At 45.7% G+C, this 141,745-nt stretch overlaps 4 protein-coding genes, 1 long non-coding RNA gene, 19 other non-coding genes and 1 pseudogene across 24 annotated transcripts; 9 read left to right on the forward strand and 16 right to left on the reverse strand.

Annotated features, from left to right (window-relative positions):
• Positions 1–5,131: 5,131 nt before the first annotated feature.
• On the reverse strand, positions 5,132–5,213 carry trnal-aag (transfer RNA leucine (anticodon AAG)). Its single transcript has one exon. It is a non-coding gene; the product is annotated as a tRNA-Leu (tRNA).
• Positions 5,214–15,399: 10,186 nt separating this feature from the next.
• trnah-gug (transfer RNA histidin (anticodon GUG)) lies at positions 15,400–15,471 on the forward strand. The gene has a single exon. It is a non-coding gene; the product is annotated as a tRNA-His (tRNA).
• A 5,445-nt stretch (positions 15,472–20,916) lies between these two features.
• On the reverse strand, positions 20,917–20,998 carry trnal-uag (transfer RNA leucine (anticodon UAG)). Its single transcript has one exon. It is a non-coding gene; the product is annotated as a tRNA-Leu (tRNA).
• A 3,795-nt stretch (positions 20,999–24,793) lies between these two features.
• On the reverse strand, positions 24,794–24,865 carry trnad-guc (transfer RNA aspartic acid (anticodon GUC)). The gene has a single exon. It is a non-coding gene; the product is annotated as a tRNA-Asp (tRNA).
• Positions 24,866–28,915: 4,050 nt separating this feature from the next.
• Positions 28,916–31,785, forward strand: LOC137302276 (zona pellucida sperm-binding protein 3-like). Its single transcript, XM_067971922.1, has 9 exons — positions 28,916–29,310; positions 30,205–30,320; positions 30,408–30,511; positions 30,603–30,780; positions 30,866–30,992; positions 31,074–31,153; positions 31,236–31,355; positions 31,427–31,561; positions 31,648–31,785. Exons 1-7 carry the CDS (start codon positions 29,125–29,127, stop codon positions 31,288–31,290), a joined length of 846 nt encoding a protein of 281 aa, XP_067828023.1. The 5' UTR covers positions 28,916–29,124; the 3' UTR covers positions 31,291–31,355; positions 31,427–31,561; positions 31,648–31,785.
• A 5,572-nt stretch (positions 31,786–37,357) lies between these two features.
• On the forward strand, positions 37,358–41,144 carry LOC137302126 (probable G-protein coupled receptor 139). The gene is made up of 2 exons (XM_067971798.1): positions 37,358–37,427; positions 40,237–41,144. Exons 1-2 carry the CDS (start codon positions 37,358–37,360, stop codon positions 41,142–41,144), a joined length of 978 nt encoding a protein of 325 aa, XP_067827899.1.
• Positions 39,862–42,121, reverse strand: LOC137302367 (uncharacterized). Its single transcript, XR_010958443.1, has 2 exons — positions 42,031–42,121; positions 39,862–40,514 (listed from the first exon to the last, which is right to left on the reverse strand). It is a non-coding gene; the product is annotated as an uncharacterized lncRNA (long non-coding RNA).
• An 11,147-nt stretch (positions 42,122–53,268) lies between these two features.
• trnad-guc (transfer RNA aspartic acid (anticodon GUC)) lies at positions 53,269–53,340 on the reverse strand. Its single transcript has one exon. It is a non-coding gene; the product is annotated as a tRNA-Asp (tRNA).
• A 2,047-nt stretch (positions 53,341–55,387) lies between these two features.
• trnad-guc (transfer RNA aspartic acid (anticodon GUC)) lies at positions 55,388–55,459 on the reverse strand. Its single transcript has one exon. It is a non-coding gene; the product is annotated as a tRNA-Asp (tRNA).
• Positions 55,460–56,420: 961 nt separating this feature from the next.
• trnad-guc (transfer RNA aspartic acid (anticodon GUC)) lies at positions 56,421–56,492 on the forward strand. Its single transcript has one exon. It is a non-coding gene; the product is annotated as a tRNA-Asp (tRNA).
• Positions 56,493–57,514: 1,022 nt separating this feature from the next.
• On the reverse strand, positions 57,515–57,586 carry trnad-guc (transfer RNA aspartic acid (anticodon GUC)). Its single transcript has one exon. It is a non-coding gene; the product is annotated as a tRNA-Asp (tRNA).
• Positions 57,587–59,642: 2,056 nt separating this feature from the next.
• trnad-guc (transfer RNA aspartic acid (anticodon GUC)) lies at positions 59,643–59,714 on the reverse strand. The gene has a single exon. It is a non-coding gene; the product is annotated as a tRNA-Asp (tRNA).
• Positions 59,715–61,770: 2,056 nt separating this feature from the next.
• Positions 61,771–61,842, reverse strand: trnad-guc (transfer RNA aspartic acid (anticodon GUC)). The gene has a single exon. It is a non-coding gene; the product is annotated as a tRNA-Asp (tRNA).
• Positions 61,843–62,803: 961 nt separating this feature from the next.
• trnad-guc (transfer RNA aspartic acid (anticodon GUC)) lies at positions 62,804–62,875 on the forward strand. The gene has a single exon. It is a non-coding gene; the product is annotated as a tRNA-Asp (tRNA).
• A 1,023-nt stretch (positions 62,876–63,898) lies between these two features.
• Positions 63,899–63,970, reverse strand: trnad-guc (transfer RNA aspartic acid (anticodon GUC)). Its single transcript has one exon. It is a non-coding gene; the product is annotated as a tRNA-Asp (tRNA).
• Positions 63,971–75,149: 11,179 nt separating this feature from the next.
• Positions 75,150–75,221, reverse strand: trnah-gug (transfer RNA histidin (anticodon GUG)). The gene has a single exon. It is a non-coding gene; the product is annotated as a tRNA-His (tRNA).
• A 3,606-nt stretch (positions 75,222–78,827) lies between these two features.
• On the forward strand, positions 78,828–78,899 carry trnah-gug (transfer RNA histidin (anticodon GUG)). The gene has a single exon. It is a non-coding gene; the product is annotated as a tRNA-His (tRNA).
• Positions 78,900–84,336: 5,437 nt separating this feature from the next.
• trnal-uag (transfer RNA leucine (anticodon UAG)) lies at positions 84,337–84,418 on the reverse strand. The gene has a single exon. It is a non-coding gene; the product is annotated as a tRNA-Leu (tRNA).
• A 4,635-nt stretch (positions 84,419–89,053) lies between these two features.
• trnad-guc (transfer RNA aspartic acid (anticodon GUC)) lies at positions 89,054–89,125 on the reverse strand. The gene has a single exon. It is a non-coding gene; the product is annotated as a tRNA-Asp (tRNA).
• Positions 89,126–94,742: 5,617 nt separating this feature from the next.
• Positions 94,743–97,071, forward strand: LOC137302277 (zona pellucida sperm-binding protein 3-like). Its single transcript, XM_067971923.1, has 6 exons — positions 94,743–94,789; positions 94,832–94,958; positions 95,039–95,118; positions 95,198–95,319; positions 95,393–95,527; positions 97,049–97,071. Exons 1-6 carry the CDS (start codon positions 94,743–94,745, stop codon positions 97,069–97,071), a joined length of 534 nt encoding a protein of 177 aa, XP_067828024.1.
• Positions 97,072–118,714: 21,643 nt separating this feature from the next.
• On the reverse strand, positions 118,715–118,886 carry LOC137302597 (U2 spliceosomal RNA; annotated as a pseudogene).
• Positions 118,887–124,880: 5,994 nt separating this feature from the next.
• LOC137302278 (probable G-protein coupled receptor 139) lies at positions 124,881–125,873 on the reverse strand. The gene has a single exon (XM_067971924.1). It carries the CDS (start codon positions 125,871–125,873, stop codon positions 124,881–124,883), a length of 993 nt encoding a protein of 330 aa, XP_067828025.1.
• Positions 125,874–134,232: 8,359 nt separating this feature from the next.
• On the reverse strand, positions 134,233–134,304 carry trnad-guc (transfer RNA aspartic acid (anticodon GUC)). The gene has a single exon. It is a non-coding gene; the product is annotated as a tRNA-Asp (tRNA).
• A 3,146-nt stretch (positions 134,305–137,450) lies between these two features.
• On the forward strand, positions 137,451–137,522 carry trnah-gug (transfer RNA histidin (anticodon GUG)). The gene has a single exon. It is a non-coding gene; the product is annotated as a tRNA-His (tRNA).
• Positions 137,523–140,127: 2,605 nt separating this feature from the next.
• trnaf-gaa (transfer RNA phenylalanine (anticodon GAA)) lies at positions 140,128–140,200 on the forward strand. The gene has a single exon. It is a non-coding gene; the product is annotated as a tRNA-Phe (tRNA).
• The last annotated feature ends 1,545 nt before the right edge of the window (positions 140,201–141,745 follow it).

Here is a 141,745-nt window from a genome sequence, read left to right on the forward strand (position 1 = left end):
TATGCCTCTATTTATAAAGCCCAGGATCCCGTATGCTTTTTAACCACTTTCTTAACCTGCCTTGTCACCTTTAACGATTTGTGCACATATACCCCCAGATCTCTCTGTTCCTGTACCCCTTTTAGAGTTGTGCCCTCTAGTTTATTTTGCCTCCCCTCGTTCTTCCTACCGAAATGTATCACTTCGCATTTTTCTGTGTTAAGTTTCATCTGCCACGTGTCCGCCCATGCCACCAGCATGTCTATATCCTCTTGAAGTCTATCACTATCCTCCTCACTGGCCACTCCCTTCCAAGTTTTGTGTCATCTGCAAATTTTGAAATTGTACCCTGTACACCCAAGTCCAAGTCATTAATATATATCAAGAAAAGCAGTGGTCCCAGCACCGACTACACGGCATCTACACATTTGTCCAATGCCTCCAGAGTGAAGCGGGATCACTTTTCACTCGTAAACCAGCAACCCTGATGTTAAAATCATCTGCCGGAGAAAGACGTGATTTCAGCGCGGTGACACTGGGCCAGAGTAAAGTTCAGTTAATGTGATTGCCGAGTGGCGAGGGAGTCAAAGAATATGGGGAAAAGGCGGAAAAGTGGAGTTGAGGTAAAAATCAGATCAGCCATGATCTCATTAAATGGCGGAGTAGGCTCGAAGGGCCAAATGGCTGACTCCTGCTCCTATCTCTTATGGTCTTATGATCTTATGGTGGTGAGAGGGTGGATTTGGAACTCCTGTGCGGCTGCTTTGCGCAGGTAACACGACTTGTTACAAACTAAACCATTAATTCACCGAGCTAAAGTTTGAGGTTGTAGCGACAAGAACCTGATTACATTAATTACAGGAAATTAATGAAACTCTGTGAAAGATGAATAATTGTTGTAATCGCCATTGATCAACCGATAACTTTCTGCTGCAGACTGACAGAAACACTGACATGGACACTGGGTGACAGAGAAACTTTAATCAGTTTCAACAACAACAACTACAAATACAACGTCCATTTATATCGCACATTTAACGTAGCAAAACGTCCCAAGGGGCTTCAAAGGAGCTTTTTAAACAAAATTTGACACCAAGCCACAGAAAGAGATATTAGAAGCAAAATGCTGCGGATGCTGGAAATCTGAAATAACAACAGAAAATGCTGGAAATAATCAGCAAGTCAGGCAGCGTCTGTGGAGAGAGAAACAGAGTTACCGTTTCAGGTCGATGACCCTTCGTCAGAAATGGAAAAAGTTGAAGATTAAACAGTTTTTAAGCAAGTCCAGAGTTAGGAGAAGGGATGGGGGATGAAGGGGAGGGGAGGAAAGAACAAAAGGCAAGGTCTCTGATAGGGTGGAGGGCAGGAGTGATTAAATAACAAAAGGGATGTTGGTGCAAGTCAAGGAGGGTGGTAATGGGACAAGTAAAGAAACAAAAGATGGGTCTAGAGGAGCTGTAAATGGCAACATTAGAACCATAACCAGCACTTGGTCTCCGAAAAAAATGGGAGCAGTGTTTATGATCTCGAGTTGTTGAAATCAATGTTGACGTCAGAAGGTTGCAAAGAGACTAATCGAAAGATGAGGTGCTGTTTCTCGAGCTTCCGTTGAGCTTCATTGGGACAGTGTAAGAGGCCGAGGACAGAGAGGTCAGAGTGGGAGTGGGACGGGGAATTAAAATGGCAAATGACCGGCAGGTCAGGGTCAAGCTTGTGAACTGAGCGGAAGTGTTCAGCAAAGCGATCACCCAATCTGCGTTTGGTCGCCCCAATGTAGAGGAGGCCGCATTGCGAGCAGCGAATACAGTATATTAAGTTGAAAGAAGTACAAGTAAATCACTGTTGCACCTGGAAGGAATGTTTGGGGCCCTGGGAGGTGGGAAAGGAGCAGGTGAAAAGGCAGGAGTTGCATGGGAAAGTGCGGTGGGAGGAGAGCGGGTGTTGGGGGTGATGGAAGAGTGGGCCAGGGTGTTGAGGATGGAGCAGTCGCTTCAGAATGTTGAAAGGGGAGTGGAGGGGTGTTGTGTTTGGTGGTGGCATTCCGCTGGAGGTGGTTGAAATGGGGGAGGATGGTACGTTGTATGTGGAGGCTGGTTGGGTGGAAAGGAAGGACAAGAGGAACCCTGTCGTGGTTCTGGGAGGGAGGGGTGAGGGCAGAAGTGGCGGAAATGTGATGGACACGGTAAAGGGCCCTGTTAACTACAGTGGAGGGGAATTATCGGTTGAGGAGAAGGGAAGACTGATCGGAAGCACTGGTGTGGAAGGTGGCATCGTCAGAACAGATGTGACGGAGACAGAGAAACTGGGAGAAGGGAATAGAGTCCTTACAGGAAGCGGAGTGGGAGGAAGTGTAATCAAGGTAGCTGTGAGGGTCGGTGGGTTTATAATAGATATTGGTTGACAGCCTATCCCCAGAAATGGTGATAGAGAAGTCGAGGAAGGGAAGGGAAGATTCGGAGATGGACCGTGGGAAGGCGAGGGAAGGGTGGAAATTGGAAGCAAACATGATTGGAGCAAGAGCAGGAAACGGCATCGATACAGTCATCAATGCAGCAGAAAAAGAGGTGAGGGAGGGGAGCTGAGTAGGACTGGAACAAAGAATGTTCCAATTATCCCACAAAAAAGGGAGGCATAGCTCGGACCCATAAGGGTTCCCATGGCAACACGTTTTATTTGGAGGAAGAGGCAGAGGGCCCGCAGGACGCCCTGGTGGGAGATGGAGGTGTAGACGGACTGGACGTCCACGGTAAAAAAGGAGACAGTTCGGGCTGGGGAACTGGAAACTGTTTAAGTGGCGGAGGGTGTCGGAAGAGTCGCGGATGTAGGTCGGAATAGACTGGAGGAGGGGAGGGAAAATAGAGTCGAGATAGGAAGAAATTGGTTCCGTGGGACGAGAACAGGCTGAGACGATGGATCTACCAGGGCAGTCCTGTTTGTAGATCTTGGGAAGGAGGTAGAAGTGAGCTGTGCGGGGTTGGGGGACTGTGAGGCTGGAGGCCGTGGGGGGAAGATCTCCAGAGGAGATGAGGTCAGTAACGGTCTGGGAAACTATGGCTTGATGTTCGGTGGTGGGGTCATGGTCCAGGGGAAGGTAGGAGGAGGTATTGGAGAGTTAGCGTTCAGCCTCCGCAAGGTAGAGGTCTACTCACCTCACAACAACAACAGTGCCGCCCTTGTCAGCAGGTTTAATGACAATGTCAGGGTCGGACTCGAGAGAACGGAGTGCTGCAAGTTCAGAGGGAGGTAGGTTAGAGTGAGTGAGGGAAGTAAAGAAATTGAGACGGTCGATGTCACGCTGGCAGTTCCCAATGAAAAGATCAAGAGAGGGTAAGAGGATAGAGGGAGGGGTCCAGGTGGAACGGGAATTCTGAAGATGGGAGAAATGGTCCGCTGTGCGGGGGGAAGACTCCTGGCCAAAGAAATGGGCGCGGATGAGAAGGCGATGGAAGAAGAGCTCAGCATCGTGTTCAGCTCGAAACTCATTGAGGTGGGGGCGTAAGGGGATGAAGCTGAGGCTTTTACTGAGGACTGACGTTCGGTGTCAGAGAGGGGAAGGTCAGAGTGAATGGTGAAAACACGACAAAGAGATTGGAGGGAGGGATGGGGTCAGTGGAAAGTGAAGGGGAAGAAGGATCGGGAGGGGTGTTGGAATCTAAGAGTTGTTGAAACTTGCGGTCCTTGACACCTAAGAGGAAGAAAAAAGTTTTTTTCATAAAAGCGCCGGATGAGGCGAAGGATGAAATGGAACTGCGGACCAGGACAGCTCTGAAGTAGAGAGAGTCGGTGCTGCTGAAGAGAGAGTGTTTGATGAGGTTTCTACTAAAACTCACTTTCACAGACACATCTCCTTCCTCAGCAACTGTGTCCGGCTCCGACTTATTCCACGTGGATTCTAACTTCAATTCCACCCTTCATGTTTCGGATCCACCCATGATTCCAGATATCTCCATGATATTCAGCGTTCCTCCAACCACTGCTCCCGCCGCTTCCTGAGATCCACGCTCAAAGCCACGCGCCGCCACATGCTCACTCTCGACCTCTCTCTCCACGCATGGTTTTTATCCCATCCGCGCCATTATTGCATTTACCGTTTGATGTGTTGGTTCCTTCATTACATTCATCCAGAAGTCCTGGGTTTCAGTCCAATTCGAAGCCACGTGGATGAATTTTGCATTGCTCACTGAACTCTGCTCAAATCAGCAAAGTCCTGATTGGTGCCCGGAGGTGTTGCGAGTGTAAGATGTGAATAAGTGAAGTATCAATCAAAGTGCACAATGACGCCCCGGTAAAGCGAGTATCTCTCATCGGATATTACTGCACCGCCTCAACTTGCCAAATGTTAACCTGTCAACCGCCATTCGCAGCTCAGTCGCGCTGCCCGTCGCTCACGCAACTCAACTGCTGAGAGAAAAGAGCCAACAAGCATCAAAACAAAAACCAGTTCTTCAGTTACCATCCCCTGGATCACAAGATTCCCCAAGTAAATTTCGTGAACATTCAGGCCGCTGTCTTTCCAGAGGCCGGCCAAAGAAATGGGCGCGGAGGAGAAGGCGCCCATTTCTTTGTCTGTCGAGCGGTCACGCAGATCGAAATGGTTTCAAGGCACAAATGAACATTGGTGCGAATGGGACATGTGCCCAATTGAAACAGCGGTCGTAGCAGAGCAAACTTAAAGGCGTTAAATTGTAAAAGTGAATGTTAGAGTCGGCAATGCCTCAGGATGTGCCCATGAAATGGAAGGAGGAAAGTAAAGGAGGCCTATTGATTGTGGAAGGAAGAAAAATCTGGGAGAACAGGTGGGTTTGAACTGTGGAACATCAAGTACAGGCATGTGAGAGTGCTGGGATTTGATGGAATAAATAGGTTTCCGCCAGCAACAAAAAATATTTCTTTCATGTGCTAAAGATTGATTTATTGCTGCATTCTATTAGCAAATGTGGCAAAGGATGAAAGAGGTAAATGAAACAGTATTGAAACTCGTATTCGAGCCGAAGTTACTGCGATCAGAACGCAGAGGATGAACCACGATAGGATCACGGCAACGAACATCAGGTGGGGCAGTCGTGCCCGAACAACAGCAATGTCGCGCACGGTGCTGCTCGGAAAAGAAGGATGTTTGGTAATCTGGTTAAAAAATAGGCATTTTAAATTCTGGCAGTGGTGGGATTTGAACCCACGCCCCCGAAGAGACTGGAGCCTTAATCCAGCGCCTGAGACCGCTCGGCCACACTACCACCTAATACTAATGTGTTCAGCATCTGCTATCTGGTGATTGAAATGTGGTTTTCTTGCTTTTTGACCTTTGAATCCAGGATTTTCCATTGAACGAATAAAATAAATGGACTTTCTGAGCAATGTTCATTCGACGAGGTGGCCGAGTGGTTGAGGTGATGGTCTGTTTATCCATTGTGCTCTGCACGCATGGTTTTGTATCCCATCCGCGCCATTATTGCATTTACCGTTTGATGTGTTGGTTTCTTCCTTATATTCATCCAGAAGTCCTGGGCCTCGGTCCAATCCGAAGCCACGGTGGATGAATTTTGCATTGCTCGCTGAACTCTGCTCAAATCAACAAAGTCCTGATTGGCGCCCGGAGGTGTTGCGAGTGTCAGATGTGAATAACGTGAAGTATCAATCAAAGTGCACAATGACGCCCCGGTAAAGCGAGTATCTCCCCACAGATACTGCGATTTATTTATTTATGCAACTGTCATTTGCAAAAGAAACAAATGTATTTTTTGTATATCTTTACAAGTAATGAAAACCCCATTTTGACAAATTCCTTCTTACTGTCGTGCTGAGTATCCCCGCCTATCCCCTGGGAGACTGGTGTTCCATTCTCTGATGAGGATGTTATTGCTGCCTTGAAAAGTTTCACTTTCATTTATCTGTAATATTGGATGTGGAAAATACAATGAAAAACTGACTCGGCCTATCCCACTTCCAAAATTTGATTTCACAGCGATTTTCAAATCTGCTCTCTGCCTCACTTTTCAGCTCGATGTGAGAACCACAGTGATGGGCAAGAAATAAAACGGAGAATCGCGCTGTGAACAGACCGGGTCTCAGTCACCAGCCCGAAACAGAGAGAGGCGGACCGACAGAGAGAGGAACGGAGAGAGACAACCATCTTCAGCCAGAAGTGCCGGGTGGATGATCCATCTCGGCCTCCTCACGAGATCCCCACGATCACAGAATCCAGTTTAACATCGAGGTGAAGAGTGACGCAGAGAGCAGATTTTAAAACCGCTGGAACATCAGCAAAATTAAAGTGAGGCAAGTGGGAGTCAACTCTGAGTCAGTTCCACACTGTATTTTCTGCAGATAAACAAAAGTGAAGTTTTCAAATGCGATAAAGTTATAAACTCCTCATCGGGGAATTGAACCCCGGTCTCCCGCGTGATAGGTGGGGGATACTCAGCACGAAACTAACGAGGAATTGCTGTATTGAATGTACACTCATCCCAGATGGTGTTCGACATGCTTCATGTGTCAGTGCATTTCTTTTAACTATTTATTTGATGACAGTTTGTTTAATTGTCCACGGGCCACTGTTGTAAGAACCTTTCACATTTCCATCTCTTGATTAGACAACGAACAACTGACTCTGTCTTTCTTCTGTTCTTTCTTTCTCTCTTATCGTGGTGAGTTGCCCCGCCTTCGTCCGGGGTTTAATTTCCCGACAGGGGGGAAGCATTTTTAAGACGCCAACTTTTAATTTTATGTCTTCGGCTGTCTTCTTCTTACAAAACTACAGAGAAAAATAGAACAGAAAAATAAATAAACAGGTGATTGTCACAATCAGAATATGATTGAACGGAGACGGGTTGGGGGCTGGATGCACGCTGTGTTACCGAGCGATAACTCATTGCGATTTTAACTGAGCAGTGGTTAAGGTGATATATTTTAAATCCATCGTTAGATTTGCACCTTCACCTCGTTTAAAATGGGTTCCTCAGTGATATCAATAAACCGATAACAACCCCGAAACCCCAGCGGGTATATTTTTTCCAATACTGAGTGACGGTCTCAATTTCCATTGAAATTTTCAATCAGCAAATCCCAGCGGTCGTTATGAGTTTGACAAACTAATTTATGTACTTGACTGTTTCCTGGAAATGATCAAAATGGGGTTGTCTTTACCCATACAGATATACAAATAAACACATTCGGTCATTTTGCCAATGACAGTTGGATAAATAAATAAATCGCAGTATCTGTGGAGAGATCCTCGCTTTCCCGGGGCGTCATTGTGCACTTTGATTGATACTTCACGTTATTCACATCTCACACTCGCAACACCTCAGGACTTTGCAGATTTGAGCAGAGTTCAGCGAGCAATGCAAAATTCATCCACCGTGGCTTCGGATTGGACCGAGGCCCAGGACTTCTGGATGAAGACAAGGAAGGAACCAACACATCAAACGGTAAATGCAATAATGGCGCGGATGGGATAAAAACCATGCGTGCAGAGCACAATGGATTAGGAATCCATCACCTCAACCACTCGGTCACCTCTTCGCATGAACATTGCTCAGAAAGTCCATTTATTTTATTCGTTCAATGGAAAATCCTCGACTCAAAGGTCAAAAAGCAAGAAAGCCGCATTTCAATCATTAGATAGCAAATTATGAGGAAATGCAATCAATTGGTAGCGTGGCCGAGCGGTCTAAGGCGCGGGATTAAAACTCCAGTCTCTGTTGGGATATGGGTTCCGATCCCACCGCTGCCAGAATTTAAAGTGCTTAGTACTTTAACCACATCACCAAACATCCTTCTTTTCCAACCAGTACCGTGCGCGACATTGCTGTTGTTCGGGCACGACTGCCACAGCTGATGTGCGTCGCCGTGATCGTATCGTGGTCCACACTCTTCGTTGTGGTCGCAGGAATCCGAGTTACAGTACAGTTTTGTTTACCGCTTTTGTCCTCTGCCACATTTGTGAATAGAATGCAGCAAGAAATCAATCTTCAGCACATGAAAGAAAATTTTTTTGTTGCTGGTGAAAACCTATCCATTCCTTCAAATCCCAGCACTCTCACATGCCTGGACTTGATGTTCCACAGTTCAAAACGGTCTGTTCTCCAGGCTTTTTCTTCCTTCCATAATCAATAGGCCGGCTTTCCTTTCCTCCTTCCATTTCAGGGACACTTTCCTACGGCATTGCCGACTCTAACATTCACTTTCACGATCTTATTTGTTCTGCTTCGACCGCTGTTTCTATCCCATTCTCACAGTTTTTCTTTCTCCGTCGCGTCTGTTCTGACGATGCCACTTTCCACAACACTACTTCTGATATGTCTTCCTTTTTCCTCAACAGAGGATTCCCCTCCACTGCAGTTGACTGGGCCTCGACTGTGTCCGTCCTATTTCCTGTACTTCTGTCCTTATCCATTCCACTCCCTCCCAGAACCACGGTAGGTCCCCTTGTCCTTACCTTCCACCCCACCAGCCTCCACATTCAACGTATCATCCTCCGCCACTTCCACCATCACCACAAACATCTTCCCCTCCCCTCCCCTTTCAGCCTTCCGAAGGGACCGCTCCCTCCAGGAAACCCTGGTCCACTCTTCCATCACCCCCAACACTCGCTCTCCTCCCCTCTCCTCCCCTCGGCACCTTCCCATGCGAGTGCAGGAGATGCAACACCTGACCTTTCACCTTCTCCTTCCAGGTGAAACAGCGATTTATTTGTAATAGCTTTGCTGAACACCTCCGCTCAGTCCACAAGCGTGACCCTGAGCTTCCGGTCGCTTGCCATTTTAATTCCCCGTCCCACTCCCACTCTGACCTCTCTGTCCTCGGCCTCTTACTCCGTTCCAATGAAGCTCAACATAAGCTCGAGAAACAACACCTCATCTTTCGATCAGGCTCTTTACAACCTTCTGAACTCAACATTGATTTCAATAACTTCAGATCATAAACACTGATCCCATTTTTTCGGACAGCAAGTGCTGATTGTGGTTCAAATTTTGCCATTTACAGCTCCTCGAGACCCATCTTTTGTTTCTTTACTTGTCCCATTACCACCCTCCTTGCCTTGCACCATCACCCCTTTTGTTATTTAATCACTCCTGCCCTCCACCCTATCAGAGACCTTCCCTTTTGTTCTTTCCTCCCCTCCCCTTCCTCCCCCATCCCTTTTCCTGACGCTGGACTTGCTAAAAAACTGTTTAATCTTCAAGTTTTTCCATTTCTGACCACCGGTCATCGACCTGAAAAGTTAACTCTGTTTCTCTCTCCACAGACGCTGCCTGACTTGCTGATTATTTACAGCATTTTCTGGTTTTATTTCAGATTTCCAGCATCGGCAGTATTTTGCTTCTAATATCTCCTTCTGTGGCTCGGTGTCAAATATTGTTTAAAAACGCTCCTGTGAAGCGCCTTGGGACGTTTCGCTACGTAAATAGTTCGGGCAAAAACTCACTGACTGACGTGTGCCGCCGTGATCGTATAGTGGTTAGTACTCTGCGTTGTGGCCGCAGCAATCACGGTTCGAATCCGAGTCACGGCATAGTGTGCGCTGCTTCTTTTATTCTCTCCCGCGCTTGCGAATATAATGCAACAATTTCTCAATATTGAACACATGAGAAAAACATTTTTTGTTGGTGGCGAAAACCTATTTATTCCATCAAATCCCAGCACTCTCACATGCCTGTACTTGATGTTCCACAGTTCAAACCCGCCTCTTCTCCCAGCTTTTTCTTCCTTCCACAGTCAATGGGCCGCCTTTCCTTTCCTCCTCCCATTTCATGAACACTTTCCTGCGGCATTGCCGACTCTAACATTCACTTTCACGATCTCACGCCTTTAAGTTTGTTCTGCTCCGACCGCTGTTTCTATTGGGCACATGTCCCATTCACACCAATGTTCATTTGTGCCGTGAAACCAGTCGACACATTTCGATCTGCGTGACCGCTCGACAGACAAACACGACGAAAGCAGGGCTGGTCTCTGGAAAGACAGCCGTCCGATTGTTCACGCAATTTACTTGGGGAATCTTGTGATCCAGGGGATGGTAACTGAAGAACTGGTTTTTGTTTTGATGCTTGTTGGCTCTTTTCTCTCAGCAGTTGAGTTGCGTGAGTGATGGGCAGCGCTGCAGAGCTGCGAATGGCGGTTGAAAGGTGCACATTTGGCAAGTTGGGGCGGTGCAGTAAGATCGCAAGTGTTCCGCCTTGATCTTAATAGTTCTGTTGAAGCGTGCGATTGAATCGAGTAGAGGATAAATGTAAAGAGCGCCTGTGGGGGAAAATGAGCGATTACAGGCCATGAGCGAAAGGTCTTTCAAATTCTCATGGCGCAGGACGCTGTGTGCAGAAACGGCAGATTTTAAAGTGAGTGTGTCGGAAAGTAAAGTGCGATCTTGTGTGTGAGAAGAGCACAAGAAAGTTGTTCTTGAAGCTGCGCCCTTGAGGCAAGTTGCAGGTTGTCCGGAAAACTGCTCCAGTGAAAGCTCAAAAATAAACCCAGAAACCGCTGGCAACACTCAGCAGGTCAGGTAGTATCTGTGGAGAGATACTCAAGTATTTATCCAATTCTCCTTTTAAAGTTACGATTGAATCGAGCTCCACCATCCTTTAAGGCAGTGCGTTCCAGATCATAACAATTCGCTGTGTCATCCAAGTCGTTAATACAGATTGAAAATAGCTGACGCCCAAAAACGGCCGGCATTGCTCTCTGTTCAGTCAAGAGGAACTTCCCTGCCTGGAAATTCGTCCCAGCCTTGTTGAGGTGCAACACGTCCATCTTGTGCAGGTCTTTAATATTAATCAATACACAATGAGGCCCTGGGAAAGCGAATATCTCTCGACAGATGTTGCCTGATCTGTTGAGTGTTGCCAGTAGTTTCTGAGTTTATTTTCGAGCTTTCACTGCAGCAGTTTTCCTGACAATCTGCAACTTGCCTCAAGGGCGCAGCTTCAAGCACAACTTTCTTGTGCTCTTCTCACACACAAGTTCGCACTTTACTTTCCGACACACGCGCTTTAAAATCTGCCGTTTCCACACACAGCGTCCTGCGCCACGAGAATTTGAAAGATCTTTCGCTCATGGCCTGTAATCGCTCCTTTTTCGCCACAGGCGCTCTTTACATTTATCCTCTACTCGATTCAATCACAAATTTCAACAGAACTATTAAGATCAAGGCGGAACACTTCAGATCTTACTGCACCGCCCCAACTTGCCAAATGTGCACCTTTCAACCGCCATTCGCAGCTCTGCAGCGCTGCCCGTCACTCACGCAACTCAACTGCTGAGAGAAAAGAGCCAACAAACATCAGAAGAAAAACCAGTTCTTCAGTTACCATCCCCTGGATCACAAGATTCCACAAGTAAATTTCGTGAACATCCGGGTGGCTGTCTTTCCAGAGACCAGCCCTGCTTTCGTCGTGTTTGTCTGTCGAGCGGTCACGCAGATCGAAATGTATCGACTGGTTTCAAGGCACAAATAAACATTGGTGTGAATGGGACATGTGCCCAATAGAAACAGCGGTCGGAGCAGAGCAAACTTAAAGGCGTGAGATCGTGAAAGTGAATGTTGGAGTCGGCAATGGAGCAGGAAAGTGTCCATGAAATGGAAGGAGGAAAGTCAAGCCGGCCTATTGACTGTGGAAGGAAGAAAAAGCTGGGAGAAGAGGCGGGTTTGAACTGTGGAACATTAAGTACAGGCATGTGAGAGTGCTGGGATTTGATGGAATATTAGATTTGCTTTCACGTATCAAAGATGACTGCATTCTATTAGCATGAGAGGCAGAAGACAAAAGAAGCAGCGCACAACACAGAGTACGAACCACTATACGATCACGGCACCACATCCCACCTGTGCAAACGTAGTCTGTACTATTTACCTTTAACGTAGCAAAACGTCCCAAGGCGCTTCACAGCAGCGTATTTAAACAAAATTTGACACCGAGCCACATGAGGAGATATTAGAAGCAAAATACTGCAGATGCTGGAAATTTGAAATAAAACCAGAAAATGCTGTAAATAATCAGCAAGTCAGGCAGCGTCTGTGGAGAGAGAAACAGAGTTAACGTTTCAGGTCGATGATCCTTCGTCAGAAATGGAAAAGGTTGAAGATGAAACAGTTTTTAAGCAAGTACAGAGTCAGGAAAAGGGATGGGGGAGGAAGGGGAGGGGAGGTAATAACAAAAGGGAAGGTCTCTGATAGGGTGGGGGACAGGAGTGATTAAATAACAAAAGGGATGATGGTGCAAGTCAAGGAGGGTGGTGATGGGACAAGTAAAGAAACAAAAGATGGGTCAAGAGGAGCTGTAAATGGCAACATTAGAACCATAACCAGCACTTGATCTCCGAAAAAATGTGATCAGTGTTTATGATCTGAAGTTATTGAAATCCATGTTGAGTTCAGAAGGTTGTACAGAGCCTGATCGAAAGATGAGGTGCTGTTTCTCGAGCTTATGTTGAGCTTCATTGGAACGGAGTCGGAGGCCGAGGACAGAGAGGTCAGAGTGGGATTGGTACGGGGAATTAAAATGGCAACAGACCGGAAGCTCAGGTTCACGCTTGTGGACCGAACGGAGGTGTTCAGCAAAGCTATTACAAATAAATCGCTGTTTCACCTGGAAGGAATGTTTGGGGCCCTGGAAGGTGGGAAGGGAGGAGGTGAAAGGGCAGGTGTTGCATCTCCTGCGCTCGAGTCGGAAGGTACCGTGGGGAGGAGAGCGGGTGTTTGGGGTGATGGAAGAGTGGACCAGGGTGTTGTGGAGGGAGCGGTCCATTATGAAGGCTGAAAAGGGAGGGGAGGGGAAGATGTTTTTGGTGGTGGCATCGCGCTTGTACGTGGAGGAAATGGCGGAGGTTCATACATTGAATGTGGAGGCTGGTGAGGTGGAAGGTAAGGACAAGGGGGACCCTATCATGGTTCTGGGAGGGAGGGAGGGGAAGAGGCAAGGGCAGAAGTGGAGTCAATAGGACCGACACAGTCGAGGGCCCAGTCAACTGCAGTGGAGGGGAATCCTCGATTGAGGAAAAAGGAAGACAGATCGGAAGCATTTGTGTGGATGGTGGCATCATCAGAACAGACACGACGGAGATGGAGAAACTGGGAGAACAGAATAGAGTCCTGACAGGAAGCGGGGTGGGATGAAGTGTAATCAAGGTAGCTGTTGGGGTCGGTGGCCTTATAACAGATATTGGTTGACAGACCATCCCCGGAAATGGAGATAGAGAAGTCGAGGAAGGGAATGGAAGGTTCAGAGATGGACCGTGTGAAGGCGAGGGAAGGGTGGAAATTGGAAGCGAACTTGATTGGGGCGAGAGCAGGAAGTGACATCGATGTACCAGAAAAAGAGGTGAGGGGAACTGAGTAGTACTGGAACAAAGAATCTTCCACGTATCCCCCAGAAAAAGTCAGGCATAGCTCGGACCCACATGAGTTCCCATAATGACATCTTTCATTTGGAGAAAGTGAGTGGAGTCAAAGGAGAAGTTGTCCAAAGTAAGAACAAGTTCAGCCAGACGGAGGAGAGTGGCGGAGGATGGGGATAGGTTGGGCCTTCGTTCATGGAATAGGCGGAGGGCCCGCAGGCCGTCCTGTTGTGGGGGGTGGGGGGGGGGCTGGTGGTGGAGGTGTAGACGGACTGGAAGTCCATGGTGAAAAGGAGACAGTTAGGGCCGGGGAACTAGAAATTGTTCAAGTGGCGCATGGAGTTGTAAGATTCGTGGATATTGGTCGGAATCGACTGGACGAGGGGAGAGAAAGTAGAGTCAAACTAGGAAGAAATAATTATCCGGGGGCACGAACAGGCTGAGACGATGGATCTCCTGGGTCAGTTCTGCATGTGGATCTTGGAAGGAGTTAGAAGCGGGGTTGGGGGACAATGAGGTGGAGGCCTTGGGGAGGAAGATCTCCAGAGGAGATGAGGTCATTGACGGCCTGGGAAACTATGGCTTGATGTTCGGTGGTGGGATCACGCTCCAAGGGGAGGTAGGAGGAGGTATCGGAGAGTTGGCGTTCAGCCGCCGCTAGGTAGAGGTCTGTTCGCCTCACAACAACAAGAGCGCCGCCATTGTCAGCAGGTTTAATGACAATGTCAGGGTTGGACCTGAGAGAACGGAGTGCTGCGAGTTCAGATGGAGGGAGGTTAGAGTGAGTGAGGGGAGTAAAGAAATTGAGACGGCCGATGTCACGCCGGCAGTTCCCAATGGAAAGATCAAGAGGGGGTAACAGGATAGAGGGAGGGGTCCAGGTGGAATGAGAAATCTGAAGATGGGAGACAGGGTCCGCTGTGCGGGGGGAAGACTCCTGGCCAAAGAAATGGGCGCGGAGGTGAAGGCGACGGAAGAAGAGCTCAGCATCGTGTCGAGCTCGAAACCCATTGAGGTGGGGGCGTAAGGGGATGAAACTGAAGCCTTTGCTGAGGACTGACGTTCGGGGTCAGAGAGGGGATGGTCAGAGGGAATGGTGAAAACACGACAAAGAGATTGGAGGGAGGGGTGGGGTCAGAGGAAAGTGAAGGGGAAGAAGGATCGGGAGGGGTGTTGGAATCTAAGAGTTGTTGAAACTTGCGGTCCTTGACACCTGAAAGGAAGGAAAAAAGTTTTTTGTTGAAGCGCCGGATGAGGCGAAGGATGAAATGGAACTGCGGACCAGGACAGCTCTGAAGTAGAGAGAGTCGGTGCTGCTGAAGAGAGAGTGTTTGATCAGGTTTCTACTAAAACTCACTTTCACAGACACATCTCCTTCCTCAGCAACTGTGTCCGGCTCCGACTTATTCCACGTGGATTCCAACTTAAATTCCACCCTTCATGTTTCGGATCCACCCATGATTCCAGATATCTCCATGATATTCAGCGTTCCTCCAACCACTGCTCCCGCCGCTTCCTGAGATCCACGCTCAACGCCACGCACCACCACATGCTCACTCTCGACCTCTCTCTCCACGCATGGTTTTTATCCCATCCGCGCCATTATTGCATTTACCGTTTGATGTGTTGGTTCCTTCATTATATTCATCCAGAAGTCCTGGGTTTCAGTCCAATCCGAAGCCACGGTGGATGAATTTTGCATTGCTCACTGAACTCTGCTCAAATCAGCAAAGTCCTGATTGGCGGCCGGAGGTGCTGCGAGTGTAAGATGTGAATAACGTGAAGTATCAATCAAAGTGCACAATTTCTGTTTAATCTTCAACCTTTTCCAGTTCTGACGACCGATCATCGACCTGAAACGTTAACTCTGTTTCTCTCTCCACAGATGCTGCCTGACTTGCAGATTATTTACAACATTTTCTGGGTTTTTTTTTCAAATTTCCAGCATCGGCAGTATTTTGCTTCTAATATCTCCTTCAGTGTCAAATTTTGTTTGAAAACGTGACTGTGAAGCCCCTTGGGATCTTTTGCTACTTTCAAGGAGCTTAATAAATCCTACAGGTAGAGCAGTTCCAGTTGTGGTGTGGTGCCGTGATCGTATAGTGGTTAGTACTCTGCGTTGTGGCCGCAGCAACCTCGGTTCGAATCCGAGTCATGGCATAGTTTTTGTCTTCTGCCTCTCTTGCTCATCGAATGCAGTAATGTATCAATCTTTAATGCATGAAGTAAAACTAAATATTCCATCAAATCACAGCACTCTCACATGCCTGTACTTCATGTGCCGCAGTTCAAACCCGCCTGTTCTCCCAGCTTTTTCTTCCTTCCACAGTCAATAGGCCGCCTTTGCTTTCCTCCTTCCATTTCATGAACATTGCCGACTCTAACATTCACTTTCACGATCTTATGCCTTTAAGTTTGTTCTGCTCCGACCGCTGTTTCTATTGGGCACATGTCCCTTTCACACCAATGTTCATTTGTGCCTTGAAATCAGTCGACACATTTCGATCTGCGTGACCGCTCGACAGACAAACACGACGAAAGCAGGGCTGGTCTCTGGAAAGACAGCCGCCCGATTGTTCACGAAATTCACTTGGGTGATCTTATGATCCAGGGGATGGTAACTGAAGAACTGGTTTTTGTTTTGATGCTTGTTGGCTCTTTTCTCTAAACAGTTGAGTTGCGTGAGCGACGGGCAGCGCGACAGAGCTGCGAATGGCGGTTGAAAGGTGCACATTTGGCAAGTTGGGGCGGTGCAGTAAGATCGGAAGTGTTCCGCCTTGATCTTAATAGTTCTGTTGAAGCGTGAGATTGAAGCGAGTCGAGGATAAATGTAAAGAGCGCCTGTGGGGAAAAAGGAGCGATTACAGGCCATGAGCAGAAGGTCTTTCAAATTCTCGTGGCGCAGGACGCTGTGTGTGGAAACGGCAGATTTTAAAGCGCGTGTGTCGGAAAGTAAAGTGCGATCTTGTGTGTGAGAAGAGCACAAGAAAGTTGTGCTTGAAGCTGCGCCCTTGAGGCAAGTTGCAGGTTGTCAGGAAAACTGCTCCAGTGAAAGCACAAAAATAAACCCTGAAACTGCTGTCAACACTCAGCAGGTCAGACAGTATCTGTGGAGAGATACTCGCTTTCCCAGGGCCTCATTGTGCATTGATTAATATTAAACACCTGCACAAGATGGACGTGTTGCACCTCAACAAGGCTGGGACCAATTTCCAGGCAGGGAAGTTCCTCTTGACTGAACAGAGAGCAATGCCGGCCGTTTTTGGGCGTCAGCTATTTTCAATCTGTATTAACGACTTAGATGAAGGGACCGAGTGCAATGTGTCCAAGTTTGCTGACGATACAAAGATAGATAGGAAAGTAAGCTGTGAGGAGGACACAAAGTGTCTGCAAAGGGAGATGGACAGGTTAAGTGAGTGGGCAAGAAGGTGGCAGATGGAGTATAATGTGTGGAAATGTGAGGTTATTCACTTTGATGGGAAGAATAAAAGAACAGAATATGTTTTAAATGGTGAGAAATCATTAAACGTTGGTGAAATTAAAAAGGAAAATAGGAAAGCAAAGAGAGGGCATGAAAAAATAGGCCTCTTGCGCATCCACGATTTTCATCGCTCCACCATTGGCGGCCGTGCCTTCAACCGACTGGGCCCAAAGCTCTGGATTTCCCTCCCTGAACCTCCCCGCCTCTCTACCTCTCTCTCCTCCCTTAAGACACTTAAAACCTACCTCACCTGTCCCAATATCTCCTTATGTGGCTCCGTGTCACATTTTGTTTGATAATCGCTCCTGTGAAGCGCCTTGGGACGTTTTACTCCGTTAAAGGCGCGATATAAATGCAAGTTGTTGTTGTTGTTGGGGTGGAGAAAGGGTTTTCTTTCTTTTTATGACTCTTTTCTATCTCTCTATTTCTTTCCTTTCTCGGACTCTGTTTTCCGGGTCTGTTTTCTGACACACATTACAATCTGTGTCACTCGGTGTCTAACAATGTGAGGCAATGTGTTTTATTCCCGCTGTGTTATCTCTCTGGCGGTTTGCTGATAAATGTTTAACTCGCGGCCTGTTCCCGTTAATGGTCACAAGCAGTAACAGACAGACAGAGCGTGTCTGACCGCCCTGAGATGTGGAAAAGGCATCAGTTCAGGACAAATGCATCAAATCAAATGTTCATCGGGCACCGAGAGAGACAAAAACCAGAGAGAAAGGCAGAAGGAAATAGAGAAATGAAAGCTAAATACAGACATCCTTGATGTCTCTCTATTCCATCCCCAACCGTTCAATGTCGGGTAAAAATGTCAGTGCAAATAAATGTTCGAGAATCGGCCCAAAGAAGAAGAAACAAAATAACCCAAAACTGCTGAAACCCGGAATCGAACCAGGGCCCTTTACAATCTGTTGAACGCTTGCCCAATTGAGTTGTTTCAGCCCCACTGTTAACTGTACTTTGGGTCAGTCTCTTGGAATAAAATATAACCCCGGGTGGAATTGCCCCTCCCGCTCATTCCTCACTTCGGGAGAATGAGACCGACCATCAAGGAGAGATTTTCTGAGACTGTCGGTGAATCTCATTTATATTAAACATTCATTGAACACTCTGCCGGGTGGATTCAGAGCTGGGGTTCGCCATGAACCAGCTTCCCCTCTTTATCAGTGAATCGACCAACAAACGCTCGAGAGAGCTCAGGTTATATTAATAATAAAAACAGAAAATGCGGGAAACACTCAGCAGGTCAGGCAGCATCAGTGGAGAGAGAAACAACCTTTCAGGCCGATGACCTTTCATCAGAACTCTCTCCACAGATGCTGCCTGACCTGCTGAGTATTTCCAGCATTTTCTGTTTTTATTTCAGATTTCCAGCATCTGCAATATTTTGCTTTTGTTTTACAGCTTGTATTAATGTTCTGCTGATTATATCTTTATATTATCTTATTTTTGGCCACTTTAATTAATTCACAGACAAATTCTTCCATCATCCCTTCTCCCACATCGCTTCTCTCTCTCATTCATTCTTTTCTCCTTTCAATCCAGAAGAGGGCGGGAATCAGAGCTCACCCCCCGAACCCTCCGCACACAGACCCCCGTCTACCACCCCGTGTGATCCAAGAGACAATTCAATACATTACACTCTGTATAAACACTGAAACCTGACACACCAGGGGAGATCGCACGGTGTTGGACACGGAGTGAAATAAACTGGTGTTTATAAAAAGTTACAGATCACAACACGTGTCTCTGTCTCTCTCCGCTATCCCGGCCTGTGCTGTGTTATTCGTTCTCACCCAATGTGTTACTGGTAATTTTGTGGAAGTGCATGACGGGATACTTGACCATATTAACTCTTTATTAACTCACATGATAGGATTAGCCACAAACACAAAGTAAGCACAATTGTGTGATTGCGTTTGAGCCATGGTATGTTGATAATTAAGCCTAGCACAGCCAGGCCTTCCTTGAGATAAGGACAGAATATAATAATAATAGAGTTGATGAATGGCCATGAAGCCTTGAGACTGGCTCCAGCCTTACTGATAACAAGGAACAGGAATGTCGAGAGAAAGAAAATAGCTGACATCTGCTCAGGCCGACGTGATGGTTCTGAATGTTCGGGGGCTGGCTCAACACTTGATTGACCAACTACCTGAGCCAATAAAGAATGTACGTGTACGCCCATATTCTGTAACAGGTGGGCGTTGCCTAATGAATTGTATAAACATGAGCTGTTTCATTGACTCCGCGAAGTTGCACCCTCAACCATTGTTTGAGGTGCACTTCCACTTGTATACAAGTTGGGGTTCAATAAAGTTTCTCCTTGTACTACTTGTTTGGGTGTTAATGCATTTGTATAGTGTTAAGTTTCGACAGTTTTCATCAACATCTTTGACTGTGGCAGCACAAGTTGGTGAAGCCGTTAAAACAGCATCCGGTTCCTTGGCTTAATAATAGGGAAATAGAGCACAAGAGCAAGGAAGTTATGTTAAACGTTTATAAATCATTGTTCAGGCCTCATCTGAAGTATTGTGTCCAATTCTGGGCACTATAATTTATTAAGGAGGTCAAGGTCTTGGAGAGGATGGAGAGGAGATTTCCCAGAATTATACCAGGGATGGGGTTTAGTTGTGTGGAGAGACTCGAGAACCTGGGATTGTTCTGCTTCGAGCAATGAAGGTTAAGGGTAGAAGTAATCCACGTGTTCAAAATTAAGAGGGGTTTTGATCGAGTAAATAAGGAGAAACTTCACCCACTGGCGGGAGGGTCGGCAACCAACGGACGCAGATTTAAGATAATTGGCAAAAGAACAAGAAGGGAAATAAGGAGATTTTTTTTTACACAGCGAATTTTTATGATCTGGAACGCACTGCCTTAAAGGATGGTGGAGCTCGATTCAATCGTAACTTTAAAAGGAGAATTGGATAAATACTTGAGTATCTCCCCACAGATACTACCTGACCTGCTGAGTGTTGCCAGCAGTTTCTGGGTTTATTTTTGAGCTTTCACTATCGCAGTTTTCCTGACAACCTGCAACTTGCCTCAAGGGCGCAGCTTCAAGCACAACTTTCTTGTGCTCTTCTCACACACAAGATCGCACTTTACTTTCCGACACACGCGCTTTAAAATCTGCTGTTTCCGCACACAGCGTCCTGCGCCACGAGAATTTGAAAGACCTTTCGCTCATGGCCTGTAATCGCTCCTTTTTCCCCACAGGCGCTCTTTACATTTATCCTCTACTGGATTCAATCGCACGTTTCAACAGAACTATTAAGATCAAGGCGGAACACTTCCGATCTTACTGCACCGCCCCAACTTGCCAAATGTGAACCTTTCAACCGCCATTCGCAGCTCTGTTGCGCTGCCCGTCGCTCACGCAACTCAACTGCTGAGAGAAAAGAGCCAACAAACATCAAAACAAAAACCAGTTCTTCAGTTACCATCCCCTGGATCACAAGATTCCACAAATAAATTTCGTGAACAATCGGGCGGCTGTCTTTCCAGAGACCAGCCGTGCTTTCGTCGTGTTTGTCTGTCGAGCGGTCACGCAGATCGAAATGTATTGACTGGTTTCAATGCACAAATGAACATTGGTGTGAATGGGACATGTGCCCAATAGAAACAGCGGTCGGAGCAGAACAAACTTAAAGGCGTGAGATCGTGAAAGTGAATGTTAGAGTCGGCAATGGAGCAGGAAAGTGTCCATGAAATGGAAGGAGGAAAGGAAAGGCGGCCTATTGACTGTGGAAGGAAGAAAAAGCTGGGAGAAGAGGCGGGTTTGAACTGTGGAAGATCAAGTACAGGCATGTGAGAGAGGTGGGATTTGACGGAATTGAAAGGTTTCACCAAAACATTTTTCTTTCATGTTCTGAAGATTGATTTCTTGCTGCATCCTCTCAGCATATGTGGGAAAGGAAAAAATCGGTAAATGAAACTCTGTGGAGACTCGGATTCGCTCCGATGTTACTGCGACCACAACGCAGAGTGTTAATCACAAAACGATCACGACGCAGCACATGAGGTGTGGCAGCTGTGCCCCAACAACATTAATGGCACGCATGACACTGCTGAGAAAAGAAAGATTTTGGTGATGAGGCTAAAATAATTAACAGCTCAAATTATGGCAGCGGTGGGATTCGAACCCACGCCCCCGCAGAGACTGGAGCCTAAATCCAGCGCCTTAGACCGCTCGGCCACGTTACCGCTTCACAAAGGTGTTGTCCAGAATCTCGGAACTGGTGATTGAAAAGCGGCTTTCCGACTCTGACCTTTGAGTCCAAGATTTTTTCCTTGAATGAATCAAATAAAAGGGCTTTCTTTGCACTGTTCTTGCGACCTGGTGGCTGAGTGGTTGAGGTGATGGACTGCTAATCCATTGAGCTTTGTCAGCATGGTTTTGTATCCCAGCCGCGCCATTACTGCCTTTTTTTAATCGTTCATGGGATGTGGGCGTCGCTGGCGAGGCCACCATTTATTGCCCATCCCTAATTGCCCTTGAGAAGGTGGTGGTGAGCCGCCTTTTTGAACTGTTGCAGTCCATGTGGTGAAGGTTCTCCCACAGTGCTGTTAGGTAGGGAGTTTCAGGATTTTGACCCAGCGACGATGAGGGAACGGTGATATATTTCCAAGTCGGGATGGTGTGTGACTTGGAGGGGATCGTGCAGGTGGTGTTGTTCCTATGTGCCTGCTGCCCTTGTCCTTCTAGATGTTAGAGGTCGTGGGTTTGGGAGGTGCTGTCGAAGAAGCCTTGGCGGGTTGCTGCAGTGCATCCTGTGGATGGTACACACTGCAGCCACAGTGCGCCGGTGGTGAAGGGAGTGAATGTTTAGGGTGGTGGATCGGGTGCCAATCAAGCGGGCTACTTTGTCCTGGATGCTGTCGAGCTTCTTGAGTGTTGTTGGAGCTGTACTCATCCAGGCAAGTGGAGAGTATTCCATCACACTCCTGACTTGTGCGTGGTAGATGGTGGAAAGGCTTTGGGGAGTCCGGAGGTGGGTCACTCACCACAGAATACCCAGCTTCTGGCCTACTCGTGTAGCCACAGTATTTATATGGCTGGTCCAGTTAAGTTTCTGGTCAATGGTGACACCCAGGATGTTGATGGTGGGGGATTCGGCGATGGTAGTGCCGTTGAATGTCAAGGGGAGGTGGTCAGACTCTCTCTTGTTGGAGATTGTCATTGCCTGGCAATTGTCTGGCATGAATGTTCCTTGCTACTTATGAGCCCAAGCCTGGATATTGTCCAGGTCTTGCTGCATGTGGGCACGGACTGCTTCTTTTCTGTGGGTTTGCGAATGGAACTGAACACTGCGCAATCATCAGCAAACATCCCCATTTCTGACCTTATGATGGGGGAAAGGTCATTGATGAAACAGCTGAAGATGGTTGGGCCAAAGACACTGCCCTGAGGAACTCCTGCAGCAATGTCCTGGGGCTGAGATGATTGGCCTCCAACAACCACTACCATCTTCTTTTGTGCTCCGTCTGACTCCAGCCACTGGAGAGTTTTCCACTGGAGCGGCAGCTGAACGGATGGTCTCAATCTTAGTGACAAAATAGTCTAGGAGCTCCTCGCAATTTTTGTGGTGAGGGTGGAGGAGGCAGGGGGTGCAAGAAGTCGGTTTGTGGTCGAGAAGAGACACCGGGGGTATCTTTGGATTCCTGGATAATCCTGGAATAATGAGCAGTTTTCTGTCTCTCTCTGTTTCAGGCTGGTGAATTCGCCCGGGTCTGTTCACAGCGCGATTCTGCGTTTTATTTCTTCCTCATTATTGTGGTTCTGATATCGAGGTGAGGATTTTAAAATCTGCTCGGAGATCAGTGAAATTAAATCGGAGAAAGTCCGAGTCAGTTTTTCACCGTATTTTCTTCATCCAATATTGCTGATAAATGAAAGTGAAGCTTCTGAAGGCAGACCTTCCCGTCGGGGAATTGACCCCAGTCTCCACGGTGATAGACACTGATACTCACCACGATACTAACGAGGAACTGGTGCCGGAAGGGCATGTACGTTCACCACAGATGCTTCACGTTTCAGTAAATCTGTTTAAACTATTCTTTTGATGACAGTTTGTTTAACTTTCCACGGACCACTGTTGAAAGAAGATTTACCGACCACTTTTCCGTCTCATGTTGGATCATGATGTGGGGAGCGCGGGACAGAGTGAGACAGAGAAAGACCGACTCAAGAAAACATAGAAAATATGAGGCACATACACAGACAGATAGACACAGACACGCATACACATGGAGTGACTCAGAAATATGGAGAGACAGAACATGGATAATTTGGATGATTTTTGTTCTATTTCTGTGGTAGATTTCGTGAAATCTCACAGATCAATGAGCATAAAACTCGAGGTGTTCAATGCTGTGGAATTTTAATTCACTTCAGAATTATTAATTCCACAAGAAACTTGTTGAATTTTGAAACGCAGAGATGAACACGTTGATAAATGACGGGATCTGAAGTCTCTCAGATTCGAACCTGTGCGAGAAAAATGAATGAAATTTTAATCGATCACCTTAACCACGAGTCAGTTAAAATCACAATCGCTCTGCATCCAGTCTCCAAACAGTCTCTGTTCAATAATATTCTGAAAGCGACAATCAGCTGTTTATTTTTCTCTGTAGTTTTTTTTAGGAAGAAGCTCGGCGAAGACATAAAATTAAAAGTTGGCGTCTTATAAATGCTCACCACGATAAGAGAGAGAAAGAACGAAAGAAAGACAGAGTCAGTTGTTCGTTGTCTAACAAAGAGAAGGAAATGTAAAAGGTTCTCTCAACAGTGGCCCGTGGAAAATTAAACAAACTGTCATCAAATAAATCGTTGAAGAAATTCACTGACACATGAAGCATTTTTAACACCATCTGGGGTGAGTGTAGAATCAATGCAGTAGTTCATCGTTAGTATAGTGGTGAGTATTCCCCGCCTGTTACTCCGGAGACCGGGGTTCAATTCCCCGACGAGGACGTTAAATTTTCGCCGCCTGTCAAAGTTTTTATCTGTAACATTGGATGTGGAAAATGCAGTGTGAAACTGACTCGGAGATTCCCACTTTCCTCAATTTAAATGAACTGATATTCCAGCGGTTTTAAAATCTGCTCTCCGCGTCACTCTTCACCTCGATCTAAGACTGGCTTCTGTGATGGTGGGGACATCGGGAGGAGGCAGAGATGGATCATCCACTCGGCACTTCTGGCTGAAGATGGTTGCTCACAGTTCAGCCTTGTCTTTTGCACTCACGTGCTGGGCTTTACCATCATTGAGGATGGGGATGTTCACAGAGCCTCCTCCCGTTAGTTGTTTAATTGACCACCACCATTCACAACTGGGTGTGGCAGGACTGCAGAAGATCCGTTGGTTGTGGGATCGCTTAGCTCTGTCTACAGCATGCTGCTTCTGCTGTTTGGCAAGTCGTCCTGTGTTACTTTCAGGTTATTGGTGGGTGTGTGTTTGTGTGTACATGCCGGTGTGTCTGTGTGTGAGTGTGTATGTAGCTATGAATGTGTGTGTTTGTGTATGTGTGAATATGTCTGCGTGTGTCTCACTTTTTCTACCCGTTTCTTTCTGTCACTTTTTCCCTGTTCCCCACATAATTTTTCTCTGGACCTTGACTAACAAAGAGATAGAAAATAAGTCTTCTTTCAACAGTGGTGCGTGGAAAGTTAAACAAACCGTCATCAAAGAAGTCGTTAAAATAGATTCACTGAAACATGCATCCTTTTCATTGCTGTATGTGAGATCTTTCATGTCTGCGCCTGTTCCGAGACCTGTCTCTCTCTGTTTCGGGCTGGTGACAGCGCGATTCTGCGTTTTATTTCTTGCCCATTATTGTGGTTCTGACATCGAGCTGAAGCGTGAGGCAGAGAGCAGATTTTTAAAATCGCTGTGAAATCAAATTGGAGAAGTGGGAAATGCCGAGTCAGTTTTTCATTGTATTTTCAACATCCAATATTGCAGATAAATGAAAGTGAAGCTTCGAAAGCAGCAATAACCTCCTCGTCGGGGAATTGAACCCCGGTCTCCCGCGTGACAGGCGGGGATACTCACCACTATACTAACGAGGAAGTGGTGCAGGCTTTTAACGTACATTCACCACAGATGCTTCACATTTCAGTGAATCTGGTTCGATCAAGGGTTCGATCAAGATGAAATCTCCCTCGACACAGTCACAGAGGATGTAATTTGTGAATTTGACAAGGGTCGTTTCAGTACTGTGGCAGGAGTGGAAGCCTGATTGGAGGGATTCAAACATGGTGTTGTGGGAAAGATGGACACGGATTTAGGAGGCAAAAACACATTGAAGGACTTGGGAGAGGAAAGGGAGGTGGGAGATGGGGCGGTCTTTTGAAAGGACAGAGGGTCAAGGGTGGGTCTTTTGAGAAGGAGGGTGATGACGGCAGATTTGATGAGGAGGGGGCAGTACCTGAGGAGAGGGGACCGTTAACAATGTCAGCAAACATGGGGCCAGGAAAGGAGGTTGTGTATTCAGAAGTTTGGAGGGAATAGGGTCGAGGGAGCAGGAGGTGGGTCTCATGGTCAAGATGAGCTCAGAGAGGGCATGAGGGGAGATAGGAGAGAAACTTGGTGAGCTCCCGGAAGGGAGGGGAACGGCAGAGGCAGCTGAATGGATGGTCTCAATCTTAGTGACAAAGAAGTCCGTGAGCTCCTCGCACTTGTTGTTGGAGGTGAGGGTGGAGAGGGGATGGGAGAGGGGTTTAAGAAGATGGTTTGTAGTGAAGAGAATCCGGGGGTTATCTTTACATTCCAGGATGATCCTGGAATAGTGAGCAGTTTTGTCAGAGGAGACAGGACCCGATAGTGCTTTATGTGGTCCAGCCAGATCTGGCGATGAATGGCCAAAGAATAGACAGTTGGGAATTTGAAAGTGCCGTTGTAAGTGACTTGGGGGGAGAGTTTTTTCCAGGGATGAACACAGAAGGAAGTGGGTTAGTCCCACTCCCCGGCTCTTTCCCCACAGCCCTGTGAATTTTTTCCGGTCAAGTATTTATCCAATTCCCTTTCGAAAGTTACTATTGAACCTGCTTCCACCTCCCTTTCAGGCAGTGCATTCCCGATCATAAAAACTCGCTGCGTAAAAAAATCTCTCCTCATTCCTCCCGCCTGTGGCTTTTTTTCCCATTTATTTTTAATCTGTGTCCTCTGGTTATTAACCCTCCCATCACTGGAAACAGTTTCTCCTTATTTCGTCTGTCAAAACCTTTCATAATTGTGAACACCGACATTAAATCGCGCCTTAACCTTCTGGGTGTTGTCTCAGTGCCCTTGTTGTTGATTCCTCCTTCCATTCCCATGTGGTCTGGTGGTTAGGATTCCTGGTTTTCCTGCAGGTGACGTGGGTTCAACTCCCGGTGTAGGAATAACAGCCTTTTAATCCCAGCCTCCCAATTTGCCTGCAGTCCGAGCTATGGCTGCTGCTTCCTCCCTCGCTTCTGTGTCAGTCCCACAATCACACTGAGAAATGAGGCAGACCACAGCTCTTAAAGGGACAGTGCACCAAAAACACAGTCCCACAAGCTGAAGGGAAGCAAGCAACAATCTCCCGACAGGTCACTCAGCAGCTCATGGCCAAGTATTTGTCTACAATCCTTTTAATATTTACTGTAAAGCCCGAGTCTCAGTGAAACACACACAGAACATTCTGGAAACACTGGGAGCTGGAACCCACACCCTTCGAAACGCCAGCCTGACTCCCTGGTGTTACTCTCACACCCGGCGAGTCATGAACCAGATTGTGCCACTCCCAGACTAACTGATGACCACAGCCTCAGCCCTGGATCCCAGTCTGCACCATAACCGCAGCCTGTTTTGCTAACAAGTCTATTATGTGATACTTTATCCTCCCGTAATCTCTCCCTGCATAGAAACTCCCCGACCCATAGAAAGTGGGGTGGGATTCCTGAGTTCATTCTGTGATGTGCATTGGCGGAGTGGGACTGCATGGATTGATCTTCCATAGAGCCGGTAATCACTCGATGGGCCGAATGGCCTCCTTCCGTGCTGTAACCTTGCTATGATTCTATGATTCCATATGGGTGGAGAGGGTTACAAGGAAGTGATCGGAGATGGCCTTATCCATGATTGAGACGGTGGGAGTAGAGAGGCCACGTGAGATGGCAAGGTCGAGGGGGTGGCCATGAATATGGGTCGGGGAGTTTCTATGCAGGGAGAGATTAAGGGAGGATAAAGTATCACATAATAGACTTGTCAGCAAAATTGAAGCCCATGGGATTAAAGGGACAATGGCAGCGTGGATACAAAATTGGCTAAGGAGCAGTAAACAGAGAGTAGTGGTGAACGGTTGTTTTTCAGACTGGAGGCAAGTATACAGTGGTGTCCCCCAGGGCTCGGTATTAGGACCACTGCTCTTTTTGATATATATTAATGACCGGGACTTGGGTGTACAGGGTATAATTTCAAAGTTTGCAGATGACAGGAAACTCAGAAATGTAATAAACAATGTTGAGGATAGTAACAGACTTCAGGAGGACATGGACAGACTGGTGAAATGGGTAGAAACATGGCAGATGAAATTTAATACAGAGAATTGTGAAGCGATACATTTTGGTAGGAAGAATGAGGAGATGTAATGTAAACTAAATGGAACAATTTTAAATGGAGTGGACGAATAGAGAGACCTGGGGGTGTAGTTACACAAATCTTTGAAGGTGGCAGGACAAATTGAGAAGGCTGTTAAAAAAATCAAGTGGGGCCCTTGGCTTTATTAATTGAGGCACAGAATAGAAAGGAAGGAATTGATACAAAATCTTAATAAAACACTGGTTAGGCCTCAGCTGGAGTATTGTGTTCAATTCTGGGCACCAAACATTAGGAAGGATGTCAAGGCCTTAGAGAGGATGCAGAGGAGATTTACTAGAATGGTGCCAGGAATGAAGGACTTCAGTTCTGTGGAGAGACTGGAGAAACTGGGGCTGTTCTCCTTAGAACAGAGAACATAAAGTGGAGATTTGATAGAGGTGTTCAAAATTGTGAAGGGTTTTCAAAGAGTAAAGAAGGAGAAAATTTCCAGTTGCAGAAGGGCAGTTACAGGTCAGATGGGGAGCAAAGCTCCCTCCACACTGTGACATCAAACACTCCCAGGAAAGGTACAGCACGGGATATATGCAGATGTCGCTCCCTCTACACTGTCAAATCAAACACTCACACGGCAGGTACAACACGCGTTAGATACACAGTAATGCTTCCTCTACACTGTGCAGTTTCGATCTCGCCTCAGACTTCAGATAAAAGGTTGGTTTCCTGGACACTCTGCTGGTGTCTCTCTGCATCTCTGTACCCAGTTACACCGCTCCCTACCTCCCTCTGCTGGTGTCTCTCTGTACACAGTTACACCGCTCTCTACCTCCCTCTGTTGGTGTCTCTCTGTATCGCTGTACTAAGTTAAACCGCTCTCTACCTCCCTCTGCTGGTGTCTCTCTTTATCTCCGTAGTCATGATGTGGAGATGCCGGTGATGGACTGGGGTTGACAATTGTAAACAATTTTACAACACCAAGTTATAGTCCAGCAATTTTATTTTAAATTCACAAGCTTTCGGAGATTTTCTCCTTCCTCAGGCAAATGTTTCTGAGGAAGGAGAAAATCTCCGAAAGCTTGTGAATTTAAAATAAAATTGCTGGACTATAACTTGGTGTTGTAAAATTGTTTACAATTTATCTCCGTACTCAGTTACACCGCTCTCTACCTCCCTCTGCTGGTGTCTCTCTGTATCTCTGTACAGAGTTACACCGCTCTCTACCTCCCTCTGCTGGTGTCTCTCTTTATCTCTGTACTCAGTTACACCGCTCTCTACCTCCCTCTGCTGGTGTCTCTCTGTATCGCTGTACTCAGTTGCACCGCTCTCTCCCTCCGTCTTTTTTCTTTTCTTTTTTTCTTATTTTTCGAAAGAAACTTATGAAATAGGACAATGGAAGTGATTGAATGAAAGCAGGATCAGAAAGATATTGAGTTTTTTTCTGAAAGACATCCAATCGTATCACAACAGCGACTCATTGAATTGGAGTCAGGTGACTGCAGTGTATAAAGGGTGTTGGTTGGTGGGTAAAGGAAAAGTTGAGTTGTTTGGTATCATGGGGGATTTTGTAGTGAGAGGTTTGTTCTCGGTGCTGGTGTTAGTTGGAGTGGTTTGTTGCTCTGATATTTGGGAACAGTTTAGAGGCCAGAGATTTCCATGGAGAAGAGTAAAACCCACCCCTGTGCCCCAGAGAGTCCCTCTCCCGGTGCCTCCCTTTGGTTCCCATTTCAGTGTGTCTGAGGGGAGAAGTCTGTCTCCACTGCAGACTGTGATGGTGCAGTGTGGAGAGCAGAACCTGCTGGTGAGGGTAGACATGGATTTATTTGGAACCAGGCACCTGATTAAAGCTACTGACCTGACCCTGGGGACAGCAGGTTGTCGGCCAACTGGGATCCACTCGCAGAACCACACTGTCCTCTTTGACTATGGGCTCCATGAATGTGGCAGCAGATTGCAGGTAATGTGATTCCTCAATTCTTGCTCCAATTTCACTGTGTAGTTTACTGCCCACTCTGAATTCATTAACGTGGGCTGAAACTCCAGCCACTGAGGAGATCCCTGAATGAAATCTGTGTATAAATTCTTGCCCACTGTTAAATATCACCCTGTGTGAAACAACTACTTTATATTGACCTGTTAATCTTAGCTTTATATTTAAAAAGAACTTCAACTTGTCACTGAGGGACTGCATCTTTCTTAAATGGGTCATTACCACTCTCTAACTCTGAGATTCAATTCTATTGACCTTGAACCTTTACCGACATTCCTCCAAACCAGTCTGTTCTTTTGTGCCTCAATTGATTTATCTTTTCCTTGCCTTCTCGTGGATATTCAGGCCTGTTGCCTCAACTTGTGGTCAATGAATGTTCAATGTGGAAGTTCCTGTTGAGACTTCTCTTGAAAAATGAAACAAGTGGAATAATAATTGGGATACAATGTATTAAAGGGGAACTCCACTTTTGGTTATTACTCCTGCCAATCCCCTTGATTCCACGGACACAGATGAGATTTAAGTGATGTTGTTTTGTGCTCCATATCAGGGTTAACTTGAAGCCCCTTAAGGTGAAAGCTCTATTCTATGTGGGAAAGAATGCTAATCAAATCTGGCAGTGCCAATCATTTCAGGGTTTCTGACTGCAGGCCTGAAGTCCCCTGTTGCAGAAGGTGGACTGAGCAGAGTAACAGAGGCTGCTCGAGCCAACTTCAACCAATGGTGGAGCTGCTTCAATCATGTGTCATTGAGGAACAGCTGAAACCCCTCAAACTGCTGCTTAACAGGGCAGGAAAATGACCAGAAATAGCTTTTGTCCAATGAGACCAGCTCTTCATTCCTTACCCTGATGTCTTTCAGATGGCTGGAGATTTCCTGGTCTACACCACCCACCTGAACCACACCCCAAATGCTCATGGATCTGTCATTGTGAGAACGAATGGAGCTATCATTCCCATTGAGTGCCATTATTTTAGGTAAGAAACTTTACTCTGTGGCAAATAAGGTCTACAGCAGGTGCAGTTCTCTGAAGTTGTCCTGAAATTACTCTCCTGTCCTTCAAGGAAGGGCAATGTGAGCAGTGACCCTATCAAGCCCACCTGGATCCCATTCAGCTCGACCAAGTCTGGAGAAGGGCTTCTGTCATTCTCACTGCGTCTTATGAACGGTATGTGATGGGTGGATGGGGAGTGCTTTTCTGTCGTCTCCCACTGGGAGTTTCACCCACTGTCTCCAACCCTTGTCCTCTTGTACTTCAGATGACTGGCTTACAGAGCGCACCTCGACTGTCTACTACCTGGGTGACCTCATTCACATTGAGGCCTCTGTTTCAATGACCAACCACATGCCCTTGAAGCTCTACATTGACAGCTGTGCAGCTACATTGAGCCCAGACAAGGATTCCACCCCAAGATACAACATCATTGACTACCATGGGTAAGGAGCTCTCTGCTTTCTCCAGCTGGTTATGTCTCAATGGGTTCACTAAATTCACTTTGTCCCTTTTTTAATCTATCTTCAGTTGCCTCCTGGACAGCAAAGCTGAGGACTCCTTTTCAACCTTTGTGTTGCCAAGAGGTGAACGTGAGCTGGACAAACTCCAGTTTGACCTGGATGCGTTCCGCTTCTTTGGAGATGACCGTTCCTTGGTAAGAGGAAGCCAAACATTGGGGTTCCCCATGTTGGGAGGAGGTCACTAAATAACAACTTGTATTGAATGTGTCCCTCAGATTTTCATCACCTGTCACCTGAAAGTTGCTGCAGTGGATCGGAGAGATTCCATGAACAAAGCTTGTACTTTCCAGAATATGTAAGATCCCTCTCTTGCTCAGGGATGTGTTGTATTAAAGGGTGATGGACAACCTGGTTGATAAACTGATTCTCTGGTTTAGCTGGACCCCATTGGAAGAATCCAACAATGACGTGTGCCTGTTGTCATCTGGGTAACTGCAGTGCCACGAGGGAATTCCGACTTGATTCCAGAGGAAGGAGGGATCTTATATCTGGACCTGGTAGGACATTGATCCTCTATATGTTGGAGGTCACCCTTTACCCTCTCTAACTGGAATGTTTGATATTGCAGAGAGTGATGCTGAATTGAAGTGGGAGGGTGAGGCCTTACTTGGACCCCTAGTCATTCTGGATCCTGATGTGACAGACCTGGCAATTGAGCCCCTTAATGAGGTTGAGCAAAGGATGCAGCAGAGGTCTCCGGGTGGTGAGTTGGCTGACTGCTGGTTTCCATTTTCCCCTCAGTATTTCCTTCACTCACTCTGACCTTTGGTTTCTTGTTCTATTTTTTAGGTGTGGAGTCTGAGGTGATCCTAATTCTGGCCCTGACTGTGACCGCTGTCTCTCTGATCTCTGCTTCTTTGATCGCCTTGTTCCTGCACAGGAAACACAAGCAAACCCAGTTCAACTAGTTATCAAATGACCAATAAAGCAGTGACTACTTGTATCTTCTAATGGCTGGTTGCTCATTTTTCATTATCTGGCTCCAATCAGCATGCAACGAGTGCTCAATACTGTTAGTAACACTCCACACTCCTCCACAGTTCCTCCTGTTCGTGAAATTGGTTTTAATGGGTCCATGTAAGTCGTGGCAGACTGGCTGGTAATAATGTATCCACGCCCAGTCCAGGGATGGCTGCAGCAATGGGTGAAGGCTTGCCAGGCCCTCATTGTGCAGGTCAATGAGCTCTGAAGGAACAGTGGGACTGGCCTGAGGGACTGGTGCCGGCTGGTTGACGGCCCAATCTCTCCCTTGGTGCTCCGCATCCATTGATCACTCGAATCCCCACACGGGCTCAAAACTCCAGTTAAACTCTCCCTTTTGGAGCTAATTGTCCAAACACCAATCGGATTGAGAGTCGGTGGACTTGGAACTCTCTTCCAAGATTGAAGATCCCTGCCCCTGATGTAAAGATTCTTGTTTAGTGGGGGTGGGGCTCCAGGTAGATTTCAAATGCTCAGTGTAAAGGTTAATGTACACAGGGGGCAATGATGTGCCTATTGGGTACAGGCACAGTGAGAGGGCGAGGGATGGGGAGCCCAGAGGTTGTGACTTAACTCTGTTGGATTTGAATTTCACCTGTCTTGTGAGCAGACAGAAGTTTCTCATCTTCAGCTTCCCCTCACGACAGGCCCTGAAGATTTTATTGCAATTTGAAAATAGGATGAACTATTTACATTATTATCATTCACTGTATTTGAAGAGTGATCATAGGAACAGGAGAAGGTCATTTAGCCCCTCGATCCTGGTCCACCATTCAAAGAAATCATGGTTGATCCATGACATAACTCCATATACCTGCCTTCGTCATATCCCTTACCTTTTGGGTCACAATTTTAATCTGAGATAATAGATTTAACAATTGAGCTAGCATCAACTGCCATTTGTGGAAGAGTGTTCCTAACTTCTCCCACTCTTTGCGTGTCGAAGTGTCTCTTCACTTCACTCCTGAAAGTCCTAATTCTAACTTTAAGGTTATGTCCCCTGGTCGCTAAACTGGCTGTGGTTTTCATAACTTTACACTGAATTGGGTACAATCCATGTCTGGGCCACCCTTGCCTTATGAAATACTGAAATTTGTTCATAAAATGTTCTTCCGATTAATGAGAATGTTTAACTTTACAAAGCTGGGTTTCTTTTTGGTAAATCAGACATTCAGGGGGTCTATTAAACAGGATGTTAGCAGTAAACACCCTCGCTTCAGACAACATTCTTTGGCAGGTGGAAACCACGCCTCCATTTAAATCAAATCATAGTAATATTTTACTTAAGCTATAACCACTGAAGTTTAGTGTTTAAACATAGCAGGAGATCCAGGCTTGTTCTGTTAAAGTAGAATAACAAGTTAGTGGGAACTTTTAACAATAGCAATTCATTTCTGCTCACTGTACACACTGAAGGTGAATTTTCTTCCAGTGGAAACTGCAGTCAGACGGCCCCTCCTCACTTTCACTCTGAGCTTCCTCACACTATTGACAAATAGTGTTCGGAAACTTTAAACCCAATAGATGACAATACATTCAAGTGTAGTGTAGGTCCATCCTACCCTCTTCTGACTGTTTGATTTACATGTAAATATTTCAGGGAGATTTTACAAACTGGATATACTGGGCAAGAGAACTACTTTGGGCTATTTTACAATGTTGCAAAAAATACGATGTAGAAATGCTTCATGAATTCATTCTCAATGAAGCTTAGGATCTTACAGGACAGAAACAGGTGACTTTCCTCTTGCTCCTCGTCCACTTTAATGTTCCTCTGTTCCAAGGTCCCTGTACACGACCCAAAGCTGGGGTGAAATGTGAGCTGTGAGGAGGATACAAAGAGGTTCCAATATGATTTATATAAGTTGGGTGAGTGGGCAAAAACATGGCAGATGCAGTATAACGTGGTTAAATGTGAAGTTATTCACTTTGGTTGTAAAATCAGATTATTATCTGAATGGTGATAGATTGGGAAAAGGGGAGGTGCAACGAAACCTGGGTGTCTTTGCACACCAGTCGCTGAAAGCGAGCATTCAGGTGCAGCAAGCAGTTCGGAAGGCGAATGGTATGTTGGCCTTCATTGCAAGAGGATTTGAGTATAGGAGCAGGGATGTTTTACTGCAGTTATACAGGGCCTTGGTGAGACCACATCTGGAGTATTGTGTGCAGTTTTAGTCTCCTTATCTGAGGAATGAAGTCCTTGCCAGGAGGAAGTGCAACAAAGGTTTCCTGGACTGATTCCTGGGATGGCAGGACTGACTTATGAGGAGAGATTGGGTTGACTCGACCTGTATTCACTCGAGTTTAGAATAATGAGAGGTGATCTCAGTGAAACATATAAAATTCGAACAGGACTGGACAGACCAGATGCAGGGAGGATGTTCCCAATGGCTGAGGAGCCCAAAACCAGGGGTCACAGTCTCAGGACAAATCCAATCCAGCCAATTACTGCCCCATTAGTCTACTCTCAATCATCAGCAAAGTGATGGAAGGTGTCGTCGACAGTGCTATCAAGCGGTACTTACTCACCAATAACCTGCTCATCAATGCTCAGTTTGGGTTCCGCCAGGACCACTCGGCTCCAGACCTCATTGCAGCCTTGGTCCAAACATGGACAAAAGAGCTGAATTCCTGAGGTGAGGTGAGAATAACTGCACTTGACATTAAGGCAGCATTTGACCGAGTGTGGCACCAAGGATCCCGAGTAAAATTGAAGTCAATGGGAATCGGGGAAAACTCTCCAGTGGCTGGAGTCATACCGAGAACAAAGGAAGATGGTAGTGGTTGTTGTAGACAAATCATTTCAGCCCCAGGACATTGCTGCAGGAGTTCCTCAGGGCAGTGTCCTCGGCCCAACCATTTTCAGCTGCTTCATCAATTACCTTCCCTCTATCATAAGGTCAGAAATGGGGATGTTCGCTGATGATTGCACAGTGTTCAGTTCCATTCGCAACCCCTCAAATAATGAAGCAGTCCGAGCCCGCACGCAGCAAGACCTGGACAACATCCAGTCTAGGGCTGATAAGTGGCAAGTAACACTCGTGCCAGACAAGTGCCAGGCAATGACCATCACCAATAAGAGAGAGTCTAACCACCTCCCCTTGCCATTCAACGTCATTACCATCACCGAAGCCCCACCATCAACATCCTGGGGGTCACCATTGACCAGAAACTTAACTGGACCAGCCATACAAATACTGTGGCTACAAGAGCAGGTCAGAGGCTGGGTATTCTGCGGCGAGTGACTCACGTTCTGACTCCCAAAACCTTTCCACCATCTACAAGGCACAAATCAGGAGTGTGATGGAATACCCTCCACTTGCCTGGATGAGTGCAGCTCCAAAAACACTCAAGAAGCTCGACACCATCCAGGACAAAGCAGCCCGCTTGATTGGCACCCCATCCACCACCCTGAACATTCACTCCCTTCACCAGCGGTGCACAGTGGCTGCAGTGTGCACCATCCACAGGATGCACTGCAGCAACTCGCCAAGGCTTCTTCGACAGCACCTCCCAAACCCGCGACCTCTACCACCTAGAAGGACAAGGGCAGCAGGCACATGGGAACAACACCACCTGCACGTTCCCTTCCAAGTCACACACCATCCCGACTTGGAAATATATCGACGTTCCTTCATTGTCGCTGGGTCAAAATCCTGGAACTCCCTTCCTAACAGCACTGTGGGAGAACCTTCACCACACGGACTGCAGCGGTTCAAGAAGGCGGCTCACCACCACCTTCTCAAGGGCAATTAGGGATGGGCAATAAATGCCGGCCTCGCCAGCGACGCCCACATCCGATGACCGAACAAAAAAAAACTGACCTTGACCATTTCCATTGTAAGGCAAGACAGCTATGGACAATGACTCAGGAAAAGCAGCAGGGATGGTGATCAGAACACAATGCGGGCAGGCAGCTCGATGTATGAGGAGCAATCAGTGGTCACTTGGCCTCTGTGACAAACCATTTTGCAGAGGGTTTTGTGACAAGATGAGTTAAGCTGACCACTTAAATTCTGTTTTCAAAAAAGTTTCTTTCGGAGGATTTTGTGACCGGATGGGTCAAGCTGGCAACATTATATTTTGTGGTCAAATAACCTCATAAATCTAGAAGAGTTTTATGAATAAGAACGCCGTATATGTTGTGAGGCTCCTACCACGGAGCTTTAAAAACCCAACATCTTTTGAGCTCAGGGGAGAGGACGGTGCAGAGCAATTAGCGAAGTTCACCCAGCTGTCAGAAGACTACAACCTCTGTCCAGAGATCGACCAAGCTGTAAAAAGACTTCGAAACTGTCAGAAGACTTGAGAGGATTACACCGCCAACTTAATTACAAACTCTGCCCAGAGACCAAACGGTGTGATATTGTTTTAATATCTGTATGATAAGTGACTTCACTCTATTATTACTGTCTTATAATATTGGATACTTTCACATGTTTGATTTGACTATTAAAAAAGAAGACATTGATTACCATTTGGCGTCACATCCGAATCTGTTCGAATGACTGAGCACTAATTTATAAAATTATGTCTCCTCGTTCTTCATTCCGCCATCAGAGGAAATTGATTCTCAATCTAATCTATCAAATAATTTTAACATTTTAAACACCTCAATTAGATCACCCCTCAAACTTCTATACCCAACGCAATACAAGCCACGTTTATGCAACCTGCCCTCATAACTTAACCCTCTCAGCCCGGGTATCATTATGGTGAATCTGCATTGCACCACCTCCAAGGCCAACACATCCTTCCGAGGATGTGGTGCCCAAAACTGAATGCAGTACTCCAGATGGGGTCTGACCAAAGCTCCATACAGCCTGTGAAAGTAGCTGGGAGGGGAATAGAAATGGTGGTGAGGATACGCGTTGGTGGCGGGGCTGAACACGATGGCTTCAGTCTTCGCAATGTTAAACTGAAGGAAATTGGGGCTCATCCAAGATTGGATGTCGGACAAGTATCCTGACCACACACAGGTAGTGGAGGTAGAGTTAATGCACATGGCTCGGGCTGAATTGGGCACGTTGCACACTGAATGTAACCGTGCTGAACTGGACCTGTCCACATCATACGCAGAGATGTGGGTTAAAGTGGGTGTACGACCAGGATCGAGAAATTGGCTGCGTTTTCCGGTTGCAGAAGGAGAGTGTCTCTGATCAGTTATACCTTGTGCTGAGATCTGTTAATTCAGCATTAAGAGGTGTTTAAACCCGGGGTCTTCCTCGTGTACAAGGCTCACCCTCACCAATGGTAACTACCTGTCAAGCTTTTAATTATCTTTTCTGAAGAAATGTAATCGGGATCATACTGTGGTTTCTCGGTATTTCACTTTAGAGCTGTGTCAGATCCAATTTCATCAAAACAAAAACACGAGCCTGGCAACGGCTGCACTAATCTGTTTGTATCAATTACTGTAATTAATATAAAAGACCAACGCACCGAATTGTCTCCCTGGAGGCTGACATCAGGTATAACTGTGTCAACCCTTGAATGTAGAGCAGAGCTTCTGATAGAAATGCACGGTTCACCTAAAGGACTGTTATTTGCCATTTATTATCCCATCCTTGCAGCTATCAGTGTTCCAGGTAAAGTATTGTAGTTAGTTATTAGTTATGGAAATCGTTGTTTAACTGTATCACTGCTCTAGTTCACTGGTATCGTTTCTCCCTTTTAATTGTATCGTTTCTCCCCTTTAATGATATAATTTCTCCACTTTACCGGTATAATTTCTTCTCTTTAACAGTATAATTTCTCTCCTTTAACTGTATAATTTCTCCCCTTTACCAATATTTCTCCCCTATAATAGTGCAATCTCTCCCCTTTAAATGTATAAATTCGCCGCTTTTACTATCACTTCTCCCCTGTGACTGTGTAATTTCTCCCCTTCAACAGTATAAATATCTGCCTTTTATGTGTCACCTTTAATTATATCATTTCTGCTCTTTACCGGTGTAATTTATCCCTTTAATGGTATCATTTCTCCCCTTCAATGGTATAATTTCTCTCCTTAAACGGTATCATTTCTCTGCTTTAACTGTATCGTTTCTCCCCTTTAACTGTGCGCTTCTCGGCTTTACCAGTACCACTACCTGATGTGTTATTGGCCCTGTTACTGGAGGAGTGCAGAGATCTCGGAGGATTGTAGGGCTGGAGGAGGCTACAGAGATTGGGAGGAGCGAGGCTGAGTATTTGAGTACAAGGATAAGAATTTTAAAATTGAGGTGTTGTCGGAAAGGGAGCCAATGTAGATCATCGAACTCAAGGGTGATGGGTGAACAGGACTTGTTGCGAGTTATGATACCAGCTGCAAAATTTTGGATGCGCTAAAGTTTACGGAGGGTGCAAGGCAGGAGGCCAGCCAGGAGAGCATTGGAATAGTCGAGTTTAGAGGTCACAACAGCATGGATGAAGGTTTCAGCAGCAGATGAGCTGAGGCAGGGGCAGAGACCAGTAGTTACGGAGGTGGAAGGTGGTGACCTTGGTGGTGGAGAGGATATGGGTCCGAAACTGCACTCAGAGTCAAATAGGACGCCAAGATTGTGAACAGTCTGGTTCGGCCTCAGAAAATGGCCAGGAACAGGGATGGAGTCGATGGCGAGGGAATGGAGTTTGTGGCTGAAAGGAAGACAATGTTTTCATCTGTTATCACGGTGTACATGTAGGTCTATTGTGTTATTGTAAGTGAATTGTCACACTGTTCTCACCGTGTAGATGTAGTTCTATTGTGTTATGAACATTATTACTGTGGGTGAATTATCCCACTGTTATTCCGGTGTATATGTAGTTATGTTGTGTTTATTGGTGCTGCACTGTGAAAGGTGTACTCTGTTATATCAGAGAATATATTGTATTGCTGCCGTTGTGTTGTGAGTGGTATTATCACGTTATTATAAGATATGTAGGAAATTATTTTGTTCCTTGCTGCAGACTGACTGGTGGTGGGGTTCGCTTCTACAGACGCTCTCAACCCTCGGGTACCGTGACCATTCCTTTTTACTCAGGGCATTTCCACTCTAATTGTGAAGTTGCCCCTGAAGATATATCGGAGCCTCTACAGATGAATAAGAAGTGGAACCGCTGGCGATCCGCTAAACAGCAACATCAGGGTGAAAATTCTTTGCGTTTGATGCCAGCATTCCAGGCACCAATACGGGATGGTTCACTGATAGTTACGGTTTCATTAATTAAAGCAAATTAAATCAAAAATATGTAATACTGATTGGATGTATTAATAATTCAACCAATTACAGACGTAACTGTATAATCGTGAAGCTACTGGTTGAATTTAATCTCTGGATTTATTCATTACTGACTGGGTTTATTAAATGATTCATTTACTTGTCTTCGTTTTGATAATTATTTACAGCACGGAATAATTTCAACAAGTTCTTTATCGATTGAGATTATTCAGTGATTAAATAATTCCCGACTGAATTTAATAACTGACTTGATTGAAGGGACATTATTGGGCAGCCAATTATTGACAAAAATATAAACAATGTAACAAGTGTCCGTTTTATGAATGAATCTGGATTTGCTCCAAACTTAGACCGCGCTGTGTTTGTGCTTCCAACAGTGAATAATTCGACAGCTTGGATTGTAGGTAATTGGTAGAAGGGCTAGACTGGAGCTGAGGAGAAATTATTTTCACCCAGAGGGTGGTGGGAGTCTGGAACTCAGTGCCTGAAAGGGTGGGAGAGGCAGAAACCCTCGACTCATTTAAAAAGTCCTTGGATGTGTACTTGAAGTGCTGTAACCTACAGGGCTACAGACCGAGTGCTGGAAAGGGGGATAAAGCTGGATAGCTCTTTTTCAGTCGTCACGGACATGATGGGCCGAATGGCCTCCTTCCGTGCCGTAACTTTCTATGATTCTATGAATTCATCGGATGAGAGCGATTTGGGCTCCGACAGGACATGGTCGGTTTTAAATGCAAGTTTTTTGTACTTTATTGGTTGTTTCCAGTTTCATTGTCAATTCTTTTATTATTTATTCTCTTAAAAAATCTTCTGTAATACGTTTATTTTCCTGTCACCTAATCTTCGCATTTATTATGAACCATTTTACTGATTCTTTAAGATTTGTTTCTTTTCTTGTCTATTTGACGTTCCCGCATTGGTTTTAATGGGTTTCTTGTTCCCATTATGTTTTATTATATTCATTTACATTCTGAAGTCTTTGGCCTGTCTGATTTCAATGCGGATGATTATTTTAGCACAGATACAGGTGTCCAGAGGGTAAGGATCGGTTTTCAACTCAGGATCAAGTGTCAAAGCTATAAGTTTCACACAGAATCCTGTCAATTGGATTATTTTGCTGGGAGTCGGATCATTAACGCTCCTGTTCTCTCTCACACACGTACACATGCTCTGTCTCTCTCCTTCTCTCTTACAGCTAACTTGGCGGTGATTGTGATCCTGTCCCGAGGAAGGTGCGGTCTCTCCAGATGTATCACTTCCTACCTGGTGTCCATGGCGGTGACGGATCTCCTGGTCATTATCACGGCTGTGATATTAAACCGCATTGTTGGTATTTATTTCCCATTCAGTTTCCTGTCCATCACTCCGGTCTGTTCTCTCAGTTTTGTGTTAATTTATGCAATCAGAGACAGTTCTGTCTGGGTAACGGTCGTGTTCACCTTTGATCGATTTGTAGCCATTTGCTGCCAGAAGCTGAAAACAAAATATTGCACCGAGAAAACGGCGGCTGTGGTTATCGGAACGGTCTGTGTCCTGAGCTGTTTAAAAAATACATTCTGGTATTTTATATATGAACCTTTGTATACAATTAACAACATACCCTGGTTCTGCAACATCAAGTTAATATTTTACACCTCACCCGCATGGGCTGCATTTGACTGGATTCACCGCATTTTAACCCCTTGTCTCCCATTCATTGTGATTTTATTGCTCAATGCTCAGACCGTCAGACACATTTTAGCGGCCATTAGAATCCGCAGAAGACTCCAGGTCCGCAGCAACGTTGAGAATCAGAGTGACCCAGAGATGGAGAACCGGAGGAAATCCATCGTTTTGCTCTTCTGTATCTCGGGCAGTCTCATCCTGTTATGGTTGTTGTTTCTTATAACTTTCCTCTATGTGCGAATTGCGAACGTTAGTTATTTCTCAGGTTCCAATTTCGATGATTCAAATTTTATTCTGGAGGAAAGCGGATTTATGCTTCAGCTTTTGAGTTCCTGCCTAAACCCGTTTATTTATGCAGGGACCCAGAGTAAATTCAGAGACGAGTTAAAGAATATGGTGAAATATCCACTGACTCTAATTGTTAAATTATTTAAATAATGAAAATAGTAAAATCCAGCCTCAATTGCTCCTTATATTCCATCCTATACACCTCTCGTTCCTCTCACACACTGCCTGCCCTCTCAGATACACAGTCACTCACTCTGAGATCCTTTCCCACTGTAAATTTACGAAAGTATAAGGAAAACTACATCATTGCACAATTCAGTGTTGTTTCCTGTTCTGTTAGTTTCCAGTTCTCTTGTCGGTGCTGACTCAGGCCTGGTGCATTCCCACCAGCCCCGAGGGCCCTCGAGTATCTCCACATTCATGTGGGAGACAGAGTCCGAGCTCTGTTCTGTTGTTGGATATCAAGTTTAACTGTTTAATGAAGGGACCTCAATATCCCCCCTGGGAATGGTTTGGATTTTGAGGATAGTATACTCTCTGAAATGGCAACACACACTGTGCCCACCCATTGTTCTCCACTCACTAGGCACCGCCCCACAGCCACACTCGTGTGTCCATAAACATAAGAATTGCTGGATGGAAAAAGACCAAGGTCCATCCAGCTCGCATTCCACTATCCGGTTAGTCACATGATACAACGACAATGGGGTTGTTGACTAATCATAGCGATCAATCTCTATCAATGAATCCACAACAGACCCAGACACAAGGCCAGGAATCCCCCAGTCATCGAGAGCATTGGGAACCATAGGCCCAAAGGCACCTGTTCCTCCCAAACATGTGACACTTACCACATGTCATGTCTCAAATTACTCATATACTGAAATGAGAAATGTTATTTTCTGTAAGATTCTATCTAATTTGCATTTGAATGATTCAATATGAACTGCTTTCACCACCTCCCTGGGGAACCTGTTCTATAGGGTGACCACTTGCTCACTGAAATATTCTTTATGGAGCTTAGTTTTGAATTTACCTGGCTTCAAGTGCAGGCCGTCTCCTCTGGTTCTACTCTTCTGGACATGGTGAAATATTTTGTCACAGTCTACATTATCCAGTCGATTTAGAAACCTAAAAACAGCAATAGTATCACCTCTAAACATTCCCGTTTCCAGTGAGAACATGCCCAATTTACATAATCACTCAACATAATTCAATCCCTCCACCCGCTCAATCATTCTGATTGCTCTCTTCTCTATCCTTTCAATAGCTGCATTATGCTTTTTGTACTGTGGTGACCAGAACTGTACACAGCATTGTAAGTGCGATTGCACCTATAATTTTACAGTAGCAGGATTCCCAAACTATTTCGGCTCAATATTGACCTTTAAATGCATCTCAGCATCTGATTTGCTTTACTCACTGCCGCCGAGCATTGATGCGACAGCTTCAATTTATTATCAATCTACTCCCCCCGATCTTTTTCATTGCCATGGACATTATTTTCTTTCCAGTTAAGTAATGGATTCCCCCAGTGATCTACGCTTGGCCCCCTCCTATTCTTCATTTACATGCTGCCCTTCGCCGACATCATCCTAAAACACGACATCAGATTCTACATGTACACTGATGACACACAGCTCTACCTCACCATCACCTCTCTCCACCCCTCCACTGCCTCTGAGTTGTCATATTGCTTGTCCATCATCGAGCAGTGGATGAGGAGAAAATTCCTCCAATTAATTATTGGGAAGACCGAATCCATTATCTTCAGTCCCTGTCACAAACTCCGTTTCCTCCCCACCAAATCCATCTCTCTCCGTGGCCACTCTCTGAGGATGAACGAGACTGTTAGCAACCCAGGCGTCCTATTTGACCCTAAGCTGAACTTCTGACCACATATCTTCTCCATCACCAAGACTGCCTGTTTCCACCTCCTGTAAAATTGTCCGTCTCCGCCCCTGCCTCAGCTCATCTGCTATTAAATCCTCATCCATGCCTTAGTTATATCTGGGCTCCACTATTCCAATGCTATCACTGCTGTCCTTCCAGCTTCCACCCTCCGTAATTTTGAGCTCATCCAAAACTCTGCTGCCCATATCCTAACTCGCACCAACTCCCATTCACTCATCACCCCTGTGCTCGCTGTCCTCCATCGGCTCCTGGTCCGGCAACACCTCGAATTAAAAATTCTCACCTTTATGTTCAAATCCCTCCATGGCCTCGCCCCTTCCTATCTATAGCCCTACAGCCCACCAAGAACTCTGCGTTCCTCCAACTCTGGTCTCGTGTGCAGCCCGATTTCCATTGCACCACAATTGGTGGCCGTGGCTTCAGTTGTCTCAGCCCTAAGCTCTGGAACTTCCTCCCTAAACCTCTCCACTTCTCTCTCCTCCCATCTAACACGCTTCGTAAAACCTACCTCTTTGACCAAGTTTTTGGTCACCTGTCCTAATATCTCATTATGTAGCTCGGTGTCAAATTTTGTCTGATAACCGTCATATGAAACGTTTTATTGTGTTAAAGGTGATCTATAAATGGACGTTGTTTTTGTTGTTGTTGCAATAGTCCATTCCTGTTTTTTTTGTCCCCGTGTGAAGCACTTTGCATTTCTCTACATTAAATTTCATCTGCTACCTGTCTGTCCGATGCCCAAGTATTTGAATCCTCCTGTAGCTTATCCTGTTCAGCTTTGCAGTCTACCACCTTCATCAGCTTTGCATCATCTGCAAATTTACTCTTAGTTCCAGATCACTAATGAAGATATTAAACAAAAGAGGTCCAAAACAGATCACTGTGGAACCCCACTGGTAACATTCTTGCAAGCTGATGACAATCCCTCACCACTGCCCTCTGGATTCTATCGGTGAACAAATTACACATCCATTGTAAAACATTTCCAGTGATTTCCGCATTCTTTGTTTTCAGTACCAGCCTTTCGAGAGGAACTGTATCAAAGGCCTTCCTGAAACCCAAGTACACCACATCCACTACCTTACCAATATCACACTCCTTTGTCACACATTCAAAGTAAACTAGTGAGCTAGATTGGCAAGACTTCCCCTTTCATGAACGCAAATTGTCTATCTTTTAAGGTTATATTTCTATTCACAAGCTCCTTGAACTTACCTTTAATAAGGATTTCCACAACTTTACCCACAATGGACGTCAAACTCACTGGTCAGTAGTTTCCTCAATGAATTTTGCTGCCTTTTTAACAATAGGAGTAACATCTGCCTTTCTCCAGTCCCCATCATATTGGAAATTAGCGAATGTAACTCCTCTATTCAAGAAAGGATGGCGACAGAAAGCAGGGAAGTACAGGCCAGTTAGCTTACCATCTATCATAGGGAAAATGTTAGAATTTTTTATTAAGGAGGTTATGGCAGGGCACTTAGACAATCTCAATGCAATCAGGCAGAGTTAACACGGCATTGTGAAAGGGAAATCGTGTTTGACTAATCAATTAGAGTTCTTTGAGGAAGTAACAAGCAACGTGGATAAAGGAGATCATGTGGACGTGGTGCACTTGGATTTCCAGAAGGCTTTTGACAAGGTGCCACATCAAAGGCTACCACACAAAATAAGAGCTTATGGTGTAGGGGGTAACATATTAGTATGGATAAAGGATTTGTTAGCTAACAGGAAACAGAGAGTAGGCATAAATGGGTCATTTTCAGGTTGGAAAGATGTAACGAATGGAGTGCCACAGGGATCAGTGCTTGGGACTCGACTATTTACAATCTATATCAATGACTTGGATGAAGGGACCAAATGTACGATTGCTAAATTTGCTGATGACACAAAGGTAGATAGGAAAGTAAGTTGTGAAGAGGACATAAGGGGTCTGCAAAAGGATACAGATAGGTTAAGTAAGTGGGCAAAATTTGACAGATGGAGTCCAAAGTGGGAGAATGTGAACTTGCCCACTTGGCAGGAGGAATTCAAAAGCAGTATATTATTTAAATGGAGAGAGATTGCAGAACTCTGAGGTACAGAGGGATCTGGGTGTCCTAGTACATGAATCAAAAAAGTTCGATTGCAGGTACAGCAAATGATTGGGAAGGTAAATGGAATGTTGTCATTTATTGCAAGGGGAATGGAATATAAAAATAGAGATATTTTGCGACAGTTGTACAGAGCATTGGTGAGATCACATCTGGAATGCTGCGTGCAATTCTGGTCTCCTTATTTAAGAAAGGACAATAATTGCTTTGGAGGTGGTTCAGAGAAAGTTCACTCGACTGATTCCTGGGATGAGGGGGTTATCTTATGAGGAAAGGTTGGACAAGTTGGGCCTGTATACACTGGAGTTTAGAAGAATGAGAGGTGATCTTATTGAAACATATAAGATCCTCAGGGGACTGGACGGGGTAGATGCTGAGGGGATGTCTCTTCTTGTGGGAGAGACTAGAACTATGGGCCATAGCTTAAGAATAAGGGGTCTCCATTTAAGAAGGAGATGAGGAGACATTTTTTTCTCTCACAGGACCGTAAATCTGTGGAACTCCCTTCCCCAGAGAGCGGTGGGGGCAGGGTCATTGAATATTTTTAAGGCTGAGTTAGATAGATTCCTGCTTAACGAGAGAGTCAAAGGATCTGGTAGGTAGACGGGAAAGTCGGGTTGAGGTCACAATCAGATCAGCCATGAGCCTATCAAATGGCAGAGCAGGCTCGAGGGGCCGAATGGCCTACTGCTGCTCTTAATTCGTATGTTCGTAAAAGATGGTGGAGCTAGTTTCAATCGTAACTTTAAAAGGATAATTGGATAAATACTTGAAAAGGAAAAAAAATCGCAGAGTTTATGGGTAAAGAGCACGGGAATGGGATTAATCGGGTACCTCCTTCAAAGAGCTGGCATTGGCACGATGGGTCGAATGGCCTCCTTCCATGCTGTGAGATTCTAGGATTGTATATTTTCCATATATTTGTTTCTCTAAGAAGAACAATGACAGGCTGCCTGAGCAAAGCAGATGGTCAAAAGGCCCAAACGCACGAGACATCAAAGAATCAGGCGTAGATTTCAGCCCAAAGGTGTTTTTTTCTGCTCCAGTCATCAGCACAACACAGACCCCTGAAACACAACCAGTCACTCCTTACAATATCACAGAGACAGAAACAGACCAGCTCTCAGTTTGCTTTCGAGTGAGTGCTGAACTCATCACATGGTGTCTGCACTAAACTGGCAATTAGAATCTCCTAATCACTTGGCTGTTTGTTAGTACAGGAAAAAAAATCAGATTTTAACTGACCTGCCCTTTTCAATCCATTCATTGATCATTCACAGAGGCCCAAAGAGACCTCTTAGAGTGTCTGAATCAGCTGTACTAATGATGATCTCTTAGTTCTTAGCGATGAACGTGATGAAAACATAAGTCGCTCATTAATTTTGGTGTCAGAGGGTTAGATATTTATCTCACGGTGGGGGAGAGATGAATAAGATGAAATAAAGCGAGGGTCTGTGGGAATGTTTGAATGACCGACACCAATCCGTAATTTGTGCAATGCTGAATGTGCCAATTCAAAATGTGGATTTCCAATGGAGTCTTTGCAATGTTAACACAAATCCGTTTGTTCCACAGGAGGTGGTCGGGGTTCTGGTCACAGGAAATGTTTGAATTCAGAAAAGTTATTCTCTTGAATTTCGATATACTTCAGTTCCCAGAACGAATAATTGCAGACTCTCTGGGGTACATTTTCCGCTTGTCGACCTGGCGTAAAACTGGCCTTGTGGATTGACCGCTCGTTATTAAAATCACTTCAACTGCTCCGACCAGCAGTCGGTCCACACACTGATGGGCATCTGCATCCATTTCGAGCTGGCCTCGGGGGCCAGGGTGAGCCAAAGTAAGAGTGAGGCCATGTCTTTTGGCAGTTGGGAGACCCGGTCCTTTGTCCCCTTCACTGTCAGATCCGGCTACCTGAAGATTTTGGGGATCTGGTTCGAGGGGCCCCTGGCCTGTAGAAAGAACTGGGAGGAGCGGATCACTAAGTCCAAACAGAAGCTTGATATGTGGGTGGGGCGATCCCTCTCCATAACCGGCAGGAACCTGGTGATAAGGTGTGAGGTACTCACCGTGTTGCTCTACGTGACCCAGCTCTGGCCCGTTCCCCAAAACTCCGCCGTCACAGTCACCCGAGATATCCTCCACTTTCCCTGGAGGTCCAAGGTAGAATGTGTCCGCAGGGTCACCATGTACAAGCTTCCAGACAAATGGGGAAAGAGCGTCTACAATGCTGCTCTGATCCTGACAGCCACCTTTGTGTGTGGCTGCCTCAGGATATGTGTAGAGCCCCAGTACGCAGATACCAAGTGTCATTACGTGCTGAGTTTCTACCTGGCCAACACACTGAGAAGGCTGGGTCTGGCTGTGCTGGCCGAGCAGGTGCAGGATGTCCCGTCGAGCTGGACCTTTCCCCGCTATCTGTCCCAGGTGTAGAAGTTCCTGAGGAGTAACCCCTTCGAACACAAGGCCGTCAGACCGTGGTCAACGCGAAACATCCTGAGAACCCTTTCTTAAATAAAGAGACCAAAACTGTAATTCCAGTTGTGGTCTCACCAAAGCCCTGTACAATTGCAACAAAATCCTTACTCATGTATTCCAAACCCTTGAAGTAAAGGCCAAAATTTCATTTGCCTTCCTAATTGCTTGCTGTACCTACATGTTAACTTTTTGTGTTTCTTATACCAGGACACCCAAGTCTCTCTGAACACGAACATTTAATAGTTGCTCATCATTTAAAAAATATTCTGTTTTTCTATTCTTTCTGCTAAAGTGAATAACCTCACATTTCCCCACATTATACTCCATCTTCCACCTTCTTGCCCATTCACTTAACCTGTCTATAAACCTTTGCAGACTATTTGTGTCCTCCTCACAGATGCTTTGTATCGTCAGAGATCTTCAATACATTACACTAATATAGATTGTAAACAGCTAAGGCCCTATTACGGTCGGCATTGCTCGCTGATAAGTCAAGGGTAACATCCCTGAGGGGACATTGGTCCCAGCACCGTTGAGGTGCAACCCGTCCATGTTGTACGGGTCTTCAGTATGAATCAAAGTGAACAATGACGCCCGTGTTATGATGTTTCCTGACCTGCGGAGTGTTGCCAGCAATTTCTGGGATTATTTTTGGGCGTTCACTAGAGCAGTTTTCCTGACAACCTGCAACTTGCCTCAAGGGCGCAGCTTCAAGCACAACTTTCTTGTGCTCTTCTCACACACAAGATCAAACTTTACTTTCCGACACACGCGCTATAAAATCTGCCGTTTCCGCACACAGCGTCCTGCGCCACGAGAATTCAAAAGTCCTTCCGCTCATGGCCTGTAATCACCCCTTTTTTTCGCCACAGGCGCTCTTTACATTTATTCTCTACTCGATTCAATGGCACGCTTCAACAGAACTATTAAGATCAAGGCGGAACACTTCCGATCTTACTGCACCGCCCCAACTTGCCAAATGTGAACCTTTCAACCGCCATTCGCAGCTCTGTTGCGCTGCCCGTCGCTCACGCAACTCAACTGCTGAGAGAAAAGAGCCAACAAGCATCAAAATAAAAACCAGTTCTTCAGTTACCATCCCCTGGATCACAAGATTCTCCAAGTAAATTTCGTGAACAATCGGGCGGCTGTCTTTCCAGAGACCAGCCCTGCTTTCGTCGTGTTTGTCTGTCGAGCGGTCACGCAGATCGAAATGTATCGAATGGTTTCAAGGCACAAATGAACATTGGTGTGAATGGGACATGTGCCCAATAGAAACAGCGGTCGGAGCAGAACAAACTCAAAGGCATGAGATCGTGAAAGTGAATGTTAGAGTCGGCAATGCCGCAGGAAAGTGTCCATGAAATGGGAGGAGGAAAGGGAAGGCGGCCTATTGACTGTGGAAGGAAGAAAAAGCTGGGAGAAGAGGCGGGTTTGAACTGTGGAACATCAAGTACAGGCATGTGAGAGTGCTGGGATTTGATGGAATAAATAGGTTTTCGCCACCAACAAAAAATGTTTTTCTCATGTATTAAATATTGATATATTGTTGCATTATATTCGCATGCGCGGGAGAACAAAAGAAGCAGCGCACACCATGCCGTGACTCGGATTCGAACCGAGGTTGCTGCGGCCACAACGCAGAGTACTAACCACTAACCACTATACGATCACGGCACCACATGTCAGTGGGTGAGATTCTGCCCGAACTATTTAAATAGCACCATTAACGTAGCGAAACGTCCCAAGGCGCTTCACAGGAGATTTGAAACAAAATTTGACCCCGAGCCACAGAAGGAGATATTCGAAGCAAAATACTGCCGATGCTGGAAATTTGAAATAAAACCAGAAAATGCTGTCAATAATCAGCAAGTCAGGCAGCGTCTGTGGCGAGAGAAACAGAGTTAACTTTTCAGGTCGATGACCCTTGGTCAGAAATGGAAAAAGTTGAAGATTAAAGTTTTTAAGCAAGTCCAGCGTCAGGAAAAGGGATGGGGGAGGAAGGGGAGGGGAGGAAAGAACAAAAGGGAAGGTCTCTGATAGGGTGGAGGGCAGGAGTGATTAAATAACAAAAGGGGTGATGGTGCAAGGCAAGGAGGGTGGTAATGGGACAAGTAAAGAAACAAAAGATGGGTCTAGAGGAGCTGTAAATGGCAACATTAGAACCACAATCAGCACTTGATCTCCGAAAAAATGTGATCAGTGTTTATGATCTGAAGTTATTGAAATCAATGTTGAGTTCAGAAGGTTGTAAAGAGCCTGATCGAAAGATGAGGTGCTGTTTCTCGAGCTTATGTTGAGCTTCATTGGAACGGAGTAAAAGGCCGAGGACAGAGAGGTCAGAGTGGGAGTGGGACGGGGAATTAAAATGGCAAGCGACGGGAAGCTCAGGGTCACGCTTGTGGACTGAGCGGAGGTGTTCAGCAAAGCTATTACAAATAAATCGCTGTTTCACCTGGAAGGAATGTTTGGGGCCCTGGAAGGTGGGAAGGGAGAAGGTGAAAGGTCAGGTGTTGCATCTCCTGCACTCGCATGGGAAGGTGCCGAGGGGAGGAGAGCGAGTGTTGGGGGTGATGGAAGAGTGGACCAGGGTTTCCTGGAGGGAGCGGTCCCTTCGGAAGGCTGAAAGGGGAGGGGAGGGGAAGATGTTTGTGGTGATGGTGGAAGTGGCGGAGGATGATACGTTGAATGTGGAGGCTGGTGGGGTGGAAGGTAAGGACAAGGGGACCTACCGTGGTTCTGGGAGGGAGTGGAATGGATAAGGACAGAAGTGCAGGAAATAGGACGGACACAGTCGAGGCCAAGTCAACTGCAGTGGAGGGGAATCCTCTGTTGAGGAAAAAGGAAGACATATCAGAAGTAGTGGTGTGGAAAGTGGCATCGTCAAAACAGACGCGACGGAGAAAGAAAAACTCTGAGAATGGGATGGAAACAGCGGTCGCAGCAGAACAAATAAGATCGTGAAAGTGAATGTTAGAGTCGGCAATGCCGTAGGAAAGTGTCCCTGAAATGGAAGGAGGAAAGGAAAGCCGGCCTATTGATTATGGAAGGAAGAAAAAGCCTGGAGAACAGACCGTTTTGAACTGTGGAACATCAAGTCCAGGCATGTGAGAGTGCTGGGATTTGAAGGAATGGATAGGTTTTCACCAGCAACAAAAAAATTTTCTTTCATGTGCTGAAGATTGATTTCTTGCTGCATTCTATTCACAAATGTGGCAGAGGACAAAAGCGGTAAACAAAACTGCACTGTAACTCGGATTCCTGCGACCACAACGCAGAGTATGGACCAGGATACGATCACGGCGACGCACATCAGCTGCGGCAGTCGTGCCCGAACAACAGCAATATCGCGCACGGTACTGTTTGGAAAAGAAAGATGTTTGGTGATGTGCTTAAATTCTGGCAGTGGTGGGATCGGAACTCATATCCCTAGAGAGACTGGAGTTTTAATCCAGCGCCTTCGACCGCTCGGCCACGCTACCAGTTGATAGCATTTCCTCATAATTTGCTATCTAATGATTGAAATGTGGCTTTCTTGCTTTTTGACCTTTGAGTCGAGGATTTTCCATTGAACGAATAAAATAAATGGACTTTCTGAGCAATGTTCATGCGACGAGGTGACCGAGTGGTTGAGGTGATGGATTCCTAATCCATTGTGCTCTGCACGCATGGTTTTTATCCCATCCGCGCCATTATTACATTTCCCGTTTGATGTGTTGGTTCCTTCCTTGTCTTCATCCAGAAGTCCTGGGCCTCGGTCCAACCCGAAGCCACGGTGGATGAATTTTGCATTGCTCGCTGAACTCTGCTCAAATCTGCAAAGTCCTGAGGTGTTGCGAGTGTGAGATGTGAATAACGTGAAGTATCAATCAAAGTGCACAATGACGCCCCGGGAAAGCGAGTATCTCTCCACAGATACTGCGATTTATTTATTAATCCAACTGTCTTTTGCGAAATGACCGAATGTGTTTATTTATATATCTGTATGGGTAAGGAAAACCCCATTTTGATCATTTCCAGGAAACAGTCAAGTTCATAAATTAGTTTGTCAAACTCAAAACAACCGCTGGGATTTGCTGATTGAAAATTTCAATGGAAATTGAGACCGTCACGAAGTATCGGAACAAATATACCCGCTGGGGTTTCGGGGTTGTTATCGGTTTATTTATATCACTGAGGAACCCATTTTAAACTAGGTGTAGGTGCAAATCTAACGATGGATTTCAAATTTATCACCTTAACCACTGCTGAGTTAAAATCGCAATGAGTGATCGCTCGGGAACACACCGTGCATCCAGCCCCCAACCCGTCTCCGTTCAATCATGTTCTGAAAGTGACAATCACCTGTTTAATTTTTTCTTCTGTTCTATTTTTCTCTGTAGTTTTGTAAGAAGAAGCGAGCCGAAGACATAAAATTAAAAGATGGTGTCTTAAAAATGCTTCCCCCCTGCCGGGGAATTAAACCCCGGACGAAGGTGGGGCAACTCACCACGATAAGAGAGAAAGAAAGAACGAAAGAAAGACAGAGTCAGTTGTCGTTGTCTAAAAAAGAGATGGAAATGTAAAAGATTTTTTCTCGAGTGGCCCGTGGAAAATGAAACAAACTGTCATCAAGTAAATAGTGAAAAGAAATGCACTGATACATGAAGCATGTCTAACACCATCTGGGATGAGTGCACAGTCAATGCAGCAGTTCCTCGTTAGTATAGTGGTGAGTATCCCCGCCTGTCACGCGGGAGACCGGGTTTCAATTCCACGACGGGGAGATTAAAGTTTCGCCGCCTTTAAAAGCTTTTTCTCTCATTCATCTCCAATATTGGATGCGGAATATCCAGTGTAAAACTGACTCGGAGTTTCCCACTTTCCCCAATTTAATTTCACTGATATTCCAGCGGTTTTAAAATCTGCTCTCAGCTTCACTCTTCACTTCGATGTTCGACTGGTTTCTGTGATGTTGGGGATTTCGGGAGGAGGCCGAGATGGATCATCCACTCGGCACTTCTGGCTGAAGACGGTTTCTAAAACTTTGCACTCACACGCTGGGCTTTACCATCATTGAGGATGGGGATGTTCATAGAGCCTCTTCCCATTAGTTGTTTAATTATCCACCATCATTCACAAATGGGTGTGGCAGGACTGCAGAGCTTTGATCTGATCCGTTGTTTGTGGGATCGTTTAGCTCTGTCTACAGCATGCTGCTTCCACTGTTTGTCAAGTAGTCCTGTGTTACTTTCAGGTTATTGGTGTGTGTATATGTCTGTGTGCGAGTGTTTATGTAGCTCGGAATGTGTGTGTTTGTGTATGTGTGAATATGACTATGTCTGTCTCACTTGTTATATGCGTTTCTGAGTGTCCCTCTCTTTCTTTCTATCTGTCACTTTTAAGCTGCTCCCCAAATAATTTTTCTCTGGACCTTGACGAACAAAGAGATAGAAAGTAAGTCTTCTTTCAACAGTGGCATGTGGAAAGTTAATCAAATTGTCATCAAAGAAGTAGTTAAAATAGATTCACTGAAACATGCATCCTTTTCATTGCTGCATGTGAGATCTTTCATGTCTGCGCCTGTTCCGAGACCTGTCTCTCTCTATTGACAGCGCGATTCTGCGTTTCATTTCTTGCCCATCATTGTGGTTCTCACATCGAGCTGAAGCGTGAGGCAGAGAGCAGATTTTTAAAATCGCTGTGAAATCAATTTGTGGAAGTGGGAAAGGCCGAGTCAGTTTTTCGTTGTATTTTCAACATCCAATATTGCAGATAAATGAAAGTGAAGCTTCGAAAGCAGCAATAACCTCCTCGTCGGGGAATTGAACCCCGGTCTCCCGCGTGACAGGCGGGGATACTCACCACTATACTAACGAGGAATTCGTGTAGACATTTGCCGTATATTCACCACAGATGCTTCACGTTTCAGTGAATCTGTTTGAACTGTTCATTTGATGACAGTTTGTTTAACTTTCCACGGACCACTGTTGAAAGAAGAATTACCGACCACTTTTCCATCTCATGTTGGATCATGATGTGGGTAACGCGGGAGAGAGTGAGACAGATCTTCTCTGGAAAATATAGAAAATATGAGGCACATACACAGACAGACAGACACAGACACATGGATTGACTCAGAAATACTGAGAGTCAGAATATGGATAATTTGGCTGATTTTTGTTCCATTTCTGTCGTAGATTTCGTGAAATCTTGCAGATCAATTAAAATGAGCATAAAACTCGAGGTCCTCAATGCTGTGGAATTTTAATTCACTTAAGAATTATTAATTCTACAAGAAACTTGTTGAATTTTGAAACGCAGAGATGAAACAGGTTGATGAATGACGGGATCTGAAGTCTGTCAGATTTGAACCTGCGCGGGGGAAATGAATGAATTTCGAATCTGTCACCTAACCCACCAGTTAGTAAAAATCACAATTGCTCTGCATCCAGTCCTCAAATAGTCTCCGTACAATAATATTCTGAAAGTGACAATCACCTGTTTTTTTGCTCTGTAGTTTTTGTTTAGGAAGAAGGTCGGCGAAGACATAAAATTAAAAGTTAGCGTCTGAAAACTGCTACCTCCCAGTCGGGGTATTAAACCACGGACGAAGGTGGGGCAACTCACCACGAGAAGAGAGAAAGAAAGAACGAAAGAAAGACAGAGTCAGTTGTCGTTGTCTAACAAAGAGATGGAAATGTAAATGGTTCTTTCAAGAGTGGCCCGTGGAAAATGAAACAAACTGTCATCAAATAAATAGTTAAAAGAAATGCACTGATACGTGAAGCATGTCTAACACCATCTGGGATGAGTGCACAGTCAATGCAGCAGTTCCTTGTTAGTATAGTGGTGAGTATCTCCGCCTGTCACGCGGGAGACCGGGGTTCAATTCCCCGACGGGGGGATTAAACTTTTGCCGCCTTTTAAAGCTTTTTCTCTCATTTATCTCTAATATTCGATGCGGAATATACAGTGTAAAACTGACTCGGAGTTTCCCACTTTCCCCGATTTAATTTCACTGATATTCCAGCGGTTTTAAAATCTGCTCTCAGCTTCACTCTTCACCTCGATGTTCGACTGGTTTCTGTGATGTTGGGGATTTCGGGAGGAGGCCGAGATGGATCATCCACTCGGCACTTCTGGCTGGAGACGGTTTCTAAAACTTTGCACTCACACGCTGGGCTTTACCATCATTGAGGATGGGGATGTTCATAGAGCCTCTTCCCATTAGTTGTTTAATTATCCACCATCATTCACAAATGGGTGTGGCAGGACTGCAGAGCTTTGATCTGATCCGTTGTTTGTGGGATCGTTTAGCTCTGTCTGCAGCATGCTGCTTCCACTGTTTGTCAAGTAGTCCTGTGTTACTTTCAGGTTATTGGTGTGTGTATATGTCTGTGTGCGAGTGTTTATGTAGCTCGGAATGTGTGTGTTTGTGTATGTGTGAATATGACTATGTCTGTCTCACTTGTTATATGCGTTTCTGAGTGTCCCTCTCTTTCTTTCTATCTGTCACTTTTAACCTGCTCCCCAAATAATTTTTCTCTGGACCTTGACGAACAAAGAGATAGAAAGTAAGTCTTCTTTCAGCAGTGGCATGTGGAAAGTTAAACAAATTGTCATCAAAGAAGTAGTTAAAATAGATTCACTGAAACATGCATCCTTTTCATTGCTGCATGTGAGATCTTTCATGTCTGCGCCTGTTCCGAGACCTGTCTCTTCTGGTGACAGCGCGATTCTGCGTTTCATTTCTTGCCCATCATTGTGGTTCTCACATCGAGCTGAAGCGTGAGGCAGAGAGCAGATTTTTAAAATCGCTGTGAAATCAATTTGTGGAAGTGGGAAAGGCTGAGTCAGTTTTTCGTTGTATTTTCAACATCCAATATTGCAGATAAATGAAAGTGAAGCTTCGAAAGCAGCAATAACCTCCTCGTCGGGGAATTGAACCCCGGTCTCCCGCGTGACAGGCGGGGATACTCACCACTATACTAACGAGGAATTCGTGCAGACATTTGCCGTATATTCACCACAGATGCTTCACGTTTCAGTGAATCTGTTTGAACTGTTCATTTGATGACAGTTTGTTTAACTTTCCACGGACCACTGTTGAAAGAAGAATTACCGACCACTTTTCCATCTCATGTTGGATCATGATGTGGGTAACGCGGGAGAGAGTGAGACAGATCTTCTCAGGAAAATATAGAAAATATGAGGCACATACACAGACAGACAGACACAGACACACATACACATGGATTGACTCAGAAATACTGAGAGTCAGAATATGGATAATTTGGCTGATTTTTGTTCCATTTCTGTCGTAGATTTCGTGAAATCTTGCAGATCAATTAAAATGAGCATAAAACTCGAGGTCCTCAATGCTGTGGAATTTTAATTCACTTAAGAATTATTAATTCTACAAGAAACTTGTTGAATTTTGAAACGCAGAGATGAAACAGGTTGATGAATGACGGGATCTGAAGTCTGTCAGATTTGAACCTGCGCGGGGGAAATGAATGAATTTCGAATCTGTCACCTAACCCACCAGTTAGTAAAAATCACAATTGCTCTGCATCCAGTCCTCAAATAGTCTCCGTACAATAATATTCTGAAAGTGACAATCACCTGTTTTTTTGCTCTGTAGTTTTTGTTTAGGAAGAAGGTCGGCGAAGACATAAAATTAAAAGTTAGCGTCTGAAAACTGCTACCTCCCAGTCGGGGTATTAAACCCCGGACTAAGGTGGGGCAACTCACCACGATAAGAGAGAAAGAAAGAACGAAAGAAAGACAGAGTCAGTTGTCGTTGTCTAACAAAGAGATGGAAATGTAAATGGTTCTTTCAAGAGTGGCCCGTGGAAAATGAAACAAACTGTCATCAAATAAATAGTTAAAAGAAATGCACTGATACGTCAAGCATGTCTAACACCATCTGGGATGAGTGCACAGTCAACGCAGCAGTTCCTCGTTAGTATAGTGGTGAGTATCCCCGCCTGTCACGCGGGAGACCGGGGTTCAATTCCCCGACGGGGAGTTTAAACTTTTGCCGCCTTTTAAAGCTTTTTCTCTCATTTATCTCTAATATTCGATGCGGAATATACAGTGTAAAACTGACTCGGAGTTTCCCACTTTCCCCGATTTAATTTCACTGATATTCCAGCGGTTTTAAAATCTGTTCTCAGCTTCACTCTTCACCTCGATGTTCGACTGGTTTCTGTGATGTTGGGGATTTCGGGAGGAGGCCGAGATGGATCATCCACTCGGCTCTTCTGGCTGAAGACGGTTTCTAAAACTTTGCACTCACACGCTGGGCTTTACCATCATTGAGGATGGGGATGTTCATAGAGCCTCTTCCCATTAGTTGTTTAATTATCCACCATCATTCACAAATGGGTGTGGCAGGACTGCAGAGCTTTGATCTGATCCGTTGTTTGTGGGATCGTTTAGCTCTGTCTACAGCATGCTGCTTCCACTGTTTGTCAAGTAGTCCTGTGTTACTTTCAGGTTATTGGTGTGTGTATATGTCTGTGTGCGAGTGTTTATGTAGCTCGGAATGTGTGTGTTTGTGTATGTGTGAATATGACTATGTCTGTCTCACTTGTTATATGCGTTTCTGAGTGTCCCTCTCTTTCTTTCTATCTGTCACTTTTAACCTGCTCCCCAAATAATTTTTCTCTGGACCTTGACGAACAAAGAGATAGAAAGTAAGTCTTCTTTCAGCAGTGGCATGTGGAAAGTTAAACAAATTGTCATCAAAGAAGTAGTTAAAATAGATTCACTGAAACATGCATCCTTTTCATTGCTGCATGTGAGATCTTTCATGTCTGCGCCTGTTCCGAGACCTGTCTCTTCTGGTGACAGCGCGATTCTGCGTTTCATTTCTTGCCCATCATTGTGGTTCTCACATCGAGCTGAAGCGTGAGGCAGAGAGCAGATTTTTAAAATCGCTGTGAAATCAATTTGTGGAAGTGGGAAAGGCTGAGTCAGTTTTTCGTTGTATTTTCAACATCCAATATTGCAGATAAATGAAAGTGAAGCTTCGAAAGCAGCAATAACCTCCTCGTCGGGGAATTGAACCCCGGTCTCCCGCGTGACAGGCGGGGATACTCACCACTATACTAACGAGGAATTCGTGCAGACATTTGCCGTATATTCACCACAGATGCTTCACGTTTCAGTGAATCTGTTTGAACTGTTCATTTGATGACAGTTTGTTTAACTTTCCACGGACCACTGTTGAAAGAAGAATTACCGACCACTTTTCCATCTCATGTTGGATCATGATGTGGGTAACGCGGGAGAGAGTGAGACAGATCTTCTCAGGAAAATATAGAAAATATGAGGCACATACACAGACAGACAGACACAGACACACATACACATGGATTGACTCAGAAATACTGAGAGTCAGAATATGGATAATTTGGCTGATTTTTGTTCCATTTCTGTCGTAGATTTCGTGAAATCTTGCAGATCAATTAAAATGAGCATAAAATTCGAGGTCCTCAATGCTGTGGAATTTTAATTCACTTAAGATTTATTAATTCTACAAGAAACTTGTTGAATTTTGAAACGCAGAGATGAAACAGGTTGATGAATGACGGGATCTGAAGTCTGTCAGATTTGAACCTGCGCGGGGGAAATGAATGAATTTCGAATCTGTCACCGAAACCACCAGTTAGTAAAAATCACAATTGCTCTGCATCCAGTCCTCAAATAGTCTCCGTACAATAATATTCTGAAAGTGACAATCACCTGTTTTTTTGCTCTGTAGTTTTTGTTTAGGAAGAAGGTCGGCGAAGACATAAAATTAAAAGTTAGCGTCTGAAAACTGCTACCTCCCAGTCGGGGTATTAAACCCCGGACTAAGGTGGGGCAACTCACCACGATAAGAGAGAAAGAAAGAACGAAAGAAAGACAGAGTCAGTTGTCGTTGTCTAACAAAGAGATGGAAATGTAAATGGTTCTTTCAAGAGTGGCCCGTGGAAAATGAAACAAACTGTCATCAAATAAATAGTTAAAAGAAATGCACTGATACGTGAAGCATGTCTAACACCATCTGGGATGAGTGCACAATCAACGCAGCAGTTCCTCGTTAGTATAGTGGTGAGTATCCCCGCCTGTCACGCAGGAGACCGGGGTTCAATTCCCCGACGGGGAGATTAAACTTTGGCCGCCTTTTAAAGCTTTTTCTCTCATTTATCTCTAATATTCGATGCGGAATATACAGTGTAAAACTGACTCGGAGTTTCCCACTTTCCCCGATTTAATTTCACTGATATTCCAGCGGTTTTAAAATCTGCTCTCAGCTTCACTCTTCACCTCGATGTTCGACTGGTTTCTGTGATGTTGGGGATTTCGGGAGGAGGCCGAGATGGATCATCCACTCGGCACTTCTGGCTGAAGACGGTTTCTAAAACTTTGCACTCACACGCTGGGCTTTACCATCATTGAGGATGGGGATGTTCATAGAGCCTCTTCCCATTAGTTGTTTAATTATCCACCATCATTCACAAATGGGTGTGGCAGGACTGCAGAGCTTTGATCTGATCCGTTGTTTGTGGGATCGTTTAGCTCTGTCCACAGCATGCTGCTTCCACTGTTTGTCAAGTAGTCCTGTGTTACTTTCAGGTTATTGGTGTGTGTATATGTCTGTGTGCGAGTGTTTATGTAGCTCGGAATGTGTGTGTTTGTGTATGTGTGAATATGACTATGTCTGTCTCACTTGTTATATGCGTTTCTGAGTGTCCCTCTCTTTCTTTCTATCTGTCACTTTTAACCTGCTCCCCAAATAATTTTTCTCTGGACCTTGACTAACAAAGAGATAGAAAGTAAGTCTTCTTTCAACAGTGGCATGTGGAAAGTTAATCAAATTGTCATCAAAGAAGTAGTTAAAATAGATTCACTGAAACATGCATCCTTTTCATTGCTGCATGTGAGATCTTTCATGTCTGCGCCTGTTCCGAGACCTGTCTCTCTCTGGTGACAGCGCGATTCTGCGTTTCATTTCTTGCCCATCATTGTGGTTCTCACATCGAGCTGAAGCGTGAGGCAGAGAGCAGATTTTTAAAATCGCTGTGAAATCAATTTGTGGAAGTGGGAAAGGCCGAGTCAGTTTTTCATTGTATTTTCAACATCCAATATTGCAGATAAATGAAAGTGAAGCTTCGAAAGCAGCAATAACCTCCTCGTCGGGGAATTGAACCCCGGTCTCCCGCGTGACAGGCGGGGATACTCACCACTATACTAACGAGGAATTCGTGCAGACATTTGCCGTATATTCACCACAGATGCTTCACGTTTCAGTGAATCTGTTTGAACTGTTCATTTGATGACAGTTTGTTTAACTTTCCACGGACCACTGTTGAAAGAAGAATTACTGACCACTTTTCCATCTCATGTTGGATCATGATGTGGGTCACGCGGGAGAGAGTGAGACAGATCTTCTCAGGAAAATATAGAAAATATGAGGCACATACACAGACAGACAGACACAGACACACATACACATGGATTGACTCAGAAATACTGAGAGTCAGAATATGGATAATTTGGCTGATTTTTGTTCCATTTCTGTCGTAGATTTCGTGAAATCTTGCAGATCAATTAAAATGAGCATAAAACTCGAGGTCCTCAATGCTGTGGAATTTTAATTCACTTAAGAATTATTAATTCTACAAGAAACTTGTTGAATTTTGAAACGCAGAGATGAAACAGGTTGATGAATGACGGGATCTGAAGTCTGTCAGATTTGAACCTGCGCGGGGGAAATGAATGAATTTCGAATCTGTCACCTAACCCACCAGTTAGTAAAAATCACAATTGCTCTGCATCCAGTCCTCAAATAGTCTCCGTACAATAATATTCTGAAAGTGACAATCACCTGTTTTTTTGCTCTGTAGTTTTTGTTTAGGAAGAAAGTCGGCGAAGACATAAAATTAAAAGTTAGCGTCTGAAAACTGCTACCTCCCAGTCGGGGTATTAAACCCCGGACGAAGGTGGGGCAACTCACCACGATAAGAGAGAAAGAAAGAACGAAAGAAAGACAGAGTCAGTTGTCGTTGTCTAACAAAGAGATGGAAATGTAAATGGTTCTTTCAAGAGTGGCCCGTGGAAAATGAAACAAACTGTCATCAAATAAATAGTTAAAAGAAATGCACTGATACGTGAAGCATGTCTAACACCATCTGGGATGAGTGCACAGTCAATGCAGCAGTTCATCGTTAGTATAGTGGTGAGTATCCCCGCCTGTCACGCGGGAGACCGGGGTTCAATTCCCCGACGGGGAGATTAAACTTTTGCCGCCTTTTAAAGCTTTTTCTCTCATTTATCTCTAATATTCGATGCGGAATATACAGTGTAAAACTGACTCGGAGTTTCCCACTTTCCCCGATTTAATTTCACTGATATTCCAGCGGTTTTAAAATCTGCTCTCAGCTTCACTCTTCACCTCGATGTTCGACTGGTTTCTGTGATGTTGGGGATTTCGGGAGGAGGCCGAGATGGATCATCCACTCGGCACTTCTGGCTGAAGACGGTTTCTAAAACTTTGCACTCACACGCTGGGCTTTACCATCATTGAGGATGGGGATGTTCATAGAGCCTCTTCCCATTAGTTGTTTAATTATCCACCATCATTCACAAATGGGTGTGGCAGGACTGCAGAGCTTTGATCTGATCCGTTGTTTGTGGGATCGTTTAGCTCTGTCTACAGCATGCTGCTTCCACTGTTTGTCAAGTAGTCCTGTGTTACTTTCAGGTTATTGGTGTGTGTATATGTCTGTGTGCGAGTGTTTATGTAGCTCGGAATGTGTGTGTTTGTGTATGTGTGAATATGACTATGTCTGTCTCACTTGTTATATGCGTTTCTGAGTGTCCCTCTCTTTCTTTCTATCTGTCACTTTTAACCTGCTCCCCAAATAATTTTTCTCTGGACCTTGACTAACAAAGAGATAGAAAGTAAGTCTTCTTTCAACAGTGGCATGTGGAAAGTTAATCAAATTGTCATCAAAGAAGTAGTTAAAATAGATTCACTGAAACATGCATCCTTTTCATTGCTGTATGTGAGATCTTTCATGTCTGCGCCTGTTCCGAGACCTGTCTCTCTCTGGTGACAGCGCGATTCTGCGTTTCATTTCTTGCCCATCATTGTGGTTCTCACATCGAGCTGAAGCGTGAGGCAGAGAGCAGATTTTTAAAATCGCTGTGAAATCAATTTGTGGAAGTGGGAAAGGCCGAGTCAGTTTTTCATTGTATTTTCAACATCCAATATTGCAGATAAATGAAAGTGAAGCTTCGAAAGCAGCAATAACCTCCTCGTCGGGGAATTGAACCCCGGTCTCCCGCGTGACAGGCGGGGATACTCACCACTATACTAACGAGGAATTTGTGCAGACATTTGCCGTATATTCACCACAGATGCTTCACGTTTCAGTGAATCTGTTTGAACTGTTCATTTGATGACAGTTTGTTTAACTTTCCACGGACCACTGTTGAAAGAAGAATTACCGACCACTTTTCCATCTCATGTTGGATCATGATGTGGGTAACGCGGGAGAGAGTGAGACAGATCTTCTCAGGAAAATATAGAAAATATGAGGCACATACACAGACAGACAGACACAGACACACATACACATGGATTGACTCAGAAATACTGAGAGTCAGAATATGGATAATTTGGCTGATTTTTGTTCCATTTCTGTCGTAGATTTCGTGAAATCTTGCAGATCAATTAAAATGAGCATAAAACTCGAGGTCCTCAATGCTGTGGAATTTTAATTCACTTAAGAATTATTAATTCTACAAGAAACTTGTTGAATTTTGAAACGCAGAGATGAAACAGGTCGATGAATGACGGGATCTGAAGTCTGTCAGATTTGAACCTGCGCGGGGGAAATGAATGAATTTCGAATCTGTCTCCTAACCCACCAGTTAGTAAAAATCACAATTGCTCTGCATCCAGTCCTCAAATAGTCTCCGTACAATAATATTCTGAAAGTGACAATCACCTGTTTTTTTGCTCTGTAGTTTTTGTTTAGGAAGAAGGTCGGCGAAGACATAAAATTAAAAGTTAGCGTCTGAAAACTGCTACCTCCCAGTCGGGGTATTAAACCCCGGACGAAGGTGGGGCAACTCACCACGATAAGAGAGAAAGAAAGAACGAAAGAAAGACAGAGTCAGTTGTCGTTGTCTAACAAAGAGATGGAAATGTAAATGGTTCTTTCAAGAGTGGCCCGTGGAAAATGAAACAAACTGTCATCAAATAAATAGTTAAAAGAAATGCACTGATACGTGAAGCATGTCTAACACCATCTGGGATGAGTGCACAGTCAACGCAGCAGTTCCTCGTTAGTATAGTGGTGAGTATCCCCGCCTGTCACGCGGGAGACCGGGGTTCAATTCCCCGACGGGGAGATTAAACTTTTGCCGCCTTTTAAAGCTTTTTCTCTCATTTATCTCTAATATTCGATGCGGAATATACAGTGTAAAACTGACTCGGAGTTTCCCACTTTCCCCGATTTAATTTCACTGATATTCCAGCGGTTTTAAAATCTGCTCTCAGCTTCACTCTTCACCTCGATGTTCGACTGGTTTCTGTGATGTTGGGGATTTCGGGAGGAGGCCGAGATGGATCATCCACTCGGCACTTCTGGCTGAAGACGGTTTCTAAAACTTTGCACTCACACGCTGGGCTTTACCATCATTGAGGATGGGGATGTTCATAGAGCCTCTTCCCATTAGTTGTTTAATTATCCACCATCATTCACAAATGGGTGTGGCAGGACTGCAGAGCTTTGATCTGATCCGTTGTTTGTGGGATCGTTTAGCTCTGTCTACAGCATGCTGCTTCCACTGTTTGTCAAGTAGTCCTGTGTTACTTTCAGGTTATTGGTGTGTGTATATGTCTGTGTGCGAGTGTTTATGCAGCTCGGAATGTGTGTGTTTGTGTATGTGTGAATATGACTATGTCTGTCTCACTTGTTATATGCGTTTCTGAGTGTCCCTCTCTTTCTTTCTATCTGTCACTTTTAACCTGCTCCCCAAATAATTTTTCTCTGGACCTTGACGAACAAAGAGATAGAAAGTAAGTCTTCTTTCAGCAGTGGCATGTGGAAAGTTAAACAAATTGTCATCAAAGAAGTAGTTAAAATAGATTCACTGAAACATGCATCCTTTTCATTGCTGCATGTGAGATCTTTCATGTCTGCGCCTGTTCCGAGACCTGTCTCTCTCTGGTGACAGCGCGATTCTGCGTTTCATTTCTTGCCCATCATTGTGGTTCTCACATCGAGCTGAAGCGTGAGGCAGAGAGCAGATTTTTAAAATCGCTGTGAAATCAATTTGTGGAAGTGGGAAAGGCCGAGTTAGTTTTTCATTGTATTTTCAACATCCAATATTGCAGATAAATGAAAGTGAAGCTTCGAAAGCAGCAATAACCTCCTCGTCGGGGAATTGAACCCCGGTCTCCCGCGTGACAGGCGGGGATACTCACCACTATACTAACGAGGAATTCGTGCAGACATTTGCCGTATATTCACCACAGATGCTTCACGTTTCAGTGAATCTGTTTGAACTGTTCATTTGATGACAGTTTGTTTAACTTTCCACGGACCACTGTTGAAAGAAGAATTACCGACCACTTTTCCATCTCATGTTGGATCATGATGTGGGTAACGCGGGAGAGAGTGAGACAGATCTTCTCAGGAAAATATAGAAAATATGAGGCACATACACAGACAGACAGACACAGACACAGACACACATACACATGGATTGACTCAGAAATACTGAGAGTCAGAATATGGATAATTTGGCTGATTTTTGTTCCATTTCTGTCGTAGATTTCGTGAAATCTTGCAGATCAATTAAAATGAGCATAAAACTCGAGGTCCTCAATGCTGTGGAATTTTAATTCACTTAAGAATTATTAATTCTACAAGAAACTTGTTGAATTTTGAAACGCAGAGATGAAACAGGTTGATGAATGACGGGATCTGAAGTCTGTCAGATTTGAACCTGCGCGGGGGAAATGAATGAATTTCGAATCTGTCACCGAACCCACCAGTTAGTAAAAATCACAATTGCTCTGCATCCATTCCTCAAATAATCTCCGTACAATAATATTCTGAAAGTGACAATCACCTGTTTTTTTGCTCTGTAGTTTTTGTTTAGGAAGAAGGTCGGCGAAGACATAAAATTAAAAGTTAGCGTCTGAAAACTGCTACCTCCCAGTCGGGGTATTGAACCCCGGACGAAGGCGGGGCGACTCACCACGATAAGAGAGGAAAAAAAAGAAAGAAAGACAGAGTCAGTTGTCGTTGTCTCACAAAGAGATAGAAATGTAAAGGGTTCTTTCAAGAGTGGCAAGTGGAAAATGAAACAAACTGTCATCAAATAAATAGTTAAAAGTAATGCACTGATACGTGAAGCATGTCTAACACCATCTGGGATGAGTGCAAGATCAATGTAACAGTTCCTCGTTAGTATAGTGGTGAGTATCCCCGCCTGTCACGCGGGAGACCGGGATTTAGTTCCCCTACGGGGGGTTTAAACTTTCGCCGCCTTCCAAAGCTTTTATCTCCAATATTGGATGCGGAATATACAGTGTAAAACTGACTCGGAGTTTCCCACTTTCGCCAATTTAATTTCACTGATATTCCAGCGGTTTTAAAATCTGCTCTCAGCTTCACTCTTCACCTCGATGTTCGACTGGCTTATGTGATGGTGGGGATTTTGGGAGGAGGCCGAGATGGATCATCCACTCGGCACTTCTGGCTGAAGACAGTTTCTAAAACTTTGCACTCACGTGCTGGGCTTTACCATCATTGAGGATGGGGACGTTCATAGAGCCTCTTCCCGTTCGTTGTTTAATTATCCACCATCATTCACAAATGGGTGTGGCAGGACTGCAGAGCTTTGATCTGATCCGTTGTTTGTGGGATCGCTTCGCTCTATCTGCAGCATGCTGTTTGTCAAGTAGTCCTGTGTTACTTTCATGTTATTGGTGTGTGTATGTTTGTGTGTATATGTCTGTGTGTGAGTGTTTATGTCGCTAGCATGTGGGCTTCCATTTTTACAGCTTTTTTATTTTAAACTCTTGGGGGCCGGGATTCCTGGGCCTTCTCCTTCACACCACATGAGAGGAGGCGAGAAGGCCCGAAACAGCAGGTAAATGCCTTTATCGCACAGCTTGTGGGCCCGGAGGAGCAGGAGTGCTTCCTCCAGGCCCAACAAGCCAACCTGCCGTGATCCCACACAGGCGATCGGCCGACCCCCTCCAAATCTCCGACACCCCTGCACGAGCTACGAACCCCATGATCTCCGACCCCCGCGATGACCCCCGACCCCCGATGACTGACTCGCCGATGCCCCCGATGACTGACCCACCCATGACCTCATGACCCCCGTGACCCCCCTCCCCGATAAAATCATGCCCAATGGGTTTGATTCCCGTTGTGTTATCTCTCTGTCGGTTTGCTGATAAACGTTTAACTCGCGGCCTGTTCCCATCAATGGTCACAAGTCGTAACAGACAGAGCGGGTCTGACCGCCCCGAGATGTGGAAAAGACATCAGTTTAGGACAAATGCCTCAACTCAAATGGTGTCCCGGCACCGAGAGAGACAAATTCCAGAGAAAAAGGCAGAAGAGAAAAGAGAAATAAAAACTCAATAAAGACACTATCAATATTTCCCATTCTTGATGCCTGTCTATTTCTTCCCCAACCTTTCTGTGCCGGTTAAAATTTCAGTGAAATAAATGCGAGAATCGACTCAAAGAACGAGAACAGAGCAACAAAAATCACCGAACACAGAATCAAACCCAGAGACCTTCAGATCTTCAATCTCACGCTCTCCAAACTCAACTTTTTCGACTCCACTGTAAATTGGACTTTGTGACATCACCTTGGACAAAAATATAAACCGGGTGGAATTTCCCCTCCCGCTCATTCCTCACTCTGGGGGAATGGGACCCGGTCAGATCTCGGAGCTCAGGTTATGTTAATGTTCAGCTGATGATATCTTAATATTATCTTGTGTTTGTCCTCATTTAATCAGGTTCATGGGCACTTTCTTCCATCATCCCTTCTCCCTGAAAGGAATGTGGTGCAGCGGTTGCCAAATTTAACAGGAAAAATCAATTATCGCCCGCTTTTCACAGGAGAAGAAACTCATCCTGGAGATTCACGCGGAGCAATTTCCCAAATAATGGTCCCGCCCGGGATTGAATCAGAGACCTTTCATGAGTGATGTAAACATGATAACCGCTGCACTAGGGAAACCACTGCTCAATTTAAGGCAGCATGTGCCTTCTCCGTTAAACAACTTCTGTCCCACACTTAAAGCTCTCATTCCATCTCTTTCTCAAACATTTCACTGATCAAAACTTCACAAGTCACAGAGGAAAAAGACTTAATTTCAAAATCATTAAACTCCCGAAGGAGCTGCGGGGACAGACTGAGCGGTGTAACTGAGTACAGAGATACAGAGGGACACCAGCAGAGGGAGGTAGAGTGCGGTGTAACTGAGTACAGAGGTACAGAGAGACACCAGCAGAGGGAGGTAGAGAGCGGTGTAACTGAGTACAGAGATACAGAGAGACACCAGCAGAGGGAGATAGAGAGCGGTGTAACTGAGTACAGAGATACAGAGAGACACCAGCAGAGGGAGGTAGAGAGCGGTGTAACTGAGTACAGAGATACAGAGAGACACCAGCAGAGGGAGGTAGAGAGCGGTGCAACTGGGTACAGAGATACAGAGAGACACCAGCAGAGGGAGGTAGAGAGCGGTGTAACTGAGTGCAGAGATACAGAGAGACACCAGCAGAGGGAGGTAGAGAGCGGTGTAACTGAGTGCAGAGAGACAGAGAGACACCAGCAGAGGGAGGAAGAGAGCGGTGTAACTGAGTGCAGAGAGACAGAGAGACACCAGCAGAGGGAGGAAGAGAGCGGTGTAACTGAGTGCAGAGAGACAGAGAGACACCAGCAGAGTGTCCAGGAAACCAACCTTGTATCTGAAATCTGAGGCGAGATATAAACTGCACAGAGTAGAGGAAGCATTACTGTGTATCTAACCCGTGTTGTACCTGCCCTGGGAGTGTTTGATTTGACAGTGTGGAGGGAGCTTCATTCTGCATATAACCCGTGCTGGACCTGTCCTGGGAGTGTTTGATGTGGCAGTTCAGATGGAACTTTAATCAGTCTCTCCACATAACTGAAGTCCCTCATCCCTGGTACCATTCTAATAAATCTCCTCTGCACCCTCTCTAAGGCCTTGACATCCTTCTTCATGTTTCGTGCCCAGAATTAAACACAATACTCCAGCTGAGGCCTCACCAGTGTTTTATAAAGGTTTTGTATCAATTCCTTGCTTTTGTATTCAATGCCTCAATTAATAAAGCAAAGGACCCCATTTGCTTTTTTAACTGCCTTCTCAACTTGTCCTGCCACCTTCCAAGATTTGTTTAACTACACCCCCAGGTCTCTCTATTCCTGCACTCCCTTTAAAATTGTGCCATTTCGTTTAAATTGCCTCTCCTCATTCTTCCTACCAAAATGTATCAATTCACAATTCTCTGCATTAAATTTCATCTGCCCATTTCACCAGTCTGTCTATGTCCTCCTGAAGTCTGTTACCATCCTCAACATTGTTTATTACATTTCTGAGTTTCGTGTCATCTGCAAACTTTGAAATTATACCCTGTACTCCCAAGTCCCGGTCATTAATATATATCTAAAAGAGCAGTGGTCCTAATACCGAGCCCTGTGGGACACCACTGTATACTTGCCTCCAGTCTGAAAAACAACCGTTCACCACTACTCTCTGTTTTCTGCTCCTTAGCCAATTTTGTATCCACGCTGCCATTGTCCGTTTAATCCCATGGGCTTCAATTTTGCTAACAAGTCTATTGTGTGATACTTTATCCTCCCTTAATCTCTCCCTGCATAGAAACTCCCCGACCCATATTCATGGCCACCCCCTCGACCTTGCCATCTCACGTGGTCTCTCTTCTCCTGATCGTGTCAATCATGGATAAGGCCATCTCTGATCACTTCCTTGTAACCCTCTCCACCCACATGGAATCAGAGAATCATAGAAAGGTCACAGCATGGAAGGAGGCCATTTGGCACATCGAGTCCTTACCGGCTCCATGCAAGATCAATCCAGCTGGTCCCCCTCCCCCAATGCACATCATAGAATGAACTCAGGAATCCCACGCCACTTTCTATGAGCGGTATCAGGCTGCGGTTATGGTGCAGACCGGGACCCAGGGCTGAGGCTGTGGTCATCAGTTACTCTGGGAGTGGCACAGTCGGGTTCATGACTCGCCGGGGGTGAGAGTAACACCAGAGAGTCAGGCTGGTGTTTAGAAGGGTGTGGGTTCCAGCTCCAGTTCCAGGACTGGGACACATGATCCAGACTGACTGTGTCGTGCTGAGAGGGAGCTGCATCGTGAGAGGTGCTGTCCTTTGAATGAGGTGTTTAATGGGGGTCCCTTCTTTCTGCTCCGAGGTGAAAAAGATCCCGTGGCAATTTGTGAAGAGCAGGGAGTTCACCTGGTGTCCTGGCCAACATTCTTCCCTCGACCATCAGCACCCAACAAACAGGAGATCGGCTCAATATCTCATCACTGTTTGTGGGATCTTGCTGTACACAACTTGTCTGCTACCTTCTCTTAAAAACGATAGTGACTGATCTTCGAGAGAAGTGCGTTGGGATGTCCTGAGGATGTGAAAGGTGCTATACAAATGCAAGTTCCTTGTTTCTCACAGGGGGCCGTGTCTCGTTCCTCGTCTCATTGAGACTCTCAGTTAATTGGTCCGTTCTCTGCGCAGATGGGGCCCGACTCACTGAGTGTTTCCCGAATGTTCTGTGTGTGTTTCACTCAGACTCGGGCTTTACAGTAAATAATAAAAGGACTGTAGTCAAACACTTGGCCATGAGCTGCTGCCCAACCTGTCGTGACATTGTTGCTTGCTTCCCTTCAGTTTTTGGTGCACTGTTGCCTCATTTCTCAGTGTGATTGTGGGACTGACACAGAAGTGAGAGAGAAAGCAGCAGCCACAGCCTGGACTGCAGGCAAATTGGGAGGCTGAAACTAAAAGTTAACTATTCCCACACCGGGAATCGAAGCCGTGCCGCTTGGGTGAAAACCAAGAATCCTAACCGCTAGACCACATGGGAACTGAAATAAAACATCAGCAGGAAGGGCACTGAGACTACAACCGGAAATTTAACGGACGATTCAAAGGAGGTGTTCACAATTATGAAAGGTTTTGACAGAGTGTGTAAAGAGAAATTGTTTCCAGTGATGGAATGGTTAATAACCAGAGGACACAGATTTCAGATAAATTGAAAGAAATCATTGGGGGATTTGGAGAGATTTTTTTACACAGCGAGTTGTTATGATCTGGAATGCACTGCCTGAAAGGGAGGTGGAAGCAGGTTCAATAGTAACTTTCAAAAGGGAATTGGATAAATAGTTGACGTGTAATAAATTGCAGGGCTGTGGGGAAAGAGCCAGGGAGTGGGACTAACCCACTTCCTTCTGTGTTCATCCCTGGAAAAAACCCTCCCCCAGGTCACTTACAACGGCACTTTCAAATTCCCAACTCTCTGGACTTTGTCCCTCCATTCACCACGACATTTCTGCAGCTACTGATTTGCTCAATCACACCCTCACCTCCACCTTTGACGCCCTTGTACACATTAAAGCCATCACTCTCCCTCACCCTGGTCAATCCCCCTGGGTCTGCCCTCATTTCTGCTTCCTTAAGTCCAAGGGACACAGCTTTGAAAGTTTATGGTGGACAACTGCTTTGGCCATTCATCGCCAAATCTGGCTGGACCACATAAAGCACTATCGGGTCCTGTCTCCTCTGACAAAACTGCTCACTATTCCAGGATCATCCTGGAATGTAAAGATAACTCCCGACTTCTCTTCTCCACTACAAACCATCTTCTTAAACCCCACTCCCCTCACTCCTCCACCCTCACCTCCAACAAAAAGTGCGAGGAGCTCACGGACTTCTTTGTCACTGAGATTGAGACCATCCATTCAGCTGCCTCTGCCGCTCCCCTCCCTTCCCCGAGCTCACCAAGTTTCTCTCCTATCTCCCCTCATGCCCTCTCTGAGCTCATCTTGACCATGAGACCCACCTCCTGCTCCCTCGACCCTATTCCCAACAATCTGCTGACCACACAACCTCCCTTCCTGGCCCCATGTTAGCTGACATTGTTAATGGTCTCCTCTCCTCAGGTACTGTCCCCCTCCCCATCAAATCTGCCGTCATCACTCTCCTTCTCAAAAGACCCACCCTTGACCCCTGTGTCCTTGCAAACTACCACCCCATCTCCCACCTTCCTTTCCTCTCCAAAGTCTTGTCACCTCCCAAATCCATGTCCATCTTTCCCACAACACCATGTTTGAATCCCTCCAATCAGGTTTCCACTCCTGCCACTGTACTGAAACGGCCCTTGTCAAAGTCACAAATGACATCCTCTGTGACAGTGTAGAGGGAGATTTAATCTTGATCTAACCCTTGATGCACCTGCCCCCGGAATGTTTGATGGCACAGTGTAGAGGGAGCTTTACTCTGCCATGTACGATACAGTATCAGTCTGTGATGGAGCAGAGCCCTGCTCTTTAATAGAAATCATTCTTTCGATGAGCCACGGAGCCCCTAAAGCAGCCTCCGAGACCCAAAGTCTGATTTCCATCCCACAGTTCCAGCAGTTAGCGAGGGCTGGGCCACGTTAACAGCAGCTCTCTGTTCCTGGTCTGGAGCTGAGGTGTTGTGCATTGTCCCTGACACAGGGACCAGACGGTGAGCTGCTGGCTCCTATTGTTCTGGGATCATTCCCTGCTGCTCTGTTCTCACCTCTTCACTGGGTCTCAGATTATTACCAGCCATCTTCCTGATCAATAAACAATCGGCAGTCTGACCGCGGAGATTTGAAATGTGTGAAACATTTCATGTGTCTCATCCCTCTCCCTGGACACAAATAAATCGGCCATCATGAAATGTTCACAGTCCGTTTCTTCAGCCTTCTCCTTCTCAGAAGAATCTTTTAAACTCCTTGCTAAAGTGACCATTGATCTTAATGTCTTGTTTTGCGGTATGTTCAAGATTGTTCCAGGTCAGCATTGTAATAATTCGGGGTAGTTGAAAAGTGGGATCATTATATTAAATCGAGATATTTATCACAGCCCCGCCCCCCGAACATTCAAACCACCGTTCAGGAGGAGAACCCCTCTGCTCACTGACCTACATTGGCTCCCAGTCCACCAACATCTCAAATTTAAAATTCTCATCCTCGTGTTCAAATCCCTCCATGACCTCGCCCCTCCCTATCTCTGTAACCTCCTCCACCCCTACAACCCTCCGAGATCTCTGAGCTCCTCCAATTCAGGCCTCTTGCGCATCCACGATTTTCATCGCTCCACCATTGGCGGCCGTGCCTTCAACCGACTGGGCCCAAAGCTCTGGATTTCCCTCCCTAAACCTCCCCGCCTCTCGACCTCTCTCTCCTCCCTTAAGACACTTAAAACGTACCTCACCTGTCCCAATATCTCCTTATGTGGCTCCGTGTCACATTTTGTTTGATAATCGCTCCTGTGAAGCGCCTTGGGACGTTTTACTCCGTTAAAGGCGCGATATAAATGCAAGTTGTTGTTATTGGGGTGGAGAAAGGGTTTTCGTTCTTTTTATGACTCTTTTCTATCTCTCTATTTCTTTCCTTTCTCGGACTCTGTTTTCCGGGTCTGTTTTCTGACACACATTACAATCTGTGTCACTCGGTGTCTAACAATGTGAGGCAATGTGTTTTATTCCCGCTGTGTTATCTCTCTGGCGGTTTGCTGATAAATGTTTAACTCGCGGCCTGTTCCCGTTAATGGTCACAAGCAGTAACAGACAGACAGAGCGTGTCTGACCGCCCTGAGATGTGGAAAAGGCATCAGTTTGGGACAAATGCATCAAATCAAATGTTCATCGGGCACCGAGAGAGACAAAAACCAGAGAGAAAGGCAGAAGGAAATAGAGAAATAAAAGCTAAATACAGACATCCTTGATGTCTCTCTATTCCATCCCCAACCGTTCAGTGTCGGGTAAAAATGTCAGTGCAAATAAATGTTTGAGAATCGGCCCAAAGAAGAAGAAACAAAGTCACCCAAAACTGCCGAAACCCGGGACCTTTAGATCTTCAGTCTAACGCTCTCCCAACTGAACTATTTCGGCCCCACTGTAAGCAGTACTTTTGCGTCATCCTCTTGGAATAAAATATAACCCCGGGTGGAATTGCCCCTCCCGCTCATTCCTCACTTCGGGAGAATGAGACCGACCATCAAGGAGAGATTTTCTGATCCTGTCGTTGAATCTCATTTATATGAAACATTCCTTGAACTCTCTGCCGGGGGGATTCAGAGCTGGGGTTCGCCATGAACCAGCTTCCCCTCAATTCCCAGCTTTATCAGTGAATCGACCAACAAACGCTCGAGAGAGCTCAGGTTATATTAATAATGAAAACAGAAAATGCGGGAAACACTCAGCAGGTCAGGCAGCATCTGTGGAGAGAGAAACATCCTTTCAGGTCGATGACCTTTCATCAGAACTCTCTCCACAGATGCTGCCTGACCTGCTGAGTATTTCCAGCATTTTCTGTTTTTACTTCAGATTTCCATCATCTGCAGTATTTTTCTTTTGTTTTACAGCTTGTATTAATGTTCTGCTGATGATATCTTAATATTATCTTGTTTTTGGGCCACTTTAATCAGGTTCATGGACAAATTCTTTCATCACCCCTTCTCCCACATCGCTTCTCTCTCTCATTCATTCTTTTCTTCTTTCAATCCAGAAGAGGGCGGGAATCAGAGCTCACCCCCCGAACCCTCCGCACACAGACCCCCGTCTACCACTCCGTGTGATCCAAGAGACAATTCAATACATTACACTCTGTATAAACACAGAAAGCTGACACACCAGGGGAGATCGCACGGTGTTGGACACGGAGTGCAATAAACTGAAGTGTTTATAAAAAGTTACAGATCACAACCCGTGTCTCTCTCTCTCTCCGCCCTCCCGGCCTGTGCTCTGTCATCTGATCTCACTCAATGTGTTGCTGATCATTTTCATCAACATCTTTGACTGTGGCAGCACAAGTTGGTGAAACCGTTAAAACAGCATCCGGTTCCTTGGCTTAATAATAGAGAAATAGAGCACAAAAGCAAGGAAGTTATGTTAAACGTTTGTAAATCACTGTTCAGGCCTCATCTGAAGTATTGTGTCCAATTCTGGGCACTATAATTTATTAAGGAGGTCAAGGTCTTGGAGAGGATGGAGAGGAGATTTACCAGAATTATACCAGGGATGGGGTTTAGTTGTGTGGAGAGACTCGAGAACCTGGGATTGTTCTGCTTCGAGCAATGAAGGTTAAGGGTAGAAGTAATCCACGTGTTCAAAATTAAGAGGGGTTTTGATCGAGTAAATAAGGAGAAACTTCACCCACTGGCGGGAGGGTCGGCAACCAACGGACGCAGATTTAAGATAATTGGTAAAAGAACGAGAAGGAAATACGGAGATTTTTTTACACAGCGAATTGTTATGATCTGGAACGCACTGCCTTAAAGGAAGGTGGAGCTCGATTCAATCGTAACTTTAAAAGGAGAATTGGATAAATACTTGAGTATCTCCCCACAGATACTACCTGACCTGCTGAGTGTGGCCAGCAGTTTCTGGGTTTATTTTTGAGCTTTCACTGGAGCAGTTTTCCTGACAACCTGCAACTTGCCTCAAGGGCGCAGCTTCAAGCACAACTTTCTTGTGCTCTTCTCACACACAAGATCGCACTTTACTTTCCGACACACGCGCTTTAAAATCTGCCGTTTCCGCACACAGCGTCCTGCGCCACGAGAATTTGAAAGACCTTTCGCTCATGGCCTGTAATCGCTCCTTTTTCCCCACAGGCGCTCTTTACATTTATCCTCGACTCGATTCAATCGCACGTTTCAACAGAACTATTAAGATCAAGGCGGAACACTTCCGATCTTACTGCACCGCCCCAACTTGCCAAATGTGAACCTTTCAACCGCCATTCGCAGCTCTGTTGCGCTGCCCGTCACTCACGCACATCAACTGCTGAGAGAAAAGAGCCAACAAGCATCAAAACAAAAAACAGTTCTTCAGTTACCATCCCCTGGATCACAAGACTCACCAAGTAAATTTCGTGAACATTCGGGCGGCTGTCTTTCCAGAGACCAGCCCTGCTTTCGTCGTGTTTCTCTGTCGAGCGGTCACGCCGATCAAAATGTATCGACTGGTTTCAAGGCACAAATGAATATTGGTGCGAATGGGACATGTGCCCAATGGAAACAGCGATCGGAGCAGAACAAACTTAAAGGCGTGAGATCGTGAAAGTGAATGTTAGAGTCGGCAATGCCGCAGGAAAGTGTCCATAAAATGGGAGGAGGAAAGGAAAGGCGGCATATTGACTGTGGAAGGAAGAAAAAGCGGGGAGAAGAGGCGGGTTTGAACTGTGGAACATCAAGTACAGGCATGTGAGAGTGCTGGGATTTGATGGAATAAATAGGTTTTCGCCACCAACAAAAAATGTTTTTCTCATGTGTTCAATATTGATATATTGTTTTATATTCGCAAGCGCGGGAGAGAACAAAAGGAGCAGCGCACACTATGCCATGACTCGGATTCGAACCGAGGTTGCTGCGGCCACAACGCAGAGTACTAACCACTATACGATCACGGCACCACATATCGGTGATTGCATTGCTCCCCGAACTCTTGAAATAGCGCCATTAACGGAGCAAAACGTCCCAAGGCGCTTCACAGGAGCTTTTTCAACAAAATTTGACCCCGAGCCACAGAAGGAGATATCAGAAGCAAAATGCTGCGGATGCTGGAAATTTGAAATAAAACCAGAAAATGCTGTAAATAATCATCAAGTCAGGCAGCGTCTGTGGAGAGAGAAACAGAGTTAACTTTTCAGGTCGATGACCCTTCGTCAGAAATGGAAAAGGTTGAAGATTAAACAGTTTTTAAGCAAATACAGAGTCAGGAAAAGGGATGGGGGAGGAAGGGGAGGGGAGGAAAGAACAAAAGGGAAGGTCTCTGATAGGGTGGAGGGCAGGAGTGATTAAATAACAAAAGGAATGACGGTGCAAGGCAAGGAGGGTGGTAATGGGACAAGTAAAGAAACAAAAGATGGGTCCAGAGGAGCTGTAAATGGCAACATGAGAACCATCACCAGCACTTGGTCTCCGAAAAAATGTGAGCAGTGTTTATGATCTGAAGTTATTGAAATCAATGTTGAGTTCAGAAGGTTGTAAAGAGCCTAATCGAAAGATGAGGTGCTGTTTCTCGAGCTTATGTTGAGCTTCATTGGAACAGTGCAAGAGGCCGAGGACAGAGAGGTCAGAGTGGGAGTGGGACGGGGAATTAAAATGGCAAGCGACCGGAAGCTCAGGGTCACGCCTGTGGACTGAGCGGAGGTGTTCGGCGAAGCTATTCCAAATAAATCACTGTTTCACCTGGAAGGAATGTTTGGGGCCCTGGAAGGTGGGAAGGGAGGAGGTGAAAGGGCAGGTGTTGCATCTCCTGCACTCGCATGGGAAGGTGCGGTGGGGAGGAGAGCAGGTGTTGGCGGTGATGGAAGAGTAGACCAGGGTGTCGTGGAGGGAACGGTACCTTCGAAATGCTGAAAGTGGAGGGGAGTGGAAGATGTTTTTGGTGGTGGCATCGCGCTTGGACGTGGTGGAAATGGCGGAGGATGATACTTTTAATGTGGAGGCTGGTGGGATGGAGGGTAAGGACATGGGGGACCTACCGTGGTTCTGGGAGGGAGTGGAATGGGTAAGGGCAGAAGTGGAGGAAATAGGATGGAGACAGTCGAGGGCCCAGTCAACGACAGTGGAGGGGAGTCCAAGGTTGAGAAAAAAGGAAGACATATCGAAAGTATTGATGTGGAGAGTGACATCGTCAGAACAGACGCGACGGAGATGGAGAAACTGGGGGAAGGGAATGGAGACCTTCCAGGAAGCGAGGTGGAGGAAGTGTAATCAAGGTAGCTGTGGGACTCGGTGGACTTAAAATAGATATTGGTTGACAGCCTATCCCGGAAATGGAGATAGAGAAGTCGAGGAAGGGAAGGGAAGGTTCGGAGATGGACCGTGTGAAGGCGAGGGGAAGGGTGGAAATTGGAAGCAAACTTTATTGGAGCGAGAACAGGAAGCGACATCGATACAGTCATCAATGTACCGGCAAAAGAGGTGAGGGAGGGGACCTGAGTCGGACTGGAACAAAGAATGTTCCACGTATCCCACAGAAAGGCAGGCATAGCTGGGACCCATAGGGGTTCCCATAGCGACATCTTTTATTTGGAGGAAGTGAGTGGAGTCAAAGGAGAAGTTGTTCAACGTAAGAACAAGTTCAGCCAGGCGGAGGAGGGTGGTGGTGAATGGGGATTGGTTGGGCCTTCGTTCGTGGAAGAGGCAGGGGGCCCGCAGGCGGTCCTGTTGGGGGATGCAAGTGTAGATGGACTGGACGTTCATGGTGAAAAGGAGGGGGTTAGGACCGGGGAACTGGAAATTGTTCAAGTGGCGGAAGGAATGGGATGAGTTACGGATAGAGAATAAACTGGACGAGGGGAGAGTAAGTAGAGTCGAAATAGGAAGAATTTTGTTCCGCGGGGCAAGAACAGGCTGAGACGATGGATCTCCTGGGACAGTCCTGTTTTTGGATCTTGGGAAGGAGGTAGAAGCAGGGTTCGGGGACTGTGAGGTTGGAGGCCGTGGGGGGAAGATCTCCAGAGGAGGAGGTCAGTGATGGTCTGGGAATCTATGGCTTGATGTTCGGTGGTGGGATTATCGTCCAGGGGAAGGTAGGAGGAGGTATCGGAGAGTTAGCGTTCAGCCCCCTCTCGGTGGAGGTCCACTCACCTCACAATAACAACAGCGCCGCCCTTGTCAGCAGGTTTAATGACAATGTCAGGGTTGGACCCGAGAGAATGGAGTACTGCAAGTTCAGAGGGAGGGAGGTCAGAGTGAGTGAAGGGAGCAGAGAAATTGAGACGGCCGATGTCACGCCGGCAGTTCCCAATGAAAAGATTAAGAGAGGGTAAGAGGATAGAGTGAGGGGTCCAGGTGGAACGAGAATTCTGAAGATGGGAGACAGGGTCCGCTGTGCGGGGGGGGAAGACTCCTGGTCAATGAAATGGGTGCGGAGGTGAAGGCGACGGAAGAAGAGCTCAGCATCGAGTCCAGCTCGAAACTCATTGAGGTGGGGGCGTACGGGGATGAAGCTGAGGCCTTTGCTGAGGACTGAAGTTTGGGGCCAGAGAGGGGAAGGTCAGAGGGAATGGTGAAAACACGACAAAGAGATTGGAGGGAGGGATGGGGTCAGAGGAAAGTGAAGGGGAAGAAGGATCGGGAGGGGTGTTGGTATCTAAGAGTTGTTGAAACTTGTGGTCCTTGACACCTGAAAGGAAGGAAAAAAATTTTTTGTTGAAGCGCCGGATGAGGCGAAGGATGAAATGGAACTGCGGACCAGGACAGCTCTGAAGTAGAGAGAGTCGGTGCTGCTGAAGAGAGAGTGTTTGATCAGGTTTCTACTAAAACTCACTTTCACAGACACATCTCCTTCCTCAGCAACTGTGTCCGGCTCCGACTTATTCCACGTGGATTCCAACTTAAATTCCACCCTTCATGTTTCGGATCCGCCCATGATTCCAGATATCTCCATGATATTCAGCGTTCCTCCAACCACTGCTCCCGCCGCTTCCTGAGATCCACGCTCAACGCCACGCGCCGCCACATGCTCACTCTCGACCTCTCTCTCCACGCATGGTTTTTATCCCATCCGCGCCATTATTGCATTTACCGTTTGATGTGTTGGTTCCTTCATTATATTCATCCAGAAGTCCTGGGTTTCAGTCCAATCCGAAGCCACGGTGGATGAATTTTGCATTGCTCACTGAACTCTGCTCAAATCAGCAAAGTCCTGATTGGCGGCCGGAGGTGTTGCGAGTGTAAGATGTGAATAACGTGAAGTATCAGTCAAAGTGCACAATTTCTGTTTAATCTTCAACCTTTTCCAGTTCTGACGACGGATCATCGACCTGAAACGTTAACCCTGTTTCTCGCAACACAGATGCTGCCTGACTTGCTGATTATTTACAACATTTTCTGTTTTTTTTTTCAAATTTCCAGCATCGGCAGTATTTTGCTTCTGATATCTCCTTCTGTGGTTGTGTCAAATTTTGTTTCAAAACGTGACTGTGAAGCCCCTTGGGATCTTTTGCTACCTTAAAGGAGCTTTATAAATACTACAGGCCGAGCAGTTCCAGCTGTGGTGTGGTGCCGTGATCGTATAGTGGTTAGTACTCTGCGTTGTGACCGCAGCAACCTCGGTTCGAATCCGAGTCACGGCATAGTTTTTGTCTTCTGCCTCTCTTGCTCATCGAATGCAGTAATATTTCAATCTTTAATACATGAAATAAAACCACATATTCCATCAAATCACAGCACTCTCACATGCCTGTATTTCATGTGCCGCAGTTCAAACCCGCCTCTTCTCCCAGCTTTTTCTTCCTTCCACAGTCAATAGGCCGCCTTTACTTTCCTCCTTCCATTTCATGAACATTGCCGACTCTAACATTCACTTTCACGATCTTAAGCCTTGAAGTTTGTTCTGCTCCGACCGCTGTTTCTATTGGGCACATGTCCCATTCACACCAATGTTCATTTGTGCCTTGAAACCAGTCGATACATTTCGATCTGCGAGACCGCTCGACAGACAAACACGACGAAAGCAGGGCTGGTCTCTGGAAAGACAGCCGCCCGAATGTTCACGAAATTTACTTGGGTGATCTTATGATCCAGGGGATGGTAACTGAAGAACTGGTTTTTGTTTTGATGCTTGTTGGCTCTTTTCTCTCAACAGTTGAGTTGCGTGAGCGACGGGCAGCGCTTCAGAGCTGTGAATGGCGGTTGAAAGGTGCACATTTGGCAAGTTGGGGCGGTGCAGTAAGATCGGAAGTGTTCCGCCTTGATCTTAATAGTTCTGTTGAAGCGTGAGATTGAATCGAGTAGAGGATAAATGTAAAGAGCGCTTGTGGGGAAAAAGGAGCGATGACAGGCCATGAGCGAAAGGTCTTTCAAATTCTCGTGGCGCAGGACGCTGTGTGTGGAAACGGCAGATTTTAAAGCGCGTGTGTCGGAAAGTAAAGTGCGATCTTGTGTGTGAAAAGAGCACAAGAAAGTTGTGCTTGAAGCTGCGCCCTTGAGGCAAGTTGCAGGTTGTCAGGAAAACTGCGATAGTGAAAGCTCAAAAATAAACCCAGAAACTGCTGGCAACACTCAGCAGGTCAGGTCGTATCTGTGGAGAGATACTCGCTTTCCCAGGGCCTCATTGTGCATTGATAAATATTAAACACCTGCACAAGATGGACGTGTTGCACCTCAACAAGGCTGGGACCAATTTCCAGGCAGGGAAGTTCCTCTTGACTGAACAGTGAGCAATGCCGGCCGTTTTTGGGCGTCAGCTATTTTCAATCTGTATTAACGACTTAGATGAAGGGACCGAGTGCAATGTGTCCAAGTTTGCTGACGATACAAAGATAGATAGGAAAGGAAGCTGTGAGGAGGACACAAAGTGTCTGCAAAGGGATATAGACAGGTTAAGTGAGTGGGCAAGAAGGTGGCAGATGGAGTATAATGTGTGGAAATGTGAGGTTATTCACTTTGATGGGAAGAATAAAAGAACAGAATATGTTTTAAATGGTGAGAAATCATTAAACGTTGGTGAAATTAAAAAGGAAAATAGGAAAGCAAAGAGAGGGCATGAAAAAATAGGCCTCTTGCGCATCCACGATTTTCATCGCTCCACCATTGGCGGCCGTGCCTTCAACCGACTGGGCCCAAAGCTCTGGATTTCCCTCCCTTAACCTCCCCGCCTCTCGACCTCTCTCTCCTCCCTTAAGACACTTAAAACCTACCTCACCTGTCCCAATATCTCCTTATGTGGCTCCGTGTCACATTTTGTTTGATAATCGCTCCTGTGAAGCGCCTTGGGACGTTTTTCTCCGTTAAAGGCGCGATATAAATGCAAGTTGTTGTTGTTGTTGGGGTGGAGAAAGGGTTTTCTTTCTTTTTATGACTCTTTTCCATCTCTCTATTTCTTTCCATTCTAGGACTCTGTTTTCCGGGTCTGTTTACTGACACACATTACAATCTGTGTCACTCGGTGTCTAACAATGTGAGGCAATGTGTTTTATTTCCGCTGTGTTATCTCTCTGGCGGTTTGCTGATAAATGTTTAACTCGCGGCCTGTTCCCGTTAATGGTCACAAGCAGTAACAGACAGACAGAGCGTGTCTGACCGCCCTGAGATGTGGAAAAGGCATCAGTTTAGGACAAATGCATCAAATCAAATGTTCATCGAGCACCGAGAGAAACAAAAACCAGAGAGAAAGGCAGAAGGAAATTGAGAAAAAAAAGCTAAATACAGACAGCCTTGATGTCACTCTATTCCATCCCCAACCGTTCAGTGTCGGGTAAAAATGTCAGTGTAAATAAATGTTCGAGAATCGACCCAAAGAAGAAGAAACAAAATAACAGAAAACTGCTGAAACCCGGGATCGAACCAGGAACCTTTCCATTTTCTGTTGAACGCTCGCCCAATTCAGCTGTTTCAGCCCCACTGTGAACTGCACTTTGAGACTTCCTCTTGGAATAAAATATAACCCCGGGTGGAATTGCCCCTCCCGCTCATTCCTCACTTCGGGAGAATGAGACCGACCATCAAGGAGAGATTTTCTGAGACTGTCGTTGAATCTCATTTATATTAAACATTCCTTGAACTCTCTGCCGGGGGGATTCAGAGCTGGGGTTCGCCATGAACCAGCTTCCCCTCAATTCCCAGCTTTATCACTGAATCGACCAATGAACGCTCGAGAGAGCTCAGGTTATATTAATAATAAAAACAGAAAATGCGGGAAACACTGAGCAGGTCAGGCAGCATCTGTGGAGAGAGAAACATCCTTTCAGGCCGATGACATTTCATCAGAACTCTCTCCACAGATGCTGCCTGACCTGCTGAGTATTTCCAGCATTTTCTGTTTTTATTTCAGATTTCCATCATCTGCAGTATTTTTCTTTTGTTTTACAGCTTGTATTAATGTTCTGCTGATGATATCTTAATATTATCTTATTTTTGGCCACTTTAATTAAGTTCACGGACAAATTCTTCCATCATCCCTTCTCCCACATCACTTCTCTCTCTCATTCATTCTTTTCTCCTTTCAATCCAGAAGAGGGCGGGAATCAGAGCTCACCCCCCGAACCCTCCGCACACAGACCCCCGTCTACCACTCCTTCTGATCCAAGAGACAATTCAATATATTACACTCTGTATAAACACTGAAAGCTGACACACCAGGGGAGATCGCACGGTGTTGCACACGGAGTGAAATAAACTGAAGTGTTTATAAAAAGTTACAGATCACAACACGTGTCTCTGTCTCTCTCCGCCATCCCGGCCTGTGCTCTGTTATTCGTTCTCACCCAATGTGTTACTGGTAATTTTGTGGAAGTGCATGACGGGATACTTGACCATATTAACTCTTTATTAACTCACATGATAGGATTAGCCACAAACACAAAGTAAGCACAATTGTGTAATTGCGTTTGAGCCTTGGTATGTTGATAATTAGGCCTAGCACAGCCAGGCCTTCCTTGAGAGAAGGACAGAATATAATAATAATAGAGTTGATGAATGGCCATGAAGCCTTGAGACTGGCTCCAACCTTACTGATAACAAGGAACAGGAATGCAGAGAGAAAGAAAATAGCTGACATCTGCTCAGGCCTACGTGATGGCTGTGGATGTTCGGCGGCTGGCTCACTACTTGATTGACCAACTGCCTGAGCCAATAAAGAATGTACGTGTACGCCCATATTCTGTAACAGGTGGGCGTTGCCTCATGAATTGTATAAACATGAACTGATTCATTGACTCGGCGAAGTTGCACCCTCAACCATTGTTTGAGGTGCACATCCACTTGTATACAAGTTGGGGTTCAATAAAGTTTCTCCTTGTACTACTTGTTTGGGTGTTAATGCATTTGTATAGTGTTAAGTTTCGACAGTTTTCATCAACATCTTTGAATGTGGCAGCACAAGTTGGTGAAACCGTTAAAACAGCATCCGGTTCCTTGGCTTAATAATAGAGAAATAGAGTACAAAAGCAAGGAAGTTATGTTAAACGTTTATAAATCATTGTTCAGGCCTCATCTGAAGTATTGTGTCCAATTCTGGGCACTCTAACTTATTAAGGATGTCAAGGTCTTGGAGAGGATGGAGAGGAGATTTCCCAGAATTATACCAGGGATGGGGTTTAGTTGTGTGGAGAGACTCGAGAACCTGGGATTGTTCTGCTTCGAGCAATGAAGGTTAAGGGTAGAAGTAATCCACGTGTTCAAAATTAAGAGGGGTTTTGATCGAGTAAATAAGGAGAAACTTCACCCACTGGCGGGAGGGTCGGCAACCAACGGACGCAGATTTAAGATAATTGGCAAAAGAACGAGAGGGAAATAAGCAGGTTTTTTTACACAGCAAATTGTTATGATCTGGAACGCACTGCCTTAAAGGAAGGTGGAGCTCGATTCAATCGTAACTTTAAAAGGAGAATTGGATAAATACTTGAGTATCTCCCCACAGATACTACCTGACCTGCTGAGTGTGGCCAGCAGTTTCTGGGTTTATTTTTGTGCTTTCACTATCGCAGTTTTCCTGACAACCTGCAACTTGCCTCAAGGGCGCAGCTTCAAGCACAACTTTCTTGTGCTCTTCTCACACACAAGATCGCACTTTACTTTCCAACACACGCGTTTTAAAATCTGCCGTTTCCGCACACAGCGTCCTGCGCCACTAGAATTTGAAAGACCTTCCGCTCATGGCCTGTAATCGCTCCTTTTTCCCTACAGGCGCTCTTTACATTTATCCTCTACTCGATTCAATCGCACGTTTCAATAGAACTATTAAGATCAAGGCGGAACACTTCCGATCTTACTGCACCGCCCCAACTTGCCAAATGTGAACCTTTCAACCGCCATTCGCAGCTCTGCAGCGCTGCCCGTCACTCACGCAACTCAACTGCTGAGAGAAAAGAGCCAACAAACATCAAAACAAAAACCAGTTCTTCAGTTACCATCCCCTGGATCACAAGATTCCCCAAGTAAATTTCGTGAACAATCGGGCGGCTGTCTTTCCAGAGACCAGCCCTGCTTTCGTCATGTTTGTCTGTCGAGCGGTCACGCAGATCGAAATGTATCGACTGGTTTCAAGGCACAAATGAAAATTGGTGTGAATGGGACATGTGCCCAATAGAAACAGCGGTCGGAGCAGAACAAACTTAAAGGCGTTAGAGTCGGCAATGGAGCAGGAAAGTGTCCATGAAATGGAAGGAGGAAAGTAAATGAGGCCGATTGACTGTGGAAGGAAGAAAAAGCTGGGAGAAGAGGCGGGTTTGAACTGTGGAACATCAAGTACAGGCATGTGAGAGTGCTGGGATTTGACGGAATTGAAAGGTTTCACCAAAACATTTTTCTTTCATGTTCTAAAGATTGATTTCTTGCTGCATCCTCTCAGCATATGTGGCAAAGGAAAAAATCGGTAAATGAAACTCTGTGGAAACTCGGATTCGCTCCGATGTTCCTGCGACCACAACGCAGAGTGTTAACCACAAAACGATCACGACGCAGCACATGAGGTGTGGCAGTTGTGCCCCAACAACATTAATGGCACGCATGACACTGCTGAGAAAAGAAAGATTTTGGTGATGAGGCTAAAATAATGAACAGCTCAAATTGTGGCAGCGGTGGGATTCGAACCCACGGCCCCGCAGAGACTGGAGCCTAAATCCAGCGTCTTAGACCGCTCGGCCACGCTACCGCTTCACAATGGTTTTGTCCAGAATCTCGGAACTGGTGATTGAAAAGCGGCTTTCCGACTCTGACCTTTGAGTCCATGATTTTTGCCTTGAACGAATCAAATAAAAGGGCTTTCTTTGCACTGTTCTTGCGACCAGGTGGCTGAGTGGTTGAGGTGATGGACTGCTAATCCATTGAGCTTTGTCAGCATGGTTTTGTATCCCAGCCGCGCCATTACTGCCTTTTTTTAATCGTTCATGGGATGTGGGCGTCGCTGGCGAGGCCACCATTTATTGCCCATCCCTAATTGCCCTTGAGAAGGTGGTGGTGAGCCGCCTTTTTGAACTGTTGCAGTCCACGTGGTGAAGGTTCTCCCACAGTGCTGTTAGGTTGGGAGTTTCAGGATTTTGACCCAGCGACGATGAAGGAACGGTGATATATTTCCAAGTCGGGATGGTGTGTGACTTGGAGGGGATCGTGCAGGTGGTGTTATTCCCATGTGCCTGCTTCTCTTGTCCTTCTAGATGTTAGAGGTCGTGGGTTTGGGAGGTGCTGTCGAAGAAGCCTTGGCGAGTTGCTGCAGTGCATCCTGTGGATGGTACACACTGCAGCCACAGTGCGCCGGTGGTGAAGGGATTGAATGTTTAGGGTGGTGGATGGGGTGCCAATCAAGTGGGCTACTTTGTCCTGGATGGTGTCGAGCTTCTTGAGTGTTGTTGGAGCTGCACTCATCCAGGCAAGTGGAGAGTATTTCATCACACTCCTGACTTGTGCCTTGTAGATGGTGGAAAGGCTTTGGGGAGTCAGGAGGTGGGTCACTCACCACAGAATACCCAGCTTCTGGCCTACTCGTGTAGCCACAGTATTTATATGGCTGGTCCAGTTAAGTTTCTGGTCAATGGAGACACCCAGGATGTTGATGGTGGGGGATTCGGCGATGGTAGTGCCGTTGAATGTCAAGGGGAGGTGGTCAGACTCTCTCTTGTTGGAGATTGTCATTGCCTGGCAATTGTCTGGCATGAATGTTACTTGCCACTTATGAGCCCAAGCCTGGATATTGTCCAGGTCTTGCTGCATGTGGGCACGGACTGCTTCTTATCTGTGGGGTTGCAAATCTAACTGAACACTGCGCAATCATCAGCAAACATCCCCATTTCTGACCTTATGATGGGGGAAAGTTCATTGATGAAACAGCTGAAGATGGTTGGGCCAAAGACACTGCCCTGAGGAACTCCTGCAGCAATGTCCTGGGGCTGAGATGATTGGCCTCCAACAACCACTACCATCTTCTTTTGTGCTCCGTCTGACTCCAGCCACTGGAGAGTTTTCCACTGGAGCGGCAGCTGAACGGATGGTCTCAATCTTTGTGACAAAATAGTCCAGGAGCTCCTCGCAATTTTTGTGGTGAGGGTGGAGGAGGCAGGGGGTGCAAGAAGTCGGTTTGTGGTCGAGAAGAGATACCGGGGGTATCTTTGGATTCCTGGATAATCCTGGAATAGTGAGCAGTTTTCTGTCTCTCTCTGTTTAGGGCTGGTGAATTAGCCCGGGTCTGTTCACAGCGCGATTCTGCGTTTTATTTCTTCCTCATTATTGTGGTTCTGACATCGAGGTGAGGATTTTAAAATCTGCTCGGAGATCAGTGAAATTAAATCGTCGAAAGTGAAAAAGTCCGAGTCAGTTTTTCACCGTATTTTCTTCATCCGATATTGCTGATAAATGAAAGTGAAGCTTCTAAAGGCAAACCTTCCCGTCGGGGAATTGACCCCAGTCTCCAGGGTGATAGACACTGATACTCACCATGATACTAACGAGGAACTGGTGCCGGACGAGGATGCACGTTCACCACAGATGCTTCACGTTTCAGTAAATCTGTTTGAGATATTCTTTTGATGACAGTTTGTTTAACTTTCCACGGACCACTGTTGAAAGAAGAATTACCGACCACTTTTCCGTCTCATGTTGGATCATGATGTGGGGAGCGCGGTACAGAGCGAGACAGAGAAAGACCGACTCAAGCAAACATAGAAAACATGAGGCACATACACAGACAGATAGACACAGACACGCAGACACATGGAGTGACTCAGAAATATGGAGAGACAGAACGTGGATAATTTGGCTGATTTTTGTTCTATTTCTGTCGTAGATTTCGTGAAATCTCACAGATCAATGAGCATAAAACTCGAGGTGTTCAATGCTGTGGAATTTTAATTCACTTCAGAATTATTAATTCCACAAGAAACTTGTTGAATTTTGAGACGCAGAGATGAACACGTTGATAAATGACGGGATCTGAAGTTTCTCAGATTCGAACCTGTGCGAGGGAAATGAATGAAATTTTAATCCATCACCTGAACCACGAGTCAGTTAAAATCACAATCGCTCTGCATCCAGTCCCCAAACAGTCTCTGTTCAATAATATTCTGAAAGCGACAATCAGCTGTTTATTTTTCTCTAGTCTTTTTGAACTATTATTTGATGACAGTTTGTTTAATTTTCCGCGATCCGCTGTTGAAAGACGGAGATACAGAGAGAGACAGGTCTCGGAACAGGCGCAGATGAGAAAGCAGACTCGGAAGATCTTCTCTTTGTTCGATTATGTCCAGAGTAAAATTATGTGGGGAGCGCGGGAGAGAGTGGGAGAGAAAGAAGGAGAAACAGATGCATTCAGGAAAACATGGAAAATGCGAGACACACACAGACACACGCATGCATCGACAGACAGATACATACACACACAGAAAGACACACCTACACAAAGAAACAGACACATACGCATACATATGAACATACAGTGACTTAGACATACGGAGAGACAGACCATAGGTAATTTGGACGATTTTTAAAATTCTTTCATGGGATGTGGGCATTGCTGGCAAGGCCAGCAGGTATTGCTCATCCCTAATTGCCCTTGAGAAGGTGGTGGTGAGCCTCCTTCTTCAACCGCTGCAGTCTGTGTGGTGAAGGTTCACCCACAGTGCTGGTAGATGGGGAGTTCCAGGATTTTGACGCAGCGACGATGAAGAAACGGCGATGTACTTCCAAGTCAGGATGGTGTGTGAATTGAAAGGGATGTGCAGGTGGTGTTGTTCCCGTGCACCTGCTGCCCTTTTCCATCTCGGTGGTCGAAGTCGCGGGTACTTTTGTGCTCGGTATGACTCCAGAAACTGGAGAGTTTTCCACTGGAGCGGAAGCTGAACAGATGGTCTCAATCTTAGTGACAGAATAGTCCATGAGCTCCTCGCAATTTTTGTGGTGAGGGTGGAGGAGGCAGGGGGGGGGGGGGCAAGAAGTCGTTTTGTCTCGAGAAGAGATCCCGGGGATATCTTTTCATTCCAGGATGATCCTGGAATAGTGAGCAGTTTTCTGTCTCTCTCTGTTTTGGGCTGGTGAATTAGCCCGGGTCTGTTCACAGGGCGATTCTGCATTTTATTTCTTCCTCATTATTGTGGTTCTGACATCGAGGTGAAGAGTGAGGCAGAGAACAGATTTTAAAATTGCTGGAATATCAGTGAAATTAAATCGTGGAAAGTGGAAAAGTCCGAGTCAGTTTTTCACTGTATTTTCCTCATCCGATGTTGCAGATAAATGAAAGTGAAGCTTCTAAAGGCAGACCTTCCCGTCGGGGAATTGACCCCAGTCTCCAGGGTGAGAGACACTGACACTCACCATGATACTAACGAGGAACTGGAGCCGGAAGGGGATGTACGTTCATCACAGATGCTTCAGGTTTCAGTGAATCTGTTTGAACTGTTCATTTGATGACAGTTTGTTTAACTTTCCACGGACCACTGTTGAAAGAAGAATTACCGACCACTTTTCCATCTCATGTTGGATCATGATGTGGGTAACGCGGGAGAGAGTGAGACAGAAAGAGACAGATCTTCTCAGGAAAATATAGAAAATATGAGGCACATACACAGACACACAGAAACAGACACACATACACATGGAGTGACTCAGAAATACTGAGAGACAGAATATGGATAATTTGGCTGATTTTAGTTCTATTTCTGTCGTAGATTTCGTGAAATCTTGCAGATCAATTAAAATGAGCATAAAACTTGAGGTGTTCAAAGCCGTGGAATTTTAATTCACTCTGTTTGTGTGTATATGTCTGTGTGTGAGTGTTTATGTAGCTAGGAATGTGTGTGTTTGTGTATGTGTGAATATGACTATGTCTGTCTCACTTGTTATACGGGTTTCTGAGTGTCTCTCTTTCTTTCTTTCTGTCACTTTTTCCCTGCTCACCACATCATTTTCCTCTGGACCTTGACTAATAAAGAGATAGAAAGTAAGTCTTCCTTCAAAAGTGGCACGCGGAAAGTTAAACAAATTGTCATCAAAGAAGTAGTTAAAATAGATTCACTGAAACGTGCATCCTTTTCATTGCTGCATGTGAGATCTTTCATGTCTGCGCCTGTTCCGAGACCTGTCTCTCTCTGTTTCGGGATGGTGACAGCGCGATTCTGCGTTTTATTTCTTGCCCATCATTGTGGTTCTCACATCGAGCTGAAGCGTGAGGCAGAGAGCAGATTTTTAAAATCGCTGTGAAATCAAATTGGAGAAGTGGGAAAGGCCGAGTCAGTTTTTCATTGTATTTTCAACATCCAATATTGCAGATAAATGAAAGTGAAGCTTCAAAAGCAGCAATAACCTCCTCGTCGGGGAATTGAACCCCGGCCTCCCGCGTGACAGGCAGGGATACTCACCACTATACTAACGAGGAAGTGGTGTAGGCTTTTAACGTACATTCACCACAGATGCTTCACATTTCAGTGAATCTGTTTCGATCAAGGGTTCGATCAAGATGAAATCTCCGTCCACGCAGTCACAGAGGATGTAATTTGTGACTTTGACAAGGGTCGTTTCAGTCCTGTGGCAGGAGTGGAAGCCTGATTGGAGGGATTCAAACATGGTGTTGTGGGAAAGATGGACACGGATTTAGGAGGCAAAAACACATTGAAGGACTTTGGAGAGGAAAGGGAGGTGGGAGATGGGGCGGTCTTTTGAAAGGACAGAGGGTCAAGGGTGGGTCTTTTGAGAAGGAGGGTGATGACGGCAGATTTGATGAGGAGGGGGCAGTACCTGAGGAGAGGGGACCGTTAACAATGTCAGCAAACATGGGGCCAGGAAAGGAGGTTGTGTATTCAGAAGTTTGGAGGGAATAGGGTCGAGGGAGCAGGAGGTGGGTCTCATGGTCAAGATGAGCTCAGAGAGGGCATGAGGGGAGATAGGAGAGAAACTTGGTGGGCTAGGGGAAGTGGGGGGGAACGGCAGAGGCAGCTGAATGGATGGTCTCAATCTTAGTGACAAAGAAGTCCATGAGCTCCGCGCACTTGTTGTTGGAGGTGAGGGTGGAGAGGGGATGGGAGAGGGGTTTAAGAAGATGGTTTGTAGTGAAGAGAATCCGGGGGTTATCTTTACATTCCAGGATGATCCTGGAATAGTGAGCAGTTTTGTCAGAGGAGACAGGACCCGATAGTGCTTTATGTGGTCCAGCCAGATCTGGCGATGAATGGCCAAAGAATAGACAGTTGGGAATTTGAAAGTGCCGTTGTAAGTGACTTGGGGGGAGAGTTTTTTCCAGGGATGAACACAGAAGGAAGTGGGTTAGTCCCACTCCCCGGCTCTTTCCCCACAGCCCTGTGAATTTTTTCCGGTCAAGTATTTATCCAATTCCCTTTCGAAAGTTACTATTGAACCTGCTTCCACCTCCCTTTCAGGCAGTGCATTCCCGATCATAAAAACTCGCTGCGTAAAAAAATCTCTCCTCATTCCTCCCGCCCGTGGCTTTTTTTCCCATTTATTTTTAATCTGTGTCCTCTGGTTATTAACCCTCCCATCACTGGAAACAGTTTCTCCTTATTTCGTCTGTCAAAACCTTTCATAATTGTGAACACCTACATTAAATCGCCCCTTAACCTTCTGGGTGTTGTCTCAGTGCCCTTCCTGTTGATTCCTCCTTCCATTCCCATGTGGTCTGGTGGTTAGGATTCCTGGTTTTCCTGCAGGTGGCGTGGGTTCAACTCCCGGTGTAGGAATAACAGCCTTTTAATCCCAGCCTCCCAATTTGCCTGCAGTCCGGGCTGTGGCTGCTGCTTCCTCCCTCGCTTCTGTGTCAGTCCCACAATCACACTGAGAAATGAGGCAGACCACAGCTCTTAAAGGGACAGTGCACCAAAAACACAGTCCCACAAGCTGAAGGGAAGCAAGCAACAATCTCCCGACAGGTCACTCAGCAGCTCATGGCCAAGTATTTGTCTACAATCCTTTTAATATTTACTGTAAAGCCCGAGTCTCAGTGAAACACACACAGAACATTCTGGAAACACTGGGAGCTGGAACCCACACCATTCTAAACGCCAGCCTGACTCCCTGGTGTTACTCTCACACCCGGCGAGTCATGAACCAGATTGTGCCACTCCCAGACTAACTGATGACCACAGCCTCAGCCCTGGATCCCAGTCTGCACCATAACCGCAGCCTGTTTTGCTAACAAGTCTATTATGTGACACTTTATCCTCCCGTAATCTCTCCCTGCATAGAAACTCCCCGACCCATAGAAAGTGGGGTGGGATTCCTGAGTTCATTCTGTGATGTGCATTGGCGGAGTGGGACTGCATGGATTGATCTTCCATAGAGACGGTAATCACTCGATGGGCCGAATGGCCTCCTTCCGTGCTGTAACCTTGCTATGATTCTATGATTCCATATGGGTGGAGAGGGTTACAAGGAAGTGATCGGAGATGGCCTTATCCATGATTGAGACGATGGGAGTAGAGAGGCCACGTGAGATGGCAAGGTCGAGGGGGTGGCCATGAATATGGGTCGGGGAGTTTCTATGCAGGGAGAGATTAAGGGAGGATAAAGTATCACATAATAGACTTGTCAGCAAAATTGAAGCCCATGGGATTAAAGGGACAATGGCAGCGTGGATACAAAATTGGCTAAGGAGCAGTAAACAGAGAGTAGTGGTGAACGGTTGTTTTTCAGACTGGAGGCAAGTATACAGTGGTGTCCCCCAGGGCTCGGTATTAGGACCACTGCTCGTTTTGATATATATTAATGACCGGGACTTGGGTGTACAGGGTATAATTTCAAAGTTTGCAGATGACAGGAAACTCAGAAATGTAATAAACAATGTTGAGGATAGTAACAGACTTCAGGAGGACATGGACAGACTGGTGAAATGGGTAGAAACATGGCAGATGAAATTTAATACAGAGAATTGTGAAGCGATACATTTTGGTAGGAAGAATGAGGAGATGTAATGTAAACTAAATGGAACAATTTTAAATGGAGTGGACGAATAGAGAGACCTGGGGGTGTAGTTACACAAATCTTTGAAGGTGGCAGGACAAATTGAGAAGGCTGTTAAAAAAATCAAGTGGGGCCCTTGGCTTTATTAAGTGAGGCAATTAAGGAATTGATACAAAATCTTGATAAAACACTGGTTAGGCCTCAGCTGGAGTATTGTGTTCAATTCTGGGCACCAAACATTAGGAAGGATGTCAAGGCCTTAGAGAGGATGCAGAGGAGATTTACTAGAATGGTGCCAGGAATGAGGGACTTCAGTTCTGTGGAGAGACTGGAGAAACTGGGGCTGTTCTCCTTCGAGCAGAGAACATAAAGGGGAGATTTGATAGAGGTGTTCAAAATTGTGAAGGGTTTTCAAAGAGTAAAGAAGGAGAAACTTTCCAGTTGCAGAAGGGCAGTTACAGGTCAGATCGGGAGCAAAGCTCCCTCCACACTGTGACATCAAACACTCCCAGGGAAGGTACAGCACGGGTTATATGCAGATGTAGCTCCCTCTACACTGTCAAATCAAACACTCACACGGCAGGTACAACACGCGTTAGATACACAGTAATGCTTCCTCTACACTGTGCAGTTTAGATCTCGCCTCAGATTTCAGATAAAAGGTTGGTTTCCTGGACACTCTGCTGGTGTCTCTCTGCATCTCTGCACCTCGTTACACCGCTCTCTACCTCCCTCTGCTGGTGTCTCTCTGTATCTCTGTGCTCAGTTACACCGCTCTCTACCACCCTCTGCTGGTGTCTCTCTGTCTCTCTGTACTCAGTTACACCGCTCTCTACCTCCCTCTGCTGGTGTCTCTCTGTATCTCTGTACTCAGTTACACCGCTCTCTACCTCCCTCTGCTGGTGTCTCTCTGTATCTCTGTACTCAGTTACACCGCTCTCTACCTCCCTCTGCTGGTGTCTCTCTGTATCTCTGTACTCAGTTACACCGCTTTCTACCTCCCTCTGCTGGTGTCTCTCTGTACTCAGTTGCACCGCTCTCTCCCTCCGTCTTTTTTCTTTTCTTTTTTTCTTTTTTTCTAAAGAAACTTATGAAATAGGACAATGGAAGTGATTGAATGAAAGGAGGATCAGAAAGATATTGAGTTTTTTTCTGAAAGACATCCAATCGTATCACAACAGCGACTCATTGAATTGGAGTCAGGTGACTGCAGTGTATAAAAGGTGTTGGTTGGTGGGTAAAGTGATAGTTCAATTGTTTGGTATCATGGGGGATTTTGTAGTGAGAGGTTTGTTCCTGGTGCCGGTGTTAGTTGGAGTGGTTTGTTGCTCTGATATTTGGGATCAGTTTAGAGGCCACAGAGTCCCTCCTCATGTCCCTCCCTTTGGTTCCCATTTCAGTGTGTCTGAGGGGAGAAGTCTGTCCCCACTGCAGACTGTGATGGTGCAGTGTGGAGAGCAGAACCTGCTGGTGAGGGGAGACATGGATTTATTTGGAACCAGGCATCTGATTAAAGCTACTGACCTGACCCTGGGGACAGCAGGTTGTCGGCCAACTGGGATCTACTCTCAGAACCGCACTGTCCTCTTTGACTATGGGCTCCATGAATGTGGCAGCAGATTGCAGGTAATGTGATTCCTCAACTCTTGCTCCAATTTCACTGTGTAGATTACTGCCCACTTTGAACTCATTAACATCGGGTGAAACTCCAGCCACTGAGGAGATCCCTGAATGAAATCTGTGTATAAATTCTTGCCCACTGTTAAATATCACCGTGTGAAACTAATTCTTTATATTGACATGTCAATCTTAGCTTTATATTTAAAAAGAACTTCAACTTGTCACTGAGGGACTGCATCTTTCTTAAATGGGTCATTGCTACTCTCTAACTCTGAGATTCAATTCTATTGACATTGAACCTTCACCTACATTTCTCCAAACCACTCTGTTCTTTTGTGCCTCAATTGATTTATCTTTTCTGTGCCTTCTCGTGGATATTCAGGCCTCTTACATCAACTTGTGGTCAATGAATGTTTAGTGTGGAAGTTCCTGTTGAGACTTCTCTTGAAAGATGAAACAAGTGGAATAATAATTGGGATACAATGAATTAAAGGGGAACTCCACCTTTGGTTATTACACCTGCCAATCCCCTTGATTCCACAGACACAGATGAGGTTTAAAAGTGGTGATGTTTTGTGCTCCATATTAAGGTTAACTTGAAGCCCCTTAAGGTGAAAGCTCTATTCTATATGGAAAGAATGCTCATCAATTCCGACAGTGCCAATCATTTCAGGGTTTCTGACTGCAGGCCTGAAGTCCCCTGAAATAGAAGGTGGACTGAGCAGAGTAACAGAGGCTGCTCCAGGCAACTTCAACCAATGGTGGAGCTGCTTCAATCATGTGTCATTGAGGAACAGCTGAAACCCCTCAAACTGCTGCTTAACAGGGCAGGAAAATGACCAGAAACAGCTTTTGTCCAATGAGACCAGCTCTTCATTCCTTAACCTGATGTCTTTCAGATGGCTGGAGATTTCCTGGTCTACACCACCCACCTGAACCACACCCCAAATGCTCGTGGATCTGTCATTGTGAGAACTAATGGAGCCATCATTCCCATTGAGTGCCACTATTTTAGGTAAGAATCTTTACTCTATTGCAAATAATGTCTACAGCAGGTGCAGTTCTCTGAAGTTGTCCTGAAATTACACTCCTGTCCTTCCAGGAAGGGCAATGTGAGCAGTGACCCTATCAAGCCCACCTGGATCCCATTCAGCTCGACCAAGTCTGGAGAAGGGCTTCTGTCATTCTCACTGCGTCTTATGAACGGTATGTGATGGGTGGATGGGGAATGCTTTTCTGTCGTCTCCCACTGGGAGTTACACCCACTGTCTCCAACCCTTGTACTTCAGATGACTGGCTTACAGAGCGCACCTCAACTGTCTACTACCTGGGTGACCTCATTCACATTGAGGCCTCTGTTTCAATGACCAACCACATGCCCTTGAAGCTCTACATTGACAGCTGTGCAGCTACATTGAGCCCAGACAAGGATTCCACCCCAAGATACAACATCATTGACTCCCATGGGTAAGGAGCTCTCTGCTTTCTCCAGCTCGTTGTGTCTCAATAGGTTCACTTAATTCACTTTGTCCTTTTTTAAATCTTTCTTCAGTTGCCTCCTGGACAGCAAAGCTGAGGACTCCTTTTCAACCTTTGTGTTGCCAAGAGGTGAACGTGAGCTGGACAAACTCCAGTTTGACCTGGATGCGTTCCGCTTCTTTGGAGATGACCGTTCCTTGGTAAGAGGAAGCCAAACATTGGGTTGCCCATGTTGGGAGGAGGTCACTAAATAACAACTTGTATTGAATGTGTCCCTCAGATTTTCATCACCTGTCACCTGAAAGTTGCTGCAGTGGATCGGAGAGATTCCATGAACAAAGCTTGTACTTTCCAGAATATGTAAGTTCCCTCTCACTCAGGGATGTGTTGATTAAAGGGTGATTGACAACATGGTTGATAAACTGATTCTCTGGTTTAGCTGGACCCCATTGGAAGAATCGACCAATGATGTGTGTGCCTGTTGTCATCGGGGTAACTGCGGTGCCACGAGGGAATTCCGACTTGATTCCAGAGGAAGGAGGGATCTTGTATTTGGACCTGGTAGGATATTGATCCTCTCTCCATGTTGGAGGTCACCCTTTACCCTCTCTAACTGGAATGTTTGATATTGCAGAGAGTGATGCTGAATTGAAGTGGGAGGGTGAGGCCTCACTTGGACCCCTGGTCATTCTGGATCCTTATGTGACAGACGTGGCAACTGAGCCCCTTAATGAGGTTGAGCAAAGGATGCAGGAGAGGTCTCCAGGTGGTGAGTTGGCCGACTGCTGGTTTCCATTTTCCCCTCAGTATTTCCTTCACTAACCATTGGTTTCTTGTTGCTTTTTAGGTGTGGAGTCTGAGGTGGTCCTGATCCTGGCCCTGACTGTGACCGCTGTCTCTCTGATCTCTGCTTCTTTGATCGCCTTGTTTCTGTACAGGAAACACAAGCAAACCCAGTTCAACTAGTTATCAAATGACCAATAAAGCAGTGACTACTTGTATCTTCTAATGACTGGTTGCTCATTTTTCATTATCTGGCTCCAATCAGCATGCAACAAGTGCTCAATTCTGTTAGTAACACTCCGCACTCCTCCACAGTTCCTCCTGTTAGTGAAATGGGTTTTAATGGGTCCATGTAAGTAGTGGCAGAATGGCTGGTAATAGTGTATCCAGGCCCTGTCCAGGGATGGCTGCAGCAATGGGTGAAGGCTTGCCAGGCCCTCATTGTGCAGGTCAATGAACTCTGAAGGGACAGTGGGACTGGCCTGGTGTACTGGTGCCAGCTGGTTGACGGCCCAATCATTCCCTTGGTGTCCCGTGGCCATTGATCACTCGAATCCCACACGGGCTCCAAACTCCAGTTAAACTTTCCCTTTTGGAGCTAATTGTCCAAACACCAATCGGATTGAAAGTCAGTGGACTTGGAACTCTCCTCCAAGATTGAAGATCTCTGCCCCTGGTGTAAAGATTCTTGTTTAGTGGGGGTGGGGCTCCAGGTAGATTTCAAATGTTCAGTGTAATGGTTAATGTACACAGGGGGCAATGTTGTGCCCATTGGGTGCAGGCACAGTGAGAGTGTGAGGGTCGGGGAGCCCAGCGGTTGTGATTTAACTCTGTTGGATTTGAATTTCAACTGTCATCTTGTGAGAACAGATTGAAGTTTCTTTATCCTCAGCTTCCCCTCACGACAGGCCCTCAGGATTGTCTTGTAAGTAGTTCGTCCTATTTTCAAATTACATTGTTTATCATTCACTGTATTTGAAGGGTGGTCATCGGAACAGGAGTTGGCCATTTAGCCCCTCGAGCCTGGTCCACCATTCAATGAGATCATGGTTGATCTGTGACATAACTCCATATACCTGCCTTAGTCATATCCCTTACCTTTTTTTGGTTAACAAAATTTTAAGCTGAGATAATAGATTTAACAATTCAGTGAGCATCAACTGCCATTTGTGGCAGTGTTCTTAACTTCTCCCACTCTTTACGTGTCGAAGTGTCTCTTCACTTCACTCCTGAAAGTCCTGATTCTAATTTTTCGGTGATGTCCCCTGGTCGCTAAACTGGCTGTTTTTAAAACTTTACAGTGAATTGGGTCCAATCCATGTCTGGGACACCCTTGCCTTGTGAAATACTGAAATTTGTTCATAAAATATTCAGATTAATAAGAGAATGTTTAACTTTACTGAGCTGAGTTTTTCTTTCTGGTAAATCAGACATTCAGGGGGTCTATTAAACAGGATGGGAGCTGTTAGCAGTAAACACCCTCGCTTCTGACAACATTCTTTGGCAGGTGGAAACCACGCCTCCATTTAAATCAAATCATGGTAATATTTTACTTAAGCTATAATCACTGAACATAGCAGGAGATCCAGGCTCGTTCTGTTAAAGTAGAATAACAATAAGTTAGTGGGAACTTTTAACAATAGCAATTCATTTCTGCTCACTGTACACACTGAAGGTGATTTTTCTTCCAGTGGAAACTGCAGTCAGACGGCCCCTCCTCACTTTCACTCTGAGCTTCCTCACACTATTGATAAATAGTGTTCAGAAACTTTAAACCCAATAGATGACAACACATTCAAGTGCAGTGCAGGTCCATCCTACCCTCTTCTGACTGTTTGATTTACATGTAAACATTTCTGGGAGACTTTACAAAGTGGCCGGGTCACCAGGAGAACTACTTTGGGATATTTTTACAATGTTGCAAAAAATACCATGTGGAAATGCTTCAAGAATTCATTCTCAATGAAGCTTAGGATCTTGCAGTACAGAAACAGGTGACTTTCCTCTCCCCTCATCCAATTTAATGTTCCTCTGTTCCAAGGTCCCTATACCACTCCCATTTAAAATAATTCATGGAGTCTGTCTGAACAACACTTTCAGGCAGAGCTCCACATTGTTTCTTTCCTCTCTGTCAAGATTTTTTTTGAATCATGAACAAGTATCTTTTGCCATGTCACATTTGACACTAGGAGTTATAGAATCATAGAAATTTACAGCACAGAAGGAGGCTATTTGGCCCATTGTGTCTATGCCAGCTGAAAAACAGCTATCCAGCCTGATCGCACTCTTGGTCTTGGTCCGCAGCCTTGTAGGTGACGGCACTTCAAGTGCACATCGAAGTACTTTTTAAAAAGCGATGTGGGTTTCTGCCTCTACCACCCTTTCAGTCAGTAAGGTCCATACCCACACCACCCTCTGGGTGAAAAAAATTATCCAGAGATCCCCTCCAATCCTTCTACCAATTACTTGAAATATATGCCCCCTGGTTATTGGCCTCTCTGCTGAGGGAAATAGGACCTTAATATCCTTTTTTTATTTGTTCATGGGATGTGGGCGTCGCTGGCAATGGCAGAATTGATTGCCCATCCCCAATTGCCCTCATGAAGGTGGTGGTGAGCTGCCTTCTTGAAGTGACGCAGTCTGTGTGGCCCCCAATAATTTTATGCACCTCAATTAAATCCCCCCTCAGCCTCCTCTGTTCCAATGAAAACAACTCCAGCCGATCCAATCCTTCCTCACAGCTAAAATTCTCCAGTCCTGGACCATCCTTGTAAATCTCCTCTGGACCCTCTCTGGTCCAATCCCATCTTTCCTGTAATGTGGTGACCTGAACTGGACACGGGTTAAATTTATTAGTCCGCCTGTTCCCACAGGTCCCAGTCGAGTTTCTTCATTCCTTTCCTTGGTTCAATCCGTCATTCACCGATTGGGTTTATGACCGGTCACCACCTCCTGTGATTTCCCCAATTGGCTGCCCCTCTTCTCAGAGATTCTCTCGCTCCACAGACCACCTGCACTCTGTCGGTTCCACCAATCCGGGAAGCTTCACCTGTGATTGGATGAACTCGGTGACCCGGGGCCGTCATGGCGACCGAATCTCCCACAATGCAGAGCGGCAGAGAAAAGGCCCCATCTGTGAGACGGGCCGCGCTGCACTCTGGGAGAATGTTCGCACATGCGCACATCACCCGCCGGATCAGCGGCCGCTTCCTGTTGTGTCGCGAGACAAACTTTCCGTTTTTTCGGTTGAGAACGAGCGGTTTTTATTGTGACGGAAACTGACGTCACTTTTCCTTTGAATCGCGCGGTTTGATTTAAATAAACGGCGCACATGCGCAGTGTGGCGCGTCCCTCTTAAAGGGCCCTGGACCGGCCGAGAGTCCCCGAGCCCGGGGACAGGACCGAGAGACGGGCAATGGGATTAGAGCGGAGGGCGGCCCCGGGGAGGGGGAACTTGCATTTCTCCAGCGCCTGTCACATCCTCAGGACGACCCAAAGCCTCGCAGCCAATGGGGGGCTTTGGAAATGAGGTCACTGTTGTCATGTGGGCAGCCATTTTGTGCACAGCAAGATCCCACAAACAGCAATGTGATAAATGACCAGATAATCTGTTTATAGGTGTTGGTGGAGGATTAAATATTGGCCAGGACACCGGAGAGAATTCCCCTGCTCTTCTTTGAATAGTGTCGTGGGATCTTTTACATCCACCTGAGGGGCCGGACTGGTTTAACGGCTCGTGCAAAAGACGGCCCCTCCGACAGTGCAGCACTCCCTCAGTACTGCACTGGAGTGTGAGCTGAGATTTTGTTCTCAGGTCTCTGGAGGGGAGCTTTAACCCACAACCTTTATGATTCTAGAGGTGAGAGAGTGATACAAATGAGCCAAGGCCGACACCGAGTACTTCAGAAGGGTCGTTAATTCTTCCGTCCGTAACACGATGTGACTTTCTTCCACAGGAGAATTCGTGCCTGAACTTCCAGGAGTTTTGAGGAAAACCGCACCGGATTTGAATCAATCTGTTGGAAAATACTTGAGGCTGACTGGAAACCTCTTTGGATGTTCACACGGCCGGGAGGCACCAAGACATTTCGATGAGACTGTGAAGGATGTCAAGTGAAATCAGGGACATGGCGAGCAACGGTGTGAAGGTAACTGGGGGATCCCCGGGGTAATGTCCAGTCTGTTCAGGTGGGCCGTTTAAAAGGAAATGGAACAGTGCGGGGAGAAAGTTGTCTGGGGACAGGAAACAGAGGGTCCGGGTTAATGGGAGTTGCTGAGATTGGAGAATTGTAAACAATTTTACAACACCAAGTTATAGTCCAACGATTTTATTTTTAATCCCACAAGATTTCGGGGGCTTTCCCCTTCCTCAGGCGGTGTGGAAGTGATTGGAGAAGGGTTGGAAGTGGTTACCCCAGGGGTCAGTGCTGGGCCCACTTTTATTCTCCGTATTTATGGACCGTTTAGAATTACATAGAATTTACAGCACAGAAACAGGCCATTCGGCTCAACTGGTCTGTGCCGGTGTTTCTGCTCCACACGAGCCTCCTCACACCTCTCTTCATCTGTCCCTATCTGTATATCCTTCTATTCCTTTCTCCCTCATGTACTTATCCAGCTTCCCCTTAAAAGCATCTATGCTATTTGCCTCAATTACTCCATGTGTTAGCAAGTTCCACATTCTAACCACTCTCTGGGTAAATAAGTTCCTCCTGAATTCCTTACTGGATTTATCAGTGACTATCTTCTATTCATGGCCCATAGTTTTGGACTCCCCCACAAGTGGAAACACATCTATGTCGACCCTATGAAACTCCCTCATAATTTTAAAGATCTCTATCAGGTCACCCCTCAGCCTTCTCTTTTCTAGAGAAAAGAGCCCCAGCCTGTTGAGTTTATCCTGATAGTTATAATCTCTCAGTTCTGGTATCATCCTTGTCAATCTTTTTTGCACCTTCTCCAGTGGCTCTACATCCTTTTTGTAACATGGAGACCAGAACTGTGCACAGTGCTCAGTGTGGTCTAACCAAGGTGCTGGACAAGTTTAACATAACTTCCCTGCTTTTCAATTCTATTCCTCTGGAAATGAACCCCAGTGCTTTGTTTACTTTTTTATGGCCTTATGAACCTGAGTCACTACATTTAATGATTTGTGTATCTGTACCCCTGGACCCCAATTTGCTCCTCTATCCCATTTGGACTCTTATTATCCAGGAAGTATGTGGCCTCCTTATTCTTCCCACTAAATTTGTACCACCTCACACTTGTCTATATTGAAATTCATTTGCCAATTACACGCCCATTCTGCAAGATTATTAATGTCTTCCTGTATTTTATCGCAGTCCTCTTCACTATTAACGATATCCCTCAATTTGGTGTTGTCCGCAAATTTTGAAATTGTTCTTCCGATTCCCAAGTCCAAACCGTTGATGCAAATGGTGAACGACAGTGTTCCCAGCACCGATCCCTGTGGAACACCACTTCCCACCTTTTGTCAGTCTGAGTGACTCTCATTAACCCCTGCTCTCTGTTTTCTGTTTTGTTATCAGCTTGCTATCCATTTTGCTACCTGTCCCCTGACTCCACAAGCTCTGACCTTGGTCATGAATCTACAATGCGGTACCTCATCGAAGGCCTTTCAAGATCTTTCAAGATTTTCTTCTTCAGATATTGATTCACTTCCCTTTTAAATTCTGCTTCCCTCATTGTTTCTGGTCGGACATTCCATTGTCCGAACAACCCTCTGCATCAAAAAGAAAACCAACCTCTCTTAATTTGATGCCCTCCAGTTACCGACTCACGAACTGGGATGTGGGCGTCACTGGCAAGGCCAGCATTTATTGCCCTTCCCAGTTGCCCTTGAGAAGGTGGTGGTGTACCACCTATCTTGAACAATTGAGTGGCTTGCTGGGCCATTTCAGAGGGTGATTAAGAATCAGCCACATTGCTGTGGGTCTGGAGTCACATATAGGCCAGACCGGGTAAGGACGGCAGGTTTCCTTCCCTAAAGGACATCAGTGAACCAGATGGGTTTTTACGACAATCCGGTAGTTTCATGGCCACCATTACTGATACTAGTTTTTTTTAAATTCCAGATTTTATTTAATTAATTTAATTTAAATTTCCCAGCTGCCGTAGATTTGATCTCATGACTCCGGAATATTAGTCCGAGCCTCTAGGATTACTAGTCCAGTAACATAACCACTGTGCTCCCGTACCCGTACGAGTGGAAATAGTTTTCCCTCATTTACTTTATCAAAACCCCCTCATAATTTTGATCCCCTCTCTCTGATCTTATTTAAACTTCTCTGCTCTCATGAAAAGTTATGTGAAGACTCTCATCCTTGGGATCATCTTAGTGAATTTCTTCTGCCCCTCTCCATGGCCGCGACATTCTTACTGAAGTAATGCACCAAAAACTGGACACAATATTCTGACTGTGGCCTGACCCATGATTTGTCCAGGTGTAGCATTAACTCTTTCCTTTTATACTCTATGCCCCTATTTATAAATCCTAGGATCCCATGGGGGTTTTTGCAAAACAGCTTTATCAACTTGTCCTCCCACTTTTTTAAAGATTTGTGTATCTGAATCCCTAAATCTCTCTGCTCCTCTACTCCTTTTACAGTTTTACAGTATAGTGTCTATTTCCTCTCCTTATTCTTCTCACCTCACATCTCTCCCCATTAAATTCCATCTGACATCTACCTGTCCAATCTCCTCACCTGTCTGCCTCCTCCTGAAGTTGTTGACAATCCTCTTCATGGTTAATCTCACTCCTTATCTTTGTGGCAGCTGCAAATTTTGATATTGTGCCCCCTACACCCAGGTCCAGATCATTTCTATCCACAGATATTGAGAAAAGCAATGGTGCCAACACTGACCCCGGGGATCGCCACTGTTTAAATCCTTCCAGTGCAAGAAACATCTGTTAATCACAACTCTCAGTTTTCTGTCCTTTTATCCATGCAATCTCTCATTTCTCTCCAACTTCTCACATTTCTATCCCTAAGTTCTCATGCACAAACAGGCTCTCTTCCCCTTTCCTCTCTCTCTTACACACAGACTGTTTCTCTTTCCTGTCTCCAATATTCTCTCTTGCCCGTTCTCACAAACCCTTTCTCCCTCTCTATCTCCCTCCCACCCTACCTCTCAGACTCTCCTTCATCCAGATGCAGACTCTCCGAGACACACTCTCAGACTCTCCGAGACTCATTCCCTCTCTCACACAGACTCTCTGTGACTCACTCCCTCTCTCACACAGACTGTCTGTGACTCACTCCCTCTCTCACACAGACTCTCTGTGACTCACTCCCTCTCTCACACAGACTCTCTGTGACTCACTCCCTCTCTCACACAGACTCTCTGTGACTCACTCCCTCTCTCACACAGACTCTCTGTGACTCACTCCCTCTCTCACACAGACTCTCTGTGACTCACTCCCTCTCTCACACAGACTCTCTGTGACTCACTCCCTCTCTCACACAGACTCTCTGTGACTCACTCCCTCTCTCACACAGACTCTCTGTGACTCACTCCCTCTCTCACACAGACTCTCTGTGACTCACTCCCTCTTCACACAGATTCTCCGAGACTCATTCCCTCTCTCACACTATTTTACCCACTTTTCAGAGAAACTTACAGAACAGAAGGAGGCCATTCATCGTGCCTTTGAAAGAGCTGTCCAATTTAGTCCCACACTCCAACTCTTTCCCCATAACCCTGCATATTAGTCCTCTTCAAGTATATGTCTAATTGCCCTTTCAAAATTCCCATGGAATCTGATTCCACCACCCTTTCAGGGAGTGCGTTTCAGATCTTAACAACTCTCTGTATGAAGAAAAACTTCTCCTCATTTCCTCTCTAGTTCTTTTGCCAATTATTTTAAATCTACGACCTCTGGTTACCGACCCGCTTGCCAGAGGAAACAGAGCAAGTAGGGAGAAACGATCAAAACCCCACTTGATTTTGAACACCTCTATTAAATCTCCCCTTATCCCCGGCTCTAAGGAGAACAATCCCAGCTTCTCCAACCTCTCCACATAACTGATGTCCCTCATCCCTGGTACCATACTGGTAAACCTCCTCTGTACGCTCTCCATGACCTTGACATCCTTCCTAAAGTGTGGTGCCCAGAATTGGCCACAATACTCCAGCTGAGGCCTAACCAGTGATTTGTAAAGGTTCAGCATGACTTCCTCGTTTTTGTATTCAATGCCCCTATTTACAAAGCCAAGTTTCCCATATCCTTTCTTAACCACCTTATCAACTTGCCCTGCCACCTTCAAAGATTTGTGACTATGTACCCCAGGTCCCTCTGTTCTTGCACTCCCCTCAAAATAGTCCCATTTAGATTATACTGCCTGTCCGCTTTGTTCCTCCCAAAGTGCATCACTTCACACTTGTCCGTCTTAAATTGCATCTGCCCTGTGTCTGCCCATTTTACCAGTCTGTCTATGTCCTCCTGAAATCTGCTACTATCCTCCTCACTGTTTACTACGTTGCTAAGTCCTGTATCAGTCGCAAACTTTGAAACTGTGCTCCCGAAACCCAAATCCAGGTCATTTTTATATAACAAGAAAAGTAATGGTCCTAATACTGACCCCTGGGGGACCCCACTGCATACTTCTGTCCAGTCAGAAAAACATCCGTTCACCACGACTCTCTGCTTCCTTTCCCCTGGCCAATTACGTACCCAAGTTACCACCAATTTTTTCCTTTGATCCCATGGGCCTCTGTTTTCCAAATAAGTCTGTTATGTGATTCTTTATCAAATGCCTTTTGAAAGTCCATATATACAACAGCGACTGCACTACCTCCATCGACCCTCTCTGTTACTTCATCGAAGAATTCAATCAGGTTGGTCAGACATGGTTTGCCTTTAAGAAATCTGTGCTGGCTGTTCCTTCTTAACCCATGCCTCTCCAAGTGAGAATTAATTTTGTCCTTGACAATGGTCTCTCGTAGTTTTCCCACTACTGATATTAGACTGACTGGCCCGTAGTGACCAGTTTTATCCCTCTCTCCTTTTTTGAACAGGGGTGTAACATTTGCAATCCTCCAGTCCTCTGGCACCACTCCCATATCCAAGGAGGATTGAAAGATTGTGGTCAGAGCTTCTGCTATCACCACCCTTGCTTCCCTCAGCAGCCTGGGATGCACCCCACCTGGACCGGGGGACTTGTTCACTTTGAGTGATGCCAACCTATTTAGCACCTCCTTTCTATCTATTTTGATCCTATCCAATATCTCTACTCCCTCCTCCTCTACTGCGACATTAACTTCATCCTCTTCTTTTGTGAAGACAGATGCAAAGTCCTCATTCAGTACCTCAGTCATGCCCTCTGCCTCCACAAGCAGATTTCCTATTTTATCCCTAACCGGCCCCACCATTCCTTTTATCCTTTTCCTTTTCATATTTTTATAAAAGTTTTTGGGTTCCCATTTATGTTACTTGCTAATCTTTTCTCATATTCTCTCTTTGCCCTTCTTATATCCTTTTCAATTTCCCCCTGCACACTCTCCTGGTTGTGTACTGTATTCTGTACCTGACAGTGGTCATAAACCTTTTTCTGTTTTATTTTAAGCTCTATTTCCTTTGTCATCCAGGGAGCTCGAGCTTTGGATGCCGTATCTTTCCTCCTTATGGGAAAATCCTTGGTTTATACCCGAACTATCTCCACCTTGAAGACCTGCCATTGCTCATTTACTGTTTTTTGGCCAATCTTTGTTTCCAGTCCACCTGTGCTCGATCCCTTCTCAAATCACTGAAATTGGCTCTCTTTCAGTTGGATATTTTCACCTTTGATTTTTCTTTGTCCCTTTCTGTAATTACTTTAAACCTAATTATATTATGATCACTATTACCCAGATGTTCTCTCACTGAAATACACTCCACTTGCCTTACATCATTCCCTAAAACTAGATCCAGCACTGCTTCTTTCCTCGTTGGGCTAGAAATATACTAATTAAGAAAGTTCTCCTGTACAAATTTTTCAAATTCTTCACCCTCTCTCCCTTTCAATTACTATAATCCCCTGCGTCTGTCTTTAAGGGACCACATTACTCTGAGTCACCTTCTTTCTCTTAATATACTTGTAAAAACCTTTAGTGTTATCCTTGATATCCCTCACAAACTGGAGTTGGCAGCTGATATTGTGAGTGAATTTAATCCATGTAAAGAGCGGAAAGAAAAGAACAATTTAATGTTAAAGTAAATCAATCAAATGCCATTAATGACAAATATATTCAAATTAAATATAATCATCGTCTCAAAAATAGTCCTGTTGTATTCCAGTGACAGATTCTGGAATCTAATCAGCCGCGAGGAGATGTCGGACAGCTGCCCAGTGAGACTCGGCCTGTGATGGTTCCTCCCTTCCTCGGGGTAAGCACCTTGGCCAATATCGCCTTTAATGTAGTAAAACACCCTCAGGTGATTCACAGGCGTGATTATCAATCAAAATTTAACACCGAGCCATATAAGGAGGTATTAGGACAGGTGACCAAAAGCTTGACCAAAGAGATAGGCTTAAGGGACGTCTTAGAGGAGGAGAGAAAGAGAAGGAATTCCAGAGCTTAGGATCAATGCAGCTGAAGACACGGCCGCCAATGGTGGAACGATTAAAATCGTCGATGCGCGTGAGGCCAGAATTAGAGGAGCGTGGAGATCTTGGAGGGTTGTAGGGCTGGAGGAGGTCACAGAGATAGGCAGGGGCGAGGCCATGGAGAGATTTGAAAAGAAGGATGAGAATTTTAAAATCAAGGTGTTGCCGGACTGGGAACTAATGTAGGTCAGCGAGCACAGGGGTGATGGGGTGAATGGGACTTGGTGCGAGATAAAATACGGGAGTTTTGGACGAGCTGAAGTTTATGGAGGATGGAAGATGGGAGGCCAGCCAGGAGAGTATTGGAATAGTCAAGTCTCGAGATAACAAAGGCATGGATAAGGGTTTCAGCAGCAGATGAGCTGAGGCAGGTGTGGAGACGGGCGATGTTATGGAGGAGGAAGTGGGCGGACTTCGTGATGGAGCGGCTATATGGTCAGAAACTCATCTCGGGGTCAAATAGGACACCAAGGTTATGAATGGTCTGGTTCAGCCTCAGACAGTGACCGGGGAGAGGGATGGAGTCGGTGACGAGGGAACGGTGTTTTTGGTGGGGACCAATTGAGCCAAGTGTTACTGTGGACGCTGCACGTGATCTGCTACAGAAAATGGATCAACTGATTTAGCAAATGAGATCACCTACAATTCAACATAATAAATGCCCTGAATCTCAATAAAATGAATAATCTGTGAATCAAAATAGCTGAGATAATCTTAAAGAATGGCTGACCTGCAGCATGAACACAGCTGTCTGTGGGCCTGTCTGTCTATCTACCTGTCTGTCTCCCTTTCTGTCTCCAACCTGCCTGTTTGCTTCACTTGCTCACTCACGGTCGGTCTGTCCCTTGACCTCTCTCACTATTCCTGTTTCCCCTGCTTTTGTGCCGCCCAGTCTCTGCATGCTGGTTTCTCTCACTTCCTCCTTGTCCCATTTCACTTGCTCCGCATCCCTCTCCCTTGCTCCCCATCTCCTATTCTCTCCCAACCGAGTTCTCATCTCTGCGTCCACCTTACTCTGTTTCCTTACCCCTCCCTCTCTCCATTCCTTCTCATCCCTCTCTGTCATCCCCATCAATCGCTCTTTACCCTCTCTCTTCCCTCCCACTCCGTCCCCATCCACTTTCTCTCTGTGCCTGACCCTGCTCTCCTTTTAATTTCTCGGACACATTTTCGACACAATCCCCGTGTTTTGCCCCGTCCCTAGATCTCTCTGTCTGCAGTCCATCCCTTTCTGGAGGAGGGCCAATTTCAGTGGGATGAGAACAGATCTGGCCCGGGTTAATTGGAATCATAGATTGGCAGGGAAAACTGTAATTGAACAGTGGGCGGCCTTTAAAGAGGAGATAATTCGGGTACAGACAAAGTACATTCCAATGAGGGAGAAAGGTAGGGCAACTAAAGCCAGAGCTCCCTGGATGACAACGGAGATAGAGAATAAGACGAAGCGGAAAAAAGTGGTGTATGGCAGGTATCAGGTTGATAAAACAAGTGAGAACCAGGCAGAATATAGAAAGTTCAGAGGGGAAGTGAAAAGGAAATAAGAGGAGCAAAGAGAGAGTATGAGAATAGACTAGCGACCAACATAAAAGGGAATCCAAAAGTCTTCTACAGATATGTTAACAGTAAACAGGTAAAACGAGGAGGGGTGGGGCTGATTATGGACCATAACGGAGATCTACTCATGGAGGCAGTGGGCATGGCTGAGGTATTAAATGAATACTTTGCATCTGTCTTTACCAAGGAAGAAGATGCTGCCAGAGTCTCGGTAAAGGAAGATATTGTTAAAATACTGGATGGGCTAAAAATTGATAAAGAAGAGGTACTAGAAAGGCTGGCTGTACTTAAAATAGATAAGTCAACTGGTCTGGATGGGATGCACCCGAGGATGCTGAGGGAAGTAAGGGGGGAAATTGCAGAGGTACTGGCCATAATCTTCCAAACAACCTTGGATACGGGAGTGGTGCCAGAGGATTGGAAAATTGCAAATGTTACACCCTTGTTCAAAAAAGAGTGTAAGGATAAACCCAGCAATAACAGGCCAGTCAGTTTAATCTCGGTGGTGGGGAAACTTCTGGAAACAATAATACTGGACAGAATTAACAGTCACTTCGACGAGTGTGGATTGATCAGAGAAAGCCAACACGGATTTGTTCAAGGCAAATCGTGTTTAACTAACCTAACAGAGAGGGTAGATGAGGGAAATGCGGTTTATTTTGTGTCTTTGGACTTTCAAAAGGCGTTTGATAAAGTGCCACATGGTAGGCTTGTCATCGAGGTTGTGGCCCATGGAATAAAGGGGGCAATAACAACATGGACACAGAATTGGCTAAGTGACAGGAAACAGAGAGTAGTGGTGACCGGTTGTTTTTCGGGCTGGAGGGAGGTGCATAGTGGTGTTCCCCAGGAGTTGGTTCTGGGACTACTGCTTTTCTTGATATATATTAAGGACTTGGACTCGGATGTACAGGGCACATTTTCAAATTTGCAGATGACACGAGACTTGGAAGGGTAGTGTACAGTGCAGAGGATAGTGATAGACTTCAAGAGGATATAGACAGGCTAGTGGCATGGGCGGAAACGTGGCAGATGAAATTTAACCCAGATAAATGTGAGGTGATACATTTCGGTAGCAACGAGGAGAGGCAATATAAACTAGAGGGCAAAATTCTAAAAGGGGTACAGGAAAAGAGAGATCTGGGGGTATTTGTGCACAAATCGTTGAAGCTGGCAGGGCAGGTTGAGAAAGCGGTTAAAAAAGCAGATGAGCCCTGGGCTTTATAAATAGAGGCATAGAGTACAAAAGTAAGGAAGTCATGATGAACCTTTATAAAATACTGGTTCGACCACAACTGGAATATTGTGTCCAGTTCTGGGCACTGCACTTTAGTAAAGATGTGAAGGCCTCAGAGAGGGTGCAGAAGAGATTTACTAGAATGATTCCAGGGATGAAATACTTTAATTATGTGGATAGACTGGAGAAGCTGGGGTTGTTCTCTTTGGAACAGAGAAGGTTGAGAGGAGAGTTGATAGAGGTATTCAAAATCATAAAGGGTCCAGAGAGAAACTGTTCCCATTGGCTGAAGGGTCAAGAACCAGAGGGCATAGATTTAAGGTGATTGGCAAAAGAACCGAAGGTGATATGATGTGAAACTTTTTTACACAGCGAGTGGTTATGATCTGGAATGCGCTGCCTGAGGGGGTGGTGGAGGCAGATTCAATCATGGCCTTTAAAAGGGAACTGGATAAGTAGTTGAAAGTAAAAAATTTTCAGGGCTACGGGGATAGGGCGGGGGAATGGGACTAGCTGGATTGCTCTTGCACAGAGCTGACATGGACTGGATGGGCTGAATGGCCTCCTTCCATGCTGTAATCTTTCTATGACTCGAAGAGTAAACCGTATGACTCTGCCTAATCATATTTTGATTTTCTAGGTGCCCTGTTACTACGTCCTTAATGATAGATTCCAGCATTTTCCCTAACTATTGATGTCAAGCTAACTAGCCAAGAGTTCCCTCTTTTCTCTCTCACTCCTTTCTTAAATGGCGCGGTTACATTTGCTGCCTTGCAATCCACAGGGACCATTCTAGAATCTGGGGAATTCTGTAAGATCACAACCAATGCATCCACTATCTCTGCAGTCACCTCTTTTAAAACCCGAGGATGTCGGCCATCAGGTCCAGGGGGTTTCTCGGCTTTCAGTCCCATTAATTTCTCCAGTACTTTTTCTTTACTAATATTAATTACTTTAAGTTCCTCACTCTCATTAGGCCCTTGGTTCCCCACTGTTTCCGGTATGTTTTTTGTGTCATCTGCTGTGACGACAGATACAAAATATTTGTTTCACATCTCTGCCATTTCCTTACTCCCCATTATAATTTCTTCTGTCTCTGCCTCTAAGGGACCCACGATTACTTTCACTCATCTCTTCCTTTTCACATACTTGTGGAAGCTCTTACAATCTGTTTTTATATTTCTTGTTGGTTTACTGTCAGATTCAATTTTCTCCCTCTTTATGAATTTTTGGTCATCCTTTGCTGATTTCTAAAACTCTCCCAATCCTCAGGCTAACTACGCTTTTTGACTACATTGTAAGCCTCTGCTTTTCATCTAATATTATCCTTAAATTCTCTAATTAGCCACAATTGTACCACTTTTCCCGTGGAGTTTTATTCCTCAAGGGAATGTATATTAGTTGAGAATTATGAATCATTTCTTTAAATATTTGCCATTGTTTGTCTGCCGTTATATCTTTTAATCTAATTTCCCAATCTACCTCAGCCAACTCGCCCCTCAAACCTACATAATTGGCTTTGTTTGTTTCAGACCCTAGTTTCGGACTTAACCACATCACTCTCAAACTGAATATGAAATTCTATCGTATTATGTTCACTCTCCCCCAGAGGATCCATTACTATAAGTTTATTAATTAACCCTGTCTCATTACACAATACGAGATCTAAAATAGCCTGTTCCCTGGATGGTTCCTCTACCAATTAAGTACTTTTAAAGTCTAGTTGCTGCTTTACTGTCGGAAACACGGCAGTACATTGAACACAGTAAGGTCCCACAAACAGCAATGTGATAATGACCAGATCATCTGTTTTAGTGATGTTGGTTGAGGGATAAAAATTATAATTGAATTTAAAAGACCGGTCCAGCAGTAAGATACGGGTTTTCACCCACCTGCCATGTTTCTAAACCCGACCTTACCACTGGGGAAGATACCAAGCAAAGGCTGGGCCAGGGAGGCAGGGACTCTCCACAGGTGGTGGGGGGAGATCAAGGGAGAATTGCCCAGGTTGCTCTTACACCCTCTTCTCGTGGCTGGATTCAGACCAGCAATGGTGGAGGTCGAAGACCCAGAGAAGGGGAGAAATGGCCTCAGATATAGAAATGACCGAGGCTCAGTGTTCATCACTGTGGAGTAGTTTACAATTCAGCAAATATATTGTCCACACGGAGAAAATTGTCCACCACAGCCAACTTATCAGGCGGGTAGAAGTGAACTCTTCGAGGAGTCGCGTTTCCCTTAAAAACTCTCCAGCCAAATGGTAATGTCCCTTTAAATTTACAATCCTGCCACACCAGTCATCGCCAGCTTGAATGTGTTGTGTCAGATCCTCTATCCAAGCAGTTTTCTGCTCCTGTCACTGTGACTCATTTCTATTATACACCAGAGAGAGAGAGAGAGAGAGAGAGAATGTACTGCAAGTCTATTTATAAATCTCAGCCCATCTCCCCATCACTCACTGAAACATTGTTGGTGCAGAGGGGTGATTAAGCAACACATATTTCTCCCTGTACCTTTCTGCCAGCTGAAATGTGTCCATTATAATGAGAACAGGTGATGTGCCACATAAGTCCAGTGCCTGGCATGTGATCCTTGGCACATTTATACACAGAGGCACCCTCAGAAAAGGTGGCAAATACCATGGCACTATTTTGGATGGAGAGGGCCTGAGGCTTAATTGCGACAGGCCTTTCCCCACAATATATGTGTGAGTGACAGGAGACACAGACGGAGACACGGGAGAGACAGACAGACAGACATGGGAGAGACAGACGCAGATATTAAAACGTACCCTTGTTTTAGATGGAGTATGACTTAAAAGCAAAGTAATGCATTGTTTCATTGACTAGTAATGTGGTGAATAGTTACGAATAGACCCGAACTCATTCATAACACCTGCAAGAATAACTTGCAGTTATAGCTTTCCCTCCAGTGGCACATGTGGACTATCATGCAATGTGAAACAGGGTGATTTTAACTCTCCCTGATCACAGGAGCAGTTAAAATGGAGCAGCTCCATTTCCTGCTCCATTCCCGTCAATCGGCCGTTTTAACGCCACTCATCTTGGCGTTTAACGAGTCTCCCGCCGGACTCCTCGATCACATCATAACCCCTGAAATTTAACCCACTTCTGAGCAGGGAGGCCACCCCACAGGGGGAACCTGTCGAGAAGCCTGCAAGACACACTGAGGTAAGTTTAAAAAATAAACTGACCTTTGAGTAAATAAGGAGAAATTGTTTCCACTGACAGGAGGGTTGATAACCAGAAAAAAACAGATTGAAGATAATTGACATCTAATCCAAATACATTGGGCCCGGTGTTACCAGGGCTGCGGATTCTCGGCGGGGGGGCTATCGGGCACGTGGGTAACGCGCCCGGTGAAATCAGTCAGCTCCCCGCGCGATCGTAGCATAAATGGATCCACTTACCTGGTCTTCCGGGATCCCCACTGCTGATCTGCCCGTCGGGCGGACTGCGCGTGCACAGTCAGATCCGTCAGCTGGAGGAGCTCTATTTAAAGGGGCAGTCCTCCACTGACACATGCTGCAACAAATAGAAAAAATTGCAGCATGGAGCAGCCCAGGGGGAAGGCTGCTCCCAGTTTAATGATGCCTCAGTCCAGGTATCAATACATGGGGTGAGGTGAAGGGGGAGGACCGAGATCGTCCCCCCCCCCCCGCCCCCCCGACGGGCGGGAGGAAGCGGCCTGCCTCTGCCACCGGGAAGGCCTGGCTCGAGGTGGCAGAGGAGGTCACCAGCACCACCAACATATCGCCCACCTGCATACAGTGCAGGAGGCGCTCCAATGACCTCAGTAGGTCAGCCAAAGTGAGTACACTTACTCATTCCCCTACACTCCATCTGCCACATCACTGCCCCCACCCCACACCTCCTTCTGCACTGCCTACACTACTCTGTCACATCACCCCTCATACCCACTCAAACCTCATCCTCATCTTACCTGCACCTACTCACCTCGCCAGTACTCATCCCGCCACTACCACTCAACCCAATCCTCATACAATATCATGGCTCTATCTCATACTCACCCTCTCATGCATCTCTTTCACAGTCAGCCTCACTCAACCTGCCACTACCTGTGCTGCAGCCACAGGGCATGCATCACATATGTGCAGCAGGAAGCGTAAGGCAAACGTGTCGTGAGCATGAAGGGGATGCACAAGGGTGTTTGAGGGTTTGTCATGGTGTTTACCTGTATTTAATTTCTGAGCAACTCACATCACAGATTATATTGGCACCACTGCTGCCATGTCTTCGCGAATCTTGTCTGGTTTGTGCAATAATGCCCTTTCCTGAGGATCACTATGAAGACCCACAACTGATGCCACCCATTGTGTCACTGCAGAGTGGGTGTAGGTGTATTTGCAGGACTCTTTTTTGCAGACGGCTGAGAGACGTCAGCGATGTCCCCGGTTGCACCCTGGAAGGATGCGGAGGAGAAGTTGTTGAGGGCAGTGGTGACTTTGACAGCGACAGGTAAGAAGATGGTGCTCGGGCCAGCCAGGAGCAGCTTGGCATGAAGGAGGCTGCAGATGTCCACGACTACATGTCGAGTGACTCTGAGCCTCCGTGTGCACTGCTGCTCAGAGAGGTCCAGGAAGCTGAGCCTCGGTCTGTGGACCCTGTGGCGAGGGTAGTGCCCTCTGCGACGCATCTCTCTCTGCGGTAGCCCGCCCTCCTGCTGTACAGGTGGACGTGTCACAGCGTACTGTTGTGGAGCTCCACGTGTCAGAGGTGGACGGTGAGGCTGGTGATGCTGTTCGCCCTCCGAGGAGGTCATGACTGCAGCTACGGCAGCCCCCATCCGGAAGATGTACATCTGAGGGGGTCCGCAAGGTAGGTACATATCTCTGGACCCCGGGGTAAGTGTGCAAGTTGGTGACTTTGGTTGTCAGGAGGAGGGTGGTGGAGGCCAAACTTTGTCCCAAGTGACTGAGTGGCCTCCTGCAATGGGTGAGGGTCTCCCCCACCCCCAACCTGTCAAATGGACCTTTGCTGCTGCCACAGGCTGACAGCTGCAACAGGTCCATTTGAACTGGGAGTGTTTCCCCCAGTGCGGGAAACAGTCCCAGTTTCCTTTAAAATCCCACCCCTCCTCACATAATCCCTGAATCAGGTCAGTTAATGACCTGAACAAGCAAAATAAATACGTTCAAGTGGCATCCCGCTGGCTATAATTGCCTGTGGGATTCCCACCAGCGGGGGCTGCGCGCGCACGCCGGCGCGTTAGTGGGGAACCCGGAAATGCGTGGTCCCACTCCGGGATTTCCCGATTTTCGGGGCCCCCCCGCCAGGAACGCACCCGATAGCGGGTGCTAAAATGCTGCCCATTATATACAAGATGGGTAAAAAGAGTTAAGATACAGATTAGCCATGATCTAAATGAATGGCAGAACAGAATTGCGGGAATGAATGATCTACTCCTGAGGGTGAGCGTGCAGTTCAATGGGCCCTTCCTCTCACTTGATTCAGTTCCATGGACCCTGACAGTCACTGGGGGACAGTTCCATGGACCCTGACAGTCACTGGGGTACAGTTCCATGGACCCTGACAGTCACTGGGGTACAGTTCCATGGACCCTGACAGTCACTGGGGTACAGTTCCATGGACCCTGACAGTCACTGGGGTACAGTCCCATGGGCGATGATTCTCACTGGGGTACAGTTCCATGGGCGATGATTCTCACTGGGTACATTTCCATGGGCACCTACTCTCACTGAGGTACAGTTCTGTACACTCTGACTCTCACTGGGGTACAGTTCTGTGCACTCTGGCTCTCACTGGGGTACAGTTCTATGCACCCTGACTCTCACTGGGGAACAGTTCTATGCACCCTGACTCTCACTGGGGAACAGTTCCATGCACCCTGACTCTCACTGGGGAACAGTTCCATGAGGACCTACTCTCTCAGTTCCATGGACATTGTCTGTCACTCGAATACTATTCTGTGGATCCTGACACACTCTGCGAACAGTTCCATGAACACTGACACTGGGATACAGTTTCACGGACACTGACACTCACTGGGATACAGTTCCATGGACACTGACTCTCACTGGGATACAGTTCCATGGACACTGACTCTCACTGGGATACAGTTCCATGGACACTGACTCTCACTGGGATACAGTTCCACGGACACTGACACTCACTGGGATACTGTTCCACGGACACGGTCTCTCACTGGGATACTGTTCCACGGACGCTGTCACTAATAATGAAATACCATGGATGAATAAAGAGATAAGTTCAGAATTGAAACTAAAGAAAAAGGCATACACTCAGCACCTGGACAATAAAGAAGAGGATGACAAAAGGGAATACGAAGAGGTTAGGAAATAAGTTTTAAAAACCTATTCGGAAGGCAAAGAGGAATTACAAAATTAAATTATCAAAAAATACTTTTTAAAAAGTAAAGTATTCTACAGACACATAAATAACAAAAGGAAAATCATGATAGGGGTCGGGCCACTAAGGGATGCACAAGGTAAACTCACAGGTAACGGCAGAAATGTGGAATCATTACTTTGCCTCAATATTGACACTAACAAGATGGATAAGACATTAGAAGCAGAAATCAAAAATGTTGTAAAGACATTTATGATAGAAAAGGGGAGATAATTGATAAACGAGTCAAACATAGAAAAGAATAGAAGGATATGCTGATAGGTTTAGATGAAGTACCTGAACTATCTCCTCCTTGAAGGCCTCCCTTTGCTCTTTAACTGTTTTACCTGTTAATCTTTGTTCCCATTCCATAAAGGCCAGATCCCTTTTCAACTCACTGAATTTAACCCTCTTCCGGTTAAGTATCTTCAACTTTCATTGTCCTTGTACTTTTCCATAATTACTCTAAACCTAATCATATTGTGATCACTGTTTCCAAAACACTCTCCCATTGAAACTTGCTCCACTTCATTCCCCAGAACTAGATCCAGCACTGCTTCCTTCCTCATTAGGCTGGAAACATACTGATCAAGAACCTCAGACATTTACAAAAGCTGAAACTATCCCAGCAGCTCAATCCAATACAGCACCTCCAACTAACCCAGTAACTTAAGCTAAAACTGCACTTGCAGTAAATAGATTACCTCAAACTTAAGCTGCTGCCCTAAGTAATCCAGCACCTCAACATAATCTAATACCTCAAGCAAAAACAGCACCTCAGACCAGCCCAGAACCTCAAAATAACCTAATACTTCAAAATAATACAGCCTCCAAACTAATCCAATACCTCAAGCTAACCTAGCACCTCAAGTTAGTCCAGCACCTTAACCTAACCTAGCTCTTCAAGTAGTACAGTACCTCTAACTGGCCCAGCACCTCAAGCTAATACAGCACCTCAAGCTAATACCATGTATCTCTGAAACTGACCACAGCACCCTGAAACTGACTCTGGTACTGCAAACTGGGTTCAGGGACCATAACTGAGGCAGTGTTCAATGACTGACTATCCCATCTCCCCAAATGAGTCAGCATCCTAAAGCTGTCCACAATATGCCCCAAACCGATCACATCATCCGCAAAAAAAACACAATACCCAGAAACTGACCCAGCCCCCACACACTTACCTCACCATCCACACATTGATCAAACACCCAAAGCTAACGATCGCATCACACATTGGGCTTCTGCATCCTGTAAAATGATAACTGCACTGTCACAGCAAACCACAGCATCTGTAAACGGACCTTAAACAGTGCACATTACCCCAATACTGAGCAGAGAAACCCCAAACCACAACACCCACAAACTGACACAGAACAACAAACATAGACAATGATCTCTGATGACTCAACACGCCCAGACTGATGCCAACACTGAGGGATTGTAGAAATCTCTGACGCTCAGCCTTCGGTGTCAGCCTCGTCATGTGGGTTCATTCTGGGTTCGAGATATGTTTCGTGCGTTGAATATTTTTAGGCTGATGAATCAGTGTAAGACTTTGGTTCAATCTTGGATTCTGGGCTTGTTTTCAGTTTCAACACAAATTTGGGTTCTTGGCTTTTCTTTATGTTTATAATTCATTTTACACGAGTTGGTCACTTTAGAATTGGGATTGGTTCAGGGTCCCAGTTCAGTTTTATATTCTGGGTTAGTTTGGTCAATTTGAGATTCTGTGTTGTTTTGAGTTTCTGGCTCAGTATCTGGTAGTAACATGCTGCACACAAACTGACCATAAGAGCTCCAATTAACTCAGGACCCTGAAGACTAACATTCTCCACACATCCAAAAACACCCAGCACTGCAAAATATTCCACAGGACCCCGGCAAAGACTGATACTCACAGACTGATCTCGATGATCCCTAACATTACATCATATCTCAAAAACAGCAGAAGAGCCTGAAACAAACGACAGAACTAACAAGTGAACCAGTGGAGTCAGCTCGGGTTCTGGGCCAGGTCGGGTTTCCAGGTCTGCTTGGTGTTTCGGGTCTGCTTTGGGTTTGCTGTATTTTAATATTCTGAGTCCGTTCAGGATAATGGATCAGTTTAGGGTTTAGATCAGCCTGTGATTCTGAGTTGGTTGCAATTTTGCTTTGTTTCCGGGTTCCAGGTCAGTTTAGGATTCTGGAACAGTTTAACGTTCTTCCACTCTGAGAGGGAAATCCAGAGGACCGGAGCTCTTGGATTGACTCGAGTTCCTTTGGAACTGCAACAATTTAGGCTACGGAAAGTGTCAGTATGAGGGTCTGGGTCAGTTTATGTTTCGGTACAGGTTTAGGGTTTTATCTTCGATTTAGGGCTCTGGATCACTGGGTTTTGGCATGTTTAGGGTATCCAGTCATTTCAATTTACATATTAATTTGGGGCTTAATGTGAGTTTAGAATTGTGGGTTACTTTGTAGTTATGTTGAATGTAAGATTCTGGATCATTTTCAGGTTCTGACTCAGTATTTCGTTGATGGTCAGTTTAGGGTACCTGTCACTTTTGGGATTCTGGATCAGTTTCGGGTTCCAGGTCAGTTTAAGTTTCTGGGTCACTCGGGGTTCGTGAGCTGATTTAGGGTTTTGTGCAGCTTAGTGTTTTTGGTCTCTAAAGTACTTTGGATCAGAGGGTCTCAAGAAGGGCAGAGGGCTCTTGTTCACAGTGAGTTCTGTGTATGTTCAGGATTCCAGGGCACTTTTATGTTCCAGATCAAGTTGAGGTTGTTCAGAAGTTTGGGCATTCATGTTCAATTCAGTTTCGTTTGGGTTCAGGTAGGGTTTGTGTCTCTGGGTCATTTTACAGTTCCTGGTTTATTTGAGGTTTGTATGTGAGTTTAGGGTCTTCCAGTGTTGGGCACCGTGTTGTTTAGGTTTGAGGATCAGATTGAGAGTTGTTGCTTGTTTTGTTCAGAGTCATTGTTGGGTTCTGGTTAAGTTTAGGTTTGTGACTCGCTCTGGTTCTGCTTCAGTTTGGGGAAATGGTTCAGTGTCTGATTAAGGGTTAGTTTGGGGATTTAGGTCAAGTTATGTTTCAGTGTCAGTTTTGGATTGTAACATTGTGTGTTTGCCTTGTCGTGCAAGTGTCTACAGAAGATTGGGGTTCTGGGTCACTTTGTAATTCTGGTCAGTTTAGGTTTCAGGTTCAGTTTGGAAATCTTCAATATCATTTCCACCTCAATATTTATCTAGTTAATCTTCACAGCTTTAATTGAGGATTTATTCCACATTTTTTTTTAAGTACAAAATATCAACTTTATTCTCAGTAATAATACATACAGAGACACTGGAAAAACCTGTTTTTCATTTTGAATATCTCCCCACAGGGAGGTGCACCGTTCCCAGAGACACTGCAATACTGGGTCAATGCGTGGAGTGGACGGAGCAAGCCCCTATTCCATCTCCCTGTTCCAAAAATCAAATTAATATACGGTCCCCAGATAAGGGACGTATCAGATATTAAACTGATAAGAACAGATTTTTTTTTCAAAAAATATACTTTATTCATAAAATTTGTAACACTACTTGCAATACAGTTGTCATCACATTTCAAACATACACAATACAGATTATACAATTTGCAAGATACATAAAGTACAGTTCAATTATGATTCCAACAATACAGTTACACATTGTTCATAATTACAGTTCATGACACTCTAGGGTGCCTTATTGCATTACAATCAATAAGCTTATTGATTACAGATTCATTGCAGTACATTACGATTCATTACATAAATTTGTATTTTACATTCTGCCCGAGGTGGGTTTTCCCTGATTGCAGCCCCTCGGTTTACAATTGCGGGAGAGCTCTAAACGATAGCCTTTCCCCACAGAGCCTTTGCGGCGGCCGCACCCAGCTTCAGTGCATCCCTGAGCACGTAGTCCTGGACCTTGGAATGTGGCAGTTGAAAAACACTCGGTCGAGGACAGCTCCTTGCACTGGAAGACCAGCAAGTTTCGGGCAGACCAAATGGCATCTTTCACCGAGTTGATGGTCTTCCGGCAGCAGTTGATATCTGTCTCGGAATGCTTCCCTGGGAATAGCCCATAAAGCACAGAATCATGTGTTACAGAACTGCTCCCTTGAGGGAGAAACTAGAACCAGGGGCCACAGTTTAAAAGTAAGGGGTCTCCCATTTAAGATGGAGATGAGGAGAATTTTTTCTCTGAGGGTCGTGAGTCTGTGGAACTCCCTTCCCCGGAGAGCAGTGGAGGCAGGGTCATTGAATATTTTTAAGGCTAAGTTGGATAGATTCCTGATTAACAAGGGAGTCAAAGGTTATCATAGGTAAATGGGAAACTACGGTTGAGATCACAATCAGATCAACCATGACCTTATCAAATGGCAGAGCAGGCTCGAGGGGCTGAATGGCCTACTCCTGCTCTTAATTTGTATGTATGAACCTGGACAGATACCACTGCATCTCTCTCCAGATCGTCTTTGCAAAGGGACATTCCAGGAGGAGATGGGTGACGGTCTTGTCTCCACCGCAGCTTCCTCGGGGACAGCGCACGTTGGCACTGAGAGGTCGGGAGTGCATGAAGGATCTGATGGGAAGGGCCCTTTTCACCACCAGCCAAACTACGTCTTGGTGCTTGTTTGAAAGCTCTGGCGATGAGGTATTCTGCCAAATGACTTTGGCAGAACACCTCATCGCTGCACAATGGGGAAATCCTTCCAATCGAACACGAAGGATTGTTAATGTTGTATCCACATCACGTACTTCTGTGCCCCAACAGTTTGTTGTGACACACAATCCATTTCTCTTGTTGTATTTTATACTATTACTGTGCGAGTTTCTGTTCTTATGGAGGTGTCTGTGGGTTCCCGTGGGCTGGATGTTGGTAATTTCAGCCTCTAATGCCTGTGTTTGGACACAGCCCACACTGACAGGAGGCAAATCTGTTCTACCTGCTACTTGTAAGGATCCCACATTAAACAGTCTGGGCAGCATCAATCCATTATTTACTGGGAATGGGCCCACTGCAAATATTGTGTTTAATTAATGATCTCACTCAGATAAGATCAGAGCAGGTGGAGTCAGGGGACAAAGAGCAGAATTAATAGCAAGCTGGGTACAAAACAGAAAACAGAGAGTAAGTGTTAAAGGTAGTTACTCAGACTGGCAAAAGGTCTGAGTGGTGAATCACAGGGATTGGTGCTGGGACCACTGTCTTCACCATTTATATAAACGATTTGGACTTGGGAATTGGAAGTATAATTTCAAAATTTGCGGACAACTCCAAACTGGGGGGTATAGTTAATACTGAGGAGGAGTGCGACACAATACAGGAAGATATAAATAAATTTGCACAATGGGTGTGTAACTGGCAAATGAATCTCAATATAGATAAGTGTGAGGTTTTAAATTATGATGGGAAGAATAAGTGGGCCACTGCTTCAATAATGGGGTAAAGGAGCAGAGGCGTCTCGGGGTACAGATACACAAATCACTAAAAGTAACGACACAGGTTAATAAGGCCATTAAAAAAGCAAACCAACACTGGGGTTCATTTCCAGAGGGATAGAATTGAAAAGCAGAGAAGTTATGTTAAACTTGTATGGAACCTTGGTTGGACCACACTTGGAGTACTGTGAACAGTTCTGGTCTCCATATTATAAAAAGAATATAGAGGCACTCTATAGAGTAGGTGAAAAAAAGATTTACGAGGATGATACCAAAACCGAGAGGTTATGCTTAACAGGAAAGATTGAACAGGCTGGGGCTCTTTTCTCCAGAAAAGAGAAGACTGAGAGGTGACCTGATGGAGATCTTTAAGGTTATGAGAGGGTTTGATAGAATTAATAATAATAGTAACAAAACTTCACTAATTTAATCTTCTAATATGCAGAGCATATCTTTGCTTAGTTCATGAATAATGAACCTAGGCCCTGTGAGTAAAATTGCAACTGACTGTCCACAAAGTTTAATGGAAACTGAGCAACTTGTGTTGATGTATCACCAGCCTGAAAATATAGGGCTCGATTTTAAAAGTAAAGAACGGGTGGGTTGGGGGTGGGGGTGCATTGAAAATTGCCACCATTTCAGACCTGCCTCCAACCCGCCCATTTCCCGTTTTCACAGGGGCGGGCGACCAACCCGCTCCCAGGGGGCGGGTCGGGCCTCATAACCTTTCAAGGAGGCTTCAGGCATCCATTTTTTACTAATTCCCGATTTGCACCCTGGGTGGCCAGGATTCCTGGGCCTTCTGTTTTACTCCTCGTGAAAGGAGGTGAGAAGGCCCGAGAGTAACAGGCAGGTGCCTGGAAAGGCACAGCTTGTGGGCCCTGAGGAGCAGGAGTGCTTCCCCCAGGCCCAACAAGCCTACCTGCACCGACACCCCTCCCCCGATCCCGGACCCCCTCCCCCGATCCTCCCCCTCCGACCCCCGACATTCCCCTCAATGATTGCTGACCCCTGCAATGACCCCCGATCCCATCCCACATGACTAGCGACCCCCGTGCCCACCTATGCCCATCTATGCCCCGTGCTCACCCGTGCCCCCCATCCATGCAAACAAAGACTTACCTGAAGACGTCCTCTCCCTGGCTGGTTTCCCGTCCCACTGAGACGAGCCTGTCAATCAACCGGTCAGTCAGACGGGAAACAAAAAAAATAAAAGATGTCCTTCCGTCAAAATCTTAAGGATGTCACGGAAACCCGTACTAATGGGTTTCCTGACCTCAAATTGACCCCCGCCCCTTTCCCGGCTCCGTTTTAAAATCACCCTCATTATCTCTGAACATCAACCATGGAGTGGAGTGAACAAATAGGTGGCAGCTGCAGTTGAAGGCAGAGAAATGGAATATATAGAGAGAGATGGGTAGGGAGAGGGAGGGATGTGGAGAGACAGAGAAATGGAACATACAGAGAGAGGGAGGGTGGATAAAGAAAGGGAGCAACTTAAACAGAGAGGGGTGGACGGCAGACAGAGAGATCCAGGAACGGGGCAAAATGAGGGGATTGTGTAGAAAACGGTTCTGCAAAATTGCAGAGAACAGAGCCAGGCACAGAGAGAAAGTGGATAGGGACAGAGTGGGAGGGAAGAGAGAGGGTAAAGAGCGATTGATGGGGATGATAGAGAGGGATGAAAAGGAAGTGAGAGAGTGAGGGGTAGGGAAACAGTGAGGTGGACTCAGAGGTGAGAACTCGGTTGGGAGAGAATGGGAGATGGGGAGCAAGGTCGGGAGGGGTGCGGATCGAGTGAAAGGGACAGGGAGGAAGAGAGATACACTAGTGTGCAAGGAGTTGGAGGCAAATAAGCAGGGCAGCAGGAATAGTGAGATAGGCAATGGGAGATAGAGAGGGATGAAGACAGATACAGACCGTGTCAGAGAGAGAGATAGAGACTCGAACGGGAAGGTGGGAGACAGAGAGACAGGCCCACGGACAGCTGTGTTCATGCTGCAGGTCAGCCATTCTTTAAGATGATCTCAGCTATTTAGATTCACAGATTATTCATTTAATGGAGATTTCTTACAGTAAAGAGAGAGCAGGTCCCCAGTGACACCAGGACCAGAGTTTTATTAACACAGCACATGGAGATTTCTTACACAGTCCAACCCCTCACTGGCAAAGTCACACATTGTACAAAAGGGATCCAACAAACTCCTGAAATTTGTCACTTAGTCACAAAGAGGGTTATTCATATATCAGTGATAACGCCCTTTGTACAACTTGCTGTCTACTTGAGCCATGTTTATTTTTAAAAAAAATCTATGTCCCTGACCCCGTCTCCCCGTGTGTCCCCGACCCTGTCTCCCCGTGCGTCCCTGACCCTGTATTTGGCGTTTTCCCCTTTCACTGTCTCTTTCTCTTTCTGACTGAAACTTGTCTGATGAGTGGTAACACTGTCATACAAGGTACTTTCTGAATCCTCACTGCCTGTCTGTACAATTCACCTTCTCCCCCTAACCTCTGTGGTGTTGCCGTGGATTTCTTCCAAACACACATTGGCCTCACCCCTTCCTGCTTTGTCAACATCTCTTCCTTTGAGCATTATCTCTGGACTCCTCCTCTTCGATCACCTCCCTGCCGATCCCCATACCCCGCCCTCCCATTGCTCCACTGATCAGATCTCATTGACTTCCTTTGGTTTCCTGACCCTCAACACATTCCCGAAAAGTCCCTCCAAGGTTTGCCTGTCCTACCTCTGCAAACGCCTCCATCTCCATGTCCCACACTCTTTGATCCTCCAACACTGGCCTTCTGTGCATTCACTCATTCCTCGATTCCCCTTCTGCGGCAGTGCCTCCAGCTAACCCGGCTTTACTCTCTGTTAATCCCTTCTGAGTGACGGAAACTTCATCTACTCCTGTGAAATTCCTCCATCGACTATTCTAACTGAGTCATTGGCCTGATTTTAAAAAAAAGACTTAACGCCTGTTTTGAAACATCAACAGACCTTCTGCGCCTGAATGATTCCGTGTTTCATGTCCACAAGGAGTGTGAGAGGTTGCAGCCCCTGTTCCACTATTTAAAGGGGCTGCTCCACAACTTCTGGCTGCGCTTCAGTCCCACGCTCCTCATCTTTGGCCACCGGGTGAGGAGGAGGGTGGGTCAGTCGGAGGATCTCCTCGTGGGCCTGTCCAAGGTGGCCATCCACAGGTCCAGGTTAGACGGGGCCCGTGGGGGCGGTCGCTCCAACTGTCGGCCTCTCTTTTGCAGAATACTCCGCGCCTGGGTGGCCCTGGAGATGGAGCACGCGGTGTCTGCCGGTTCGCTTGGGGCTTTCCGCGACCGGGGGGCACCGCAGGGGCTGGAGTGCATCCTGGACCGATATAATAAAATTTAAATTTGACGCTTATTTTGGGTTTTTTGGTTTTTCTGCACAGGAACACACCCTAAACCCCGCTTCTTGTAAAAAGGGGGCCTAAAAACACAAAAAAACTCAAAAAAAATCAAGCGTCATTCTGACTGCACTTCCAGTAAACACTTCAGAACCGAGCTGAGTGGAGGTCTGAGCAGAGCAAAACGACAGCCCTTGCCTGCCTCCTGAATCCGGGAGAAGGCAGAAAAAAAACCCATCAGTGATTCCCAGACTATTGAGGACCAACGGCTGTTAAAATATCACAGACACGGAGTTACAGGAATGTTTTAAGGGGGCCCAGAAATAGTTAAAAGAGAGAATTAACCCCACAGATGCTGTAGGCGGGGCTCGATTATTAGTCCGGTCCGGTGGAAACTAATATCCAGTCGCTAATTCACAGCCCTTCCTCCGGACAATTACATTTCGGGTCAGACTCCCTGAGGACGTGTTTAAAAAATGATCTGAATACAGGAACATGTTTTGATAATGTTACTGTCTGTTGCTTTTGCTCATTTTTTGTCGGCTGCTGTAAAATTAAATTTTGATCTAACTTTTGAGAAGAAATGTGTTTAAAGGAGATATCGTTGGCCCTGATGCTGAGTCCCTTTGGTAAATTGAGGTGATAATTGTGATCTGGAATTGAGTTGTGATGTTGGGAAGTCAGTTCCAGCTTCACTTCAGCCATTTTCCTCATTTGACCAATTTACCATTAGAGTAAACGGATATTTAATCACATTGAGCAGCTCCTCTCTGAACTTACTCTGGGTCACTGTGTAAATGGCCGTGTTCGTGCAGGAACTCAGAAGCTGAAGCAGAATTCCCGCTTGTTCGAAGGTTGCAAAAGGGTTAAACAAAGATCGGCGGTTAAAGACACCTGAAATTCGATAATATAAAAAATATACGACCGTTGTCATCCAGAGCAGGATAAAACTGCCGGATATGGCAAAAAGTAAAACGATGGACCTTCTGCGGTTCTTCATCTCAGGGTCCTTGTCATTCTCACCATTGCTCAGGTCCCGGAGGCTCCTTCGGGCCCGACTGGCCACTAAAATGCGTCTGACGGTGAGAGCATTAAACAATAAAATCAAACAGAATGGAAGCAACGGGGTTAACAGCTGTTCAATCCAAGAAAATGCGATCCATGTGGGTAGAATATAAAACTGTGATGATACAAGGCAACCCCGTGGTATATTGTTAACAGGAGGGTAATGAATATACACGAAGGGCCGGGGAATATTCTTTAAACTGAACAGCGCGCTCAAAGTCACGATAATCACAAGTGAAGTTTTCTCGGTGCAATATTTTGTTTTCAGCTTCTGACAACTAATGGCTACAAAACGATCAAAGGTAAAAGCGACCGTTAACCAAACAGAACTGTCTGTGGCAGTAGGAGCCAGGAAGAGAATGAATCTGCAAACAGGAGTGTAGAGCAGGAAAGTGTCCCGCCAATAAAGATGAGCAATCCGATATAAGATCACATTACAGACAATCACCAGGAGATCCGCCGTCGCCATGGCCACCAGGTAGCGAGTGATACATTTGGAGAGACCGCACTTTCCACGGGACAGGATCACAATCGCCAGCAAGTTCACTGAGAGAAAGAGAGAGAGAGAAACAGTGAAATCACTAACCGGGCTGATCAATGAGCTCTCAGTTGAACCGATGTACATGGGCTATGATTGTGTTTATTTATTGGTTTTTCCCCTTGGCTTCTGCCTCCTGGTCCGAAGGAGCAGCTCATTCTGGGAGGTTCCTTTCGGGTGACGGTGGCCCCGGGATCCCTCACCCAACAGCTGAGTCCTCACTTGTGATCCTTGAGATGAAGTTTATTCAGTCGATTCCGACACTGGGAGGTCCGCGGGGCAGGACGTCACCAACTATGAAAGTGAAAGGCGACAAGACGAGTTAAATCAGGAAATACAGACAAGGTGACTCTGGATTTGGCTTAAATCGTAATACGGGGGAAAAACCTAATGATTTGACCCACACAATACCAGAGACTTTGATTTCAGAAAATACATTGAAAACACGAGCCTGGTATTGAGTTGCTGCCCGTCATCTTTCAGTAATTAATTAGATGAGGTTTCCAGTGGAGTATTGTGAATGGATCATGACACACTGTGTCAAGGAATTTAATTCTGTAACGTGCTCCAGTTATAACCAGGTCCAGTCTTTATATCTCAGCACAAGGCGTGAACAAAACAAAGGACAGTCGGATCCTCGGAATAAGAGATCAATCCCAGGAGCCGCGCGGTATAAGAACAAATCACCGCCAACTCTCACTCATGGTCTCCAGCTAATCCCCCTCCCGAACCAGTGTCAAGACTGGTTTCCCCACTCTCCACAATAACACACATGGACTGAAGTATACAGTCATCGTCATTCAACTAGTCCAAACAATACTTTGAACATCAAACACATCAAAAGTCCTGTGAAGCCATTTTGCTGAAATATAATTATGATCTGAGAGGAACATTTGACGGGAACACAAGATTGTACCTTCGAGTGAGGAGGACGGTTTCTGTCATATGTTTTATTTATCTGATGCGTATTCCGTTTGTTCCCGGTCCTTCTATCCTGAAGACACTGACTCATGCCGGGATACACAGCCACAATCTGCTCTCCGGAACCCCAGGCGATCGGTCCTCGGGAAACACGACAATCTCACCCGGTCTTTCCTCGCCCGATCTCCACAACAGGCGTGCTTTCCACCAGGAGGCAGTGGATTACACTCAGGACTGTGCGCCCTGCCTGTTTTACCCCTGCCTGGCCAGGGAGCACCAAGGACACATTTAGACCCCAGACTCGACAGTTCAGCACAGAGCGAGGGTGAGTTACTCGGTGCATTGACCAATGGGACAAGGATGGAAGTTTTAACTGTATCACAAAACGGTGAAGAATAACATTCTACATTTACCAGGCTCAGAGCACAAACAGCAATATAGTTAAACATTCTGTTACTTACACCGTACGTGCTGATAATGACTTACCAGGTACTCCAATTGCTGCCAGAACTGGGTAATAAACGAATTCTATCTGCGTAAATGGAGACAAATGCATTTCTGTGTGGAGACGATGTCTTTCGGTGCTGTGAAGAGGTATGCGAACTGCGATAGTCACCTGAGGAAGGAGGAAGCCTCGGAAAGCTTGTGAATTTAAAATAAAATTGCTGGACTATAACTTGGTGTTGTAAAATTGTTTACAATTGTCAACCCCAGTCCATCACCGGCATCTCCACATCATAGTCAGGTAACGAAGTTAAAACAGCGGGATACTTATATGTAAATAAACCCCTAATGGGATAATTAGATCGCATCCCGACTGACATCACATATTATTTACAGACTCCTGAACAAATAAGTTTTGGTCCCATCTGACCTTTGACTATCACACTCATTAAGGTGACGGAACATTACACATCGACCAGCTGAGTAACCTTTTGGAACAATGAATTGTATAATGAAAGAGTCACAATTTTTAAGTTTAATAAATTACATGAAGATTGAAACCACAAGCACACAGTGTAAGAAATATCGAAACCCAGTTCACCAATGTAACATTTTTACTTGAATCTTCTGTACTCCCATTCCCAGGCCGGTCCTGCTGTTCCCTCTCTCGCCCTACTATGTAATTTAGCACAGTCCGTGTCACCTTGTTTCACTCATTCCCCCTCGTTCTGTCTCTCTCAATGCCCAGGCCTCTCTCCCTCACACACACTCCTTTTACTTGACTCCCAAATTTCTCTGTCTGTTAATCTACCTCTTTTATTCCCTCTTTCTCTGGAACTCCATTTTCTTCCTGATTTCCTCTCTTTCTGGCTAACGTTAGTTAACTCAGAATGATTTTTGAGACTGAGATTGATAGATTTTTATTTGATGAAGATATCAAGGGATATGGATCAAAGGTGGGTAATTTGAGTTGAGGTACAGATCAGCCATGATCTGACTGAATGGCGGCACAGGATCGAGGGGCTGAATGACCCACTTCTGTTCTTATAAGATAATTTTTCACTTCTTTATTATTGGCCGCAGCTCACACTATGGGCTCAAACGAGTTGTTACTCACTCTTTTCTGCCAGCTGGTGGAATTTACGTTAAAGTCCGGCTGATCTCTGCATCTCAGTGAAAGACAGAGCCAAGCATAGTTCTGGGAGCCTTTCCTACTTGTCTGACCGCTGCAGGCAGACCACAGCTCTTAAAGGGACAGTGCATCAAAAATCCAGAACCACAAGCTGAAGGGAAGCAAGCAACAATGTCCCGACAGGTCACTCAGCAGCTGGGCAGCAGCTCATGGCCTAGTGTTTGACTACAGTCCTTTTATCATTTACTCTAAAACCCGAGTCACACACAACATTCTAGAAACACTCAGCGAGTCGGGCCCCATCTGTGGAGAGAACAGACCAATTAACTGAGATCTCAATGAGACGAGGAACAAGACACGGCCCCCTGTGAGAAACAAAGAACTTGCATTTATATAGCACCTTTCACATCCGCCTTTAAGACACTCCGTAAAACCTGCCTATTTGACCGAGCTTTTGGTCACCTGTCCTAATATCTCCTTATGTGGCTCGGTGTCAAATTTTGTTTTAAAATCGCTCCTTTGAAGCGCCTTGGGACGTTTCACTACCTTAAAGGTGCAATATAAATGCAAGTTATTGTTGATGTTATTCACAGCAAGATTGTTCGTTTCATTTCTTCCTCATTATTGTGGTTCTGACATCGAGGTGAAGAGTGACAGAGAGCAGATTTTAAAACCGTTGGAATATCAGTGAAATTAAATTGTGGCAAGTGAGAAACTCCGAGTCAGTATTGCTCTGTATTTCCTGCATCCAATATTGCAGATAAATGAAAGTGAAGCTTTTGAAGGCAGAAAGTTTAATCGCCCCGTCGGAGGAATTGAACCCCTGTCTTTCCACGTGACAGGCAAAGATACTCATCACTATACTCATGGAAAAGGCCATCCCTGATCACTTCCTTGTATCCCTCTGTACCCACATCCCCCTTCCCCCTCCAAAACCCACTTCATTCTGTGTTCGCCCATCAAAAAAACCCTACCCCCAAGTCACTTACAATCACAATTTCAAAGTCCCAACTGTCCAGCCTTTGGCCCTCCATTCACCACGACATTTCTGCAGCGACCGATCTGCTCAATCACACTCTCACCTCCACTTTTGATGCGGTTGTCCTCGTTAAAACCATTACTCTCTCTCACACTGTTCGGCCACCCTGGTACAGCTCTCGACTCCTCTCCCTTAAGCCCAAGGGAAAGGGTACGGTCACATAGTGATGATGTTACTGGACGAGTAATCCAGTAGGCCCGGACTAATAATCGGGAGTCATGAGTTCAAATCTCCACCACAGGAGCTGGGGAATTTAAAATCAGTTATTTAAATAAAATCTGGACTGAAAAGCTACTATCAGAAATGGTAACCATGAACATACCGGATTGTCATAAAAACCCCTCTGGTTCACTGATGCCCCCCTGAGGGAAGGAAACATGCCGTCCTCAGACCAATAGCAATGAGGTTGATTCTTAACGGTTCTCTGAAATGGCCTAACAAGCGACTCAGTTGCACAATCCCACTACGTAATAAGAATAAAACAATACGGGCCACACGCACCGAACAAGGCTCAGGCAATCCAAGCACAGTCGACCCTACGAAGTTCACCTCACGAACATTAGGGGACTTGTGCCAAAATTGGGACAGCTGTCCCAGAGATTGGTCAAGCAACAGCCTGAAATAGCGACACTCACAGAATCATGCCTTTCAGCCAAAGCCCGAGACTCCTCCATCATTATCCCTGGGTATGTCCTGACCCACCAGAGGTGGCAGCACAGTGGTATACAGTCAGGAGGGAGTGGCCGTGACAGTCCGCATCAGTTGACTCTGGACACCATGAAATGTCATGGTTTCAGGTCAAACAAGGGGAAGGAAACCTCCTGCTGATTCCCACTTACCGACCTCCCTCAGCTGATGAATCGTTACTCCTCCCTGTTGAGCACCACTTGGAGGAAGCAGTGAGGGTAGCAAGTGCACCGGATGTACTCTGATTGGGGAAACCTCACTGTCCATCACCAAGAGTGGTTCGGTAGCACCACTGCTGGCCGAGTCCTGAAGGACATAACTGCCATACTGGGATTGTGGCAGGTGGTGAGAGAACAAACATGAGGGAAAAACCTTTTGGACTTCGTCCACATCAATCTACCTGTCGCAGATGCATCTGCCCATGACAGCATTGGTTGGACCGACCACTGCATAGTCCTTATGGAGACGAAATTCCGACTTCACACTGTCCAGCATATTGTGTGGTGGCCGTGCTCAATGGGATAGATTCAGAACAGATCTATGCAACTCCAAACTGGGCATCCATATGGTGCTGTGGGCCAACAGCAGCAGCTGAATTGTATTCCACCACAATCTGTAACCTCATGGCCCGGCATATACCTCACTCTACCATTACCAACAAGCCAATGGATCGACCCTGGTTCAATGAGGGGTGTAGAAGAGCGTGTCAGGAGCAGCACCAGGAGTACCTAAAATGAGGTGTCAACCTGGTGAAGCTACAATTGTCCTACAACACAGGACTACATGCAAGCCAAACAACAGAAGTAGCATGCTGGAGAGCACAGCTAAGCAATCCCACAACCAACGGAGCAGATCAAAGCTCTGCAGTCCTGCCACATCCAGTCCTGAATGGTGATGGACAATCATCTTCAATGATGGCAGAGCCCAGCACGTGAGTGCAAAAGACAAGGCTGAAGTGTTTGCAACCATCTTCAGCCGGAAGTGCCAAATGGATGATCCTTCTCGGTCTCCTCCTGAGATCCCCACCATCACAGAAGCCAGTCTTCAGCTAATTCGATCCACCCCACGTGATATCAAGGAACGGCTGAGCGCATTGGATTCAGCAAAGGCAAAGGGCCCTGACAAAATCCCAGCTGTAGTGCTGGAGACTTGTGTTCCAGAACTAGATGCGCCTCTAGCCAAGCTGTTCCAGTACAGCTACAACACTGGCATCTACCCAACAAAGTGGTTAATTGCCCAGGTATGTCCTGTCCACAAAAAACAGGAGAAATCCAATTCATCCAATAACCGCCACATCAGTCTACTCTCAATCATCAGCAAAGTGATGGAAGGTGTCGTCGACAGTGTTATCAAGCAGCATTTACTCACGAATCACCTTCTCACCGATGCTCAGTTTTGGTTCCACCAGGATCACTCGGCTCCAGACTTCATTACGGCCTTGGTCCAAACATGGACAAAAGAGCTGAATGCCAAAGTTGAGGTGAGAGTGATTGCCCTTGACACCAAGGCAGCTTTTGACCGAGTGTGGCATCAAGGAGCCCGAATAAAATTGAAGTAAATGTGAATCAGAGACAAAACTCTCCAGTGGCTGGCGTCATAGCTAGCACAGAGGAAGATGATAGTGATTGTTGGAGGCCAATCATCTCAGCCCCAGGACATCGCTGCAGGAGTTCCTCAGGGCAGTGTCCGAGGCCCATCCATCTTCAGCTGCTTCATCAATGACATTCACTCCATCATAAGGTCAGAAGTGGGGTGTTCGCTACTGATTGCACTGTGTTCAGTTTCATTCACAACCCCTCAGATAATGAAACAGTCCGTTCTCACATGCAGCAAAACCTGGACAACATTCAGGCTTCGGCGGATAAGTGGCAATTAACATTCACGCCAGACAAGTGACAGGCAATGATCATCTCCAAGAGAGAGTCCAACCACTTCCCCTTGACATTTAATTTCATTACTGTTGCCGAATCGCCCACCATCAACATCCTGGGTGTCACCATTCACCGGAAACTTAACTGGTGAAGCCACATAAATACTGTGGCTACAGGAGCAGATCAGAGGCTGGGTATTCTGCGGCGACTGACTCACCTCCTGACTCCCCAAAGCCTTTCCACCATCAACAAGGCACTAGTCAGGAGTGTGAAGAAATACTCGCCACTTGCCTGGATGAGTGCAGCTCCAACAACACTCAAGAAACTCGACACCATCCAGGACAAAACAGCCCGCTTGATTGGCACCTCATCCACCTTAAACATTCACTCCCTCCACCACCGGCGCACCGTGGCTGCAGTGTGTACCATCCACAGGAAGCAATGCAGCAACTCGCCAAAGCTTGTTCGTAAGGACCTCCCAAAACCTCGACTCTACCACCTAGAAGGAAAAGGGCAGCAGGTACACGGGAACAACACCACCTGCACAGTCCCTTTCAATTCACACACCATCCTGACTTGGAAGTACATCGCTGTTCCTTCATCATCGCTGGGTCAAAATCCTGGAACTCCCCATCTACCAGCACTGTGGGAGTACCTTCACCATACAGACTGCAGCGGTTCAAGAACGGAAGCTCACCACCACCTTCTCAAGGGCAATTAGGGATGAGCAATACCTGCTGGCCTTGCCAGCAATGCCCACATCCCATGAAAGAATTTAAAAAATCATCCAGATAACCTCTGGTCTGTCTCTCCCGATGTTTGAGTCACTCTATGTTTATATGTATGCGTGTGTGTCTGTTTCTTTGTGTAGGTGTGTCTTTCTGTGTATTTTTGTGTCTGTCGATGCATGCGTGTGTCTCACATTTTCTATGTTTTCCTGAATGCGTCTGTTTCTCCTTCTTTCCCTCTCTCACTCTCTCCCGCGCTCCCCACATAATTTTACTCTGGACATAATTGAACAAAGAGATGAAAAAGTGGTCGGGAAATCTTTTTTCAACAGTGGCCTGTGGAAAATTAAACAAACTGTCATCAAACAATCGTTCAAAAAGAATCAGTAAAACATGAAGCATCTGTGGTGAATGTACGGTAACACCCAGCATCGATTCCTCGTTAGTATAGTGGTGAGTATCCCCGCCTGTCACGTGGGAGACCGGGGTTCAATTTCCCGACGAGGAGGTTATTGCTGCTTTAGAAGTTTCACTTTCATTTATCTGCAATATTGGATGTTGAAAATACAATGAAAAACTGACTCGGCCTTTCCCACTTCCACAATTTGATTTCACAGCGATTTTAAAATCTGCTCCTCCGCCTCACTCTTCAGCTCGATGTGAGAACCACAATGATGGGCAAGAAATAAAATGCAGAATTGTGCTGTGGACAGACCGGGTCTGAGTCACCAGCCCGAAACAGGGAGAGACCGATCGAGAGAGAGACAGACAGAAAGAAAAAAGATGGAGATACAGAGAGAGACAGGTCTCGGAACAGGCGCAGATGAGAAAACCGACTCGGAAGATCTCACATACAGCAATGAAAAGGATGCATGTTTCAGTGAATCGATTTTAACTACTTCTTTGATGACAGTTTGTTTAACTTTCCACGTGCCACTGCTGAAAGAAGACTTACTTTCTATCTCTTTGTTAGTCAAGGTCCAGAGAAAAATTATGTGGGGAACAGGGAAAAAGTGACAGAAAGAAAGAGACACTCAGAAACGGGTAGAAAAAGTGAGACACACGCAGACATATTCACACATACACACACATTCATAGCTACATACACACTCACACAAAGACACACCGCATGTACACACAAACATACACCCTCCAAAAACCTGAAAGTAACACAGGACTACTTGCCAAACAGCAGAAGCAGCATGCTATAGACAGAGCAAAGCAATCCCACAACCAACGGATCTTCTGCAGTCCTGCCACACACAGTTGTGAATGGTGGTGGTCAATTAAACAACTAACGGGAGGAGGCTCTGTGAACATCCCCATCCTCAATGATGGTAAAGCCCAGCACGTGAGTGCTTAAGACAAGGCTGAGCTGTGAGCAACCATCTTCAGCCAGAAGTGTCGGGTGGATGATCCATCTCGGCCTCCTCCCGATATCCCCACCATCACAGAAGCAAGTCTGACATCGAGGTGAAGAATGACGCACAGAGCAGATTTTAAAACCGCTGGAATATCAGTTCATTTCAATTGAGGAAAGTGGGAATCTCCGAGTCAGTTTTACACTGCACTTTCCACATCCAATATTGGAGATAAAAGCTTTTGAAGGCAGTGAAAGTTTAACCTCCTCGTCGGGGAATTGAACCCCGGTCTCCCACGTGACAGGCGGGGATACTCACCACTATACTAACGAGGAACTACTGTATTGATTCTACACTCACCTCAGATGGCGTTAAAAATGCTTCATGTGTCAGTGAATTTCTTTTAACTATTTATTTGATCACAGTTTGTTTAATTTTCCACGGGCCACCGTTGAAAGAACCTTTAACATTTCCATCTCTTTGTTAGACAACGAACAACTGACTGTCTTTCTTTCGTTCTTTCTTTCTCTTTTATCGTGGTGAGTTGCCCCGCCTGAGTCCGTGGTTTAATTCCCCGACGGGGAGGAAGCATTTATTAGACGCCAACTTTAATTTTATGTCTTCGCCAAGCTTCTTCCTAAAAAAAACTACAGAGAAAAATAAACAGCTGATTGTTGCTTTCAGAATATTATTGAACGGAGACTGTTTGGGGACTGGATGCAGAGCAATTGTGATTTTAACTAACTCGTGATGAAGGTGATAGTTTGGAAATCCATTCGTTTACCCCGCGTAGGTTCGAATCTGGTAGATTTCAGATCCTGTCTTTTTTCTTCCCCTTTCATCTCTGCATTTCAAAATTCAACAAGTTTCTTGTAGAATTAATAATTCTGAAGTGAATTAAAATTCCACGGCATTGAACACCTCGAGTTTTATGCTGATTTTAATTGACCTGCAAGATTTCACGAAATCTACGACAGAAAAAGAACAAAAATCAGCCAAATTATCGATCGTCTGTCTCTGTATTTCTGAGTCACTCTATGTGTCTATGTATGTGTGTCTGTTTCTTTGTGTCTGTGTCTGTCTGTCTGTGTATGTGCCTCACATTTTCTATCTTTTCCCGAATGGGTCTCTGTCTCTTTCTCTCTCTCACTCTCTCCCGCGCTACCCACGTAATTTTACTGTGGACATGATCAACATGAGATGGAAAAGTGGTCGGTAATTCTTCTTTCGACAGTGATCCGTGGAAAGGTGAACAAAATGTCATCAAATGAATAATTCAAACAGATTCACTGAAACGTGAAGCATCTGCTTCTAATATCTCCTTCTGTGGCTCGGTGTCAAATTTTGTTTAAAAAAGCTCCTGTGAAGCCCCTTGGGACGTTTCACTACGTTAAATGTGCGATATAAATGGACGTTGTATTTGTAGTTGTTGTTGTTGAAACTGATTAAAGTTTCTCTGTCACCCAGTGTCCATGTCAGTGTTTCTGTCAGTCTGCAGCAGAAAGTTATCGGTTGATCAATGGCGATTACAACAATGATTCATCTTTCACAGAGTTTCATTAATTTCCTGTAATTAATGTAATCAGGTTCTTGTCGCTACAACCTCAAACTTTAGCTCGGTGAATTAATGGTTTAGTTTGTAACAAGTCGTGTTACCTGCGCAAAGCAGCCGCACAGGAGTTCCAAATCCACCCTCTCGCCACCATAAGATCATAAGACCATAAGAGATAGGAGCAGGAGTCGGCCATTTGGCCCTTCGAGCCTGCTCCGCCATTTAATGAGATCATGGCTGATCTGATTTTTACCTCAACTCCACTTTTCCGCCTTTTCCCCATATCCTTTGACTCCCTCGCCACTCTGCAATCACATTAACTGAACTTTACTCTGGCCCAGTGTCACCGCGCTGAAATCGCGTCTTTCTCCGGCAGATGATTTTAACATCAGGGTTGCTGGTTTACGAGTGAAAAGTGATCCCGCTTCACTCGAGGGGCATTGGACAAATTTGTAGATGCCGTGCAGTCGGTGCTGGGACCACTGCTTTTCTTGATATATATTAATGACTTGGACTTGGGTGTTCAGGGCACAATTTCAAAATTTGCAGATGACACAAACCTGGAAGGGTAGTAACCAGTGAGGAGGATAGTGATAGACTTCAAGAGGATATAGACAGGCTGGTGGCATGGGCGGACACGTGGCAGATGAAATTTAATGCAGCAAAAATGTGAAGTGAAAAGTGATCCCGCTTCACTCTCGGGACATTGGACAAATTTGTAGATGCCGTGTAGTCGGTGCTGGGACCACTGCTTTTCTTGATATATATTAATGACTTGGACTGGGGTGTTCAGGGCACAATTTCAAAATTTGCAGATGACACAAAACCTGGAAGGGAGTGGAGGATAGTGATAGACTTCAAGCGGATTTCGACAGGCTGGTGGCATGGGCGGACACGTGGCAGATGAAATTTAACGCAGAAAAATGTGAAGTGATACATTTCGGTAGGAAGAACGAGGAGAGGCAAAATAAATTAGAGGGCACAACTCTAAAAGAGGTACAGGAACAGAGAGATCTGGGGGTATATGTGCACAAATCGTTAAAGGTGACAAGGCAGGTTAAGAAAGCCGATTAAAAAGCATACAGGATCCTGGAATTTATAAATAGAGGCATCGAGTAAAAAATTATGGAAGTCATGATGAAACTTTGTAAAACACTGGTTTGGCCACAACTGGAGTATTGTGTCCAGTTCTGGGCACCGCACTTTAGGAAAGATCTGATGGCCTTAGAGAGGGTGCAGAGGAGATTTACAAGAATGATTCCAGGGATGAGGGACTTTCGTTACGTGGACAGACTGGAGAAGCTGGGGTTGTTCTCCTTGGAACAGAGACGGTTGTGAGGAGATTTGATCGAGGTATTCAAAATCATGAAGGGTACAGACAGAGTCGATAGAGAGAAACTGTTCCCATTGGTGGAAATGTCAAGCACCAGAGGACACAGATTTGACGTGATTGGCAAAAGAACCAAAGGTGAAATGAGGAAAAACTTTTTTACACAGCGAGTGGTTAGGATCTGGAATGCACTGCCCGAGGGGTTGGTGGAGGCAGATTCAATCATGGCCTTCAAAAGGAAATGGATAAGTACTTGACAGGAAAAGAATTGCAGGGCGACCGGAATAGGGCGGGTGAGTGGGACCAGCTGGATTGCTGTTGCATGGAGCCGGCGGGGACTCGATGGGCCGAATGGCCTCCTTCCGTGCTGTTGCCTTTTTATGATTCTAGGATTCTAGTGGGCCAAGTAAAGGATCAGGACAGATAATACCGAGAACAATTCAAAAAGAAGCACAAGTTGATGAAACCAGCACTGGTGAAATTGCTGGGTGGATATTAAAAGGATGGGCCGTGGGAGGGGCTGGACCGCTGTTCTGCAACAATTTGAGGCGCTGCTTATTGCTGTGGTTCGGGTCTTGTAACAACAGCTGAGGTGTTGCGCCGTGATCGTATAGTGGTTAGTACTCTGCGTTGTGGTCGCAGCAACCTCGGTTCGAATCCGAGTCACGGCAGAACTTTCTCACCTCTTTTATCCTCTGCCACACATACTGATAGAATGCAGCAATATATCAATCTTTAATATATATAAGAAATATTTTTTGTTGGTGGCGAAAACCTATCCATTCCTTCAAATCCCAGCACTCTCACATGCCTGTACTTGATGTTCCACAGTTCAAACCCGCCTCTTCTCCCCGCTTTTTCTTCCTTCCACAGTCAATCGGCCGCCTTCACTTTCCTCCTTCCATTTCACGGACACTTTCCTGCTCCATTGCCGACTCTAACATTCACTTTCACGATCTCACGCCTTATAAGTTTGTTCTGCTCCGACCGCTGTTTCTATTGGGCACATGTCCCATTCGCACCAATGTTCATTTGTGCCTTGAAATCAGTCGACACATTTCGATCTGCGTGACCGCTCGACAGACAAACACGACGAAAGCAGGGCTGGTCTCTGGAAAGACAGCCGCCCGAATGTTCACGAAATTTACTTGGGGAATCTTGTGATCCAGGGGATGGTAACTGAAGAACTGGTTTTTTGTTTTGATGCTTGTTGGCTCTTTTCTCTCAGCAGTTGAGGTGCGTGAGCGACGGGCAGCGCGACAGAGCTGCGAATGGCGGTTGAAAGGTGCACATTTGGCAAGTTGGGGCGATGCGGTAAGATCGGAAGTGTTCCGCCTTGATCTTAATAGTTCTGTTGAAATTTGTGATTGAATCGAGTAGAGGATATATGTAAAGAGCGCCTGTGGGGAAAAAGGAGCGATTACAGGCCATGAGCGAAAGGTCTTTCAAATTCTCGTGGTGCAGGAAGCTGTGTGTGGAAACGGCAGATTTTAAAGCGCGTGTGTCGGAAAGTAAAGTGCGATCTTGTGTGTGAGAAGAGCACAAGAAAGTTGTGCTTGAAGCTGCGCCCTTGAGGCAAGTTGCAGGTTGTCAGGAAAACTGCTATAGTGAAAGCTCAAAAATAAACCCAGAAACTGCTGGCAACACTCAGCAGGTCAGGTAGTATCTGTGGGGAGATACTCAAGTATTTATCCAATTCTCCTTTTAAAGTTACGATTGAATCGAGCTCCACCATCCTTTAAGGCAGTGCGTTCCAGATCATAACAATTCGCTGTGTAAAAAAACCTCCTTATTTCCCTTCTAGTTCTTTCGCCAATTATCTTAAATCTGCGTCCGTTGGTTGCCGACCCTCCCGCCAGTGCGTGCAGTTTCTCCTTATTTACTCGATCAAAACCCCTCTTAATTTTGAACACGTGGATTACTTCTACCCTTAACCTTCATTGCTCGAAGCAGAACAATCCCAGGTTCTCGAGTCTCTCCACACAACTAAACCCCATCCCTGGTATAATTCTGGTAAATCTCCTCTCCATCCTCTCCAAGACCTTGACCTCCTTAATAAATTATAGTGCCCAGAATTGGACACAATACTTCAGATGAGGCCTGAACAATGATTTATAAACGTTTAATATAACTTCCTTGCTTTTGTACTCTATTTCTCGATTATTAAGCCAAGGAACTGGATGCTGTTTTAACGGCTTGAACAAATCGTGCTGCCACATTCAAAGATGTTGATGAAAATTACCAGGAACACATTGAGTCAGCTCACTCGGCACAGGCCCGGGACTGAGCCTCGGCTTCTCTTGCTCCGGGGCACAGTAGCACACCTCGTGAGATCAGCTCACTCAGTGCAGGCTGGAGATTGAACATGTGCCCATCCTGCTCTGTGAGGGACTCAGTACCACATCAGTTGAGATCAGCTCACTCAGCACAGGCCGGGAGGGCGCAGAGAGACAGAGACACGTGTTGTGATCTGTAACTTTTTATAAACACTTCAGTTTATTTCACTCCGTGTCCAACACCGTGCGATCTCCCCTGGTGTGTCAGCTTTCAGTGTTTATACAGAGTGTAATGTATTGAATTGTCTCTTGGATCACACGGAGTGGTAGACGGGGGTCTGTGTGCGGAGGGTTCGGGGGGTGAGCTCTGATTCCCGCCCTCTTCTGGATTGAAAGGAGAAAAGAATGAATGAGAGAGAGAAGCGATGTGGGAGAAGGGATGATGGAAGAATTTGTACATGAACCTGATTAAAGTGGCCCAAAAACAAGATAATATTAAGATATCATCAGCAGAACATTAATACAAGCTGTAAAACTAAAGCAAAATACTGCAGATGCTGGAAATCTGAAGTAAAAACAGAAAATGCTGGAAATACTCAGCAGGTCAGGCAGCATCTGTGGAGAGAGTTCTGATGAAAGATCATCGACCTGAAAGGATGTTTCTCTCTCCACAGATGCTGCCTGACCTGCTGAGTGTTTCCCGCATTTTCTGTTTTTATTATTAATATAACCTGAGCTCTGTCGAGCGTTTGTTTGTCGATTCACTGATGAAGCTGGGAATTGAGGGGAAGCTGGTTCATGGCGAACCCCAGCTCTGAATCCCCCCGGCAGAGAGTTCAAGGAATGTTTAATATAAATGAGATTCACCGACAGGATCAGAAAATCTCTCCTTGATGGTCGGTCTCATTCTCCCGAAGTGAGGAATGAGCGGGAGGGGCAATTCCACCCGGGGTTAGATTTTATTACAAGAGGATGACCCAAAAGATCAGTTTGCAGTGGGGCCGAAATAGCTCAGTTGGGAGAGCGTTAGACTGAAGATTTAAAGGTCCCTGGTTCGATCCCGGGTTTCGGCCGTTTTCGGGTTATTTTGTTTCTTCTTCTTTGGGCCGATTCTTGAACATTTATTTGCACTGCCATTTTTACCCGACACTGAACGGTTGGGGATGGAATAGAGAGACATCAAGGATGTCTGTATTTAGCTTTTATTTCTCTATTTCCTTCTGCCTTTCTCTCTGATTTTTGTCTCTCTCGGTGCTCGATGAACATTTGATTTGATGCATTTGTCCGAAACTGATGCCTTTTCCACATCTCAGGGCGGTCAGACACGCTCTGTCTGTCTGTTACTGCTTGTGACCATTAACGGGAACAGGCCGCGAGTTAAACATTTATCAGCAAACCGCCAGAGAGATAACACAGCGGGAATAAAACACATTGCCTCACATTGTTAGACACCGAGTGACACAGATTGTAATGTGTGTCAGTAAACAGACCCGGAAAACAGAGTCCGAGAAAGGAAAGAAATAGAGAGATAGAAAAGAGTCATAAAAAGAAAGAAAACCCTTTCTCCACCCCAACAACAACAACTTGCATTTATATCGCGCCTTTAACGGAGTAAAACGTCCCAAGGCGCTTCACAGGAGCGATTATCAAACAAAATGTGACACGGAGCCACATAAGGAGATATTGGGACAGGTGAGGTAGGTTTTAAGTGTCTTAAGGGAGGAGAGAGAGGTATAGAGAGCGGGAGGTTTCGGGAGGGAAATCCAGAGCTTTGGTCCCAGGCGGTTGAAGGCACGGCCGCCAATGGTGGAGCGATGAAAATCGTGGATGCGCAAGAGGCCTGAATTGGAGGAGCTCAGAGATCTCGGAGGGTTGTCGGGGTGGAGGAGGTTACAGAGATAGGGAGGGGCGAGGTCATGGAGGGATTTGAACACGAAGATGAGAATTTAAAATTTGAGATGTTGGTGAACTGGGAACCAATGTAGGTCAGCGAGCAGAGGGGTTCTCCTCCTGAACGATGGTTTGAATGTTTGGGGGACGGGGCTGTGATAAATATCGAGATTTAATATAATGATCCCACTTTTCAACTACCACCGAATTATTACAATGCTGACCTGGAACAATCCAGAAAATACTGCAAAACAAGACATTAAGATCAATGGTCACTTTAGCAAGGAGTTTGGAAGATTCTTCTAAGAAGGAGAAGGCTCAAGAAACGGACTGTGAACATTTCATGATGGCCGATTTATTTGTGTCCAGGGAGAGGGATGAGACACATGAAATGTTTCACACATTTCAAATCTCCCCGGTCAGATTGCCGATTGTTTATTGATCAGGAAGATGGCTGGTAATAATCTGAGACCCAGTGAAGAGGTGAGAACAGAGCAGCAGGGAATGATCCCAGAACAATAGGAGCCAGCAGCTCACCGTCTGGTCCCTGTGTCAGGGACAATACACAACACCTCAGCTCCAGACCAGGAACAGAGAGCTGCTGTTAACGTGGCCCAGCCCTCGCAAACTGCTGGAACTGTGGGATGGAAATCAGACTTTGGGTCTCGGAGGCTGCTTCAGGGGCTCAGTGGCTCATCGAAAGAATGATTTCTATTAAAGAGCAGGGC

This window comes from Heptranchias perlo, chromosome 35, assembly GCF_035084215.1.
Source record: "Heptranchias perlo isolate sHepPer1 chromosome 35, sHepPer1.hap1, whole genome shotgun sequence".
In the NCBI taxonomy this organism is placed as follows: Eukaryota; Metazoa; Chordata; class Chondrichthyes; order Hexanchiformes; family Hexanchidae; genus Heptranchias; species Heptranchias perlo.

What these genes read in the sequence shown, in the direction of transcription:
- LOC137302276 (XM_067971922.1), top strand. Translation starts at nt 29,125, where the DNA reads ATGGTGCAGTGTGGAGAGCAGAACCTGCTGGTGAGGGTAGACATGGAT. An exon ending in CTCACTGCGTCTTATGAACG is followed by an intron (nt 30,512 to 30,602) that starts GTATGTGATGGG and finishes CTTGTACTTCAG; the next exon opens with ATGACTGGCTTACAGAGCGC. An exon ending in AACATCATTGACTACCATGG is followed by an intron (nt 30,781 to 30,865) that starts GTAAGGAGCTCT and finishes ATCTATCTTCAG; the next exon opens with TTGCCTCCTGGACAGCAAAG.
- LOC137302126 (XM_067971798.1), top strand. Translation starts at nt 37,358, where the DNA reads ATGCACGGTTCACCTAAAGGACTGTTATTTGCCATTTATTATCCCATC. An exon ending in TGCAGCTATCAGTGTTCCAG is followed by an intron (nt 37,428 to 40,236) that starts GTAAAGTATTGT and finishes TCTCTCTTACAG; the next exon opens with CTAACTTGGCGGTGATTGTG.
- LOC137302277 (XM_067971923.1), top strand. Translation starts at nt 94,743, where the DNA reads ATGGGTAAGGAGCTCTCTGCTTTCTCCAGCTCGTTGTGTCTCAATAG. An exon ending in TTGGAGATGACCGTTCCTTG is followed by an intron (nt 94,959 to 95,038) that starts GTAAGAGGAAGC and finishes TGTGTCCCTCAG; the next exon opens with ATTTTCATCACCTGTCACCT. An exon ending in GGATCTTGTATTTGGACCTG is followed by an intron (nt 95,320 to 95,392) that starts GTAGGATATTGA and finishes TTGATATTGCAG; the next exon opens with AGAGTGATGCTGAATTGAAG.
- LOC137302278 (XM_067971924.1), bottom strand. Translation starts at nt 125,873, where the DNA reads ATGTACATCGGTTCAACTGAGAGCTCATTGATCAGCCCGGTTAGTGAT.